The sequence below is a fragment of the Schistosoma haematobium genome, chromosome ZW (genome assembly GCF_000699445.3).
Source record: "Schistosoma haematobium chromosome ZW, whole genome shotgun sequence".
Classification (NCBI taxonomy): domain Eukaryota; kingdom Metazoa; phylum Platyhelminthes; class Trematoda; order Strigeidida; family Schistosomatidae; genus Schistosoma; species Schistosoma haematobium.
This window is the reverse complement of record NC_067195.1, coordinates 73,127,269-73,251,345: the sequence shown is the minus strand read 5'-3', so window position 1 is coordinate 73,251,345 and position 124,077 is coordinate 73,127,269. Positions and strand designations below refer to the sequence as shown.

General features: G+C 36.2%; 6 protein-coding genes across 8 annotated transcripts; 2 read left to right on the top strand and 4 right to left on the bottom strand.

Moving 5' to 3' along the window:
* Positions 1–6,289: 6,289 nt before the first annotated feature.
* On the bottom strand, positions 6,290–19,441 carry DPP7 (Dipeptidyl peptidase 2). Its single transcript, XM_035730677.2, has 12 exons — positions 19,371–19,441; positions 17,184–17,435; positions 17,006–17,142; positions 16,804–16,964; positions 16,632–16,767; positions 16,504–16,591; positions 15,208–15,459; positions 13,591–13,685; positions 11,792–11,951; positions 9,774–9,838; positions 8,008–8,078; positions 6,290–7,357 (listed from the first exon to the last, which is right to left on the bottom strand). The coding sequence occupies exons 2-12, from the start codon at positions 17,353–17,355 to the stop codon at positions 7,273–7,275; spliced, it is 1,422 nt and encodes a 473-aa protein (XP_035586855.1). The 5' UTR covers positions 17,356–17,435; positions 19,371–19,441; the 3' UTR covers positions 6,290–7,272.
* Positions 19,442–57,919: 38,478 nt separating this feature from the next.
* On the bottom strand, positions 57,920–74,540 carry SSR1 (SWI/SNF and RSC complex subunit Ssr1; the record flags this gene model as incomplete). 2 transcript variants are annotated; one of them, XM_051212254.1, is made up of 6 exons in its annotated part: positions 57,920–58,252; positions 67,811–70,384; positions 70,595–70,820; positions 70,856–70,987; positions 71,022–71,371; positions 74,405–74,540. In XM_051212254.1, the coding sequence occupies 5 exons, from the start codon at positions 74,538–74,540 to the stop codon at positions 70,341–70,343; spliced, it is 888 nt and encodes a 295-aa protein (XP_051072414.1). In that variant the 3' UTR covers positions 57,920–58,252; positions 67,811–70,340. The 2 variants fall into 2 exon arrangements, with proteins under 2 accessions (XP_051072414.1, XP_051072415.1); XM_051212255.1 differs by lacking the exons at positions 67,811–70,384; positions 70,595–70,820; positions 70,856–70,987; positions 71,022–71,371; positions 74,405–74,540 and adding an exon at positions 58,595–60,087 and having other exon boundaries at positions 57,920–58,557.
* MS3_00004348 (uncharacterized protein) lies at positions 64,255–69,868 on the top strand. Its single transcript, XM_051212256.1, has 4 exons — positions 64,255–64,670; positions 67,149–67,495; positions 67,533–67,803; positions 69,620–69,868. The coding sequence occupies exons 2-4, from the start codon at positions 67,206–67,208 to the stop codon at positions 69,749–69,751; spliced, it is 693 nt and encodes a 230-aa protein (XP_051072416.1). The 5' UTR covers positions 64,255–64,670; positions 67,149–67,205; the 3' UTR covers positions 69,752–69,868.
* Positions 74,541–74,649: 109 nt separating the features above from the next.
* On the top strand, positions 74,650–83,304 carry RAB2A_1 (Ras- protein Rab-2A). 2 transcript variants are annotated; one of them, XM_051218858.1, is made up of 6 exons: positions 74,650–74,701; positions 80,037–80,176; positions 80,214–80,296; positions 80,333–80,606; positions 82,114–82,285; positions 82,319–83,304. In XM_051218858.1, exons 1-5 carry the CDS (start codon positions 74,656–74,658, stop codon positions 82,210–82,212), a joined length of 642 nt encoding a protein of 213 aa, XP_051072412.1. In that variant the 5' UTR covers positions 74,650–74,655; the 3' UTR covers positions 82,213–82,285; positions 82,319–83,304. The 2 variants fall into 2 exon arrangements, with proteins under 2 accessions (XP_051072412.1, XP_051072413.1); XM_051218857.1 differs by having other exon boundaries at positions 80,336–80,606; positions 82,114–83,304.
* Positions 83,305–86,612: 3,308 nt separating this feature from the next.
* Positions 86,613–106,179, bottom strand: WC2_21 (blue light receptor; the record flags this gene model as incomplete). The annotated part of the gene is made up of 5 exons (XM_051218856.1): positions 86,613–86,639; positions 89,061–90,153; positions 100,856–100,902; positions 102,782–103,020; positions 106,167–106,179. 5 exons carry the CDS (start codon positions 106,177–106,179, stop codon positions 86,613–86,615), a joined length of 1,419 nt encoding a protein of 472 aa, XP_051072411.1.
* A 2,211-nt stretch (positions 106,180–108,390) lies between these two features.
* LIMCH1_1 (LIM and calponin domains-containing protein 1) lies at positions 108,391–110,829 on the bottom strand. Its single transcript, XM_051208731.1, has 2 exons — positions 110,333–110,829; positions 108,391–109,004 (listed from the first exon to the last, which is right to left on the bottom strand). Exons 1-2 carry the CDS (start codon positions 110,483–110,485, stop codon positions 108,630–108,632), a joined length of 528 nt encoding a protein of 175 aa, XP_051072410.1. The 5' UTR covers positions 110,486–110,829; the 3' UTR covers positions 108,391–108,629.
* Positions 110,830–124,077: the final 13,248 nt, after the last annotated feature.

Below are 124,077 nucleotides of genomic sequence, written 5' to 3'. Positions count from 1 at the left end.
ACATCCTTTCTGTTTAGGCTGTTCTTATTCGCCCATATATACAGCGCTTCTGCTGTCAATTTTTCTTTATGAGTGTTAAAACTTATCTGAAATATTTTTGATCCCTTCAAAATTAATCTTGTGTCCTGTTTCTAATGCATGTAACGCTACCGCAAACTCATTCTCAAGTTTTATTAGGTCAACTGGGGATTTGGGAACATTTTCCAGACACTGTTTGTGTTCCTTCAGCCTTACATTCAATTGTTTGGATGTTTCTTCCATATGAACTTCATTACAATCATGACAGTTGATCTCATAGCCAACATGTTGTTGTTTCTCCTTTGAGAACCTATCCTTAACTTTCACTAATGCCGATCTTATGGTGTCACTAGCGAGAAAATACACTCTTAAATCACGCTTGTTTAGAATCTGTTTGACTTCTTCCAACATGTCGCTACGGTATGGGATGACCACGGTGGACTTCCAATCTTTCAGTATACATTCTAGTTTAATCTTTCTTTTCTAACAACTCTTTTGGGTAGTTGCTATCCTTAAGTGTAGACTAAACTCTATTCAACTCAACTTGTTGGTCTTCCTTATCTGTAACGACTATAATACTTCTATTCATTAAATTTTTTACAACATTGACTTTCGTACACTGCGCATGAGCCGAACAATAATCTAAGTATCTCTCAAAATGTGTTGGTTTCCTGAATACATTTATTTTCAAATTATTATTATGTCTTCGTCCAATTAAACAATCGAGAAACGCTAATTTATGGTCAACGGATTCTATTTCCTTCGTTAACTTAATGCTCTCCGAAATGTTGTTTACATTTTCAAATAAATCTTCCAAACCATCCTGTTTAACGATAATAAAAATGTCGTCTACATACCGTAACCAGACCGTTGGTGGACATACACTTCTCGCGATAGCATTGGTTCCTAGAGAATGCATGAATAAATTCGCTACAATCGAAGAAACTGGCAAACCCATTGCTATACCTTCTTTTTGTCTGTAAAGATCTCGAAATATAAGGTGGATATTAAACATACTTCCAAGCAATTTGATAACCTTAGATGGATCTAATGGGCATCGTAAATTCAAATCTGAATCAGATTCTAAAAACTATTTTCAGCCTTCAACATACACTTTTGTTTTATTTATTTATTCCTTCATATAAAAACATATTAACACCTGATATCAATCATTGATAACTCAATCTTACACATCCATACACACACACACACACACAATTCGTTCAGTCATTTATTTTAACATTGTGAACTTTCCACATGATTCTCATTTAACTGACTCATATTATCCTATTTACTAAAGTCAACATCTAAATATGATTGGATTAGCAAATTATAGGTTTGATTGTTAAAACGCTATTTTATTTCGATTATTGTCCTGAAGAAGTCCGGACAAGTTAGCTGGACGAAACGTTGGAATTATTTTAAGTTTCAATCGTTGAGATTATTTCAAATATAATTTTCACTTATAATGACTTCTTTATACTCATTGTACAATTTTTGTCAAACTATTCGTTCTAATATTGACGAATGTTCGTATAGACTTATAATTGTTAATAGCTTGGAAACGAAATTAGCAAAAATACGTTCATTCACGTTGGGTTTTTTTAAAAATATGTTATAGGGCTTTATAAAAATTTGTATTGCGTTTTAATCAATCAAAGTTGACTTAGTGTCTATAGCCTGTATTCTTAAACATGTTTCTAATTTGAAAAGTTCTACAGATTCAGATCTTTTTTTCACCTTTTTCTTTTCTGATTTTCTTTCGTTTTTGTAGAAGAAACTTGTTTCAGTAGTTCGTACTGAGAATTCTATATTGTACCAAAGAATAATAATGAATAAACCATCAATAATAATAATAATAATAATAATAATAATAATAGTGATAATAACAGTCAAAAACACATTCAACGCATCGTTAGATTTTTCAATTAGACGATTACTATTTTTCCAAAGGTCGTTCATGTTGTATGAAAAAGATATGCATATCATAGAAGTAATTCTATAGTTATTCTCTTTTTAGAGAAAAAAGTGTTATATCCGAGCAAAGATTAAATTACGGGTAACTTCCAAGGACTATTCATGGACTAATATTCTATAAATATTCTTATTGTATAACTACTCAACAATTACACTATGGATATTTATATTCCTTTTATGATAAGCTTTATTTTGATCTATAATTTATTATTGTACGATTTACGGTTCTTAAACTATGTTCAGTTTATTAACTACTGCCTCCCACATACACAGTCACTTTTTGGCTTTATTGTGTACACATGTTATTTTCTATTTTACGGTGCGTTGTGGTCTGTCTGGTTGATATATAAACCGAGTATGTCTGAAATAAACGATTCGATTCGATTCATATTTCAGAAGCTGGTATTGTGTTCTGGACTCAAGTGGACGGGCTAGGAGGATATGGGACCAATAAGGACGCTAGACTGCTCATACCGCTTGAACGTCATTGGTTTGGCACAGTGCGAAGATTTGTATAAGTCGTATTTTGATTGGTGGATAAATCACGTGATAACAAGACAGACATAAAGTCATAACAAAAATAAAACGCTTTTCTACCTTCAATAGAAGTGATCGAATTCTATAAGTTAATTGATATCATTTATTCTCAACTAATCTGTGATTTTTGTGTCATGATCATTATAAAATACATGTAATATATTACAATTATGCATGTTCAACAAAATATTAAGCTTCGAACAATCTGGTCACACATATACTTGTCAAGGCATTTTTATATGAAAATTAATAAGGGTCAATATGTACCTCTGATATGGTGGAAAAAGATGAAAAGTTACTGACTGACACTTTAATAGCAAATGGTTATCCACTCAAGTTTATTAATAGGTGCAAAAGTCAGTTAATGCCAAGACCTCTAATTTATTCAGTGCCAAAGAAAAAGGTTTATATCAATCTACCATATAGAGGCGAATCAAACAGTATAGTTTTAAGGCAGAGATTGAAAGCAGCCATTGAGAATACGTATTATGCTGCTCAGTTGGTAGTGATTGAAAAGTCTAAGGCCATGATTCCTAATAGACCCAAACAATGCACTAATGATTACGTCACATCCCATTGTATTTACCAATTTACATGTTTGTATGGACACACATACATAGGGAGGAGTAATCGAACAATGCAATCAAGGGTCAATGAACATGTACCCAGATGGCTTCAAAATCAGTGTGTGTCAAATGATCCGATCAATGTAGGAGGTAGAAAACCAAGTTCATCAATAGCAAAACACATAATTGAGACAGGGCACAAAATTAACATTAATACAGCATTTAGAATGTTGTATAGAAATTGTCAAGGTCGAGTTCTTAAGTTTATTGAAGCCTTAGCTATTCGTAAATTTAAACCCCCCTTATGTGTACAAAAACAATTTGTCGTAACCTTGAATTTACCTTGGTAATCCTTAAGTCATTCTATGGCCTAGGATAACGCGACAATTTCTTATTCTTTCTCCCCCCTTAGTTATTTTAATTGTACTTTTATTTGTTTGTTTGACCTTTATTAATTTTCATATAAAAATGCCTTGACAAGTATATGTGTGACCAGATTGTTCGAAATGTATAGCGCAAATACATCACATTTTTCAGATCAACTCCATCTTCTCATTGTTCTATCGAAATTTATAAAAGGGATTAATTGCTTTAAAATATTAAGCACAAAGGTATTTAATTATATACTTTAATCTTGGTTTATAAATGTTTCTATGATAGTTTTTTTTTCTTCCTTATTCTCCATTATTTGTAACAAACTATTTCATATATAACACTTAATATGTATTATTAACACAAAAATTGAGATTTTTTCAATGTACAGACTATTTAAGATTATTTCTATTATAAATTAAATGAACCTTGTACTGTCTGTTCAAAATTATTGTTTATATTATAATGTGTTACATATAAATGAATATTTCAAGTTTATGACAGATTTAAATTCTTTTTACCTTTATTTTCATTAATCAATTAAATCATTTAGTTAAACTAGATATTCAAAGATAAATACTGGATGATCAACTTGGAAATATTTAAAGTCTAGTGGTATCTACTTGTCAAAGAAAGACATAGAGTCTATTTTAAATGCATAACCTACCATTACATATCTTTTTAATGATTAATTCATTATATCTTTATGATTCGCTCAGTTGATTAAATCTATAAGAAAATAAGTAATCGTACACAGTTTAAGAGATAGTTTTGACTTTTTTTTAGTAGAATAGGTGGTACCAGATTGAGAAGAAAGTAAAAGATTTCTTTCAGTGCAGTTTTCATTGACTAAGGTTGAAACAGAAAAGATTTGATATTGTGTATGTGGTTACGCTGATAAGACTAACTTTCTGAAAAAAGGTTGGTAGAATCATATCTATTATACACAAAAACTTGGCCCTGTTTATTTAATGTAAAGTATTATAGAGGGACAGAAAGTTTAACTATGGGTAGTCCGCTTGGCCTAATATTTACCGACATTTTTCAAGTACAAATTTTAAAAAAATCAAACCCAAGCGTGCGATAAAACAAACGTTTTATTTGATATGTGTTTTTGATATTTTCATCATACGTAATAGCTGATACCATGTTGGTCAGTTACTTAGACCTTCAAATTCACATACCATCTGGAGATACAAGACAAAATTCCTTACACTTGTTCTATTTTCTCATGAAATTTCCTGAACGGGCAATACTCTCAACGATGATAATTAGACAGAAGGCAAACTTATATATTACGTAGAAGTAACAGCTATTTGTCGTCTCAACTCTAATCTGTATATACAAAAGGAACCTTTAGTTCATTACTACTCTTTCACCCCTTATTTCGTCCAAGATGTTGTTCTAAGGAAATAATCTAAAATATCAAACAAACAAACTTAAGTTCACTTGGTATTGTTTTGCTTGTATCTTCCCATTGAGGTTTAAGACTGCAATTGATCAGTCTGTTATAGGCATATGTGCATACTGTGCGTATGTCTCGATATTGCCTTAATTCCCAGAGTGAATATCAACTCTGAGATACAGGTACATCCAGCTGACGAGTCCCAAATAGGACGAGACGCGCGTCCTGGATTTCAGTGCTAGCCACTATCCATCTTTGCTTATAGAAAACAAACTTAAGAGTTCGTAATCGATCATGTGTCCAATCATCTACTGATGTTATAATTATCAGTCAATAAAACAGAGAATGGGTTTGATGTATGATGGCTGAAGATAGTCTCTAGGTTTTCTGCTCTGTCGGTAGCCTACCTTGACTCACAGTGATATCTGCAATAGGCGTAAGAAGGAAGAACGTCAGGGGTGTCCCAACCAAGACGCGGCGTCAGTTCAGTAAGTCACTTATTCTGTCTGAACAGTTTCGGCGGGTGCGAACAATCTGTTTGACGTCTACGTGGCAGTAACGATCAGTGGTTGAAGATGTTGAGTGACATAACCCAGAACCAGTCAAAATAGTATGAGTAGCATATACTTTTTATCTTAATCCCCAATATTCCTTCCTATATATACTTCTATTCCGTCATCTAAAACTGATTTCTCAATGTTTGTTGTTCCTGACTATCATTTTTACTTCAATTATGTCAACTCCTCTATTATTCATTTCATTTCATTATGCCAATATGGTATAGCAACTTATACTAACGTACATTTCTGTCAGGATAAACGTTGATTATGATTGACTAACTGATAACTTTGATAAATAAAACTCTAATCAGTAAATGTATGCGATAAAGTCTGTTCATAAATAAATTTAATTTCTAATTTGAGAGACATCTTTATTATTTCTATCCCTAGGATAACATCTTCCTTAGCTGCCACCTTATTTATCACACGTATATTTACTCATATTTGGTACAACTTGTAAGTATCATCTGATATATTAATCAAACTGGTCTGTAACAAATTATCACGTGTATAGTTCAAGTAGTTTCTTAACACAAAGTAATTTTTCAACGGAGATTTCTCATTGATCATGATCTGTTAGTATTCTTATTCATAATTCGAATGAATGAAATTGACAGGAAAAATTGCCGAATTTCAAACAATCTCATTTAGGCTCCTCTATGAATCAAGACATTCAAAGTAATTTTTAATTTCGATCAGTGATTTTGAAGGGTTTTCAGTCGGATCCAATATATATATTTGCACACGTATAAATTTCCAACAATTTCAAGTAAGTACCATGTCTATTGATTGTATGAACCGATTACGTTGAGGTAACTGGGAGAAACATTTTGTGCATATTAGTTTGAATTTACAGTGGATCGATATTCGATTTATGCTCAAGAAAATTTGGTTGTTATTTATATATGGTTTATCCAAAAATAGTTAAACAGATATACTTTTTGATGATGGGATGATTAATTCAGACAGATTTTAAGTGCTTTTTTTAATAAATGAAATTGAACCAGCATAAGATAGATCTCGTATTACTGTGATTCATAGACAATTATAATATATTCGTATTTAATGATCTGCACGCTTAATTATAATTAATCGGTTAACTAATTAAGAATACAAATAACCCTGATTTTGACACGTTTCAATAGTTGAATGAGTAAAGTGTATTGATAAGAATGTAGTTTTTAAAAAATGATGGAGTGTTCTCAAGAAAAACTAATGACAACTACTAACATAAAACCTAACAATAAATAAATTTATTATATTTGTAATATCCCAATGAGTAGAAAAATAAAGTTTTCTGACGTTTCGTGACTCAGTGTAAGCCAATTTTGAAGAAGTGGAATACTACAAATATATTAATTTATTTATAACAATCTATCCCAATGCTTAATTTATTCGAAATTATCAAGTCAAACTTTGGTAATGATACCTACAAAACATTCATATCAATAGATGATTTGTAAGCGATTTGGTGTTCCTATTAAAAACATCTGTCATGGAATTGTATAGCTAATGCTCTTGGTTTACATATACTAAATCGAGATAACTATCTTATACAAGCATAAGTGCATGGCTTATGAGTTATATTTACCGTACAATAGAATGGAATGCTAAAACAATACTGGTCAAGAATATCACAATAATAAAATAATTTTTATTTAATATTCAATAATCTAGGGGCACTGGGTACAAATCAGAAAAATTTAGTAATTATAATCACAAGATAATAATGATATTTCCTTGGGAAGATAAAAATAGTAATGAACAGAATGAAGAATATGATTCACTTGGAAAGAAAGAAAAAGATTACAAAGTGTAGTAAGAATATTTAGAAGTTTCATAAATCAAGCCATGAACGAATTGTTTGTACCTCAATTTGACGAACTTGACGTGCTGATGGCGGGTCGTTTGGATCTGGTGATCTATGTGATTGAAGAAAAAGAAAAGATATGAGAAGAAAGAGAACAAAATAATATTCTTAACAATACTGTAACTACCTCTACTAATATAGGATTTGCCCAAACAATCTCATCTCGCCGTGTTAGTGGGGTGTTGACAACTTGAACTGATGTACATGCGTACTAGATTCTACATTACGTTTGACAGACCGATTGATTGATACCGAATAAATACCTGATCAAATCATGAGCGAATACAAATTTCAACAGATATTATGTAACTGGACTATTGATCAACGGGTCGAAGTTATTAATTCATCTCATTTAGTCAGGTAAATTTTTGTCGAACGATATTTTTATGTGCAACTTTGTAATTGATAACACAATCTTATACTTAGCTAGGTAGGTTAATTAAGACCTGGTATGGGTTACATGAATGACGGATTATGGTGTTTCTATGAGGTGGCGGAAACCAGTGGCTCGAGTAGCATGACTGGTGAATATGCATACTATTTTCGTTTCCACACAATATACTATTCCGTTACTTTTCAACTTCATCTTTGATGATTTACTTACACAGGTAGTTAGTGATGAACAGTTTTGCAAGCCTAATTCATTTATCAACTGAATACTTTTCATTAAACTGGACAAATCGGGAGAGAAAAAATAAATACCTTAAATCAAGATGATGAGCTCCACCATCTAGTACCAAGGAGATGACTTTCTCTGATTGATCAGTTAAAATCTAACAATTATAAAAATGGAAAAATTGATTAGTGCAAAGTTTGACTTCAAACATAGGTGAGTGTAATAAATTGAATGAATATTTGTAAATTACAAAAAATTATCGGGTTTCATAGTTTTAATAATTACATCGATATTCTAGCAAACCATTAAAAAAAACTGTACCCTGAATATAATTCGATAAATTAACTTGTTTAACTATATGACATATATCATTCTAATGAATAAATTTTATGAGAACACTTTGATAATAAATATGGTCGAATTGACCTAATGACCATAGTAATAACTATGTAGTCTATTAGAAAATGTCTACATGTTAAACTATTAGTAATTAGTAATTATGTTGTCCAACTATCGATCTAATGTCAGTTAATTAGCTTTAATCAAGTACCATTAACTTGAATGATACGATAGATGTGCTCTGAATTAGTGACAACAATATAACAGTCGATCTAAACTGACTGGAATGTTCATTTCTTAAAGTCCTACTATAATAAGAAAATGGTTTGAAGAGTGATTAAGCTAATAAACGAAACTATCATAATATTTTACCATAATCTATTGATATAAGAGTCTCCGAATATGGTCTGATTAGTGAGTACGGATATGACAGCAGCACGATTTTTTTCCTTAGTTGTGGAGATTAGAAATATATCAGTCAAAAAATTCTACATTTCACTATGCTTTTGGGTATTCAGTGGATAGCTGTTAGTTCTACAGAGAATCTAAAACTGTCATTTCTAAATACAAAGACTTAAGAACACAAAACAATTATTTCCATTACCATATTTGAATAATGATTACCACCTAACTGACAGATACAGTCTTTTATGGATAGTACTGTCAAAACTTGTGACTTCAGTAGTAAATTGCAAATTCGCTTGAGAAAACATAATATTATGTAAAGCATTTACGAAAACATAGGTTTATTTACTGGGTTTTTAATCACACCTTTTGATGTTTCATAGATAATGATACCATCCTAACTGTTTAAATCGAAGTAGGTGAAGCGAGGTATACAGATGAGACGTATTATTTGGAAATTCAGTCGTTTAACCACAAAAAGATATCACTTCAAATTTGTTTATAACAGTTAAATAATTAACATTTTATATTTACACTAAACATATTAGATGACTTAGTAAGCAGTAAATATACCCTTGAAACAGAAGACAAAATATACAGTTTTGTGTGGCGCATATATATTCGGTGCTCCCTTGTACCAATATTTATATGGTCAATTAAATAAATAAGAGGATTTATAGCTCAAAAATATGATTTACTGATCATGTTATCGATAAGGACAATGAAAGCTTCACGACTAGACCACTATCTAACTCAGAGAACGCAACTTCAAAAATAGTTGACTTTTACTTAACAGTCTCGGTGGTATATTTATAGATCCCCATTGCTGAGGAATCCCATACTTGGATGAGACAATTGTCTAAAGCTTACCGGTTTTTAGTGGTCATCTAACCTAGGTCCTTTCGTGATCCCAATTACAAAACATGAATTCCAACAAAAAGATACAACACTCTCACCAAAATTAAATGAACAATAATGCATAATTTTATATTAATTGTATAAATAAAACAACACGGGGTCGTATAAAACACGTCTGATTCATAAAAAACTCTATCCATAAATTAGAATTAGTTGGAACAAACAAAAATAGATCACACATCCTACTTACTCCACCACCCATCCATGGATCCAAATTCCCATTTGAAAATATGATATTGCTTGAAGTTTTCCAAACTGAAAATATAGTTGTATTTTTTAAAAGTGTTTTCAATATGTTTTAACGGTTAAGATGAAAAGAGTTAGAATAATGGGATAAGAAACGTAACAATTTAGGCTAAATGATTCACGGTATACACTAGCATTAAACAGAGAACCACCGCAAATGGCTGAACAGTGATCAGGCAGCCGGTTAGTCCTAATCTACGATTTCTTAGTGGTGTATGCGTACCACCATCCAACATGAAGATATTCAACCACAGAGTAGAAATTCAATGATTCATAATTTTTTGACTATTAATAAAACATAAAAATGCAGGTTCAGATTCATTGTGGCATTGTACATAGGTACTTCAGGAGAGTCCATCGCTGGGACTAAACAACTGTTTAGTGTCTTTTTTAGTAAATCAATACTAGCCGTTACCAGTCAGTCTGTTATGAAGAACATTGTCAAATTAAACAAATTTTCATAAACCACCTAACTTAAAGAGGCTATGTTATTCCATGCACAATATAAAAAACTCATTTATCACGACGATAAAAATAAGTGACAAAATAAGCTGTGACCTCCAGGCTAAAGTAATTAATTTGACTTAATACTAAACGTCAAAGTGAAATCGATTGATTTTCATAGTTTACATCACGAACCGACCTCAGTTAGACAAGTATCGAAAATCACGAAGCACTGGAAAGTGATCGTTAACGACCCATGATCTTCAAGTCTCAAGAGCGAACGCTTGACTTTAATAAAATCTTGATATTAAGCAACCACCTCCCCATATCACTGGTGGATAACTGACTTACATACAACATGGCTGAACTCCACCGATCACAGCTTTCCACTAGAATTGCGGGAGTTATCTGTCGAAATTAGTCACTGGTGAGGACATAGAGTGGCACTTCAGGGTCCTGCATTTGAAACCCAGTTAGGTCATGAATACTACCCAGTGCTCTATTTGTTTCCGGTGATTATCTAACTAAGGTCTCTTAGTTATGTAAACTATGAGAAATTTTAGTTAGAAAGAAAAACGTAAACAGGAGAAGGAAAGGATTGTTCATGATGAAAATACTAATGAATTTTCCATAATGTTAGTAATAAACATAATTTTAGACAATGCTGACAAGATACGTATAAGAAGGATTTACAAACAAACACCATATAAACAGCTATATCTTATTCATGGACAAATATAATTTGTTGGGAAACGAAAATCGAGATTCAATAATTTAATCCTTTTTACTTTGGATATGTAACTATGTATCGTTTAAACAAAGTTTATTCAATATTTTCCATTTATCATTCGATATTCTGAGATTAAGGGTGGAAAAAAATGGGGAATCAATTAGTTTGACCACTGTAACATTTTCATTTTATTTGCCATGGTTCTTTTGCTTATTCTTTGAAAATCCGAAGACTAGTGACCATTTATAGATTGACCATTACTGTATACATACTCAAGATTTAAACAATACAATGTCCCCTGTACCAAATAAAACTCTATTTGTGCTGTTCCATAATTGTGAAATCGGCTAGAATTTCAAATATTTACATTCTTTGCTGAATATTTCTTTACAGAATGTAACAGGTTTTATCATTCCCAATATTGCATCCACACTAACAACCATAGACATGATCCTTATTAAGATTACACAGAAAAAAGAAACACTTGATTATCCATGGATGTAAAAATATGTGTGCAGTGGAGATTATCGATTAGACGATAGACAGGCTTAACCAGTAAGAATATAAGATAAAGCCTCCATTGAATTCAAGATTATCAGATTAAATGATTGAATTAAACTGTAATATATTCATTTGATGTTTAAGACATTTGAAATTTGTAACTAATTATTTACTTAGTGAATAGAAAAAAAATATCTTGTTAATAAAAATCCTTATTTTGAAAATATTATGTAATAAAAAGAACAAATTAAGCCAATAACCATAACAAAAACAACAATATAACATACTATTATCACCATAAAATGTTGACAATTGATTAAATGCTGGTGTAACACCCCACCTTCGTTGGCAATAACTTGTTACTTGTTGTTTTGTTAGAGGTAAAGAGGTGAACATATCATTTGTAGTACTATCTGAGTCATCGTGTAAATTCATCTCTGTACAACTCTAGAATAAAAAACAATTACAAAAGAGTAATTTTTTGATGATGAACAAAACGAGACGGTTAGTATAGATAATTAAGTGCGAAAAAATAATTTGACAATCACATTAGTTGTACACTAAGACTTCGTTTGATAAGTCAGACAGTCCGAAGCAACTCGAAACATACTCGTATCTATTCGAATTGCAACACTGCATCAAAACAACGAAGTGAAATCGACAAGATGAGTACTAGAATAATATTAGTTGTAGTGTAGTGAATGAATCCTTGGTGGGGAAAATTATTTTATTGTTTAGTGCGAAATCATGCAGTGGTTTATTAAATTATGAAAATCATACATTAAATGCATCATATGCACATCTTCTTTGCGTTGTCCTTTACATACTCCATTATTCCTCTAATTCTGTTGTTACTTCGATTACTCTTATATTTCTTTCCTGTTCTCTTTATTACGATTTTCTGGTACCATACATTCCACTTTCGATTGGTGCTACATACTACTTATATCTGTCAACACAAGTAGCATACACTACACTGGTCCCTCGTTTGAACCGTCGCTCCTGCAGTTGTTCTGCTCACCGTGCCACACTCATCATCGAAGAATCGAGTCCACCGGCGCGCTGACCTCCGTAGTTCTATCGACCTGCCGGACCATCTAAATCCAATGTCAACCCACGTCCCACTTCTACTCTCTGTTGATAGCGACTGATAGACCTAACGCCACCCCGCCAGAACATTCCACTCGATGCCCCCTATCCACAGTAGTAGTGTAGACGGGAGTAAATAAGTTTAGGAACACAGATTTGAGACCAATGAGTTTGTACAATGAAAGGTATAACATAATTTTGAAACTCATTATCTAAAGGAAGACAAAGAGTAGCTGCATCAGTGCCACAGTGGCCGATTTTGAGCCATATCAAACGACGTTTCTAAACATTAGTTACCACAATTACACGGGCCCCAACTAGATAGTCTGTACCTAGGTAAACAATAATCTTGTACAAATTTATGTTCAAAGATTAAAGCTACAATGAATTTTCAAAGGCTAATGACATGTGACCACATTTTTGTAGAAAAGGCTACAACATCTCGCAAATCCGCCTCTTGACCTACAAATCTTCACCACATACCTTGGATTTACTGGTGATTATTATTTGCCAATATTAATAACCTGAAAGAAAAACTATTTGACGGATAGGATAATGGGATTATAATCGTGAAATTCAAACAGAGCTCTCTCTTTCAAAGTGAAAACAGAGATTCTGTTCTGTACATTGAAGATTTTTTAATGTCCCATTTCAAATAAAGTCTTTATATTACCGAAATGTGTTTATGAGAAGTAAAACAGTCATGTACTTAACAACAGGGAAAATTATGATACGTTTAGTAGCAATTAATCTTGATTAATACATAAATTTATTAGGATAGCTTTAAGTCTTAGTAAAAAGGTGATAAATTTCACATTACCAACTCACTGCAAGTGATTTAAAATATCTCAAACGCCTCGCTCTACATTGAGATCGAGTTCGTTACTTAGCCAAAAGATAAATTATTCAAAGATTTTCACAATAACAAATCACATCCTAAAGCTGATATATCCTTACTTCATGGATTAAATTTAATTAGAAGGAAATAATTACTGACCTGAAAATCCCAAGCAAGTGAATCACTGCCTAGACCACATCCTGTTATATCAGCGCACTCAATAAACTGTGTTTTATAGTCGAAACACGAGAGAGCTAAAATTTAATTTTTTTAACAAAACATACTTTTATTATTATCAGGGTAAATTAAATTCTATATTGGGAGCTAAACGATTAATAGCAGTTTTTCAACTTTCTCAATTCCTAAACCCTTATTTTCGCATACAAATTAACAGAAAGGTGCTCACTTAGAACTAAAGCATTTAACATAGTATAAACCGTATTTATATACTATTTTAACTGCATTCAAGCTTCTGAGATATATTTAGGACGATGATTCTGAATATTTCGAGGAAAATTTAAATCAGAAATTTTTCGCAGTCTCAGCTACAAGCTTTTTTGCTTAACAATCAATATTGTATTGTTTATCGTTTAAAAAATAGTTGATTGGATTGCTTAACTACTTACTTAAGCTGTATGTTTGTAATTTGTTGTACATTTTAGCAAGATAATTGGAATAAAAGTATCATTAACAAATTATTTGACTACTATTAGTTTTAGTGGTGGAAAAGAAAACCTGTGACTTTTCAACAGTATTTAGTTCGGTTAAATGAGATAGGATGTGCACATTAGTCGTATAAACCATAGATAAGTTATAAAACACAGCTTATATCCCCTTTCAAAAACCATAGGAGTAATGTGAGTATGATTTTAATAAGTGACATCTTTAAATTTATATTTTTTTGTACCAGTTTCATCGTTATAATCATATTTTCACCTTTTCCATAACTCTTGATACCGTTTAAGAAAATACTAAGGTGGTGTACTTAATGTCTTATTAAGAAACTGGAAACATTTCTCTTGACAATGTGAATGATTCTGTGTCTGTCTTACTAAATTCTATGGATTAATTACAATTCCATAAAACTAGACAAAACAAAAATCCTCCTGAAAACTGATGTTTTGGTGGTTAGGTTGATCATAACAATTAATATTTCATTACTTTTTCCCAATATCGTAGTTTCGCATTGTATTCTCAAAAGTCACTAAAGAACAATACTCCCCAATTCTTTAACACCAAGTTCATCGGCGTCAATTTTTGTTCTGTTCTCAAGTCTGAATCTTTTAACTCGAACCAGCGGTTTGCATGGCTTGAAAGCTACTTCTATGCAGAAGAAATTTCACAACAGATGTGTAGTATATTATTGAGACATGACTGAAATCTTTTATGATACCGTGAGGTAAGAATAGATTTAAGTCCCATCCACATCTAACCAACAAAAAATCAATCAGCTTTTAAGTAACCTCCACTATGTACACAAAACAACAGTGTAGTTGTAAGGGTTAATGAAAAGTTTGACTAGGCTGAAACTTAGGCAGCAGATATTTCTCTCAACTACAACTGCACAGATAACCAAAGATAGATATCAGGTATTGGTATTTGAAGGCAAAGGTATAAATACTGATACTGTCGGATGAATATACTAATGCCTTCGTCAGAAAGTCCATGGACCTTATGTACTGGAGGAGTTAAGTCCGATGACAAGCGAGTAAGAACGTATTCACGTGGAATATCCTAAAAAGTATAATAAAAAGCAACGGAATATGGTAAACATACATTGTGAACTGTTGTAGAAAACTCCAACAGCCTCACGAAGGGTCGGAATGAGATCAGCGACTGATAACGCAATTTTGCACGAGACATTTACAGGATTAGCAGGTAGACTTGCCATAAATGATGCCTTGTAGGGATAATCTAACATAGCCATCATAACAAATGCATTGCGAGCCCATTTCAGTACCCAGTAAAATTCGAAATCATTTTGGACAGGTTTACATAACCGTAGGTCATTAGAGAGTTGTTTGTAACCTGTAAAATGACATTTTTATAAATACTTTAAACAAGAGTTAAGCATGGATATGTATCTCAAAATATATGGTTGTTTATACAACAAATTGACAATAACACCAAAATCAATACTTTACTTTATCTGATCAACCAAAGACTAATATACCCGGCGAAAAATCCGAAAATAAAATCATATAGCGAAAGTCAAGAAAATTAGTACAATAATGCCACACCTTGAACAAAACTAACAGGAAAGATAGATGTACACTAAATAAACATTGCTTATAGGTTTCAGCATTAGTAGGTGAGTGTATAATACATACAGATATATTGAAATGAACTTGATTTACCAAAAAAACGTTTAGGTGTTTATCGCCATGAGTAAAATAATTAGAGCCAGTATCATCATTAAATAGCTGTGGACAACTGTAACAAGTAGTGAAAATTAACAAATGCTCACCAAACACTTTTTATGGGCACTTCATAAATATTGACATCAGTAAACAGTTTTGGAAGAATAAAACTGGCACATTTGAAAACTTCACTTCACCTTAACTTTTCAAGATGAGCAAGAACTCTTGAGTCACTTTCCGGTTCATTCAATTTAGTCTTAACTAAGTCTTCCTTCTTACCATACCATGCACACAGAATTACTTTGAATTTTAGACTGAAGTCGAAATTAGTGAATGACTTTGGAACTGTATTCATTTTTTTCTGAAAACTGAGAAGACTTTGTGGGGATAATCACGTTACTTATAAATTGTAAACTGTATTTACGTATTTAGATCTACGTTTATTTATCCAAAAGCTAACTCTAAGTATGTCTGCGTCTTTACAAATCAAAGGACATTATTGTAAAAAAAAATCGGACGCAGAAATCTAAATAAAATTGTAGAACAGAATTGTGTACCGATATTTTACTGAACAAACATTATAAGTTCAAGCAAATATTCATTATTAGTGGTGTCACATGGAAGAACAACTCAATCCGAACACAGTTGAATCACCAAAATGTTTATGAAAACTGATACTGATAAACTGATAGTTAAACCTTTTACAGCCTACCGATATCAGGTTTCTGAGATAGCTGAACAGCTAAATTAAAGGCGTTTTTAATCTTCTCTGAACATTTTGGATCAACATCATGGTAGTCCTAAATAATAAAACTACTCATCAAGGACAAGAGTACTTACCTTAGTGACACGTTCAAAAAAGTCGTGAAAATTCCCCTCACCTGCAACCCATCTAACTGGTGCACTTGCAGCTAAAGCACCTTTAATTATATGGGGATATTTAGCCCTCATATACGCTGCAAGCATGCCTCCATAGCTGTGATATAAAGTAAACATGAAATACAGAACTTACCTTCCACCAAATGCAACAACAAGGGATCTACTTATATTGAATTTACTTTTGATACCTTCAATTAAGTAAGCATAATCTGCTAACGCTTGGTCAACTGAAAGGTATTGAATATATGGCTGCTGGAAGCTTTTATCAAATGGGAGACTTTTCCCATAGTATCTCTGGTTCGAATAACTAGTTACTGAATGTATTTAATACATACATGTTCAGCAAACAGGACGAAAGCATTAAAACTAGGTGCTAATTCGAATATTAGCCCTGTATTGTTCCAAAACCCATCGATTCCTCCTTCGTTTCCACAATAAAAGAAGATGGGTCCATTTGGTTTGAACCATTTATCTATTTTTCAAAGAAGCGATCAAAATATGTAAATACCTTACCTTCATACAGATAACGCTGTTTGAAAGTCAAGTTTCTTGCTTGAAAATTATAGTGATCCAAAGTCTGATCAAAATAGTTTTCTTTTGGTGGCCACGGTATAGATGATGATGATGAGACATGTAAAGTCCACACAAACAGGAAGAATTGCAAAACAGGGTTTTGATGCACCATGAACCCAAGAGCTATAAATGATGGATGTATAGTATGATGAATTTCCAGTAACTAGCACGTCAAGTAGTCCATTTTAAAGACTAAGGTTAACAACACAAGGATTAATTTAATCTGATAAAATCGAATTTATAGACAAAAACCTACTACATTCCTATCATCGTTGGACTTGTAAGTGATAAAACGTTAACCATATATATAGAAAACAACAGAAATTTCGAAACCTCCAATGGTCGTCTGAATATCAGTGAACACCAGAATTGGCATACTATTGTGTGGAAAACTTATGGATTATTTACTGAGTCTTTCTATAAGACCCGGTACCCGTAACACATTTGTTTATCTATCGATTTCCTTTATTATGTTTAACTCGTTACTTGAATACCAGCAAAAGTTTATGTTGTGACTTATTGGTTAGGAGGTTCAGCTTTCGACCACTAAATCGAAGGTTTAACTACTTCACCATCTAATTTGGTAAGGGCAACCGAATAGTATTATTAGCCCTCACACTTGGTGTGGCTCATACCCAAGTATCTGATGAACGAGTTAGTTTTCTTTTGTCCCCAATCCATCTGATTTCCTAAAGCTCTATTTATTTACTTGTGATCTAGGAGGCAAAACTAAACAAAAGGGAAAGGCTAGGAAACCATGATGATCCACTTCCGATGACAGACTACTATAGGCACCCACTCCACCGACAGTATTCAAGTAAACTGCTTTCAGCAGGTCTAAAATAGACTTTGGTGTACTATTTAATTACATAGGATACTACGAAGCCTGTCGATCGACGGATTCAAGTGCAATTATAGGATCGAAAAAGACTACCACAGTGAGGAGCTAGTATGCTTTCATCCCAAGGGATGAAGATCTGATTTATTCATCGATGGCAAGGTTGAGAACCCACTTGGAATGTTTAGTCACATTGTTCCTGAATTCCAGTTCGGCACCAGACGATAAAGATTGGTCGCCATCTTTAACTACCTGTAGGCCTGTTTTCTGTGTTGCATTACGTCAAATACATCCTTTACCAACATCATAGCATGAAATTCCTTTTCGTGAGATTTGGAAAGAAAGTTGGAACGTTATTATTAGCTTTGTTGACCTATAAACTGTATCGCTAAGCTCAAGGGGTGATAGTTTGAAGTCGATTGCTCACGATCGATTTGTGAGTAGTTATTGTATTACTATTTGCCTTACTGTACCGAAAACCTGTAGGGCACAGGCGTGTATTCATTTCAGAATTGACATTTCCCAGACCCTCCTTTTGTTTGACGGAAGACCAATTTGAAAAGCCTGGCTGCTGCTACATTTGGGCAGTTTGGAGTACAGTTACTTAGAACACAGAGCTCGTAGCTTTTATTGTCATCACTTTGATCGATCTCATCCCAGCCAACCAATAAAGGGAAAACAAAGGCGAACAAAGGGGAAAATGCGTTGGAAAACAAGGGGGAAAGGCGCCAAAATATCTGCTTTTCCTCCCGTCTGAGGGGAATAATGGATCTAACTTTCCCATTAGATCCAATGCACATGGTGTACTTTTGTGTCACAAAGGAACTAACCAATCTACGGTTAAACTCTCACGCAAACGACCAAGAAACACGAGCACGTGCGTAGTTAGGAATATAGATAAGTTAATATCTAGTTGAGTGGCAAGTACTCCCTCCGACTTTCAGCGTAAATGCCGTACATTAGACTTTATATCAGTAAGGAATATATATATCGATACATACTTTAATCACGTTATTTCATACAAAAACAAACTATTTGTCTACCCTTATTGTATAGCTAGGTAGAAATAATTGCTAGTCTGTGATGCAATTATAGAAAAACTATTGTTACAGTGCCTGATTAAGGAGTTTTCAAGGATTTTGTGATACCATTTGCCGCAAAATGGAAAAACCCTTTTTCTATCTAGTTTAAAAGTCGGAAAATATGCTTTCAAATCTATTTATAATTAATTTGTACTTTTGGCTGTGCACAAAGCAGAAATAAGGGAGCAGCGCAAAAGTCCGCGATACCTCAGGTTTAGATTAAATCTGCCTCTACGACCTTGAATGACCTGGACCAAATGGTTCAAATGGCTGTGGGCGGAATAGGAGAAGCTTTCACTTAACGGGTTTCCGTGTCTAGTAGCAGTAGATCACCAATACCTCCAGACAGGAAACTAGGTATATTAACGATAATAGAGGAAAAAGAAACTGGTAAATCATAGGTAATTAACTATTTTGATCGTAAATTACGCATCAAAACTACCGTTTACACTTTAATTGTATCTACCCCAGTTGGAGTGATATTGTATTGAGTGTTTCGATTTTGCTTTCGTGTATTTATTGCATCGAAGCATACTTGGTCGACTTTTACCTGGTTTATTTAGTTAAGGTTTGAGAATCCTTTTACATATCCTGTTTTTGTCACCGTTCTAGTTGATTTTCAAGATGGTTAGATCTGCACATAAATGTGGACAACCATATTGCTCATTGTCCCGTGGAGGAAGGGATGCAATGTGATGAGTGTAACAAGTGGTTCCAGCAGATGTGCACCCGATTAAGCCCCACTGCATATAAAAGGTGCTCAAAGCCCAACTCCCATTGGCTTTGTAGTTTTTGCTGCTCGAGCAAAACATTACTCATCCAGAAAGCAGTTAGCCTCCTGATGTTGGCTAATAAGAAGGTTGATGAGGGCCGTACTGGTAAGTGCTGTCACGGCGCAAGCTAGACATCTAGCTGGACAACCCGCAGTTAAACGTTCTCCCCCGAAACGATCAGTGAGTGACACCACATTAGACGTTGGTGGCCATATCGCTACACCTGCGACTAGTGATCCAGATAAGACAATTACTGTCCCGAGTTGTTCTAATGTAGATGTTTAGACTGATGGAAAATGGATTACGCGAAAACGCAGAAGAGTAAGAAAGACAGCTAAAACTAACGACTGTTTACTTGATAAGTCCTTGGTGAACTCTCAGACCAATCCGCCAAAGCTCCAAAGCAAAGCTTCGTCTAACACTGTTGTGAGTCACTCACAGGGCTCTGTTACAATAAAAGCTAATCGTAAGATACCAGTAGTTAATATACAGGATCTTTCGTCACGGTCGAAAGCTGTTAACACAATTTCAAAGGAAGCTAAACCCCTTCCTAGTTTAATTATTTGGAATCTAGAGGAGTCGAAAGATAACGACCCTGCTAGAAGACATGCACATGAACTGCAGTTAGTGGAGTCTGTGGTAAGAAATGTGCTACCTGAAGAGGTTTCAGGGGTACATGTTACAAAAGTAATACGACTTGGCAAATGGGTTGGAGGCGAGACCCAACCAAGAAGAATTCTGAAGCTGGTTCCCGGGAGTTTCGAAGAAAGAGACATATTATTGAAAAACGCACTAAAAACTCGTGACTCAAATATCCGTATACGACCAGATTGGCCGCTTGAGGATCGAATCAAGTGGAAGAGTGCTCTTACGGAGTTGGAGACTAGCAAATTAAATGGCGAAAATAACCTTACCATTAAGGGTTTTTGGGTAGTCAGGTCTTGGAAGCCAACGCTTCCGAGGCCTGTACGGGTAGAACATTTGATTACCAAAACATCTTAAGTGTGTGCTACACGAACGCTCGTAGTCTTAGAAATAAAACGTCCGAGCTAAGTCTGATGGTGGAAGAATTATGTCCCGATATAATCGTTGTTACAGAAACTTGGTTCACAGTAGATGTGGACTGTTCTCCGTTCATTGCAGGCTATATCTGTATTAGAAGTGATAGAGTTTCAATTCGCAAAGGGGAGGTATAATATTATATGTTAGGGATCACTTTCGTATACAATCAATCATATCGGAGGCTCACATCAGTGGCACATGTGAGGTTGCGTGTTGTAAGATCAAGTCTAGAAGTGGGTTAGTGACTATAGGGGGAATTTACCGTAGTCCGTTTTGTCTTGCTGACGACTTTATCCTGAGACACATCTGTTCTTGGAGTATGGCAGAATGTTGTCTCATCATTGGGGATTTCAACGCACCGCATATCAACTGGATAGAGCTTACAGCTCCAGGTAGTGGTTTCGATAGCGACCTTTAATCTACCGTTATTCAGTGTGCACTTGTACAATGTATCACAAAACCGACACATATTGATTTCAATCATGATCCGTCACTTCTGGACCTCGCCCTCACCCACCACTGTGAGGATGTCCTTGATATTCAGCACCTTCCCCCATTAGTGAACAGTGATCACGTTGTAATTCACTTTAAGTTCAGGACACATGGTATCGTATCTAACTATCGGCCTGTTAGTCTAACTAGCATAGTCGTTAAGTTACTTAAAAAGTTAATTCGGGTTAGGTTGCTAAGCCACATAGATTTACGCAATCTGTTAGCTCCTGAGCAACACGGATTTTGTAACAAACGTTCATGCTTGACTAACTTGCTTATTGCGAGGGAGGATTGGACAGCAGCCCTAGATAACGGTCTGTCTGTCGATGTGATATTCACAGATTTTAGCAAAGCATTTAACAAGGTTTCACACGTAGGTCTTGTGCAGAAGCTCACGAGCTTCGGAATAATAGGTACTGTACAGAGAGTGAGGGTCAACGGAACGCTATCCGACTAGAAGCCGGTCGAAAGTGGTGTACCCAAAGGCGCCATTTTAGACCCTCTGCTCTTCCTTCTCTACGTTAATGAGTTGCCGCTGTTACTAAGATCGTCGACATTATTGTTTGCGGATGATGTAAAAATCTGGAGAACAATAAAAAGTGCGGCCGATCATCTGGATCTTTAAGCTGACTTAGACGATTTAGTTGGGTGGGCTCGAGAGTGTGTTGCCTATGGACTGAAAGGACGCAATTGTCACTCCCATACATAAAACAGGACAAAGACAAGTTTCATCGAACTACAGACCTGTAAGCATCACCAGTGTTGTAGTTAAAATATTGGAAAGGATAGTCAAACGGACTATAATGACGTTTACGGAAACCAATAACTTGCTAAACATAGAACAACATAGTTTTAGAAAGGGTCTATCTTGTACAACGGACCTACTTATAGCAAGGGAGTTTTGGATAAAGGCGCTAGACAACGGAAACTCAGTAGATGTTGTCTACATAGACTTCAGTAAGATTTTTGACAAGGTGCCAACTAATAGACTGCTATTGAAGTTGGAAAACCTTGGTATTGCTGGACCTATTTTAAAATGGATTAAGGATTTCCTAGTAGGTCGTAGACAGAAAGTAAGAATAAATTCCAAGTGCTCCATCTGGAGATCAGTACTTAGTGGGGTGCCTCAAGGTTCCGTCCTAGGTCCTTTACATCTTATAATGTACGTTAATGATCCTCCAAGTATAGTACAGTCTCCAGTGTCATTATACGCTGACTATGTAAAGATCTGGAGAGTAATAACTGGCGACACAGACACATGTGCTCTTCAGGAAGACTTAAATAATATGATAAACTGGTCTAAAGAGTGGCTAATGCCTATCAACGAGGAAAAGTATGTCTACATGCACTTTGGGAATTCAAAGATTAATAGGCACAACATAGGGGGAATGCCATTACTGTGGTTTGGTCTCATAAGGATCTAGGAGCGATAGTGGGTCATGATCTTAAGACGACGGCTCATTGCCGGGAGGTCGCAGTTAAGGGGTTTCGAACCCTCTGGGCTTTAAAAAGGACATTCACTAAGTTAGATACTACCATGTTCACCACAGTATATACATCCTTAGTGAGGACGAAGCTTGAGAACTGCGTTCAGGCTGCCAGCCTCTATTTAAAAGATGACTCGGATATCGTAGAAAAAGTACAGAGGGCGGCTACCTGTGCAATTCCAGAACTCCGGGGTTTACCATAAAACGGGCAGATTGAAAAGCCAAACTTCTTTACTCTGTCCTGTCGCAGACTAGGGGTAGACCACATTTTTATATGCAGAATACTGAGAAATGATTTTGGACCTAACATATTTTCTCCTTTTTTCCACTAGATCGGGGCATCTCAGGGGACATAACAGGCGAACAGAAAAGCCAAGAACAAACAAAATACCCGTGGCATACAGGTTTTCTTACCGAGTTATCAATACTTGGAACCTGCTGCCCGAAGCAGTGGTGTCCGCACCTTCAATTGACTCTTTCAAGAGAAGACTGGACACTCACAGAAGCATACTAGAAAAAAATAACATAGACCGTAGGCCTTCTGTCCTTACTACACAAATCTGAATCTGAATCCCTAGTCCTTAAGAATAGGTCAAGTTGCCTCTTAGAATACTTAATCAATCTAAACTCCGTCCTCCGAGTTGAATGATGAACTATGACACCTCATTGGGAAAGTCCAGATTACTCGTAAGTCGCGAGGCCAATGAGCCCTCCAACAACCAGAGCAACAATCAATTTAGGTACATGAAATATTTGGACAACGAAGGAGAAAGAGAAGACTGGTCAAATAGCTGCAGAAATGTGGAGAGGCAACATGAAGGTTTTTAACAGCTTAATTTGGTTGGTTAAGAGTTGACCTCAGATTGAGCTGAACTTGCTTTGAGGCATAGAACGTGGAACGTAAGCAGCATGGAAGGACCAAGGAAATACGCTTATTACATAACACAACAAGTAGAATCCAATTCACTATGATGGATCACTCGTACGTCTCAATACATACACTTCCTGTGAACTCTGAAAATGGAAACGCTTTTTCACGTGCTTTGAATATTTTTAACTAGTTAATTTTTAGGGTGTATTACACTGATATCATCATATTAACTTATATATCAGGTGCATTCTACTATTGAAAAGCAGTTTTGAAGGTTACTTTTCAGTTAACGCAACCCAATTGTCAATATACTTTTCTAAATATTCTATGTAAGTCCTTAAATGTCGACATTAAAATGAATTAGTTTCCTGATCATACCAGCTAAAATGTGAGTACTGAGTTGACAGTTACTATCTCACTCAATAACTAAACAACTCATCCCGAAAGATTTGCAAAGAAGCATGATACGTCCAGTACCAAAAGTGTGGTTAGACGTAGGCACCTCTCTTTAAAATTTTTACGGCGTCGTCGGTTTAGCAACATTCAATTTTTCACGAAACAATATACTGTTTCCCATTTTCAAGATGAGTAGGAAAGTTTGGTATAGTTTATGGAAAACGTGTACGTTTATGATTTGCAGATAAGCGAATTATGCTAATATATTCACCCAGGCAATACTAATGATTTATCTGATTGCATAAAGATTTATTTAATAGCATTTAATCGAGAACACCTAGAACTTTGGAGTTTCCTTCTATTTGACGTATACTCGACATTTACACATCCATTGAGCTCAAAGGTAAAAAAATGTAACCATGTAGTACCAACGAAAACAAGAAATACAACTAAAACCTACGAATGTAAAATACCTGAACAGTTTTTATTCAAGTCAGTACAGTCAATTGGTATTCGAATATCAGGGTAGATCACACAAATTAGCTTCAAAGGAGAGCAGCGAATCATCAACTCACACATAAGATGATCGATTAAAGCTTAGAATAGCAATACGTGTTTTTCATAAATACCAAACATAGCATGTCATTAAGGGTAGCCAGTCCAGTGAATCAAGCAACAACAATCAACAATACAGTCAATAGGTCTGACCGCCACTGAGTAAGACAAAGTAGGTGAGTCCCTGACAAACCATGTAATAGCAAAGGTGAGACCAAAAACTAAAATATTAAACAAAATGGATGATTCCAATTTCACTCGAGTCAAAATGGAAATTTCGCGAATAAAGAGGTTAGAAAATGCTTGTCTTACGTTTAACTGAAGACAATAAATTGGCAGCGCACAAAATGAGACATGAAGGGATTTTGGTGAACAGCGACACACAATCACCAAGCTTTCACACACATTTTAGCTTGCTCTCTTTTCAATCTGGCTAGAGTTGCTATCTATTGATGTTTGTTAGCTGTCATCAGACTATTAGGATATACTTGGCAGAGTGAACTACGTTTTTGCTATTATTGACCATAAAGCATTTCTAGAGATTCCCTACTGCTGATACTAATTTTTACGCAATTTTTGTAAAGTTTTGAGGTTTGAGCTTGAAGTACGTATCTGTCACAGCTAGATCACAATAAGATTGCAATCTTTTATCTTTTATAGGGTATATCTTCTGACGATTAGCTCTCAGTTACTTGTTTGTTTACATGATGTTGACTTTTCAACCATCATCATTCTTGTCATCAACAGCCGGCTTAATTATGAAAGATGGAACTATTGAAAGCGTTTTAATGAATCTCTACAAGTATTCCAAAGCTAGCAAAATCGAAATCATTTGTTCATGCGTATGGGATAGAAGGGCCTGGTCATCTGTCAAGTCCAAATCGCCTAGTTCCATTCAAGCCGTCCATTGTACTTCGTGTTTCTCCTGAGATGCAGATGTCTTAATGACCTAGCCGACAACCTGAAGAGAGTGGTAGGGGTAGGCATTATTGTCTGACGCCTGTTCTCACGTGGAGTGTGTCTGTCAGCCGTCCTCCATGCGCCACTTTGCAGTGTAGTCCGTTTTCCAGGTGAAGTTGACGACATCCCCGGCCACTATTTTTAGTGTCGAAGACGAGTCCACAATGTTCTCCTATCCAAGCTGTCAAATACCTTCTCATTGTCAAGGAAGTTGATGTATAGTGACGAGTAGCACTTAAATGACTGCTCGACGATGGTCCGTAATGTCGCGATTCGGTCTGTGCGCGACCGATCTTTACGGAATCATACCTGCGTATGCGTTCTGTGTCCTGAATTTCCCTGTTCATGTTCGACTGTTGTTAGTTGCTGTCTTCTTGTTCTCACTTTCTTTGATCTTGTCCAGAGTTTCACTAGAGATCCATTCCTCATCATGATGCTTGTTGCAACTCAGAACCTACTGATATATTGAGGTTAATGCTTCTTTGATCCTTTGCCAGCTGTTCTTTATAGTAGTTTTCTCATCTTTGAATGGATCCCGTAAGGCTTTGAATCGGCTGTTGAGAATTATCTTGAATCCATTGAGTTTGTTAGTATGTCGAAGAAGATTGTATTGAACCTTTTGAATGTTGTTTCTACAGTTGTTCAGTGCTCTCTTAACTTCAGTTTCATGTTGGCAATCACAAATTCGTGGTAATTTGAAATTATCTCAGTCCCTCTCATGGTTCTCACATCTTCCATTGATTTTTTTGAACTTTTTAGTGATTCTTTGTTGTGTGATCTGGTGAGACTGATGTAGCTCTGCGCATGCGTTTGTGGGGAATACAGTTCTGTCCTTATCCAATATGTTGAATGCACATAGGTTTGCGAATCTCTCACCATTTTCGTACGTTCCTCCCACTCAGTCCGTGTTGTCCCATGATATCTTCATACTCAGTGTTGTCCATTCCGACTTTGGGGTTTACGTTTTCAGTCGGGATGGTCAGGTCCTTTCCTGAGCACTTCGTTGTGATCAACTGTAGCCTCCCACAAAACTGATATTTAACATCTTCACTGCTATGATTGAAGGGTGCATAACATTGGATAACATTCATTGTTATCTCTTCCCTCTTTTTTTGAATGATGCCTTGATGATCCTGGGTACATGAGATCCCCATCCTATGGGTGAATTTCGTGCTTCTGTGTACAATCTCGAAGCAACTCCCTAAGTGTCTGGAGCATTTTTTCTTCATGATCAGATTACTAGAGCATTTATTTACGAATCTGGTTATTTCTGTTCAACTTCGATCCATTGAATTTCACTGATTTCGAGAACCTTTCGTGCCTTAAGGTAACCCTCATGCTATTGATAGAAGAAACCAGACAAGTAGTGAATAGGTCTTTATTTCGATCTTAGCGCAGTCACAGTGAAGCGTGAGATTATTTGTTCAGACAAACAAAGCCTCTCAACATTCAATATAAGATAATAGGAAATATAACGCCTATACAAAATAAGGAAGTGAATGAATACTTGAACAATACTGTTTTGGCATATGCTTGGTTGTTTGGGGTCAACTCCTAACCAACCAACCTAAGCTGTTACATTAGCTTCCCCCTAGAATTGACTTCCGTAGTGACGTCGGTTCGATTAACGTAACTATCAAAAACACCTTAGTTCTGTTTTCTCAGCCCAAGGGAAAATTATCAACTCGCTCGCTGTTTGACTTACAATCAATGACGACTGACTCCGTCATCAATCAACGATAGTCCATGGATGTCTCTTCATTTGCTAGCTTGTCATCTTATTTTGTAGCATGTGATTTCTTCTACAACTAATAATATAATATATATATTTCTGCATGCGCAGGTACACGCCATTTTTACAGGCATGATCTATAAATGACAACACTTGTTAGTTCACAAAATGCTTCGCAGCTTATTAGTTTTATAGTTGTTATAAAGTGAAATCTTAGGGCGCTTGCTGTAAACCGTGACCTTGAGGAGACCCGTACGTCAAGTTTGTTCCAGACGTCAGGAATTTCATAGCTGTGCCCTCAGAGCAAATTTCTGAAGAAGAAAAAAAAGAGAAACAGAAGAGCGGAAAGGCACTTGGATATGAACGCCAAACGTTGCTTAACATTGTGTAGTAGAAAGGACAGAGGTATAATAAATTAGAATAAATTCATATTATCTCTTGTTAGAGTGAAATGAAGTCAGGGGCTCTATATAAGCGAATGTAGTAATAAAGAACAATGAGCTGTGTCGTTTAACGAGTTGTAGTAAGCTCACATGAAGGAAAGGAAGTCAAGGCTGGTACAAGGAAAGAGGTCTATTAGAAGGGTGTGTATATAGAGGGTGAAGTGTTAAGAATACTAATGACTATATCTTTTGTTGTCTAACTTTTTTCCTTTTTTGTTTGTCCGATGCCAGCCACACAATCCTAGTGTAAAAGTCCGAGTTAGCATGTTATAGGTTGTCTTAGTAGAATAGCTAATCCAGCATAATTTTGGAAACGTGAGTCTGAGTGGTGAGCGTAGGAAAACAAGCTATATCACAGATTGATTGACTTATACTCAATTATGAAGAGCCTGATACATACAAAATGTTCTGCCCCCACAAACACGTGTGGATTGGAGTTATCGCCCTCACCATCAATGCTTGCTGGTCAGTAACTCCACCCTCCCTCCTTTTGTGATGTTAGGCTCATTTGAGCTTGTTTTTGTATATTTGTCATACCTCACGCAATCCTCTGTGTTTCACATCCTGTTGGAAAGCACCATTTTTATAAGTACCATTTTACAAGTTTATCAGGCAGTTACAAGCTATGGACTGTGGGTAAGGCATCGATGCAGTGCTTTTGTTGACTATAGTATATAGTTTGCCAATCAGAGTATAAGCATTAAGATTGGTATAATGTAGGATGGTTGTTTATTAAAGCAGGCGGAAAAGTATAGGAATATATGAGTTGTAGATAAGGTAACGAGTGGAGAAATAATATTAATTGCTAGTCAACATAGTGTGCAGAAGAGTGAAAAGTTAATACAAGGTAAACAGGTAGAAACTCACAGCAACTTGGTGCTGATGTTATTTTGTGTTGTCCTAACCAGTTGATTGGTAACAGGCTCCATAGATGCAAGACCACTGGTAGTAAGCAGTCGATTGTGCGGTCCTCTTGACTTTCTGAGGGTGGTAGTGAGTGTCCCTTAGCGACCGAGCTTAGTTGAACAGTATCGATAGGTTCAGTGAGTTACCTATCTACTTCAAGTGAAAAATTAGGGTGGAAAAAGTAACTAGTACAACTGCAAAGTAGGAGAACTAAGGCAAACTGAACTTAAAGTCCATTTTGGTCTAAACATGGAGAGAGCCTATGATGTCTGAGTGGGGCACAGATGTGTTCGTACATGCAAGATCAGTGCAAGTGAGGGCTTGATCGAGCAGTTTTACAAACGTATGTAATTCATCTGCCATGCGTATTTAGGAGGGAGGACTGTTCCATATTATGGCATACTTGGTGAGGAAGAAGTTTTCTCGAGTTTTTGATCCGTATTTCTCAACCTTGACGGTAGATACTTTGTTTCGAAGTTCGTGTTGATATGAATTTCGGGCAAGAACCATCTTACATGTTGAATAAGTAAAGTTTTTGTGTAGTTTAAAGTAGAGAATCAAATTAGACCTGAGCCTTCTGTTCCAAAGGGGTGCTATTCCTAAGATTTGGCATCGTGGACTGTAGTCAATGACTGAGTCAGTCTTAAGTATTTTGCGAATGAAGTCTCGTTGTATTCCTTCCATCTTTAGTATATCAGATAGGCGTAGGTTGGAAAATAAGAATGAGCAGTATTCAACGATAGGTCTTACACAAACTTTATAAAGAAAGATCTTAGATTCATTTTGATAGAAACTGCGGAGATTGAAGCCAAGCAGTTTCCTCATTTTAGATGCTTTGGCTGAGATGTGTTCAGAGAAATTAAGACTGTGTGAGTGATGTACATAGGTCAGTTACTGATGCCAGTCTTGGCGGTGTGTGATTGCTAAGTGTTAGTTTTATTTTAAGAGACGTGTCTCCTTTATATAACCAGCCGCATTTCTCTATGTTGAGCTCTAACCTCCAGCGTTTGCACCAGTCGTCTACCATGTTGAGTTCATGTTGGATTGTTTGCATAGTAGTACTTAAATCTCAAATGTCAGTTTTATAGATGACTTTTAGGTCATCGGCATAGAGGTAGGTCTTACCTGTGCTAAAGCACTTGCATGTATTGTTGATGGACAAAAACACTACCCTGAACAACACCACTGGTTATTGGTGACGATAGTTTTCCCTTGGGCTGAGAAAACAGAACTAAGGTGTTTTTGATAGTTACGTTAATCGAACCGACGTCACTACGGAAGTCAATTCTAGGGGGAAGCTAATGTAACAGCTTAGGTTGGTTGGTTAGGAGTTGACCCCAAACAACCAAGCATATGCCAAAACAGTATTGTTCAAGTATTCATTCACTTCCTTATTTTGTATAGGCGTTATATTTCCTATTATCTTATATTGAATGTTGAGAGGCTTTGTTTGTCTGAACAAATAATCTCACGCTTCACTGTGACTGCGCTAAGATCGAAATAAAGACCTATTCACTACTTGTCTGGTTTCTTCTATCAATAGCATGAGGGTTACCTTAAGGCACGAAAGGTTCTCGAAATCAGTGAAATTCAATGGATCGAAGTTGAACAGAAATAACCAGATTCGTAAATAAATGCTCTAGTAATCTGATCATGAAGAAAAAATGCTCCAGACACTTAGGGAGTTGCTTCGAGATTGTACACAGAAGCACGAAATTCACCCATAGGATGGGGATCTCATGTACCCAGGATCATCAAGGCATCATTCAAAAAAAAGAGGGAAGAGATAACAATGAATGTTATCCAATGTTATGCACCCTTCAATCATAGCAGTGAAGATGTTAAATATCAGTTTTGTGGGAGGCTACAGTTGATCACAACGAAGTGCTCAGGAAAGGACCTGACCATCCCGACTGAAAACGTAAACCCCAAAGTCGGAATGGACAACACTGAGTATGAAGATATCATGGGACAACACGGACTGAGTGGGAGGAACGTACGAAAATGGTGAGAGATTCGCAAACCTATGTGCATTCAACATATTGGATAAGGACAGAACTGTATTCCCCACAAACGCATGCGCAGAGCTACATCAGTCTCACCAGATCACACAACAAAGAATCACTAAAAAGTTCAAAAAAATCAATGGAAGATGTGAGAACCATGAGAGGGACTGAGATAATTTCAAATTACCACGAATTTGTGATTGCCAACATGAAACTGAAGTTAAGAGAGCACTGAACAACTGTAGAAACAACATTCAAAAGGTTCAATACAATCTTCTTCGACATACTAACAAACTCAATGGATTCAAGATAATTCTCAACAGCCGATTCAAAGCCTTACGGGATCCATTCAAAGATGAGAAAACTACTATAAAGAACAGCTGGCAAAGGATCAAAGAAGCATTAACCTCAATATATCAGTAGGTTCTGAGTTGCAACAAGCATCATGATGAGGAATGGATCTCTAGTGAAACTCTGGACAAGATCAAAGAAAGTGAGAACAAGAAGACAGCAACTAACAACAGTCGAACATGAACAGGGAAATTCAGGACACAGAACGCATACGCAGGTATGATTCCGTAAAGATCGGTCGCGCACAGACCGAATCGCGACATTACGGACCATCGTCGAGCAGTCATTTAAGTGCTACTCGTCACTATACATCAACTTCCTTGACAATGAGAAGGTATTTGACAGCTTGGATAGGAGAACATTGTGGACTCGTCTTCGACACTAAAAATAGTGGCCGGGGATGTCGTCAACTTCACCTGGAAAACGGACTACACTGCAAAGTGGCGCATGGAGGACGGCTGACAGACACACTCCACGTGAGAACAGGCGTCAGACAATAATGCCTACCCCTACCACTCTCTTCAGGTTGTCGGCTAGGTCATTAAGACATCTGCATCTCAGGAGAAACACGAAGTACAATGGACGGCTTGAATGGAACTAGGCGATTTGGACTTGACAGATGACCAGGCCCTTCTATCCCATACGCATGAACAAATGATTTCGATTTTGCTAGCTTTGGAATACTTGTAGAGATTCATTAAAACGCTTTCAATAGTTCCATCTTTCATAATTAAGCCGGCTGTTGATGACAAGAATGATGATGGTTGAAAAGTCAACATCATGTAAACAAACAAGTAACTGAGAGCTAATCGTCAGAAGATATACCCTATAAAAGATAAAAGATTGCAATCTTATTGTGATCTAGCTGTGACAGATACGTACTTCAAGCTCAAACCTCAAAACTTTACAAAAATTGCGTAAAAATTAGTATCAGCAGTAGGGAATCTCTAGAAATGCTTTATGGTCAATAATAGCAAAAACGTAGTTCACTCTGCCAAGTATATCCTAATAGTCTGATGACAGCTAACAAACATCAATAGATAGCAACTCTAGCCAGATTGAAAAGAGAGCAAGCTAAAATGTGTGTGAAAGCTTGGTGATTGTGTGTCGCTGTTCACCAAAATCCCTTCATGTCTCATTTTGTGCGCTGCCAATTTATTGTCTTCAGTTAAACGTAAGACAAGCATTTTCTAACCTCTTTATTCGCGAAATTTCCATTTTGACTCGAGTGAAATTGGAATCATCCATTTTGTTTAATATTTTAGTTTTTGGTCTCACCTTTGCTATTACATGGTTTGTCAGGGACTCACCTACTTTGTTTTACTCAGTGGCGGTCAGACCTATTGACTGTATTGTTGATTGTTGTTGCTTGATTCACTGGTCTGGGAGCGTTATATCCACTTTAGAAAAATCAGGCTTAATGCAACTATCATTTTGTTGATCTTAAACAAACACCGTAAATGACTTCAAATAATCACGGAGTCAACCTACCTAATGTTCTGGAAAGAAACCCTGAAACATGGAATGTCTGAGTGGATTCATATTTCCAGTAATAATTGGCACCAAGAGTATAAGGAAGGGTAATGCTCAAGTAGTTTGGGTGACAGCGAGTGTGTTACGGACGACAGTTTGTAACTACGAGATGGATACGTAGTTTTTATTCTTTTTATGCGCTTAAAATTTTCTGATATTGTGTGGGCAGATGTGTTACGTCCGAAACTTCAACTATGGTCATTTCAAAGGACTGTTGAACAACACTATCTTAATCTTCACCAAAATAACGAGAAAATGAAAACTTCATATTTCAAATAGCCAAGTTTGATTCATATATTGCGACTCATCAATACACTGCCTTGAACATTAACTTCTGATGACAAACCTTCTAGGTTTTTAAAGCTAAGAATGCAAAATATCAAGCCAACGCAAGATAGAAGCCTAAAGTTCAAGGTTAAAAGTACGAACAAAATAAGCTCAGGGCTTACATAAACCGTGAAGAATCCCTTTGTGTTTACTCGTAAGAATGTGTGAGAAATTTCTTGTATCCATGTCTTTTCCGGTGACTATCACATTTTTTCTTTCGATGTATAGTGTTTACTACCATTGTCTGTATTTGTGCATTTCTCTTCCTCTTTTGATTTCTTTGCAATTGTAATTACCGTTCTGCTAGCAATATCTGTAGTGTGGTCAAGATTCAGATTTTGTTGGGGCTCGAATACTGTTCCACTCATGCTTAAATTAAAAATATTTTTTCTCACAATGACCGTACCGGAAATCTTGCTCTTGATCTCACTTCACCTGTTACTTATTTCTATCTTCGATCGAGGGAAACCGTATTCTCTTAGTTGTAGGGAAAGTACTGCTTTGAATAGTGGCCGCTTGTTCTTTTGAAGAAGAACCTTGTTTCTGACTTTCAAGTAACCTAGTTTCTGTCTTGGGAATCGGGCTTGCGTCCTGAACGTGGGCTGTCACTAAATCAACCCCGATAATAGCATGAGATGACACGAGAATTTAAAAATTTAAATTTTTATCGCGCAGATGGGAGTCAGATATCACGAAAACTTGGTTTGGAGTTTCTTGTCAATTACTTCCAACCATCACCTTACACTACAACCGCGAAAAGATCATGGTGCCAGACATAACTGAGAGTAATTGTCAGTGGAATAAAATTTAACATCCAAAAACCCAGGTGTAAGTAGATACTGTACCAAAACGTTATGATACACGCAGATAAATATCAAAAATCTATAGAGTAGGCTGAACATTTGTGTTTCTTGTCTTATGAATTTGTTGAACTACGGTCTACTATGATATTAGTACTGCTCTAATAATAGACCTAATCCTAAAATTGTAGATTTGTCATGATATAACTGCCTAATCTATAAGATCTTACGTGGAAGTCACATCATCGACTACACCAACTCACTGTATCGTATCAATTACCAATACATGATGTAGAACAAGGTTAGGCTAGAGAAGGAACAATATATTTAATATGAATAGAAGATATAAGGTAATATTCGGATGGACCACGCCTGCATGGCCGAGCCATGCTATCCGATCAAATCCAGTCCATTCTATTCATTGTTCGCGCCTTCTCCATTGTTGGGTATTTCTCCGCGTTAAATGTTGAATATCTATTTTCTGAGTAGTCTCGTGTTCACAGCTTTGTGGATTGTGTGGCTATTGTCCAATGCCACTACACTACTTTCCCACCAGAATCAACGTGATGTTGGTTCGATACCAAATTGGATGGGATCGTCGCGCGCCGGAGGTTACCAAGGATAATAAGAATCCTCCGGGTATTGGTAAGCTGAAAGATAAATCAAAAGAAGGCGGCAGCACCTGGTCGGGAAATACATGTAATAATTTTAAAATATCTGCCTTCATGCTTAAAACGCTTGAAATGAAAATTTGGGTGAAGATTATTTGAGCTATAAAAAAAATGGGGTTACAATAATTATAATAAAACGATGCGTGTTAATAACTTAACTTATAGGTAGTAATTATTTTGTGTTTAGAAATATTAAAATAATCAATATTTTTAGAAATGTTAATATTAGTATTAGTTTTGGTTTAACTTATGAAATCAATTTACAATTATGCCGGTAACCTGTCCATATGTGGTTTCTAATTGCATCTGTATTAGTAGGCTAACTGAAAGAACAAAAGTATTAACGTGGAGAAGAATTCCAACTAGTGTTCCAGTTAGTTTGATACGGTTTATTTAGTTACGTGGAGATTTTCTCAGCCTCATTTTTACTTGACCGTGATAGAATTTAGTAATACTACTAATACACATGAATGGTTATCAAAACAAAATTTAAATACATGAGTGATAATTATATGAATTTTGGACAGATAGCTGGGAACAAATCGTTAAACATGAGTGTATTCGTAAGAGACATGCTCTAGACTCAATGTTCTGATCTGGGGCAGACTATTTATTTATATTTATACTTGCCGGCTGATTGGGCATACAAGTCAGTTGCAAGTATGCAGTTTATCATAAGGCGGAATACGATTTAATTGAGATATAGTGGTTATAAGTTATTAAAATCAGTTAGGCCTGTGTCATATGACGAAGTGATGTGGTGCTGCAAGATGTATTTAGCTAAGTTTTTACAAGATGATTAATAGTGAGTGATGCTCATGTGATTATCAGGGAGAACATAAGTTGTAACCAGGGGGAGTACACTCCCAACTCATGTCCATGATAATGGCTTGAACCTTAGTCAGTGTTGGGGTAAATTCGACATTGATGTTTTCAGTTTGCAGGAGATTTGCTCGACTGCTTATACTGATTATTTGCATGCATGATTGTGTCGCTAAACCATTAATTAAACTGACAAGGTTTTGAGATATTTACTGAATGAGCAACTGAGAGAGAAACATACTGTAATCATCTGTGATGGATGAAGATACCAAGAAAACAACACCATTTAACGGTAATTATAAGTCAATTTGTTGACCGATTTCGTTAATAGTTTCATTAATTTTATCAGTCATATTACGTGATTGTCAAGTCATGACAATGCTTTATGACGATATCCTGAAACTATTAAATTTAACTAGTTATAGTGTTGATTGAGGATTAGTCAGTGGAAAAATAGGTATTGTTGCTTTAGGTGATTCGAAATTATCAGAAATTTGTAACGTTAAAGAATCCGAGACGCCTAATTATATTATAATTTTCAATTCAGAAATATTCGTTTAGTGTTAATTCTAGTAGGCTACGCAGTTTTGGTTTTAAACGTTTGTTTAGTCAACAGCTATCTGGGGATTTAGTTATTTGACTAGTGCCGTTGATAGTACCTAAATTTGTAATCTAATTATCTAAACTATGTCCGCATTTTAGGCTGCTACTATGATGGGTTTACTGATAAATGTTAAAGGCGATCCAGATGATTTCTAAATTTACAAGACATGGAGATATAGTGTAACGTATGTATGGGCCAGGTTAACATGCAGGTTGTTGACGTATATGACAATTTAAAAATAATGAACATGACCAGGGAAAGTAACTTTAAAGTCAAGACTGCTTATGAAACTTCAGGCAGGAATATGATGCGTTATAGACATTCCATAAGAAGTTACTGCATTTAGCCTAGGGACACTTACAAATATATAGCAAAAGGAACCGGAAAACATATACATGTTAAGTAAAAAAAATCATCAAGTAAAATAGTTGAACTCGCCTGGGTTGTTTTTGAAAATTAGATTATTCAGTGGACGACATATATAACGCCATTCGTGAGGAGTAGTAATGATCCAAAAGTATCCAGAATAAAACATGCAGTATGGCAATCACTTCCAGGGTGCTTGATGTTGTTGAGGTTTTTGGGACTCGCTCTGATCAGAACAACTGAATGAATCCAGATAATTGTGTGTGCCACTGAATGAGCCATCTAAAATGAACTTATGATTGCAGAAAACTTATAGCTGGAACTCACCGTATTTTTTTTGGAGAAGTGTCATCCTTGTTGTTTGGCAATGGAACTCGAGAATATGAAATTAGGCAGGCAGTGGTCGGAAGAAAAGATATTACAGGATAGTGCATAGTTTAAAACAGGATGAGGTGTTAGGCGAAGGGACACTAAGAATTAGATCCAGATAACTATTTATTCCTTAATTGCATTGTTAGTCAATGCATATTTACGCTATTTACAGGTCATATTTGCTAGAGCTTGATGTTTAAACAAGTCTATGTCGCTGAAGCAGGTAAATGCTATTAAAGCTTGTTAACGAACCATCAAAGCTAATTAGTTGATATAGATGATCAACTTTTATTACCGATTGAGCTAGTAAGTTATGTGAACTAATAGATATAACATTACGATAATATATGTGACCATTATTCAAAGGATTATTAGAATACTGGATGTACAAAAATAAAAACCGATTGAGAAAGTTAATGTAAAATAAGGATTAACAATAATAGGTCGCGTTTCTTTAGTTGGGCTCACCAATGTTGAACTATGGTCTACTATGATATTAGTACTGCTCTAATAATAGACCTAATCCTAAAATTGTAGATTTGTCATGATATAACTGCCTAATCTATAAGATCTTACGTGGAAGTCACATCATCGACTACACCAACTCACTGTATCGTATCAATTACCAATACATGATGTAGAACAAGGTTAGGCTAGAGAAGGAACAATATATTTAATATGAATAGAAGATATAAGGTAATATTCGGATGGACCACGCCTGCATGGCCGAGCCATGCTATCCGATCAAATCCAGTCCATTCTATTCATTGTTCGCGCCTTCTCCATTGTTGGGTATTTCTCCGCGTTAAATGTTGAATATCTATTTTCTGAGTAGTCTCGTGTTCACAGCTTTGTGGATTGTGTGGCTATTGTCCAATGCCACTACACTACTTTCCCACCAGAATCAACGTGATGTTGGTTCGATACCAAATTGGATGGGATCGTCGCGCGCCGGAGGTTACCAAGGATAATAAGAATCCTCCGGGTATTGGTAAGCTGAAAGATAAATCAAAAAGGCGGCAGCACCTGGTCGGGAAATACATGTAATAATTTTAAAATATCTGCCTTCATGCTTAAAACGCTTGAAATGAAAATTTGGGTGAAGATTATTTGAGCTATAAAAAAAATGGGGTTACAATAATTATAATAAAACGATGCGTGTTAATAACTTAACTTATAGGTAGTAATTATTTTGTGTTTAGAAATATTAAAATAATCAATATTTTTAGAAATGTTAATATTAGTATTAGTTTTGGTTTAACTTATGAAATCAATTTACAATTATGCCGGTAACCTGTCCATATGTGGTTTCTAATTGCATCTGTATTAGTAGGCTAACTGAAAGAACAAAAGTATTAACGTGGAGAAGAATTCCAACTAGTGTTCCAGTTAGTTTGATACGGTTTATTTAGTTACGTGGAGATTTTCTCAGCCTCATTTTTACTTGACCGTGATAGAATTTAGTAATACTACTAATACACATGAATGGTTATCAAAACAAAATTTAAATACATGAGTGATAATTATATGAATTTTGGACAGATAGCTGGGAACAAATCGTTAAACATGAGTGTATTCGTAAGAGACATGCTCTAGACTCAATGTTCTGATCTGGGGCAGACTATTTATTTATATTTATACTTGCCGGCTGATTGGGCATACAAGTCAGTTGCAAGTATGCAGTTTATCATAAGGCGGAATACGATTTAATTGAGATATAGTGGTTATAAGTTATTAAAATCAGTTAGGCCTGTGTCATATGACGAAGTGATGTGGTGCTGCAAGATGTATTTAGCTAAGTTTTTACAAGATGATTAATAGTGAGTGATGCTCATGTGATTATCAGGGAGAACATAAGTTGTAACCAGGGGGAGTACACTCCCAACTCATGTCTATGATAATGGCTTGAACCTTAGTCAGTGTTGGGGTAAATTCGACATTGATGTTTTCAGTTTGCAGGAGATTTGCTCGACTGCTTATACTGATTATTTGCATGCATGATTGTGTCGCTAAACCATTAATTAAACTGACAAGGTTTTGAGATATTTACTGAATGAGCAACTGAGAGAGAAACATACTGTAATCATCTGTGATGGATGAAGATACCAAGAAAACAACACCATTTAACGGTAATTATAAGTCAATTTGTTGACCGATTTCGTTAATAGTTTCATTAATTTTATCAGTCATATTACGTGATTGTCAAGTCATGACAATGCTTTATGACGATATCCTGAAACTATTAAATTTAACTAGTTATAGTGTTGATTGAGGATTAGTCAGTGGAAAAATAGGTATTGTTGCTTTAGGTGATTCGAAATTATCAGAAATTTGTAACGTTAAAGAATCCGAGACGCCTAATTATATTATAATTTTCAATTCAGAAATATTCGTTTAGTGTTAATTCTAGTAGGCTACGCAGTTTTGGTTTTAAACGTTTGTTTAGTCAACAGCTATCTGGGGATTTAGTTATTTGACTAGTGCCGTTGATAGTACCTAAATTTGTAATCTAATTATCTAAACTATGTCCGCATTTTAGGCTGCTACTATGATGGGTTTATTGATAAATGTTAAAGGCGATCCAGATGATTTCTAAATTTACAAGACATGGAGATATAGTGTAACGTATGTATGGGCCAGGTTAACATGCAGGTTGTTGACGTATATGACAATTTAAAAATAATGAACATGACCAGGGAAAGTAACTTTAAAGTCAAGACTGCTTATGAAACTTCAGGCAGGAATATGATGCGTTATAGACATTCCATAAGAAGTTACTGCATTTAGCCTAGGGACACTTACAAATATATAGCAAAAGGAACCGGAAAACATATACATGTTAAGTAAAAAAATCATCAAGTAAAATAGTTGAACTCGCCTGGGTTGTTTTTGAAAATTAGATTATTCAGTGGACGACATATATAACGCCATTCGTGAGGAGTAGTAATGATCCAAAAGTATCCAGAATAAAACATGCAGTATGGCAATCACTTCCAGGGTGCTTGATGTTGTTGAGGTTTTTGGGACTCGCTCTGATCAGAACAACTGAATGAATCCAGATAATTGTGTGTGCCACTGAATGAGCCATCTAAAATGAACTTATGATTGCAGAAAACTTATAGCTGGAACTCACCGTATTTTTTTGGAGAAGTGTCATCCTTGTTGTTTGGCAATGGAACTCGAGAATATGAAATTAGGCAGGCAGTGGTCGGAAGAAAAGATATTACAGGATAGTGCATAGTTTAAAACAGGATGAGGTGTTAGGCGAAGGGACACTAAGAATTAGATCCAGATAACTATTTATTCCTTAATTGCATTGTTAGTCAATGCATATTTACGCTATTTACAGGTCATATTTGCTAGAGCTTGATGTTTAAACAAGTCTATGTCGCTGAAGCAGGTAAATGCTATTAAAGCTTGTTAACGAACCATCAAAGCTAATTAGTTGATATAGATGATCAACTTTTATTACCGATTGAGCTAGTAAGTTATGTGAACTAATAGATATAACATTACGATAATATATGTGACCATTATTCAAAGGATTATTAGAATACTGGATGTACAAAAATAAAAACCGATTGAGAAAGTTAATGTAAAATAAGGATTAACAATAATAGGTCGCGTTTCTTTAGTTGGGCTCACCAATGTTGAACTATGGTCTACTATGATATTAGTACTGCTCTAATAATAGACCTAATCCTAAAATTGTAGATTTGTCATGATATAACTGCCTAATCTATAAGATCTTACGTGGAAGTCACATCATCGACTACACCAACTCACTGTATCGTATCAATTACCAATACATGATGTAGAACAAGGTTAGGCTAGAGAAGGAACAATATATTTAATATGAATAGAAGATATAAGGTAATATTCGGATGGACCACGCCTGCATGGCCGAGCCATGCTATCCGATCAAATCCAGTCCATTCTATTCATTGTTCGCGCCTTCTCCATTGTTGGGTATTTCTCCGCGTTAAATGTTGAATATCTATTTTCTGAGTAGTCTCGTGTTCACAGCTTTGTGGATTGTGTGGCTATTGTCCAATGCCACTACACTACTTTCCCACCAGAATCAACGTGATGTTGGTTCGATACCAAATTGGATGGGATCGTCGCGCGCCGGAGGTTACCAAGGATAATAAGAATCCTCCGGGTATTGGTAAGCTGAAAGATAAATCAAAAAGAAGGCGGCAGCACCTGGTCGGGAAATACATGTAATAATTTTAAAATATCTGCCTTCATGCTTAAAACGCTTGAAATGAAAATTTGGGTGAAGATTATTTGAGCTATAAAAAATGGGGTTACAATAATTATAATAAAACGATGCGTGTTAATAACTTAACTTATAGGTAGTAATTATTTTGTGTTTAGAAATATTAAAATAATCAATATTTTAGAAATGTTAATATTAGTATTAGTTTTGGTTTAACTTATGAAATCAATTTACAATTATGCCGGTAACCTGTCCATATGTGGTTTCTAATTGCATCTGTATTAGTAGGCTAACTGAAAGAACAAAAGTATTAACGTGGAGAAGAATTCCAACTAGTGTTCCAGTTAGTTTGATACGGTTTATTTAGTTACGTGGAGATTTTCTCAGCCTCATTTTTACTTGACCGTGATAGAATTTAGTAATACTACTAATACACATGAATGGTTATCAAAACAAAATTTAAATACATGAGTGATAATTATATGAATTTTGGACAGATAGCTGGGAACAAATCGTTAAACATGAGTGTATTCGTAAGAGACATGCTCTAGACTCAATGTTCTGATCTGGGGCAGACTATTTATTTATATTTATACTTGCCGGCTGATTGGGCATACAAGTCAGTTGCAAGTATGCAGTTTATCATAAGGCGGAATACGATTTAATTGAGATATAGTGGTTATAAGTTATTAAAATCAGTTAGGCCTGTGTCATATGACGAAGTGATGTGGTGCTGCAAGATGTATTTAGCTAAGTTTTTACAAGATGATTAATAGTGAGTGATGCTCATGTGATTATCAGGGAGAACATAAGTTGTAACCAGGGGGAGTACACTCCCAACTCATGTCCATGATAATGGCTTGAACCTTAGTCAGTGTTGGGGTAAATTCGACATTGATGTTTTCAGTTTGCAGGAGATTTGCTCGACTGCTTATACTGATTATTTGCATGCATGATTGTGTCGCTAAACCATTAATTAAACTGACAAGGTTTTGAGATATTTACTGAATGAGCAACTGAGAGAGAAACATACTGTAATCATCTGTGATGGATGAAGATACCAAGAAAACAACACCATTTAACGGTAATTATAAGTCAATTTGTTGACCGATTTCGTTAATAGTTTCATTAATTTTATCAGTCATATTACGTGATTGTCAAGTCATGACAATGCTTTATGACGATATCCTGAAACTATTAAATTTAACTAGTTATAGTGTTGATTGAGGATTAGTCAGTGGAAAAATAGGTATTGTTGCTTTAGGTGATTCGAAATTATCAGAAATTTGTAACGTTAAAGAATCCGAGACGCCTAATTATATTATAATTTTCAATTCAGAAATATTCGTTTAGTGTTAATTCTAGTAGGCTACGCAGTTTTGGTTTTAAACGTTTGTTTAGTCAACAGCTATCTGGGGATTTAGTTATTTGACTAGTGCCGTTGATAGTACCTAAATTTGTAATCTAATTATCTAAACTATGTCCGCATTTTAGGCTGCTACTATGATGGGTTTATTGATAAATGTTAAAGGCGATCCAGATGATTTCTAAATTTACAAGACATGGAGATATAGTGTAACGTATGTATGGGCCAGGTTAACATGCAGGTTGTTGACGTATATGACAATTTAAAAATAATGAACATGACCAGGGAAAGTAACTTTAAAGTCAAGACTGCTTATGAAACTTCAGGCAGGAATATGATGCGTTATAGACATTCCATAAGAAGTTACTGCATTTAGCCTAGGGACACTTACAAATATATAGCAAAAGGAACCGGAAAACATATACATGTTAAGTAAAAAAAATCATCAAGTAAAATAGTTGAACTCGCCTGGGTTGTTTTTGAAAATTAGATTATTCAGTGGACGACATATATAACGCCATTCGTGAGGAGTAGTAATGATCCAAAAGTATCCAGAATAAAACATGCAGTATGGCAATCACTTCCAGGGTGCTTGATGTTGTTGAGGTTTTTGGGACTCGCTCTGATCAGAACAACTGAATGAATCCAGATAATTGTGTGTGCCACTGAATGAGCCATCTAAAATGAACTTATGATTGCAGAAAACTTATAGCTGGAACTCACCGTATTTTTTTGGAGAAGTGTCATCCTTGTTGTTTGGCAATGGAACTCGAGAATATGAAATTAGGCAGGCAGTGGTCGGAAGAAAAGATATTACAGGATAGTGCATAGTTTAAAACAGGATGAGGTGTTAGGCGAAGGGACACTAAGAATTAGATCCAGATAACTATTTATTCCTTAATTGCATTGTTAGTCAATGCATATTTACGCTATTTACAGGTCATATTTGCTAGAGCTTGATGTTTAAACAAGTCTATGTCGCTGAAGCAGGTAAATGCTATTAAAGCTTGTTAACGAACCATCAAAGCTAATTAGTTGATATAGATGATCAACTTTTATTACCGATTGAGCTAGTAAGTTATGTGAACTAATAGATATAACATTACGATAATATATGTGACCATTATTCAAAGGATTATTAGAATACTGGATGTACAAAAATAAAAACCGATTGAGAAAGTTAATGTAAAATAAGGATTAACAATAATAGGTCGCGTTTCTTTAGTTGGGCTCACCAATGTTGAACTATGGTCTACTATGATATTAGTACTGCTCTAATAATAGACCTAATCCTAAAATTGTAGATTTGTCATGATATAACTGCCTAATCTATAAGATCTTACGTGGAAGTCACATCATCGACTACACCAACTCACTGTATCGTATCAATTACCAATACATGATGTAGAACAAGGTTAGGCTAGAGAAGGAACAATATATTTAATATGAATAGAAGATATAAGGTAATATTCGGATGGACCACGCCTGCATGGCCGAGCCATGCTATCCGATCAAATCCAGTCCATTCTATTCATTGTTCGCGCCTTCTCCATTGTTGGGTATTTCTCCGCGTTAAATGTTGAATATCTATTTTCTGAGTAGTCTCGTGTTCACAGCTTTGTGGATTGTGTGGCTATTGTCCAATGCCACTACACTACTTTCCCACCAGAATCAACGTGATGTTGGTTCGATACCAAATTGGATGGGATCGTCGCGCGCCGGAGGTTACCAAGGATAATAAGAATCCTCCGGGTATTGGTAAGCTGAAAGATAAATCAAAAAGAAGGCGGCAGCACCTGGTCGGGAAATACATGTAATAATTTTAAAATATCTGCCTTCATGCTTAAAACGCTTGAAATGAAAATTTGGGTGAAGATTATTTGAGCTATAAAAAAATGGGGTTACAATAATTATAATAAAACGATGCGTGTTAATAACTTAACTTATAGGTAGTAATTATTTTGTGTTTAGAAATATTAAAATAATCAATATTTTTAGAAATGTTAATATTAGTATTAGTTTTGGTTTAACTTATGAAATCAATTTACAATTATGCCGGTAACCTGTCCATATGTGGTTTCTAATTGCATCTGTATTAGTAGGCTAACTGAAAGAACAAAAGTATTAACGTGGAGAAGAATTCCAACTAGTGTTCCAGTTAGTTTGATACGGTTTATTTAGTTACGTGGAGATTTTCTCAGCCTCATTTTTACTTGACCGTGATAGAATTTAGTAATACTACTAATACACATGAATGGTTATCAAAACAAAATTTAAATACATGAGTGATAATTATATGAATTTTGGACAGATAGCTGGGAACAAATCGTTAAACATGAGTGTATTCGTAAGAGACATGCTCTAGACTCAATGTTCTGATCTGGGGCAGACTATTTATTTATATTTATACTTGCCGGCTGATTGGGCATACAAGTCAGTTGCAAGTATGCAGTTTATCATAAGGCGGAATACGATTTAATTGAGATATAGTGGTTATAAGTTATTAAAATCAGTTAGGCCTGTGTCATATGACGAAGTGATGTGGTGCTGCAAGATGTATTTAGCTAAGTTTTTACAAGATGATTAATAGTGAGTGATGCTCATGTGATTATCAGGGAGAACATAAGTTGTAACCAGGGGGAGTACACTCCCAACTCATGTCCATGATAATGGCTTGAACCTTAGTCAGTGTTGGGGTAAATTCGACATTGATGTTTTCAGTTTGCAGGAGATTTGCTCGACTGCTTATACTGATTATTTGCATGCATGATTGTGTCGCTAAACCATTAATTAAACTGACAAGGTTTTGAGATATTTACTGAATGAGCAACTGAGAGAGAAACATACTGTAATCATCTGTGATGGATGAAGATACCAAGAAAACAACACCATTTAACGGTAATTATAAGTCAATTTGTTGACCGATTTCGTTAATAGTTTCATTAATTTTATCAGTCATATTACGTGATTGTCAAGTCATGACAATGCTTTATGACGATATCCTGAAACTATTAAATTTAACTAGTTATAGTGTTGATTGAGGATTAGTCAGTGGAAAAATAGGTATTGTTGCTTTAGGTGATTCGAAATTATCAGAAATTTGTAACGTTAAAGAATCCGAGACGCCTAATTATATTATAATTTTCAATTCAGAAATATTCGTTTAGTGTTAATTCTAGTAGGCTACGCAGTTTTGGTTTTAAACGTTTGTTTAGTCAACAGCTATCTGGGGATTTAGTTATTTGACTAGTGCCGTTGATAGTACCTAAATTTGTAATCTAATTATCTAAACTATGTCCGCATTTTAGGCTGCTACTATGATGGGTTTATTGATAAATGTTAAAGGCGATCCAGATGATTTCTAAATTTACAAGACATGGAGATATAGTGTAACGTATGTATGGGCCAGGTTAACATGCAGGTTGTTGACGTATATGACAATTTAAAAATAATGAACATGACCAGGGAAAGTAACTTTAAAGTCAAGACTGCTTATGAAACTTCAGGCAGGAATATGATGCGTTATAGACATTCCATAAGAAGTTACTGCATTTAGCCTAGGGACACTTACAAATATATAGCAAAAGGAACCGGAAAACATATACATGTTAAGTAAAAAAATCATCAAGTAAAATAGTTGAACTCGCCTGGGTTGTTTTTGAAAATTAGATTATTCAGTGGACGACATATATAACGCCATTCGTGAGGAGTAGTAATGATCCAAAAGTATCCAGAATAAAACATGCAGTATGGCAATCACTTCCAGGGTGCTTGATGTTGTTGAGGTTTTGGGACTCGCTCTGATCAGAACAACTGAATGAATCCAGATAATTGTGTGTGCCACTGAATGAGCCATCTAAAATGAACTTATGATTGCAGAAAACTTATAGCTGGAACTCACCGTATTTTTTTTGGAGAAGTGTCATCCTTGTTGTTTGGCAATGGAACTCGAGAATATGAAATTAGGCAGGCAGTGGTCGGAAGAAAAGATATTACAGGATAGTGCATAGTTTAAAACAGGATGAGGTGTTAGGCGAAGGGACACTAAGAATTAGATCCAGATAACTATTTATTCCTTAATTGCATTGTTAGTCAATGCATATTTACGCTATTTACAGGTCATATTTGCTAGAGCTTGATGTTTAAACAAGTCTATGTCGCTGAAGCAGGTAAATGCTATTAAAGCTTGTTAACGAACCATCAAAGCTAATTAGTTGATATAGATGATCAACTTTTATTACCGATTGAGCTAGTAAGTTATGTGAACTAATAGATATAACATTACGATAATATATGTGACCATTATTCAAAGGATTATTAGAATACTGGATGTACAAAAATAAAAACCGATTGAGAAAGTTAATGTAAAATAAGGATTAACAATAATAGGTCGCGTTTCTTTAGTTGGGCTCACCAATGTTGAACTATGGTCTACTATGATATTAGTACTGCTCTAATAATAGACCTAATCCTAAAATTGTAGATTTGTCATGATATAACTGCCTAATCTATAAGATCTTACGTGGAAGTCACATCATCGACTACACCAACTCACTGTATCGTATCAATTACCAATACATGATGTAGAACAAGGTTAGGCTAGAGAAGGAACAATATATTTAATATGAATAGAAGATATAAGGTAATATTCGGATGGACCACGCCTGCATGGCCGAGCCATGCTATCCGATCAAATCCAGTCCATTCTATTCATTGTTCGCGCCTTCTCCATTGTTGGGTATTTCTCCGCGTTAAATGTTGAATATCTATTTTCTGAGTAGTCTCGTGTTCACAGCTTTGTGGATTGTGTGGCTATTGTCCAATGCCACTAAAAATTCACACTACAGAACGAGACTTAGAAAAACTACCACAAAATTACGGTAGCCTAACCAAAATGACAGAGTAATGTCACACTTTCATGGGCACCAAGAATACTAGAATGAAATATACAAGGTTATAGAATGATGCAAGTAGACAGAAAAAATCTGATAACATATCAAATCGTTTAGAACCCAACTGAAAAGAGTTTATAACTTTCGCGTCTTTAATCGGTCACATCTTGAGTTCAAATTATTGTAGTTTGGATTCCATACAACCTTCAGCCAAATGTTATAAACTCATCTTATAACACATCGGTTGGGTTAAGTGAGGCTTTATTAATGAGCATTATAAATATGAGTATTACAAATGGCCGTCAGAATATTACCATCAGAGACGGAGCCAAAAGAGCTATCCAGAAAAAATCCAAAAAACCAAAATCTAGAACATATGAGGCCGTTGGATTGCAAGAATACCACGGAGTAGTTACTTGCTGAAGGATATATAAATCGGATATGGATATGGATAATTTGATTACGCAGAAGTCAACAGCCCAAAACTCCACATAGGGTTTTAATGCAAAAAACACAGTAATTAAACCTCCAAGATATGTAAATTACTAGCTTGTCGGATAGGGAGTACACAGATAATCTAAGGAGATTATCTTACAATTGTACGGCAATTTTGTTTAATCAGCTAAAGAGGCAATAATTCAAAATCAGAGAAGTCCATAACAATACTCATTAAAAAGAACAAAACGGTAAGTGAACAAAAAGATCACAATTTCATCTGGAGCCAAAATGGAGGTTGGTAAGTCGCATTGTATGAAATTTCGATTCGATTTCCCAGCCGCTTAAAATAACCTCATGCTGAATCTAAATGGCAAACTGAACACAAGTTGAAAGACGCAAATGTTTTGGGAAAACGCCACTTTTTATATGATTTGTTTACAGTTAGATTAACATTCAGCTTTGTGTAGAATGAAATCAAGTTTATTTACCAGTAGTAGTTCAGTAACTTGTCGTGTGAACACAGATTAACAGTATTTTACATTAGAGCACCTATAATCCTTTCCAAGGCGTGGGTATGTGATGCTTAATAATATGTCAAGCTCATACGGGTTATTTTGCTGTGGTATTGATTTGTAACTACACGAGCATATAATCAATGAAAAGATCTACATTCGACAAGTAACAATTAGATAAAGTCAAAAATGGTGAACACTGGAGAAATTGATCAGTATGGGATGACCCAGCCTTGCAAGCGTGGTCATTTTGTGTAATTCATACCTTTCCACATTAGATATATTACTATCTTCTCAGTTCACATGTGTTTATCAGAAGTACTGGACATCATATTGCTGATGTCAGAATAGGATGAGTTAGTACAGACGATTATGTGACTTCCATGTAAGATTTTGTAGACTAGGTAGTCATATAATGACAAACCTACAATTGTTGGCGCCCAAATATTGTGAAACTATTCGTTCAAATATATAGACGAAAGTTCTTATTTAATTTTTGGATTAGTTCTATTATAATGGTAACAAACATAAGTACCAATCCCGAACTGAACCATCATTCTGCAATTCTAGCTTCCGGACCGACCAAATAATTTATTCTCCTTGTGCCACATTCGACCTTGCTAAGTGTTTGCTTATAAACCTTGACTGTTTTTATTTGAGCGTGTGTGTATGGCTTACTATATGGCATGTCTTTAGCTTATTTTGTTTGGCTGCAAATATTGAGTAGCGCTTTATCACAGAGACTTGACACAGTTTATTTGCTTGACTCATTGGAAATTACTAGGTCAAACCTTGGTAATGACAACTAAATTCATCCAAATAAGTTCATATTTGGTATCTTATTGCCATCGTCACAAAAGGGGTCAACCTAGGTGTAGAATACGAAGTTATATGGGAGATTCATATCCGTCGTATATTCATTCGCTTTTTAGGATCGCAGTCAGATCAATAGGCCACTAAAAACACATGTTGTACACTATTGAAAAAGCTCAGTTGCACATAGTATTCTTATTCTAATTATTTAGGTTGCCATTCACAGTACCGAAGATGATATTTGCAATAAAGCGTTTCAAAAATAGCAACTAGAGTTTTAAGGGTGAGACAAGGCGTCACTTTTCGACGTAAAAATTAACAAAAATACTGCCTTAACAATATATGCACCAACGATTTAGTACGCGTACGAGCATACATACGCACCAACAGGTTCTCTCAAGAACCTCATGTAAAAATTATCCTTCAAACATTTAAAATTATTATCAGCTCTTGCTCAAGATATTTTCTTAATCATGTTCGCCTATGTGATAAAGGAATTTTGTCCTCATAACGCCAGTTAGGTGGAGAAAATCCATAAGAGCTCTCGTGTTGGAGTACATCCTCTTCTTCTAAACTACGGAGGTAAAAGGGATGTGTTTATTATACATAATGCCAGAAGTATTCCTCTTTCTCTAAACAGATCATGAATGCGTGTTGTTTCAAATGTGGATTGAATATTCTAGGGGAAGCATAGAGGTCAGAAAACTATGAGATTCCTGAAATCTTAGCTGACAGTACACAGTGTGTTTTCAGTAATACCACACATCTGCACTGTGGTGGTGGCAATTAAGCGGCGACCTGACTTTGATGTATAGAATACTAAGAAATAAGAGTACACAACGAACGAGTTCGGAGGTTAAAAACGGACAAAATAATATCGATGTACAAGTTTTTTCAACGAGTAATAAACCTACCACCAGGAAAGTCGTATTCACGTTTTTGATTGGCTTATTCGAGAGGTTTAAATCCCTTGGAAACTTGCTAGAAAAAACTGACGCAGGCCCTTGGGCCTTTGTTCTTCTGATTTGAGTTCGCTATGTAGAACAAGTGTACTATTTGTCTCTCAGAATGTGTCTGAATAGTAAGGGAGCTATATTGGCTACAGAGAAGTATGTTCTTTCGAAATGGAAAGGTAGAGTGACTTGACAACGACATCGTAGTAGCATTGGGCCCTAATTACACAATCCTCAAAGCCGAACACGAGACAACTGGGAAAATAAATATTCAACATTTAACGCGGAAAGAAACCTAACGATAGAGAAGGCGGAAGGAAGGAATCCAATAAATTGATTAATCGGGTGGCATGGCTTGGCCTTGTAGGTGTGGTCACTCTTGAGTATTGTCTTATTCCTTTTATTCATATTGAATATATTGTTCTATATCTAGCCCAAGTTTTTTTCTCTATCATATCGTGATGGTTACGATGCGATGAGTTGGTGTAGACAATGATGTTTCTTGCACGTATGATCTTATAGATTAGGCATTTACATCATAACAAATCTGCAATTTTAGGGTTGCCTACTACTACAGTATTACTAATATCGAAGTGGACCATAAATGTACAACAGTACATTATCGCCTTTAGTACCTACAGAGCCAAAGTAATCACCGAGCCATCTTTTAAAAGATTCAGTTGAAGATGGCACTACTGTGGCTTTCGGTCAAATATACTAAAACTTTTTGATTCGAACTGCGAGAGAGTTTCCACTGACTTTCTTACTTGCTTTCTAGTGCTCTAACTTGAGTGAGCGTCCTTCCAAGTTTGATTTATTATTGAGACGTGTCAAGCGTAGAGAACTATGGGAGATATGATACATCATGACCGTATCCCCCTTACCTTTCTAAACTACACAGTTTGTAGGCTAAGAGCTCCAATTCAGAGACCGTGTAGCTTACTCCATTGTTTAAATGTCTTTACGGTGGCTCTTTTAAAAACAAATCCTAAGAGAGCATCATCCTCTCTAAATTACGAGGACATAACGCAAGAATATTTTTTCAAACGAGGTCCTAGGTTGTGGTGATAGTTAAACAAGACCTTGTAACAGCTTAGCTTGTTTGGTTAAGAGTTGACCCCAAACAACCAAGCATATGCCAAAACAGTATTGTTCAGGTATTCATTCACTTCCTTATTTTGTATAGGCGTTATATTCCCTATTATCTTATATTGAATGTTGAGAGCCCTTGTTTGTCTGAACAGATAATCCCACGCTCCACTGTGACTGCGCGAAGATAGAAATAAAGACCTATTCACTACTTGTCTGGTTTCTTCTATCAATAGCACGAGGGTTACCTATAGACACGAAATTGGTGAGCCCTTTTGAACACAAATTTAACCTCATTTTTGTTATCAATATTATATTTTTTGTACTCAATCGTAAAAGTAGACCTGATTATCCGTAAACTAAGTTGGATATATAAATAGTTTTTTTCTTTTTTTTAATTACCTTAAGTTATTCGTGTTACAGAAACCATTTTTTCGTGCTAACTTTATTGCTATATTTGTCACATACCTCATGTCAGACTCAATAGAAACCCATAATCTGGATGATTTGTCACCAGTGGAGATAGACACTGTTATGACTACGAAATCCCGACTTCCAGAATTTGATCGTAGTGATCCTGAGTTGTGGTTTGCTCAACTAGAGCATTATTTCACGAGACACAATATCAAATCTGAAGGGATTCGCTATAGAGATTTGTGTTCTATCCTTCCTCCTTCAGTCGCCAAAGAAGTCCGTGACTTGATTTTAAGTCCACCATCACCACAACCATACACCATCTTAAGACGAGAGATAATGAACCGTTTATCATTATCAGATAGTCAAAGAATTCAAAGACTTTTTCAAGGTGAAACACTAGGTGATCGGTCGCCGTCACAGTTTTTACGTCACCTCCAAGTCTTAGTGGGTGATAACATAGTGGGTGAAGCAGTCCTAAAACAAGGATGGATACAAGCTCTCCCATGCTACGTCCAACACTGTTTGGATGCACAAGATCCTGAAACCTCATTATCTCATTTAGCGCGTATAGCCGACAGAATAATGGAAAGAGGTCCTCCAACTGCATCAGGCACAATAAATCACACGCAAAAAGTAGAATCAGCAAAAGACCCCGTAATAGAAGGACTCATTGCGAGTGTTAAGAGTCTCACTGAGGCTGTCACCAGAGTGCAAATGGGTCATAGAAACAGGAGCAGGTCACCACAACGACCACGAGCCAGGTCACAAAACAGGTCACAAATGTCCAGACAATCTGGGCAGTTTTGTTGGTACCACTGGAAGTTTGGTGTCAACTCAACCAAGTGCATGCAACCATGCGCCTGGCCTAAGCATAATCCTAAGGCAGCGGGAAACGAGTAACCCCTCCCCAGGTCGCGACGACTGAGGAGGGGCGCCTAAACAGTCGCTTGTTTTATGTTAGAGACAGAAATTCTGGCTTGAATTTCTTGGTGGATACTGGCGCTGCTCTTAGCATCATCCCTCAAAATAAAACTGAGATTAGTCGAGAAACATCATCAATTACACTTCAAGCTGCAAATAAAACTAAAATCGCGACATTTGGGCAGAAAACTTTAACCCTAGATTTGGGGTTCAGGAGGCAATTCCCTTGGGTTTTCACGGTAGCCGACTTAGATCTGGCAATACTGGGGATGGACTTTCTAGAGAGGTACGAATTTCTAGTTGACACCAAGAAACGGCGATTAACACTAAAAGAAACTTCGTATTACACAAAAGGCAAAGAAAGTCACATCAGCTCTCTTAACTTGATTCAAACTCCCCCAGTAACAACAGCGAAATTCCAAGATATACTCGCGGAATTTCCAAACTTAACTAAACCAAACCCACAGCCTTCTAAAGACAAACTAAAAGTAAGTCACACTATCAAAACCGAAGGTGCACCAGTTTTTGCAAAACTCAGGAGACTAGCACCAGATAAGCTCAAAATCGCTAGGGCCGAGTTTGATTATATGCTACAATTGGGTATTATCCGTCCCTCTGATAGTCAATGGGCATCCCCTTTGCATATGGTCCCAAAGAAGAATGAAGGTGACTGGCGACCGTGCGGGGATTACAGAGCCCTAAACCGTCAAACCGTACCAGATAGGTACCCAATACCTCATATCCAAGATTTCACCAACGGTTTACAGGGTATGAACATATTCACTAAAATTGATTTAGTCAGGGCATATCACAATATCCCGGTGGCTGATGAAGATATTCCCAAGACAGCTATTACTACACCCTTTGGCTTATTCGAGTTTGTACGCATGCCATTCGGCCTGAGAAATGCGGCACAGACATTTCAAAGATTCATAGATAACCTACTTCGAGATATGCCATTTGCGCAGGGGTATATAGACGGCTTGTTAATTGCCAGCCCCGATTTGCAATCACACGAACAGCATGTACAAGCAGTGTTGAAAAGACTGGATGAACATGGAATAAACATACATCAAAGTAAGTGTGTTTTCGGTGTTCAAACTTTAGAATTTCTCGGTCACACAATAAGCCCAGAAGGGATTAAACCTATCAAAAAAGAAGTGGATACCATCAAACAATACCCCGTACCTAGTTCTCTAACACAACTGAGAAGTTTTCTAGGCCTAATTAACTTTTATCGCAGATTCATACCAGGTTGTGCACAATTAATGCAACCTTTGACAGATTCACTTAAAGGGAAACCAAAAGAATTCAAACTGTCTTCTGACGCCATCGAAGCTATTAAACAGCTTAAAGATAAACTGGCTCAAGCAACTACGTTGATATATCCGAATTCTCTTTCCCCACTTGCTTTGATGGTGGATGCTTCAGATAAAGCAGTAGGCGGTACCCTTAACCAACTGGTTAGAAACGCCTGGAAACCAATTGCTTTCTTCTCGAAAAGACTCGCTCCAGCCGAAACAAGGTATTCTATATTCGGGCGAGAACTTCTTGCAATCTACCTGACCATTAAACACTTCCGACACATGTTAGAAGGTAGGGAATTTATAGTCTTTACGGATCACAAACCACTGACGAATGCATTAAAAGCGAGAGCCGATAAATACTCACCTCGAGAAGTCCGACACCTTGACTATATATCACAGTTCACAAGCGATATCCGACATGTCAAAGGTCAGGACAATCAGGCGGCAGATGCTTTATCCAGGCTAGAAATGAACGTGCTACAACAGTCCACAGTAAACTTCGAGACGTTGAAACACGAACAAGAGCAGGACCTAGAATTACAAAACCTACTTAAAACAAACAATTCAAGTCTTAATTTAAAACAATTCCCATCACCTATCGATGGTATTCTAATTTATTGTGACACGACCAAGGCAATGCCGCGACCTTTCGTTCCCAAAAATATGCGAAAGTTGATATATAATAACTTTCATTCTTTGTCTCATCCTGGCGCAAAAGCTTCGACTAAACTAATCAATGCCAGATATATATGGCCGAATTTACAGAAGGATGTACACAAATGGGTTAGAGAGTGTTCAGCATGTCAACAATCAAAGATTAATCGTCACACAAATCCACCCATAGGTGTTTTCTCGCAACCAGATGCACGTTTTGCCCATGTGCATATCGACTTGGTAGGTCCTTTACCACGTTCAAACGGTTTCAATTATCTTTTTACACGCATAGATCGATTTACCAGATTCCCTATAGCCATCCCGATAGCGGACATCACAGCGGAAACAGTAGCCAAAGTTTTCATGCAGAACTGGGTAACCATTTTTGGTACACCCATAACAATAACGACGGATAGAGGAGCGCAATTCGAATCCGAACTATTTAATAACTTGGCTAAACTTCTAGGCTCCAATAGGATACGCTGCACTGCATATCATCCTCAGGCTAATGGGATGGTAGAACGTTTTCACCGTCAGCTAAAAACCGCCCTTATATCTCACTCAAACCCCAATCAGTGGACAGAATTCCTACCGTTAGTTATGTTGGGAATACGAACATCTGTCAAAACTGACGCACAGTGTTCAGCTGCGGAACTGGTTTTCGGAACAACTCTGAGACTACCAGGTGAATTTATTAACCCTAATACTAACAGTCAAAAACTTAATTTAGAAAATTATGTAGATCAACTACGGAACCACATGTCTAAAATTAAGCCGATTAATACTCGTGAACAATCACGCGCTGTATATATACCTAAAGACCTAAGCAATTGCACGCACGTCTGGATAAGATGTGACAAAATAAAAGCACCACTCAGTCCTCCATTTGAAGGTCCTTTCAAAGTCGTCTCAAGAAAATCTAAATATTTCGTGTTAGAAAAACATGGAAACATCAACACAGTAAGTATTGATAGGCTAAAGCCGGCTTATCTAGATCATGAACCACCATATGTGTTGTTAGATCGTTTAACTGACAAATCCATTACGGAATCGAAATGTAAAGATAATAAATCTTTACAAATGACTAAAACGGTTCGCTAGGCACATCCAATTAGTCAGTCAGGGATGTTGACAGTTTCGGCTGCAGGATAAAATCTAACCACGCAGCTAATCACACCCTGCATCTACTTAAAAATATTTTTTTTTCCTCATTCCGCCTCACCGACAACTCCCCAGACCTTTTACCTTTGATATATACGTGTTATGTTAAATATTTTTTTAAAATACTGGACACATAAGCTAGGTATTCCGAAACGATGGCTGAGGATTTTAATCAAACTCATACAACTAACACTGGCAAATACAACGAATTCAAAAAGCAACCCAGAATATCAATCCGTTCTGGAGACCAAGCACTTACATGGAACCGAACAATTATCAATTACATTTATGTATTTCCATTTTGTATCTTATTATTTTATGCAGGCAGTGGAGCAGTTCTTCAGGTTTGCTTGATTTTCACCATTACCTTTGAAGTAGATTCTTCTTTACTTTTTACTTGAGGGCGACTCAAGAGGCAGGTGAGTAAATACCTGATAGCCGGTCTGAGCATGGAAAAATCGTACCTCACCAACATGGTGTTGGGTAGCCCGCTCGCGGCACTTCCTCAGATATTCTTATTCCACATTCTCACACTTTCTCTTGAAAGCACGCAGCAAACCGTCGGCGATAGTTGTAGAAGAAATCACATGCTACGATAACAAGCTAGTAAAGAAGAGACATCCACGGACTATCGTTGACAGCGTCAGTCGTCACTGATTGTAAGTCAAACAGTGAGCGAGTTGATAATTTTCCCTTGGGATGAGAAATAGAACTAAAGTGTTTTCGATAGTTAGGTTAATCGAACCAACGTTCCTACGGACGTCGATTCTAGGGGAAGCTAATGTAACAGCTTAGCTTGTTTGGTTAAGAGTTGACCCCAAACAACCAAGCATATGCCAAAACAGTATTGTTCAAGTATTCATTCACTTCCTTATTTTGTATAGGCGTTATATTCCCTATTATCTTATATTGAATGTTGAGAGCCCTTGTTTGTCTGAACAGATAATCCCACGCTCCACTGTGACTGCGCGAAGATAGAAATAAAGACCTATTCACTACTTGTCTGGTTTCTTCTATCAATAGCACGAGGGTTACCTATAGACACGAAAGCCTGTCTTGTGATTAGATTTGTCACAATTTCGATTCTCCACAAACTCTTACAGTTTGCGCCATCACCGTTATTATCTGAAAAATCGTCGTTTGAAGAGCATGATCTCTGATCGTTTGTTCCAGTTTGTGAACGCACATTACATAACCTATTGATTACCTCTCATAAATACACTGCTGCATACATAAGCTGCTCAACTTTATGGATTGAGTAGTTTATTCACTCCCTTTAAGCCTTATTTTGACCCTGTCACTTATTGGCTTACTATCGTCGACTATTTCCATATGATCGTGTGTGTGTTGAGTGCCCTTCCTATTCAATACCTGTCTGTAATTTTTTTGGTCTGACTAAAAATATTGAGTAACGCTTGATTAAGTTGAGTTGGCTAATTTGCTGTATCTGACCCGTTTCTCCTAACATAATGTATTTCTGCAAGGGCAGGTACACGACATGTTCACGGGCAAGATCTATAAATTACAACATTCATTGTTTCACCGTATGGATGTTAAATAAATATAGTCTATAAAAATAAATATCAGTTCATTCCCTCAGATATGCTGAGTAGTCTTCGAAATATCCTCCAAAGTGGCATCTCGTCCACGTTACACACCAGATTCAATCTCAGCATAATTTTGCTAGGATTTTGGTCGTGCGAAGTATTAATGTAATGCAACTTTAAGTTTATAGTTGTTATAAAGTAGACTTGTAGAGAGCTTGGTGTGAACTCTGACCTTGAGAGGACACGTACGTCCAGTTTGTTCCAGATGTCAGAAATTCCATAGCTGCCCACTCAGAGCAAGATTTTGGAGAAAGGAGAAACCGGGGAGCAGCAAAGCACTTCTCCATCCTTTTCGCTTCCTTAGCCGCATTTTCCCGATTCTCTGTTCCGATAAACAATTGTATGAAATATACATATTCAGATCTATCATCGTGGATGACTCATTTAATTCCGTTATTCACTAACGCTATTCAAGTCGACAAAATATATATGTGTTTCAATATTAATCAAAATACGGTTCAAATTGAGCCAGACATCGGGCCAACAAAACTTACAAATGGTTGTGAACCAAAAGGAAGAAGCTTTCGCTGAACGGACCACCGTTTCAAGTAGAGGTTGATCACCGATACCTCTAGACAAGAACCTAGATACATTAAGGAAAACAGAGGAAAAATAAAAAGTTAACATATCGTGCTAAGATAAAAACCACATTTCCTAAGAATATGTCGAGTTTCTTTTAAACGAATCCGAAAACATCTACTGTAATAGAACGAGCGAAGCGTAGTTCAATCATTTAATAACGCTGAAGTATTAGAAGTCTAGTCTACAATATGTTCCGCTGTACTGTGTCCCTAGATTTCGGGTGTTAAATTCGCCGTTACGTTGCAGCAAAACTCAAGTAGCTGTTCAATGGAATTAATCGAAACTTCACTAATCGGTAATAATTCACTATCTTTATTCAAAAATCATGCTCACCATATAAGTAGAACACAAGACTCAAATGTGCGTCTACATAGATTGATTTTTATCACATAAGTATTTACGATATGGTTTTACTTTGAGATACAAGGCAATTCAGTTATCATGTATGGTGAGTAGATTTCGTTACGACCAATGCATGTTGTGATACTTTAGTTGAGTCTTGTGAACGTACTTATCAGGATGATCTGGTTTTTTGTTAACAATTAAGTGAGCTTATGGTGTGTCTGACTGGTTAGTAAATAACCACTTAACTAATCATCAAGTGCAAACAGAAGCTTTTAGGCATGCTTTCTAAAAGTTAAGGATTGAGAAAAGTCTTACCTTTAGTATTCCTTTAGGATGCAGATTTGGTGCGATAAAGCAAACGAGTATTAAGAGATAAACCAGACACAAATCACTAATATGTAGTCCAACAAATCCAACTATGCACAAAAGAGATGAACTAGTTAGGAAATGTAGAGTCGCGTTTCTATATCGAACTTTATGCACAAAAACAAAGAAGTTGATCAGTACATGACGCATGTGGACAAGACGTCTACAAAAATTCCAATAACACCAGTGATCCTCGTAACTTGGAGGTTTATTGAACACTCTGCGGTTTAGTTAATTATTTGATAAGTGGATCTTACCTAGACAAAACTAAGGGTCCGAAGTAGTCTATTAAGCTTAAAAGCAATCCTGAACAACCAATAACCAACAGGACCGGTGGTTCGTATACGTGAACCAACAGAAACAAAATAGTGATTGCAAATATCACAAGCAATGTTGATCGAGGGTTTTTCCAACTCAGTATATTCTCAGATTTTACTATTAGACTGAACCAGTCTTCAAGATCCAACATTAAATTTTTGACTTTTGGTTCTACAACTATGTTTCTCTCGATTTCGAAGACGTCCTGTATTCTTCTAAGAGTCTTCATTGCAGTAGAGTAGATCGGAAGATTATTATGAAGCTTGTATTATTTACAACATTTTACCTAGGAAGATATTCCAAGCACTAAAATTAGTAAATGAGACAATTACATTTTCATTTATTAGTTGAACATGAAAACGCTGCTAGTTTGACGATTTTTGGTTCCTTCTAGATATAAAGTCCCTCAATAGTCGCGGTAAATTGCTAACTGGCTTTTCCAGTCTATCCATAGTCTCCGTACAGAACTGGGAGTGTACAAAGTGCGGTGGCACCCTAGTGCTATAATCACTGTAAAGTGTGAGGAATGAGTAACGGCCTATTAACGTATACCGTCGCATATCAGGGACTCTATATGCTTGAGGGCACTAAGAGATGAGCTACCGGTTGGTAGCTTAAAGGTTTTCTTCGTTAATCCCATTTAAAATTGGTATAACGTGAACCAGCTTCCAATTTACTGACACTATGCTCCAGCCAAGCGAATGTGAGAACATCACGATAAGCAGTGTTGCCAAGATTGAAGTCGCTCCCCTAAGTATAGCAGAATGAACTATATTCAGGCCAGGAAAAGTGTCCTTGTTTAGATGGTACAGTTTATGATGCACCAAGTTAGCGCTCAGGTTCACTTTCGAGAGTCTTGTCAAGTTATAGGTGAAGCTATCATCGATGTTGTTAGTATGTGACGGTTGAAACGTTTGACGATACTGTTCTGTCAGAAGGTCGGCAGTGTCGCCGTCGTTGTTTGTTGGGACATTAAGACCTAACAATAAAAAAACATCGGTCTTGGCTTGTTGAAGGGAGGCCGCAAGACGGAAGGAGTTTTTCAGATTGCAGATAAATTTACCTAGTAGCTTTATCTGATACTGAAGCTTGTCTTCTCTTATCACAATTGTGCATTGCTTCCTTGCTTGTTTGAACTGCCTATATGTACAGTTGTCACTAGTTCGGCTATATTCCACCCAGCATTGTCTTTCGCATCTTAGCAATCGCAAAGTGCGATTCTTGATGAATGTAGATTGCTCGTAGCTTTTGGGGACAGTTGGCGGAACAGACTGCTTTGTATCACATAAGATCAGGTACATTAAGAAAGCCCAATGAGTGTTTACACCAAGTTGAGAGAGGGCTTCCCAGTCTACTTGCTGTAGATTGACCTGTTAAGTCGACACATTCAACGGTTTGTAGCACTAGTGCCTGTTGTTAGCTCAAATTCGCTGATAAAGTTGAAGGCTACGACGGCGTGATCGCTTCTCCCCAGGGGAGCCAGGATTGAGATGTTGCTCATTAGTAATTCTTTGTTTGTGTATATACAGTCTAAGCCCGACTTCGCCCAATATTTTCTCGAACGTGTTGACAACTTGAAATTTTAGAATAACCCCAAATCTTCATCGAGGTTGAAAAACTGTGCTTCAGTCGGTTTTTCAACACCACTGTACGTATGTTCCGCGAAGTTCACTTTATGAAGATTGAGGTTTCGTAGAATTATGATCTGAGTGAATCCACGAAGATAATAATTCTAGCATACGATTGTTGTACTCGATATCAGCAAAGCGCTTGGTTGTGCAGTTAATGTACTTCCAAGTGAGATCGAATGTATAAGGCTACTCCTCCCCCCATTTCTTGACGTGAAAAACTAAAAAACCAAATAGTGAGCTGAGGCAAAACCACAGTCATATACAAACGTGAATAAAACTCAAAAATAAAAGTAATCTACTGAATTTTAAGCTCATGATAGATTCTTTGAGTAAAATATGGCATTTTCGTTGCGTGAGGACACAGCAAAAGTTTGAGGAATGCAAATTACGTCAGAAATGAACTTCCCATCCGTAAAGAGCGCGCGTGTACTTTTCTAACAAGCTTTAAATAATTTGAGTCTTCAGTCTTCAGTAATAAGGATAGTAGGTTGATGAACCTGTGTTAATCCTGACACACTACTTTCCAGTGAAGGTCGAGCTTCTCCTTGAAAGTATTCACTGATGGGGCTGATACCACTTATTCGGGTAAGGCGTTCCAATGATTGACTACTCGATGAGAAAAACGGGACCCCACTCTAAGTTTATTAGATCGTGGTTTATGAACATTCTTGCTATGACCTCGGAGATTATTAGTGCTGGAGGGAGCAAAAAGATAAGACATATTAACACCCAAATCATAATTAAAGATACGAAATGTCAGTACGAGGTCACCTCGTGTCATACGATACGACAAGGAGAAAAGATTTAAGCGTTTTAAACGCTCATCGTAAGGGAGTCTAGAAAGACCCTTCACCAATTTCGTTCCCACACGCTGGACACGCTCAAGGGAGTTAGCATCCTCTACCAGACACGGGCTGGCTGCTTGGATACAGTACTCTAAATGTGGTCTAACATATATGGGATATAAAATTCGAAACGTTTCCTCGTCAAAAGATTTGAACGCTCGGCGAAGTGACCATAACGCTCGAAAACATTTGACAGCTGCTGCTTTGCAATGCGTAGTTGTTTTTAAATCATAACTTATTACTACTCCTAAGTCTTTATGCTCTTGAACGCATGGAAGAAGTTTACCCTCAATAGTGTAACGGTAACTATTACCGTGACCGATGTGCATTAGTATACTCTTCCTAGCATTGATTTCTAAGCCTCACTCTCGAGCCCATCCAACTAAATCGTCTAAGTCAGCTTGAAGATCCAGATGATCAGTCGCACATTTTATTGTTCTCCAGATTTTTACATCATCCGCAAACAATAATGTCGACGATCTTAGTAACAGCGGCAACTCATTAACGTAGAGAAGGAAGAGCAGAGGGTCTAAAATGGCGCCTTTGGGTACACCACTTTCGACCGGCTTCTAGTCGGATAGCGTTCCGTTGACCCTCACTCTCTGTACAGTACCTATTATTCCGAAGCTCGTGAGCTTCTGCACAAGACCTACGTGTGAAACCTTGTTAAATGCTTTGCTAAAATCTGTGAATATCACATCGACAGACAGACCGTTATCTAGGGCTGCTGTCCAATCCTCCCTCGCAATAAGCAAGTTAGTCAAGCATGAACGTTTGTTACAAAATCCGTGTTGCTCAGGAGCTAACAGATTGCGTAAATCTATGTGGCTTAGCAACCTAACCCGAATTAACTTTTTAAGTAACTTAACGACTATGCTAGTTAGACTAACAGGCCGATAGTTAGATACGATACCATGTGTCCTGAACTTAAAGTGAATTACAACGTGATCACTGTTCACTAATGGGGAAGGTGCTGAATATCAAGGACATCCTCACAGTGGTGGGTGAGGGCGAGGTCCAGAAGTGACGGATCATGATTGAAATCAATATGTGTCGGTTTTGTGATACATTGTACAAGTGCACACTGAATAACGGTAGATTAAAGGTCGCTATCGAAACCACTACCTGGAGCTGTAAGCTCTATCCAGTTGATATGCGGTGCGTTGAAATCCCCAATGATGAGACAACATTCTGCCATACCCCAAGAACAGATGTGTCTCAGGATAAAGTCGTCAGCAAGACAAAACGGACTACGGTAAATTCCCCCTATAGTCACTAACCCACTTCTAGACTTGATCTTACAACACGCAACCTCACATGTGCCACTGATGTGAGCCTCCGATATGATTGATTGTATACGAAAGTGATCCCTAACATATAATATTATACCTCCCCCTTTGCGAATTGAAACTCTATCACTTCTAATACAGATATAGCCTGCAATGAACGGAGAACAGTCCACATCTACTGTGAACCAAGTTTCTGTAACAACGATTATATCGGGACATAATTCTTCCACCATCAGACTTAGCTCGGACGTTTTATTTCTAAGACTACGAGCGTTCGTGTAGCACACACTTAAGATGTTTTGGTAATCAAATGTTCTACCCGTACAGGCCTCGGAAGCGTTGGCTTCCAAGACCTGACTACCCAAAAACCCTTAATGGTAAGGTTATTTTCGCCATTTAATTTGCTAGTCTCCAACTCCGTAAGAGCACTCTTCCACTTGATTCGATCCTCAAGCGGCCAATCTGGTCGTATACGGATATTTGAGTCACGAGTTTTTAGTGCGTTTTTCAATAATATGTCTCTTTCTTCGAAACTCCCGGGAACCAGCTTCAGAATTCTTCTTGGTTGGGTCTCGCCTCCAACCCATTTGCCAAGTCGTATTACTTTTGTAACATGTACCCCTGAAACCTCTTCAGGTAGCACATTTCTTACCACAGACTCCACTAACTGCAGTTCATGTGCATGTCTTCTAGCAGGGTCGTTATCTTTCGACTCCTCTAGATTCCAAATAATTAAACTAGGAAGGGGTTTAGCTTCCTTTGAAATTGTGTTAACAGCTTTCGACCGTGACGAAAGATCCTGTATATTAACTACTGGTATCTTACGATTAGCTTTTATTGTAACAGAGCCCTGTGAGTGACTCACAACAGTGTTAGACGAAGCTTTGCTTTGGAGCTTTGGCGGATTGGTCTGAGAGTTCACCAAGGACTTATCAAGTAAACAGTCGTTAGTTTTAGCTGTTTTTTGATTTTTCTTCTAAGTCACGCCAGGAAGGGTTTCACTCTTACCATCAGATTTTGGTAGTGCAGTATGTAACTCAGAATGAGTGTCCATCAGTGAGTTACTAACTACCTGTGTACTGCCTACAGCTTTTTTCTTTTCGTCTCGTTTCCTACGTACCGTAGTCCATTTTTCATTGCTCAGGGCATTGGGACTATTTGGAACGGTGATGTTTTTGTCCAGTTCGTCGGTTCCCACTAAAGGTGCATTGTTATCACTGTTAGTACCAGGTGGTATTACTCCCCTTGTTAATGTTAACGGCGATCTCACTTTTGCGTCGGTCAGATCGGTTGTTTGAGGCGTCGCGTAACAGCAGGTACTACACTGACACAATCGTCACTGTCAGTGCCCATGTTGTCAGCGCATATGTCATCGTTTTTCTTGCAGGCCAAAGCCAATAGGCCCATAGCCTCCTGAATTAGTACCTTTTTATCCTTACAGCAGATCATACAAAGCCAATGAGAGTTAGGCTTCGAGCATCTTTTGTACGCCATCGGACTTAGGCGTGTACACATTTTGTGGTACCACTTTTTACAGTCATCACACTGCATTCCCTACTCAACGGGGAACAAACAGTTTGGTTGCCCACATTTGTGAGTCTTACCAGACATTGTAATTAGATTGAAAAGGTTTAAAAACACAAAATGATCACAATGTGAACACAAGTGTTAGTCTAGGAGTAAAAAAAGGTACCTAAGACAAAATTTAGCAAAAAATCTCAAACTTTAGCCAAAGTACTTTTAGTTAAAGTAGACCAAGAATGCTGTTTGGTGCAATAAGTACCAAAAGCAAGTATAATCACAACAAGTACAAAAATCACTGTACTTTTTGAAACGAGCGCGTTACAGAGCCAGGCAGCCAGTTGCTCTGAAAAAACCTCAATAATAACAATCACTTAATATCCGTGAAATCTTATATACAAGAAATATCAAGAGTACCACAAATAGTGATACCCACATCCTTTTCAATAATTAAAAATGCATTACTGCAGTATTCCATTACACCTCCAAGGATGTACGTGGTGGTAGAATATGGTTGCTGTTTGCAATACGAAATTCTCCGCTACTAACAAACTTCACTTGTAATCCGTACCTAGGTCAAAAAAATGACTAGTCAATTATTTTCGGCAAACTTTGAAGGTTGTATAAAGCAGTACAACATTTTAAAAGTCTCATTACCTCAAGGTCTTTAATAAAACTGCAACAGTCGTAAGTGATAGTAATTCCGTTCGTAGATGTGTTTCTCAGCCTGTGAGTTGTTTTTGAATATTTACAATTTAGTTCTTCTAAATACATTTCATATAATGCAGTTGGGTGGGTGTATCTACTCTCTCTGTATATTCTGTAGTATTTTAGATATTAAAAAAATCAAAGCAAATAAAATAACATGACCTTATTCACTTGCGAAATCATATTTGGGGTTACTGCTTTTAGCATCTGAAGTATTCTGCTTCATTCTATGGGTTCAAATGGTTGCAACCATTCCGTACACATGTGTACGGGAAAGAAGAAGCTTAAGCGAAATTTCGCTTAACTGACTTCTGTGTTTATTAACAGTGGATCACGAATACCTCTAAGCAGGAACCTAAGTATATTAACGGTAAAAGGAAAAAGAAATTGGTTAGTCCTGGTAAGGTACTATCCTCAGTCCTTAAGAATATGTCAAGTTTTCTCTTAAAGGACTCCTGAGAAGTCGCTTGGACTAGCTCAGCCGGCAGCAGCTAATCGTCCACACTCAAAAATTTGCTTCCCATACTGGGTCGTGAACTTCCAGAAGCACACATCAATACTTTAAAGTCTAAAATCGTTAAGTCGACTTAACGATCGCCTTGTAGTGTCGGTCACTATGTTAAGCTCACATAACTTATTCTAGCTTCTGGACAGGCCAATTTGTCCATTCTACTTTAGTTACGTCTTGACTTTGTCATTTATTTACCTATCAACCTTGATTGCTTTTATTTGAGCGTGTGCGCACTTGTCTGTGAATTATTCTTGTTGGACTACAAATGTCGATTCATGCTCGGTTAAATTAAATTGACTCACGCTCCTTTCATGTGTGTCATTTTGATCCGCTCTCTTCTTTTCATCCATATGACTGTTCAAATCAATGAGCGTACAGAATAGGCGTATCCAAAAATCAGTTCTCATTTGTCCGCAGTCGTTCACAAACCGAGAACAAATTACTTGTCAGCTGGCTATCGACTTTCCCATCGAATCATCAACGAGTGGAATTCACTACCTCAGCACGTGGTTGAGGCTCTATCCGTCGACTCTTTCAAAAGAAAGTTGGATCAACTGAGAGGCCACCATTGCCTCCTGTCCTTCCCAAACTGAAACTGACATATGACTTACTTAATTCCGTCATTCACTAACGCGATTTAAGTCGATAATTATATTCGAGAATAGTCAGGATGTCTAATTCGGTAACAATTATCCATTACAATCCAAATGGAGTCATTGGGCCACAAAAACCTATAAAAACCCATAAGGTAAGACCTAATATAAATAATCCCCAATTGACAACCTCTCAATCCTGGCTCCCCTGGGGAGAAGCGATCACGCCGTCGTAGCCTTCAACTTTATCAGCGAATTTGAGCTAACAACAGGCACTGGTGCTACAAACCGTTGAATGTGTCGACTTAACAGGTCAATCTACAGCAAGTAGACTGGGAAGCCCTCTCTCAACTTGGTGTAAACACTCATTGGGCTTTCTTAATGTACCTGATCTTATGTGATACAAAGCAGTCTGTTCCGCCAACTGTCTCCAAAAGCTACGAGCAATCTACATTCATCAAGAATCGCACTTTGCGATTGCTAAGATGCGAAAGACAATGCTGGGTGGAATATAGCCGAACTAGTGACAACTGTACATATAGGCAGTTCAAACAAGCAAGGAAGCAATGCACAATTGTGATAAGAGAAGACAAGCTTCAGTATCAGATAAAGCTACTAGGTAAATTTATCTGCAATCTGAAAAACTCCTTCCGTCTTGCGGCCTCCCTTCAACAAGCCAAGACCGATGTTTTTTATTGTTAGGTCTTAATGTCCCAACAAACAACGACGGCGACACTGCCGACCTTCTGACAGAACAGTATCGTCAAACGTTTCAACCGTCACATACTAACAACATCGATGATAGCTTCACCTATAACTTGACAAGACTCTCGAAAGTGAACCTGAGCGCTAACTTGGTGCATCATAAACTGTACCATCTAAACAAGGACACTTTTCCTGGCCTGAATATAGTTCATTCTGCTATACTTAGGGGAGCGACTTCAATCTTGGCAACACTGCTTATCGTGATGTTCTCACATTCGCTTGGCTGGAGCATAGTGTCAGTAAATTGGAAGCTGGTTCACGTTATACCAATTTTAAATGGGATTAACGAAGAAAACCTTTAAGCTACCAACCGGTAGCTCATCTCTTAGTGCCCTCAAGCATATAGAGTCCCTGATATGCGACGGTATACGTTAATAGGCCGTTACTCATTCCTCACACTTTACAGTGATTATAGCACTAGGGTGCCACCGCACTTTGTACACTCCCAGTTCTGTACGGAGACTATGGATAGACTGGAAAAGCCAGTTAGCAATTTACCGCGACTATTGAGGGACTTTATATCTAGAAGGAACCAAAAATCGTCAAACTAGCAGCGTTTTCATGTTTAACTAATAAATGAAAATGTAATTGTCTCATTTACTAATTTTAGTGCTTGGAATATCTTCCTAGGTAAAATGTTGTAAATAATACAAGCTTCATAATAATCTTCCGATCTACTCTACTGCAATGAAGACTCTTAGAAGAATACAGGACGTCTTCGAAATCGAGAGAAACATAGTTGTAGAACCAAAAGTCAAAAATTTAATGTTGGATCTTGAAGACTGGTTCAGTCTAATAGTAAAATCTGAGAATATACTGAGTTGGAAAAACCCTCGATCAACATTGCTTGTGATATTTGCAATCACTATTTTGTTTCTGTTGGTTCACGTATACGAACCACCGGTCCTGTTGGTTATTGGTTGTTCAGGATTGCTTTTAAGCTTAATAGACTACTTCGGACCCTTAGTTTTGTCTAGGTAAGATCCACTTATCAAATAATTAACTAAACCGCAGAGTGTTCAATAAACCTCCAAGTTACGAGGATCACTGGTGTTATTGGAATTTTTGTAGACGTCTTGTCCACATGCGTCATGTACTGATCAACTTCTTTGTTTTTGTGCATAAAGTTCGATATAGAAACGCGACTCTACATTTCCTAACTAGTTCATCTCTTTTGTGCATAGTTGGATTTGTTGGACTACATATTAGTGATTTGTGTCTGGTTTATCTCTTAATACTCGTTTGCTTTATCGCACCAAATCTGCATCCTAAAGGAATACTAAAGGTAAGACTTTTCTCAATCCTTAACTTTTAGAAAGCATGCCTAAAAGCTTCTGTTTGCACTTGATGATTAGTTAAGTGGTTATTTACTAACCAGTCAGACACACCATAAGCTCACTTAATTGTTAACAAAAACCAGATCATCCTGATAAGTACGTTCACAAGACTCAACTAAAGTATCACAACATGCATTGGTCGTAACGAAATCTACTCACCATACATGATAACTGAATTGCCTTGTATCTCAAAGTAAAACCATATCGTAAATACTTATGTGATAAAAATCAATCTATGTAGACGCACATTTGAGTCTTGTGTTCTACTTATATGGTGAGCATGATTTTTGAATAAAGATAGTGAATTATTACCGATTAGTGAATATGCGATTAATACATACACGGCGTGAGTACACAACCATTATGAGCAGTGAGCGTTTTTTCCGCCAATAAAGAAATTATACAGTACCTGGTGTCAGTATTGCTGAATTAGCCCGCAAATGCCCTGTTACGGCTGAGGGTTGGGATAGTCTGCTATCCCTGTCTAAATGATCACATATGGTCAAGCGTATACAGCCACTACCAGTAAAGTCGTACTCACTACATTCTCGCGGCACCGAAAAGCGAATGGCCAGTGCTTAACCTGGGTTGGTGGACACGGAAAGTTCACCTAGCGAAGTTGGAAAACCTTGATCGCGAACCGGTGGTGTACACGGGCTCCAGTATCCTTAGGGGACAAATGCTGTATGAACCAATTGTTGACCACCGGCTAGGACTCCATCTATTGGCGTTGCTCCATTGCCTTGTGGATCAGATTTCTAGAACGAGGTCTCCGGGTGTGGTCTCGTAAGAAAACCACCTGCTTCGGTCTGGGCACCCGTGCAGTATCGTGGTACACACACAAATCAAGTGACTTGTGTAGTACATATGTATTCGGTGCGCCTTTGTACCAATATTTGTGTTGAAAAAATAAATAATGTCACAATTGCAGCTTTAAGTATGTGACTTTGAAAGGCGCTTGTATGAGGTCTAGCAATACTACCCAACCAACGAAACATGCAAAATCTGTTAGTTAAAGGTGCTTTCAATACTAAACCATTGCATTTATATAACACCTATGCTAATTAATAATACACGCCCACTGATGACTTGTTGAACAGTAATGTTTAGTTGTGCACACTTGTTCACCGCACATAATTATGATCTTCATCGAGTCGCAACTTTAAAAGTGACAAATCCTTTGTAAGATCCAATAATGATCTCTGGGTATTAGTTTGGACATTCCTATTCATGGCACATTCTCAGTGGTCGGTTGTGAAGAGATTCCAGCAGCACACTTTTCTTAAAGTACTTCTTAACGATGCTGTCTTAAAATACACTAGAAACTCCGACGAAATTACCCAGCTTGAAACACAACTGCAAAGTCCTCCTGAGCTACATATATTCACCATCACAAAGTTCCCCTAACCCTTTTAAAATAAGCTTATGATTTGTGGGAGTTCAAAATGGAGGCTTATCATAGTTTGTTGTTGAGAGAATATAAGCAACTAAGTAGTATGTAGTACACTCTTTTGAGGCCATATTGATTCTGATTAAAACTACAGTAACTAATCGACGTTTTCGGAGACTGACATCATTGTTCTTTTACTGTTCAAGGATGCCACTGAGACTAAAATCTTAAGATGCAACAGTCGCAAGCGACGTAACTTGCCTTACCATTTCTATATTAAGAAGATTCAGCTAAATTTATCTTATAAATGCTTTTTGCCGAGTTTAAAAACCTTCGGATAATTGTGAAAGGTGGAACAACTTTTCTTTTTACAGGTCATTGTTTGGATCCTCTGGTATCCTTTAACTATTCTTCGATCTTTCGCATCAAAATTTCGGCCAGGAATACCGAAGTTTTTTACTCGGACCCTGCGTGTATCAAACAAAAACACTGAGAAAGACCAGTAACACTATTTTCTTATTTAGTATTGAACACATAATGCTGCTTTTTCTTTAACTATTGTCCAACATATCAGTAAATCATTCAATCCAAGTTACTGGTTACATAAACTAATTTGTGCATTGTCTTAAAGTGCTTAATATGTATGTAGAGGATGTCGCGGATCGAAACCGATTACTTTGCAAGACATCCAGGACCTGAAGTGTCACTAGGTCGAGAAACATTCGTATAAGTAACTGAAAAATATGTGACGTTAACATTGGGTTGAACTTACACAGACTAACCAAAAATATGTAACTACCACTAAATCATACCACTTGAGTGCAATTGGTTAATATGAGTTTATTACTCGAAAAACATAACAAGTTGAACTTATTCCCAAGATCGCTTACGAATTGCTAGAACAGTACATGCTTGACCAGATAGGGTTTTATTAGCAGGAACAACTTAAGACTGATCAAACAGTACAGAAAGATAAAAAGTGGTTATTTTAAACGCAGTTTAAAAATACTGTATGCAGATTTTTACAGATGACATGTGTACACGAGTGAGAAAGTCGAAAGTAGTTGAGCTGAAGTGTGTACTATCTTCGGTTACTTAGCGTCTACCCTGGTGCCGACGAATTATTTGGTCAGAGCGATCTATATAAAAAAGTAATAGTAGAATAACATAAGAAGCTTGTGGAGATTGTCGAATCTTCGCAGATTACGTCACGCATTGATCTTAGACAAGCATGGGGTTTCTGAATGCGATAATATTTAAGGCAACCAACTCTAAATTAATGCAACATGCTCTTGTTTGAATTAGTTGTAGCATAAAAGATGATTCAACTTTTCCAAACAATAAACTACCTTTTTTAATTTGAGGCTTGTTTTTTATCAGTGCCAGGTATTCGTTCTCGACTGCATTTTCACCATCATTTTCGACCACTTTTGAAGACTTTTTGGCTGGCTGTCGTTTTTGAGCGATTGAGGTGAACCAGTGCCAGATACCAATTAGAATTGCTATACTCAAGGCAATTACTAAGATAACCAAGAAAATCAATTCAGTGTCTACACCTTCTTCGATTTCAAACAACTGTAGGGAACGATTACAAAGTATAAATAACTTACGTTAACAGTTTGATTAAATAACTTATGAGCATAATAAATGTCATTATTGTCATGATAGTAGACAACAATAGACAGGTCAAAAGATCGACCAGCTAATTCAGGAGCGGGTTTGAATCTGTAATAAAGGGAAGTCTAAAAATTATTTGGTAAACGGAGTCAAACAAACCTCTTGACCGGGCTCTAATGTCTCATGGAGGCGTTGCTTGGTAAAGTTCTGAATGTGATAGTCATAGTACATAGGATAGTGAAGTGCTCCTTCTATAAAATCTAGTTTAAATTGTTCACCGTTTGTCGGGTTGGTATTAGCCAAGGAAGCCACAAGGGATGAGATTTTTCCGACGGGCAAGTTTATTTCACGACGTCCAGAGTAAAGACCATATGGAGGTTTACTGAGGGCTACCAAGACACCAACAGCTGGGGATCCCTTGAATCTATCATCTTCATTTGTTACAGAAGGTAAGAGCGTGGAGTCTTCTTCAGACAAAATCGTTGCGTCCTCGGCAAAAGAATTAAGTACTTGAAAGTAGAAAGTTAATAAATTAAGTCAGAGATCCAAACAACACGTATAAATTATAAATATTGATTTGATTATGACCGGATAGATATATCATGTGGTAAGTATTCTGCACTAGTCTCGAAAGTAATAACTTTTTAAATGTTCCAAGGATGTTCATACCACAGGTTAACTGAATATAGTCGATGTACAGACTAGTTGCAAAATATTACGTTAAAGTGGCTGAAGATGACTTGAATTAGCAACCAACCTTTAAAGATGAGGTGGATCAGTTATCACTTGTTTTTGTTATTTGGAAGTGTACACGAATTCGCTGTCTGAACTCCATTCTGGAAATTAGGTTTGAAATATGATGGTAGAGCTATAATACTTAGCAATCGCTTCTGATAGAAATGTCCACTAAGAAAGCTGTTTACCCTAATATTGCTTTCATCAGCTTGATCTTTCTTTGAATACATTAATATGGCATACGATAGTAACACAAACAATCTTCCCTAGTAATTAAACATTTATACTGATGAGGTCAATTTGACGTTCTTCAGGTTGGTTCGATGTTGCGATACATTCAATCTATCTGGAGACGCATCGAGCATGGTAACACTTGATAACGCCAGCGAACAAACTAGGTTTTCTGTCAGTACTAAGAAGTTCCTAAAAGCCAGGCTAGGGATATTTTTGAATTGCTGCTTTTTTCTAGAAGCTAATTGGCAAGAACGATAACGAACATCTGTGTCACATTCGGGTCGGACAATTCTATAGTTTCCCAAGTATTACACAATTTTGCGTAGACATGTATATTCGACTTTTTTTGCGTTGTAGAAGGTGGACTATTTAAAAAGGATAGTGGTATTTTAATCAATGAATAAACTTGTTGGTCTTCAACGAATTCTGAACAAACACCATAACATATCAAAGATAAGGTCTCTGTAATCAGTTCTGAAAAGTTGACAAGTTTTTTACTCACATTTGACTAATCTCACTGCAAAAGACTAGACTGCATTGAAAAAAATCATAGTGAGGGTAGTCTTTATAAATCTTAGTAAAGCCTCGGACAAGTTCTGTTTTACGAGTATTAGAGTGAAGCTGGAAAGCCCCAGTATCGGTTGTACAGTTAGATATGAGATTAGTTACTGTCTCAAAGATAAGTAAATTGCGAGTGAAAGGTGATATCAGTCAGTAACAATGTAGAACTTCGTACGTACGTACATCAGTTCGAGTTGCCACACCACATTATCACAAAGATGCAGTTGTCGATTCAAATCCCATAGTGGTAGAGGTGGTAAGAGTATAAGCAGTAATCGGAAAGACCAGGGTTTGAAGATGTTATTCAAGGAGTATAGTCCAGTAAAACAAATTTGGAAAGAGGGAAAAAAGGGACACGAAGAATTCAGAAGATAAGAATTCGGGAGAACACAGAGTGGATGCACCTGCGCCATTGCAAACAATATAAAGCCATGTCATTCAGGGTCTCTAACCATCGCTTGCTGTTATCTCGCGGTTCCCAACCAGGTAGTCTACACCTACCAATATGGTTCAGTTCAATTGTCAGTCATTTCATGGACTTGTGCCATGTTTTAGTTTGGCCGCCCCTAGCTTTCTTCCAACCTACTCCTACCCCACAGAACATCGCCCGTCGAGGCAGTCGGTGGTTGGGCATACGTAACGCGTGTCCCAGCCATCTCAACTGATGAATTTTCACTGCTTCATCAATTGATTTGCCATCCTTACCTAGTACCCGTTTCCTAACAACTGAGTTACTTACTCGATGGTCCCAGGATGTACGAGCAGTTTTAAAGACATCTATGATCAAATAATTGTAACCTACGAATATCCTCTACTCTTACCGGCCATGTTTCACTGCCATAAAGTAGTAATAGTGGTAGTAGTAAGAATGGTAATATGCCGTCATGGAAGTTTGTGAAGCACTGCAAAAGACAATTCTAGAAACCTTTTCTTCTTTACTATACGTAAATGACCTAGCCAAAATAGGGGAGCCATCGGTTTTATTTCTTACACACAGCATAAACATTTCAAAACGCATAAAAATTGAGGATAAGTTGGGATCAAGGGGAGGTCAGAATGAACCAGTTAGGTCAGTGGAAGCGGACTTGGACGGAAGTGTAGCAACGAATGTCGACCAACGCGACGTTTCATGTCACTACCTAATAGATGGAATACCTTTAAATAAGGCTGCGAATTATAGTAACTAAATTACCGTAGGCAATGACACCATAACTATGAGTAATTGTAAAGCGGCTGCAGATAAAAGGTCCCGAATTTTGTGAGCTATACATGAAGCGTTTTGAAATTACGAAGGAATGTTTGGAACATTAATTCGGACACAATAGAGGTTGCAATATAGAAAATAGGACTTAAGGGATAAGCACCTTTCGAATAAAAAGCCAACATGTTAGAACGGGTTTAATGGGGAGAGACCACGATAGTTCCCGAGCTCCCAATTTTGGGGAAATGGCACAAAGACCACAAAATTTACCCTTAACCTTGGTCAAGGTCATTTGACTTCGGGAGCTTCCCCAAAATTGGAAGCTCGGGTTGTCTTTTAGACCTACCGTATGAGCACAGACTGAGACGTTTCAACCCACATTGATATCTTATCGTGTTAAGAAGTAGCTTATCGTTTAAGTAAGCAAATAGTTTTCTGGTTGACGACCTATGCACTTATATCGAACCTCTAACTGTTATTATGTTATGACTTATCATTTAGGAAGACAATTTCGGAAATTCTAAAAACTAAGGTCAGATGATTAACATCTGGAGTTTTTTTCCTCAGACTGAACCGTAAATTACTGGGGTCCTATGAGTATGCAATATCAGAGACATTTTTGATGCGTTCATAACGAGAATTAACATCGATTACTTGGCCACCTATCCTTATCCTAGAAAAGTGGGACGTCAAGTTCTAAAAACAGTTAAAGTGGTTATCAAGAGCAATAACTGAGCCTGGTTTTAACAGCAAATGTGGAAGTTAGTAAATAGATTAAAAACGTCTTAGTAGTGATATACAGATAACTTACTATAATTGCTACATAGAAGTAAGATCCATGAATAATATGCAAAGTTACAAGACAACATGATTAAACTAATGCATCGAAGGACGTCATCAATACGTGTCGCAAATTTAATAATTGGTCGATTAAAACAAAATAACATTTTCTTGTAAACGCGTTTTTATTTATTCAAATTCATAATAAAATGCTTTTACTCAAGGGTTGAAATAAATTTGCAAACACCATATAGCGCTAATATTAATTTCTTGTTAGTGAGGATGTCGTACGCCTATCTATTTAAGTATATAATTATAGGGGATACAGGTAAGCACAAATTACTCATTCCAATTATTTGAAATTAATCTTATGTGGTGGGCTTTAATCACACTAATTCCTGCATTAAAACCAGTGGTACAGTTGTGCGTACTGAGTTGATTGAATTATGTAGTTGACATATTCATGGACCTAATTTGTTCTTACTGCATAACATTAAACCTAGAAGATCTGCAAGTTTTCCTTACATGCTGATTTGTTTTTTTCTACCGCGATTAGTATTTGCAAACACATGTTTATTTAGAAAAGGTGACGAATGTGACAAAAAGTAACTGAGTAATAGCCAAAATATGGTTTTGGATTCCTTAACCGCATACTCAACTTCTTCCCAAACATCTATTGGTCAGGTCTGAGTGTCAGATATCTGCTTAGATTCTACACTGTAAAAAACTGTAAAATCTCATTACCAATGTAGAATAATAAATAGTTACTTTCAATTGAAATTTATCGGTGTATCACTAACATCTTGATAAGGCTTAAAGGATCCTATGAGTCAGTGACTTGTGGTTTTCTTAGGTCCAGATGAAAATCCGGTTTTCCAAATGAAGAATAGGTATTTGTTAAATGCGTTTTTCTCATGCAGTGCAATGTTACGTCTGGAGTCATTCTTGCGTTACTACCGGTCTTAAGCTCAGATGAAAGAAGAGAGTCGAGCATGGAGTTATCAACCCCGTTTCTTAGAGAAAAAATGTTAACTGGGTAAATGATTTGAACAATGCTCTCATGTATTGAAACAGTCAAGAAAACGTTATTAACTTCGCTTACAGTACTTTAGACAGGAAATGTCGTTAAAAAAACTGGACTTTATATTATTGTACGCGTTCATAGATAGTGGATTTGGTTCCATACGGAACTAAGAGTACAAAATCGTCGTAAGTTTCGAACTCCAACCACTTAGTCATAAGAAAGCTTAGGGCCTGGTAGAAATGTTTGAGATGCTACTCCTTTTCCACAACAGGAGGGCAAATTCTGAAATTAGACCACCGAAACATTTTTAATGCTGGCGATAAGGTGTGAAAGATGTGCGGATACGTCAAAAACTAATCACAAAAGGTCACATAATCATCCTCGTGTAACTCCCCTGGCCTTTACAACCATGCCTTTATTTTGGCAAGACTTACACTGTTAATTCAGTTTTTGTTCCAAGTGTGGACAATCAACTACAATTCTTAACTTCATTTGTGCGTTGCTTCAAGTCATCTGGCATCACAACAACACAATAAGAGGAAATTTACAAAATAAATACCAAAGAAGTTGACACAATCATAGTGTTAATGAAGGTAAACATTGAGGAATGTACTCTCAGAATAATGAATGAAATAAAAGATTATGAAATAAAAAACGATGTCAATACTCAAGACTTCGTTTAAGATTAAGGATGAATGAATTTGCGCCTCCGCAATCGATTTTGATCCATGTTACCTAAAATCTTCAACCGTTAGTTCAGTCAGTCAGCTACAACGTAGGACCAGGCACCTATATGCATCAGTCCAAGTTGCCATACCTCATTAACACAACAAGATGGACACCGGATTCATAAAGTAGTTAATTCAGAGGTGGTAATATGTAAAAGAAAGATTGTAATAAGGATATAATACAGGAAGAAAGAATTAGTTCGTAGAATGAAAGATATGAAGTTAGGGGCTGCCAAACCAAAACGTGGCATCAGTGCTTGAAGTTACTAACTTCTAGTCTGAGTCATGTCGGTAGATGCAGACTACTTCTACGCCACAACCAAGTAGTCTGCATCTACCAACATGGCTCAGACTAAAAGTTCGTGACTTCAAGCACTGATGCCACGTTTTGGTTTGGCCGCCCTTAACTTCCAACCATCCCCAACACCGGTTAGCATTGCACGTCGTGGTAATCGGTGTTCAGTCATACGCAACACGTGGCTCAACCATCTCAGTAGATGAAGATTCACAACTTCATCAACCGACTTACCATCATTCCCTAATACCCTGTATCTAACCTCACTATTACTTACCCGGTCTTGGTTGATTATGAATACAGTGGTCTTGAGTGCTGTTAGAGGTATGAGGGCGGTTATCACTTCCCGGTTGCCCACACCGTGGAAGGGTTCTTCTGGAGGTACCTGAAAAGGAAATTGGTTTAGAGGTGGTCTTAGTGACCTGGGAGCGTGACCGCAGTGCCCAAGGGACAACTGCTTGAGGTCGGTCACACACGACCTTTTTATGGGTAATTTTTGTGTTAGCTCCGTACTTGTTGAGACCTTACCACCGGAGACGGATATCCGTGGGATAAGGCGAGGTGTGCATTTTTCGGGTCGACCTTTTCTAACCCCACCCGGTGATCCCAGCAGATGTCAGCAATATTTCTAAGGCATCTGTGGTCAAATACTAGTAGCTTACGAGTGTCTTCTACTCTTAATGGCCATGTTTCGCTGCCGTAAATTGAAACAGAACGAACTGCCGCGCAGTATACTCATCCTTTTATTGATAGACGGATATCTCGCCTTCGCCATAGGTGACGTAAGTTGGCAAAAGCCAGGCGAGCTTTCCGAATCCGAGCTGAAATTTCGTCAGACACCAACCCATTAGGGCTGATCAGACTTCCAAGATAAGTGAAGTTGTCGACGCGTTCGACTACTTCACTCCCTATCCTTAGATCAGGTGTTGACGCAGACCAGTTCTGAAGCATAAACTTGCATTTGGAGGGAGAGAAGCGCATTCCAAACATTCTGGCATTGTTGCTTAGTGCTACCAAAAGACTGCATTTTATCAGCGTCTTCACCAAACAGGACTATATCATCTGCCTATTCTAAGTCGATAAGCGGACCTCCTGGTAGGAGATCAATACCCGAGAATTCAGTCGATGAGAACGTTATTTCCATCAGTAGATCTATGATGAAATTGAACAAAAATGGAGATAGTGGACAGCTTTGCCGGACACCACTCGAGATCGAAAAATCAGATGACAGTTCGCCATAAGCTCTGACTCAACTAGTAGTGTTCGAGTAAAGAGCCTTCACAAGGTTTATGTACTTCTGATGTACGCCTTTCAATGACAGACACTGCCACAGAATCTCGCGGTCTATAGAGTCAAATGCTGCTTTCAAGTCAACAAAATCTATCATTGTCGGACGCCGATAAGCATTCCTGTGTTCTAGAACCTGACGAATGGTGAATATGTGGTCGATGCAGCCACGACCAGGTCTGAAGCCGGCTTGGTTCTCTCGTGTTTGCAGTTCACGAGTCTTAGTTAGGCGTCTTATAATTATCGAGGCTAGTATTTTAGATACTATATTAGTTAAACTAATCCCTCTATGGTTGTCACAGGTTGATTTTAACATGTCTTCAGATAAATGGTTTTTTGCGCTCATTGTACCGAGTTTCCACTTTGAACACAGCTGATGACAGAATTATTCCCTCACTATTATCATATACACTACTTAGGACATTATACACGGAACATAGTTTTTCAAGAAGAAATAATAATAATGGGAGAAAGGATAAATAAAAGTAGTGATCTTGGGTGAAAAATATTCTTCTGTTGAAAGCATGTAGAATGTTGGCTACAGTACAACCAAAGAATTTTTGGTTGAAATGTAGGAGTTGGACGTAATCCCATCTGACTGGTCACAATCAATGATTGTCCCAACACATAAGAAGGGGTCAAAATCATCCCATAATAACCATAGAGGGATTAGTTTGGCTGATATAGCGTCTAAAATACTAGCCTAAATAATTATCGGACATCTAAGACTCGTGAACTGAAAACACGAGGAAATCAGACATGGCCTTGGCTGCATCGACCACATATTCGTCATTCGTCAGATTTTAGAAGAGGTATGTTTATCAGTCATTGAAGTCACTAACTTCTAGTCTGAGCCATGTTGGGAGATGCAGACCACTTGGTCGGGGTCCGCGTGACTATCGTAACCAATGGTTAGAGACTGTAGGTGGCATGGCTCAGAATCGACCACAATGGCGTAGGTTTATACACTCTTTGTCTCCCCTTAAACTATGAGATTAAAATTGCTTCATACTTTTTTTTACGAAATAACTCTTCTTGTACTATAGCCTTATACACAATCTTTTATATATTACTGCCGTTGAAGTAACTGCACCTATGAATTTGGTATTCATCTTGTTCTAATGAGATGTGGAAACTTGGACCGATGCATATATGTACCTGGTCCTACGTTGTAGCTGACTGACTGGGGCTATTTAAAAATTTTTATTTAAGTTTACCGAAAGTATTTACTTTATTTTAAGATATAAACACTGCTTCAAATAAACACCGAAATGTGCCACACAATAAGAAAATGTGACTGATAAGATAGAAGAATAAATGAATAAAAGAAAGTGATGGGAGGAACTATACAGTTAAGAAAAATGCAACCAGAAAAAATCCCTTCAGTTAAATAAGTTCATCTCACTTTTACGATTAATGTGAAAGAAAATTACAACATTACTCTCATAAGTCCCTGCTGTGAGCCGTTTCTTATAGCTCTTCAAGCCACTGAGTTGCGTCATCTCTCGGACCCCAAACAGGGATTCGCAATGGGCCGATAGATACCAGTTCTACACAACTACTTTTCATTCCACGGGATAATGTCTTTAACTGACCATCACCGGTTTTTTCAACCAGTCCAGCATCGGCAAATAATACACGATATGGAAATTTCTGTACTGATCAACCCACCCAAGCCAGTGTTTCAAGATGATGACACCCATTAAGTTGTTATCATTGCACCCAGGCTCATTGCCGAACAGTGGTATAACTAATACATTGTTGCTACCGAATGCCCTCAGCTCGGAACAGAGATCAGGTCCCACCAGTAGAGAACAGCACTACCTCCGTGTTGTAAATTCAACCTTTTAAAATCAGACTGACATTACGACAACATCGAAGTTGACCTAGATTTACGTAAACAACTCTACCTTTCGCGACATGTAAATTAATCTCATTTTACGCATCACCTCCAACTCGTATACATCTACCATGATAGACGGACTTTTCGACTATTTTTAGCGGTTCACCACATGAGAGCTAGTGCAGATACATGGTCCTTCAAGTCTTCGAGAAGTAGTTTGCACTTCAATTATACAAAGCACACATCGATCAGCAAATAATTGGGGGTCCTTTGGATAGTTTGCGTATCATCTGACGGTAAGATAATGTCATCCATCTACTCAAAGCCAAAAAGTTTACCTCCATTGTTACTACCTTGAATTTACCTCTGAAGTTTTGTTTGTATGTCTTTTTGTTGTTTGTGTAGCAAATATTCAGATTTTTTTTAGATTGGGGTAATTTTGTAGTAAATTACACCTATGACTGTTCTTGTTAAACATTTCTTTAGGCGTTGGGAAGTCATGTTTACTATTGCAGTTTACTGACAAGCGATTTCAACCAGTTCATGATTTAACTATCGGTGTTGAATTCGGGGCTCGAATGATCAATATAGATGACAAACAAATCAAGTTACAAATATGGGACACTGTTAGTGATATCTTTCTAAGTTTAGTTCTCTTTTCAGGCTGGACAAGAATCGTTTCGATCAATTACTCGATCTTATTACCGTGGTGCAGCAGGTGCATTACTAGTATATGATATCACCAGGTAATTTGTTTAATTTTCATAATTTGTTTTCTACAGAAGAGAAACATTTACTCACTTAACTACCTGGTTGGAGGATGCTAGACAACATTCAAGCTCTAACATGGTTATTATGCTGATAGGAAATAAAAGTGACTTGGAAAGTCGACGCGATGTTCAAAAAGAGGAAGGTGAAGCATTTGCCAGAGAACATGGCTTAATTTTTATGGAAACATCAGCTAAAACTGCCGCTAATGTTGAAGACGCCTTTATTGATACAGCGAAGTGTATTCATGGAAAAATCCAGGAGGGCGTTCTTGATGTCAATAACGAGGTAAGTTTATTCTTTCAATCAAATTATTAATACTTCTATGTTTACCACTGTTGACAATTTAAATAGAGTTTTTATAACAGATTTCAGAAAATCTAGTGTTGTTAATATTATTTTAAAGTTTAACTGAATATCTGGAAGTAATGTCAATGCCAATTTTTCCTGTCTTTAAATAATTAAATACAGTTCCTTCGGTTATTAAAGAATGATATTAATACGGGTCGAATCTAAGCAGGACATATTACTTTGTCAATTACAATGTAAATTCTGTGTATCAAAGAATACTACTAAATATAAATCAATGCTTCTATACTTAGGACTGATTTGGGATTTTAAATAATTTTCAGTTGTATTTTTGTGGTCCATTAAAACTTAATAAATGTACACTAATTACTAGAAAGTAGGTAAATAATTCGTGCGTTTCGTCCTGTACTGAAAAAGTTCTGAATTTTGTCATATCGGTGAAATATTCTTACTTACTTACTTACTCCTGTTACTCCTCGTGAAGTAGCATAGGTTACTCACCAGCATTCTCCATCCAACCCTGTCCTGGGCAATCCTTTCTAGCTCCGTCCAGTTGTAATTCATCCTTTTCATATCTGCTTCTATTATCCGACGTAATGTGTTCTTTGGCCTTCCTCTTTTCCGCTTCCCTTCACCATTCCAAATTAGGGCTTGCCTCGTGATGCAGTTTGACGATTTGCGTAATGTATGTCCTATCCATTTCCATCGTCTTTTCCTAATTTCTTCTTCAACTGTTATCTCGTGAAATTTAACCAGGAGATTCATACATTCCTATCGGGTCCATCACTCTTAATCTTTTCCTGTTATCATAAGTTTGTTAACCATTTTATATTGTCACTTTAACCGCGTTAAAAGAGTATTATCTAATATTTGAAACTAAAGTACCCAAACCGCAGCTTAACATAGAATTGGTTATCATAAAATCCTTCAAGATACCAACCTAAACGACTGAATACTACGAAATGAAAGGTGATGTACTCTGTTTTGAACCATAAATTGCATAACGGTACTAATAATACTTGGCTCCCTTAGCCTAAGTAGATGACGCGAGATTCTATCCTGGAATCTGTTGGTTGAAATCAGAGTTCTTCAACCACCAGGTCACTACGCAGTTATAGAACATGACTTGATATGCGATGATAATTACCTTAGTTACTAATTACATGTATCTTATTTGATCTACATTAGAGATTAGCTATGTGGGATAGTGAGTAGTGAAAAATATTCGGCAACTTAATTCAAGTTGGCAATTCACTAACTCCTAGTTGGTTATTCCATATCGGTTGTTGAAACATCTAACGAATAATTTAAGTGTTACAATGTTAAACCCTATCTCAATTCACGTTCTGTTTAGGTCTTCACTCATTTTGCATGAATATCCACAACCTAGTGGTATATATGGGTAAAGCTTGATCTTTGACAACATTTTCAATTCCCAACAGTGTTCTTCCTTCTACTTGTTTTGTTTTTTACATTATTTTACAAGGCAAATGGGATTAAACTTGGACCTCATCATAACCCGGTAGGTGGAGCATATAATAATAATAACATGACAAATCGTACTTCTGGTGCCGGTTGCTGCTAATTATCGATAAATACCATGTGTTGATGGATCCTTTATGGGTTTTTTGTTTTGATTGTTAAGAGGAGAAACCTCGGTAAGACAATTTGAAAATTAATAATAATAACAGAAATAAATATCGTGTTCGTTTGTTTGCACTTATTGTTTCCACCCCCCGTTACATTTTGAGTAATTCCTATAATCCATGTGATAATTATGTGCAGCTTGACGATTGATTCATTCTGCTTACGTACATTCTATTTCTTTTTTCTGTCATCATGTTATCTTGTCCCCCAGTATCTCTGTACTCCACTCCCTTTTCTTTCGTCTTCAATGTCTATTTTCTTAGTCTTTCTTTCATATCTATCATGTTCGGCAATAACTACACAAATATCATTGTAACTCATCAACTTCAATCATTGCTCATTATGCAAAATTAGTGACCAATACATTTTCGTTTGTTTTGTTCACATTCAATAAAAATTATCTGTCTATTGGACAATATTTCTCATAATATAAATTAATAGAGAATTTGTTTGTTATACTCGATTATTAATCGGCATATACCGTTTATTCTTGTTTTGTTCTCAATCTTTTTCATGATACATTTGATATGTACACTATCTCTCTCCCTCCTTTAAATATACAAATATCTTATTAGGAAATTCAGTAGGTGGAAATTAATTGCTGTTTTGGTGATCAACTTTTTAATCTATGACACACTAATCACTACATTCATAAACTTGGTTTTAAAGGAGAACAAGTAAATAAGTGTGATACCTGTGTGTTCATGTGTTCTGTATTGGTTACATTCTTAATTGAAAGAAAAAGCTAATTAGTAATTTAATTACAAATATCTTTGTCCACTTGATGTTTTGTGTATGTTTACCCTGGAATATTTCACTTTTTCACTGTCCAAATACAGTTTCAGAAGAACAACTACACATACACACTTATGAACATGTGAAACAAAGTATTCTATATATTTCTAACATGTGTTAATTGTGGTGAACTATTGCTTTTTTGTCTCTCTTCTAATAATTACTTTTGTTGTTGTTGTGTATGCATTTGACAGCGTATATTTCATCTCATTTTGAAATTTATGTTATTTGGTTATTTGTTCATTTGTTATTGTTTTAACCGTTGGGGTATATAAATATTGTAAAATTGGTCTACTGTGTACACCGATGGTGTTTAACTGTTGAAGAACTACTCATCTTTCAACTAGTAGGTCATAGATTAGAATTCAACTGTATTCATTCCAATTTATGTAGCCGGGTTGTAATTTTATACCTCAGATAAATTATTAAACTTGAAAGTTGGCTAATTACATAACCATGAACTTAGTTAACACTTACTTACTTACTTACTTACACCTGTTACTCCTCGTGAAGGAGCATAGGTCGCTCACCAGCATTCTCCATCCAACCCTGTCCTGGGCAATCCTTTCCAACTCCTTCCAGTTGTAATTCATCCTTTTCATATCTGCTTCTATTATCCGACGTAATGTGTTCTTTGGCCTTCCTCTTTTTCGCTTCCCTTCAGGATTCCAAGTTAGCGCTTGCCTCGTGATGCAGCTTGACGATTTGCGTAATGTATGTCCTATCCATTTCCATCGTCTTTTCCTAATTTCTTCTTCAGCTGGTAGTTGGTTTGTTCTCTCCCACAGAAGGCTATTGCTGATGGTATCCGGCCAATGGATGTTGAGTATCTTGCGTAGACAGCTATTTATAAATACTTGTACTTTCTTGATTGTGGTTGTTGTAGTTCTCCAAGTTTCAGCTCCATACAGTAGAACTGCCTAACTTAGTTAACAGGTTGCATCAAATTAAATTATTAAATTATTATTGAGTGACCTTACCATCGAAGTATATCTTAATCGTGCTGTTGTTAAAATAACATATGATGAGAATGATGCAGTACTTTTATATATGTCAAATTAATGCGCCGAACTTTAAACTGCTGTGTAGTATAATTTGCTCACAAATTATAGGTATGATTTACAGTCAGAAATATGGAGTTGAACGTGTTTACTTAGTTGTCCACTTGCATTTTATCAATCCTACTGTCTTAGTGATAATTTTTTCTAGTTCCCAGTATTTAATTGAAGAAGTTGTCTCAATAGAGCATAATATGTTTTATAAATAAATGACTAGGGTGTTTAGATGTGAATCCACCTTATTTGTGTCCAACTATAGACATATCAATGGATTATAATTAGAAGTCTCGCTATCCGTTGTATGTAGCTTCAACAGAAATTGTCGTTACAACACTCATTTACTAGATTAGCGGTTTGGGCACCCGGTTAGTATTATTAACTAAAAAAAGAGACTAAGTAAAAAAGTCAACATTTTTAGGTGTTAATTGATGAGGTAGAAATTCGTTTATTTCAGATTTTGATTTTTCCTGCTATATAGTCTAGATAAATTATCCCAATTTCGAACCAATTAGCACAGATTCCATCATACTTCCACTGGAGTTTTAGGTTGGATAAAATTGTGTATCGAAAATAGTATTTTTGACAAAGACGAATTATTGGCAATTGAAGACCAGATTTCGTCTTCCGGTAACCCTGCGCCTCATCGGGACATCATGTACTACGTACCGCAATCGCATTTACGGTTGATTCGTATTTTAACAGTGCAAATCTGTTCTTACTGCTGTACTAACCCATTCATTCACCATATGTAAAGTGTGGCATAGTTTTTCCTATGATCGAAAATTATCCTATTAACTACATAGAAAATCGCAAACTCTAGCCATATTTCATCGCGTCTCCGTATTATGATGACTAGTGTAATGTTAACCTACAGATAACAGCATGTATTCTTTTCTTAAGTTATTTTTATAACTACGATTGCCTACAAGTAAACTAATATTTAACAATTTTCACCTACGCATGCAGGCGATATTTTGGTTAATTGGATTCACGTTTGGAAAAACACAATTTTCTCACTTCAAATCACAAACCAAATGCTTATCCACCCCTGAAAACCTGGAAGCTATAGACAGCTGTTTCGTTCTATCATGGGAATCCCAACAATATGCATCCACAACCCTGCATGCGGGAATCGAAACCAAGACCTTCGGTCTAGCGCGCAAACTCCTAACCTCTTGACTACTAATCTGGCATCCAATAGTGTTAATGTAGACCGGAACACTACTCGATTTATTCCTGATTCAGATCAACACAAAAAGGTACATGAATAAATAGATGACTAATACAACCACAACGCATACACAGTTTGAAAAATATAATTATTTCCCAATTAAATATTAGGGTATAAAATGTTATGTATAAATTGCAATGATTTTATAGTAGGAATTAATACGCCAGCTAATTATGCATCAAACGAAAGCTTATGGTGTATGGAATAAACCGGGACCAAACTGAATGTTAGTACTTTAAATTAAGTGAAATAATGTCCAGAAAAATAGCTTCCGTTGTTTATCATGGCTTTTTCATTTTTCTTTTCACATCATCTTCCTCCTTGACGAAAAGGAAGTTTTAACTGTCATTTGTATAAGTGAATACATGAGGGAAAACCGACTAGTGTTGTGATCCTTACAAAACGTAACCAACCTGGTTATTTCGAATATATAGAAAAAAGAAACAGCGACTAGTCACTAGTTAGAAATAATGGCTAACATATCATCATTGATAAATCTTCTGGGAACGTTGTATGCTCTCCTTTTTGAGTCAATCTGGAGAAAACCTTATTTTATTTATTTATTTATTTATTTATTTGAACATATAGATGTTGGTAAAATGGGGCACCAGATACATATACTCCACACAAATCTCATTTGAATTGTGTGATACTGTCGGGGTGCCCAAAACGAGGAAGGTGGTTTTCTTAGGGGGCCACATCCAGATCCTTCGGCCTAAAGGTCTGATCCACAAGGTAGTTGAGCATCGTAAGGAGACGCAGTCCCATGGTAGCCGGTGACCAACGATTGGTTCATACACCATCTGTTCCCTCAGGATACTAGAAGTTAGTGACTTCAGCACTGATGCCACGTTTTGATTTGGCCGCCCCCTTAACTTTCTGCCAATCATCCTCAACACTAGTCAGCATTGCGCGTTGTGGTAATCGATGTCCAGGCATACGCAGAACGTGGCTCAACCATCTCAGTCGATGAAGATTCACAACCTCATCAACTGATTTACCATCATTCCCTGATACCCTGCATCTAAACTCACTATTACTTACCCGGTGATCCCAGCAGACTCTAGCAATATTTCCAATGCATCAGTGACCAAATACTAGTAGCTTACGAGTGTCTTCCACTCTTAATGGCTACGTTTCGCAGCCGTCAAGAAAAACAGAACGAACTTCTGCGCAGTATACTCGTCCCTTAATTGATAGACGGATATCTCGCCTTCGCCATAGGTCACGTATGTTGCATAAGATTCAACAGTATTATGAGAACATAATACGTCGGAAGGACTTGATTAAAAACAAAAAGAAGTTTGAAGAGATTCAAGGTATCAATCGTTTCAATCTAGCCTCTGCCAGGGAAGTCCTACTCACTGTCTTCTCGTGGCGGGATGTTGTTTACGAAATTGAGAAAACGAAAAGCGAATGTCCGGCGCCTTAACCGGGTTGGTGGACAAGGAGAGTCCACATAGGAGAGTTGGGAAACCCTGGTTCCAAACCAATGGTGCACATGGGCTCTAGTATCCTGAGGGAACAGATGGCGTATGAACCAATCGTTGGTCACCGGCTACCATGGGACTGCGTCTCCTTACGATGCTCAACTACCTTGTGGATCAGACCTTTAGGCCGAAGGATCTGGATGTGGCCCCCTAAGAAAACCACCTGCTTCGATTTGGGCACCCGGCAATATCACAGCCCACACACAAATCTGATGAGATGACAATTATTTCACGGAATACGATGGTTGCTCCAATTAGAATTCAGGCATTTCACATTCACTTGATAACAATTATTATTATTATTATTATTATTACTATTTTTTATATACTACGTCACTTATCTACCTCTATCATCACTTTACGTATCCCCACTTTTCAACTTATACAGCAGCTCGCTCATGGTGGAATCTGTGTTCTATTTAAACGTTCTCGAGTCACTGCCTGTTCGAAAGTTGAGTGCTTCCACGGAATACGAATACTGAAACAGTCTTTCTGAAGCCACGTACACCATTCAAACTAGCTTCCTTTAACTTTCGCATACTAATGCAGATCAGATAACAGATAGGGCTGGCTATGTTTCTAGAAAGTCTTGATATCGATGTCTGTTGTCTATTCGAGACCCGTATCCAAGACTCTGGTGAAGTACTACAAATTCGCTCTCCATCCGTCGCTTCGAAAAGCTTGTTTTACGAGCGCTTATCCGGGGACCGTGTGGCATCTTCGTCCGGTTTTACTGGCACTGGTGTCGCACTAAGCGCTAGAGCCGAGACAGCACTAATCGATTGGATCCCCATTAACAGTCGGTTATGTGCTGTTAGATTAGAAAGTTCCATCAAAGTGAGAAGAAATCGGCGTGAGAAACGATGTATTTTCGTCATCTCCGCCTATGCCCCGACAGATTGCAGCCCGGATGCAATCAAGGATGAGTTTTAACACCAACTGTTGTGAACGGGGAAATAAGAAGCCCAGACAACTACGAAAGCTATTTTCTTGGGACGTTATTTCATTTCATTCAAACCTTGTAAAACACTTATATTTATTTCTGTCCCTATTTTATTCTACATAACATGAGCTTTCGTTCTATGTAACATTCACTGCCATACTTTTTTTTGTTCCGAAAACATTGTAATTTAAACATAATATTTTGCATCTTATTTTCTACCCTAATTCCTAGTTTCGGGCATAATTGTATTTTTTCCAAATTATCGTACGTTGTGGTCAGGATATTCACTTATTTATTCATGTACATTCTTGCACTAATCAGAATTCAGAGTGTTCCAACTGTCTTGTCTTCTCTCCCTTGCGGGCTTGTCAACCAATCAGGTTCTAGAATAGTTCTCTCTCTACCCCATCTCGAACTCACGCGTACTAGACTCAAGGTTAAGCCGCTCAGCCTATCACGCCAAGGTCATAATCTAGACTAGACAGATCAGGGTCAAGTCATCACCAAGTATCGACGGGGTAAAAGCGATTCAAGGTCATGACACCAACTAACAGTTCTTCTACCGAAATTGCATTCCACAGATGTTGTAGCACTAGCCGGAGACCTGAAGGCTCATTTCGGGCGTCTAGGCACAGAACATAGTCGTTTAGGTGGCCAATGGGGACTTAATCAGTTGGCAATTAATGTCCGCAGGTAGGGTATGTGCTTCGCATATTCGAAGTGCAAAGTACTTTTACAAGACTGACAGGATCCTGATTCTGCACTTACCCTGGGTAGTCAGCAGATAGAATTAGTTGAGAAGTTCGTGTATCTAGGTAGCTGCATAAGTGCTGCTGGTGGTGTGGGTGATGAAATCAATTCACGTATAGTGAAAGCCAGAGCGGCTTATGACAATCTGGGTCATCTTCGATGCCTTCGTGATATTAGTCTGGAGACTTCGGTGGCTTGGACATATTCTACGAATGTCGTCCCAGAGAATTCCACGTCGTGCATTATTTGCCGACACTGGGACTGGTTGGAAAAAGTGGGGAGGTGGTCAGTGTATGACATGGTGTCGTGGCATGAAAGAAAGCTGCAAAGGACTGGCTTCTGTTGGTCCTTCACGACTCCCTGGTTGGGGTCCTAGAGATGATGCAACATAGTGTCTAGAGACGTTATCAGATATGGCTCAGAATAGAAGCCAGTGGTGATCCTGCTGTAATCTTCTTTACTTTCTTCATAAAAAGTGACCGTAACTTCTTTAACTGAAAGAATTCTTTCTGGTCGTACATTTCTGTTTAGCCTATTATTATTATTATTATTATTATTATTATTATTATTATTATTATTATTATTATTATTATTATTATTATTATTATTATTATTATTATTATTATTATTATTATTATTATTATTATTATTATTATTATTATTATTATTATTATTATTATTATTATTATTATTATTATTATTATTATTATTATTATTATTATTATTATTATTATTATTATTATTATTATTATTATTATTATTATTATTATTATTATTATTATTATTATTATTATTATTATTATTATTATTATTATTATTATTATTATTATTATTATTATTATTATTATTATTATTATTATTATTATTATTATTATTATTATTATTATTATTATTATTATTATTATTATTATTATTATTATTATTATTATTATTATTATTATTATTATTATTATTATTATTATTATTATTATTATTATTATTATTATTATTATTATTATTATTATTATTATTATTATTATTATTATTATTATTATTATTATTATTATTATTATTATTATTATTATTATTATTATTATTATTATTATTATTATTATTATTATTATTATTATTATTATTATTATTATTATTATTATTATTATTATTATTATTATTATTATTATTATTATTATTATTATTATTATTATTATTATTATTATTATTATTATTATTATTATTATTATTATTATTATTATTATTATTATTATTATTATTATTATTATTATTATTATTATTATTATTATTATTATTATTATTATTATTATTATTATTATTATTATTATTATTATTATTATTATTATTATTATTATTATTATTATTATTATTATTATTATTATTATTATTATTATTATTATTATTATTATTATTATTATTATTATTATTATTATTATTATTATTATTATTATTATTATTATTATTATTATTATTATTATTATTATTATTATTATTATTATTATTATTATTATTATTATTATTATTATTATTATTATTATTATTATTATTATTATTATTATTATTATTATTATTATTATTATTATTATTATTATTATTATTATTATTATTATTATTATTATTACTGTTTCACTACCATACACTGATTTGTGGTCGTTATTGTTCTTTTTTCTTTTTAAACGTACCTTACATTATTATTGCGTGACGCATATGTATCTGGTGCCCCCTTGTTCCAATATTTGTGTTCAAATAAATAATAAATTCAAATCATGCCGCTTCGTCAGGTGACAAACACACCAATGTATGTCCTATCCATTTCCAACGTCTTTTCTCTTCAACTCGAAGCTAGTTTGTTCCCTCCCACATTAGGTTGTTGCTGATGGTCTCCGGTCAACGGACATTGAGTATCTTGTGTAGTAAATTGTTTAGAAATACATTTTTGATGATGATCGTAGTAGTTTTCCAAGTTTCAGCTCCATACAGTAGAACTGTCTTAACATTTGTATTGAAGATTGCGACTTTTATGTTGGCTTGCAGACAGCTGCTTTGAGTTATATATGTTGTTCAACTGTAGGAATGCCATTCTTGATTTGCCAATCCTCGCCTTCTCATCTGCATCAGATCCTCCTTTTTCCTCGATGATGCTGGTCAGGTAGGTTGAAGTTTCCACCTGTTCCAGAGTTTCTCCATCAAGTGTGATTGGGTTGGTGGTCTCCGTGTTACATTTGACGATGTTGTTTTCCCCTTGTGTATGTTGATGCAGATGCTTCTGCTTCACTGATTGTCTTGACCTATATTTGTTCGTGTATATAGGATAGAATAGTCGGGTCATCTGCGAAGTCCAAATCGTCCAGTTGCATCAAAGTTCTCCATTTTATTCCGTGATTCCCCTCAGATATGAAGGTCTTAATGATCCAGTCAACCACTAGAAGAAAGATGAGGGGCATGAGTAAGCTATCTTATTTGACTCCGGTCCTCACTCACAATGCGTCTGTCAGCTGTCCTCCATGCACCACTTTGCAATGTAGTTCGCCGTCCGTATGGTGTTAGCGATCTTCTCAGCTATTCACCTCATAGTGTTGAGGAAGGTTCCATAATGTTATCCTATCCACACTGTCGAACGACTTCTCATAGCCAAGGAGGTTGATGTATAGTGACGAGTTGCATTCAATTGATTGTTCAACAGCGATCCCTAGTGTCGCGAATCGATCTGTGCACGGCCGATGCTTATGTAATCCGTTTTGTTGATCTCGAAGTTGGGAGTCTACTGAGTCTTTCATCCGGTTCACCAACACTCTGTTGAACACCTTTACGGCTACTGAAAGTAGTGTGATGCCTCTGTAGTTCTCACACTTGATCAGATCTGCTTTCTTTAGTATCTTGAAGAGATATCCCTCTTCCCAGTCTGTCTGTGTCAATCGTTCCTCCTCCCAAATCTCCTTGAATAGAACATCGAGCTTGTTCGCTGTTGCTCCCATGTCTGTCTTCAGTGCTTCAGGTGGTTTGTTGTTCGACCAGGCTGCTTTCCCACTGCTGATTTGTCTGATGGTCGACCATGCTGACTTCTTCGATCGTTGGTGGAGTGCCATTGATACGAAGGACTGTATATACTGCTTCGATGTCCGTTGAATTCAATGGAGCCGATCTATTTGAGAGTCCCTCGAAACGTTACATCCATCTGTTCCTCTATTCTTGAATTGTCTGTGATTGCCTTGCCTTCTTTGTCGTCCACCCTTCTCTCTGGCTTACTATATTTCTCTACCAGTTTCTTCGTTGTGTCATATAGTTGTTCCAGATTTCCTTCTGTTTCAGCTTTATTCAAAAATTTAAAGCAATTAGTCCCTTTTATAAATTTCGATAGAACAATGAGATGACGGAGTTGATTTGAAAAATGTGATTGTTCGAAAAGTATAGCGCAAATACATCACATTTTTCAGATCAACTCCGTCTTCTCAGCTTTATTCGTTGACGTAACTAGATCTTCCACGTATATCTGCTTGTAAACTCTAATGCTCCTCTTCACTTACTTGTTTACTTCCGTGTATTCAGTTTGTGCCTTTACTCTCTCTGTTCTTGCTCGACTGTTGTTAATCGTTGTCTTCTCGTTTTTCCTTTTTTCAATACTGTCCAGGATTTCGATACAGATCCATTCCTCATGATGATGCTTGTTGCGACCCCGAACGTCCTGATACGTTGAAGATAGTGTTTCTTTGATCCCTTCCTTCTGTTGTCCACCAAAGTAGTTTCGTCTTGTTTGATTAGATGGTGTAAGTCTTTGAACCTGTTGTTGAGATCTATGTTGAATCTGTTGAGTTTGTCAGTATGTCGAAGGAGGTCTGTATAGAATCTTTGTAATGCTGTTTGTCCAATTATCCATAGCTTCTTTAGCTTCAGTTTGATCTTGTCAATCACGATTTTGTGGTGATCTGAAGTTATTTCAGCTACTCTTTCGGTCCCCACGTCTTCAATTGACTACGCGAATTTTTGTGATGATCTGAAGCTATGTGAGCTGCTCTCTTGGTTCTCAAATCTTTCTTTGACCTAAATTTTTTAATGACATAGATATGACTGATCTGGTTGTCTGTACTGTCATCCATTTTGCATTGGTCTAGGCATCAGTTTATCGTTTTATGTGTGATAATCCTACCATCTTCACAAACCCTCTATACTTATAAATACTGTTTGCTTAAGTTACTGCTGTGTTATCTTTCCCTCTGCATTCTTCTTTATACACTGTCACTATATCGAGTCTTCCAGGATTGGAACACAATGCACACTTCTAATAAACCTTTCTAACAAATATGAACTTGCATAAGGAAAAATATCCGATCTTATGTTGAATTTATTCCTAAATGTTCTAGCGTTTCCTGGATTGGTTGATGATAAATAGATTGATCAATCTGGTTTGATTTCAGCTTGTTAGAAGATGAAATACTTAATACTCGATCCTGTCAGTTACTTACTGCAAAATTAATTGGCATAATCAACATTCACGTCATGCTTTCTAATTCATTCTCAAAAGTTTTTTTCTCAAGTAACTTTTACTTAGGTGAAAAATTCACAAAAACTAGATAGATATATGATCCACTGTTAGAAGGGTGAGAATGAAACACCTTTAAGCTATAGATATACTTGAAGTTCCCAAATTAAATCAGTTTAAAATGATGGATAACCGTTTAGGTTAGTTTAGAAATGCGCTATCGCTCAGTTGAAACCAAAACAAAGTAATTGGGTAAATGACAGTTCTAAGTTTCTATGATGATTAGGAGTATTTGAATTATAGTATGAACTAAGAATCCCAGAAATAAAGTGATCGGATCAAGAAGTACTAGATAACCACAAACGAATGTACTGTATTTAGAATTGGAAATCAAGCATTCAACAAGTACAAAGGAATCATTAGTTCCTTCAAACACCACACTTTCATCATCAATTTAAATGCACATTATTACCTAAACAAATATTACCACGCAATTGTTTAACCAATAATAGTTTAATCAGTAGTTAAGTCTAAATTACATTAAAGGGATAATTTGATAGAGGATATAAAAGAACTACCCAATGCAACAAACAAATGTTCATATCAACACAAGAATGCTGTTCTATCCGTTCTGGATAGATCACGTACAGACTGTTTGAAAGATAATATCTGATTTCGTTATAACACGAAATGTTTACAGTTCTGGAAAAGTGCTTGAATTCACAACCAAAAATGCACAATTCCAGTCAATTTAAGTAACACAATCAAATAGAGGAGCGAATCAATATGGCAGCCTCCATAACTAAATATCGACTAAAGCAACATAAATGTAGTTCACGAAAAACATGGAAATTCAGTGAAGACGTAAGGAAAACAAAACTACAATAAAATACAAATAGTATCATCTCAAATGGAATCAAAAGATCAACAAAATGTATATATGGAGGAATCAATGATAAATCACAACATTGTGCATGTGGAGGGATTTTCATACACAATACTTTCAAAAAGGATCTTACCATACTATAGTGGTGAATTTTGTCAAATATAAAACCTAATTCAAATACTTCACTGTTTATTCATCGATCAACCAATCATTATTAATTCGATTAAATGTCTATAGATTTTGGTCGGTTAGTTCAATGTATCTATCCGTTGTTCTATAAATAATGCAAATTCCTCGTTGAAGTTTTTAACAATAAACAATTTATTACTTTCTTTTTTCGAATTATTGTGATCTAATGCGTGTTTTCACGTAACAATAATTTCAGAGACAATAAAATAAACTTGAACTACAAATGTAAGTGTTGTATATTTGGATATGATACTTATACAACATAATATAGTGTGTTTCGGTATTATATGACAGTAATCTCTTCATAACTCTCGTGTATTCTTTGAAAAAGAATATATCGACCATTTATTTATATCGCTTATTCATTCAACGATAATATCCACATCAATCAAACTCGTTGTTTTAGACCATTATAATATAAAAATTGCTCAGTTTAGTTTTCTATATAACATAATCAAATTATGCTTTTTTTTATCGCTACAGAATGCTTGTGAGAAATCTGAAGTGTTAATTCTAAGGATTTATTTTTTAACTAACTATTCTTAATAGCAATTACCATCATAAAATTACTCGATAAAAAGTCACTATGATGATAAGTTTTAAACAGTTAATCAGTCTAGTTCATTTACGTAGCATAATTTTTAAAAAAACGATGTTTATCATACATCTACCATTTTGAAGTAAGTTGAATAACCTTATGTTGAGATGTTCATCGTAGTTGGAAAGAAAAGATCCACGACTCACAATAAACCCAAAGAGAATATAAACGATCTAGTCTATCATCATTTTATATAAGTGTTGTTATGTTAGTCTTCCAATGGTTGATATGACAAGCAAAACTGAGAAAACTTATTATAACTTCGACCTGTGATAAAATAGTATGAAATATATGGGTGTTTATAAGGAAAATATTGTTTCTTGGGTAACTTCTGGTCAATTATTTTTCTGGAAGTAAAAAAGTTTTTTATCAACTAGCATGTACAGTAGTGACAGTAATTATGATATGTAATTCATGACTGAATGATAATTTTACTTAAATAACTTTAGAAGATATGAATTCAACAGCTTGATTGTTAGTACATATCCATATCTATCAAATACCACTTATCGAAAACCGACTATCCTGCTAGCCTAACAAATAACTTCTTAGTATTGTAGAAAGATGGTTATGGAGCAATATGTAGATTGGCTGAATCGCTGTATAAATTTAAACCTTAGATATTCAGAAATAGATTATATGTATATCTATATCACTTTTTATTGATTTCAATTTCAATAACAAAGTATAATGTGAATACTATTGCTCTGTTTTCTTTAAAAACCTTGTTGTTCCTTCCATTTCTTTTTGATTACTTTTGAAATTTACTTAATCTTCCAAATTAAATATCCTAACCAAGTAATATACGATCAGCTCTTTCAAAATTTTATCGTCCTAATGTAAACTTCGTTTTTTTATTTTGCTGTTTCTTGAATTACCAACTTCTACAAGAGTGAACATAAAAATTTTATTTTAACTTTTCTCAGCTATCTGGTTCAACCATTTTTCTAAACAAGCTTTAGACCTTAAGTTCTGTTTGGCTGAAATTTCAATAAAATTGATACTGAGGTTGTAAAAGCAGTTAATATATTAATTTTTGATGTAAAGTAACTCATTAACTGATTTAAAGATGAATTGCTTGAAATTTTAGAGAGAATTCATGACTAGTATATCGCTAATTGACTGAACTTGGAAATGTAAACTAGTCAGTCTACGTCCGATCCTTTTTTTACTTCTACTACTTTAGCATTTATCTAAATAATTTCGTTCTGCTGTGCTGACTTGATGTCGTAACCTAAACCAGTGTAAATATATTCAATATTCTACGTTATTTAGGACTGACTGACTGCTTTATTTACTTACTTACGCCTGTTACTCCTCGTGAACGACTATAGGCCGCTCACCAGCATTCTACACTCCATCTAACCCTGTCCTGGGCAATCCTTTCCAGCTCCTTCCAGTCATTATCCATCCTTTTCATATCTGCTTCAGGATTCCATGTTAGGGCTTGCCTCGTGATGTAGTTTGATGATTTCCGTAATGTATGTCATATCCATTTCCATCGTCTTTTCCTAATTTATTCTTCAGCTGGAATTGGTTTGTTCTCTCCCAGAGAAGGCTGTTACTGATGGTATCCGGTCAATGAATGTTGAGCATCTTGCGTAGATAACCATTTATAAATACTTGTACCTTCTTGATGGTGGTTGTTGTAGTTCTCCAAGTTTCAGCTCCGTACAGAAGAACTGCCTTGACGTTGGTATTGAAGATTCTCACTTTGATATTGACTGACTGAGTTGGTCCCAACTAACTAGTCCGAAGTTAATTTGTTCACTGTGTGAGTTTGGTGTCTAACAAGGTTACGGATGTGAAGTGCTAATTAGTCCCATACTTTGACAAAACAACTCTCCATTACTCCTTGGTTTTCAATTATTTTAATTATTTTTATTTAAACATATAAGCATTGGTATAAAGAGGCACCAAATAGATATGCGCCACATAAATCATTCGATATGTGTGAGGGATGGGATACTGCTCGGGCGCACAAACCGAGGCAGGTGGTTCCTTAGGGGCCACACTCGGAGCCTTTGACGTAATGGTCTAATCCACGTGGCAGTGGAGCATCGTAAGGAGATGCAGTCTCATGGTAACCGATGACCAACGATTGATACATACGCCATTTGTTCCCTCTGGATACCGGAGCCCATATGCACCATTGGTTTGGAATCAGGGTTTCACAACTCCTCAATTTCGTAAATAATACCCCCGGCACGAGAAGATAGTGAGTAAGACTTCCGTAACAGTGGATATATACGCGTGGCCATGTGAGAGCATTTTGAGAGGGAGAGAGCTGACTGACTCTCTCTCCACTCTTTGCCGTACCAGGGCACTTGTAAAGTTCAATTTAACGTGCATTACTAATTTATTAAAATTTCGATAATATAATTAAACATAATTGAAATATACTATATTTTTCTTTAAAAAATACATTTGTAATACATGTATGTATACCGACTAAATACTGTACATGTCATCTTGCACTTTTGACAAAAAACAAAACAAAAATTAAAAAAAAAAGAATTATTATTCTATTGTAGTTCATTTAAAAAGTGTCTGTATTATCCAATAAACATTAATCTTTATCAGTGGTAAATGAGTAATAAATAAAAATACAAAACAAAAAAATTATAATCGATTTTATTTTTTACTGTATAGATGATCAGTTGTTGTTTCCATTAGAAAAACAAACATATTTCTGTTTTTTATTGGCATCGGTCTATAAATTATTATTTCCATGTGTATTATTTCTTATTTTTATAATTTTCTACTGGATACTTGAAAAAAACGTTTTCGAGCGCTCATGTGTGTATGTATGTGTCAGTGTGTGTGTGTCTGTCTGTCTGTCTGTCTGTCTGTTTATCCATCACTATTTCTATTGGTTCTTCGACTATGTTTATAAATATAAATTTTTTTATGATCATTTACACATAGTTTTCTATTCAAAAAGAGATATGAATAGGTAAACGCAGGAAAATTGAGCACAATCTGATGTAAAAAAGAAAAAAACAATGTGTAACTAGAGTATATGACACGAATAAACGTGAAACAATCACATAAATAATGATACTTCATGTATGTTCACCAATTGACTAGACACTTCACATATATATACTTAGACGGAATTATTCAGTACTACGTGAATAACAATGAGGTATGGCAACTTGGACCGATGCATATATGTGCCTGGTCCTACGTTGTAGCTGACTGACTGACGTGAATAATATAGACTGAATAAACTTGTATAACTATATAATCAATTGTTAATCACTTTGGATTTCAGGTTTAAAGTTACTTTTAGGTATCATGATTTGAACAGTAGACTTAGAACTTGATTAGTAATTCAGTTTAAAAGCAACACTCAATCTGGCACAAGTGTATGTTAACCCGAGTAGTTAACATTAGCGAGGTCGATGCTAAGCGAATCGATATAATGTAGTATCAACCATAATGAGAATGATCAAGCATTCAGTGTATGGTTTCAGAAGAAGAAATGAAAAGGTATGTCTGAAGGAGTACGATAACTTAATATCTAGAGGGAGATAAAGAATGAATGTATCTACGTCACTATGACTAATTTTGAGCCATGCTATTCAACGTCTCCAACCACTAATCGCAACCAACATCCGGACCTCGATCAGATGGTGTGCACCTACCTACCTGGATTAGTCCGGTAGATAGTGACTTCGTTGACTTATCTCGCTCTTAGGTTCGGCAGATCCTAGTTTTCTTCTGAGTGATTCCTACTCCAACTAACATTACTCTTCATAAAACTAATTTTTACTACATCAGTTAATACGTAATCCATTGAGCTGAATTAATTAATGACGTCAGTAGTTTATTATTCATAATTGATATCAATGTGTAACTAAATTTTTTAAAAGTTGAATATGCTTCTTTTATCTATGAAAAACAACACAGTTATTATCCCTCATGATCCTTGATGGCAAAATCGAATGTAATAACTCATTGGTTAGCTTGTTTATGAAGGTTAGTTCAAGTTGGATATAATTTCACTCATAAACGATAACATCAGTAGTTAAAACCATCATGTTAGTGTTGATCTTTTTTATTACCCTTGTATACGGTGCCAATTTGTTATGAGTGATCAGCTATATGGTCAATTAAAATTCCACAGAAAATAGCTTTAAATGGATTTTTCTATAACAGATAAACTAATTATCGATGTTTCATGGTTATTATTTAGACACTAATTATTATCAAGGTTAATATAATTAACTGTAGCCAGTCGTGTGCAACGTAAAACCTGACACATATAGTGTCTGTTCAAGTTGCCACTCCACACTAGCACAGCGAGATAAAATTATAACGATGAATCCCGGAGAAGAAGGAGTGGTAACATTCGATTTCGTAATCAATGCTTAGAGAATTTGGATGATATGGCTCAGAATCGTTCACGTTGGCGTAGAAAATAAGGCTATATGATTTCAGGATTAAGGAACTAGGGGAAGATTAAGATTGAATGCACCTGAACCATTTCGATAAATTTAGAGCCATGTCTCCCAATGTCTCTAATCATTGGTTAGTCACTGCACCCCAACCAGTTACCTACACTTACCTACATGGCTCAGTTCAACAGTCAATGACTTTATGGATTGGAAGACAGCAAAAACAAAGATTTGAATAAAACAGCATGAATCCATTTTATTTTCTTTTTGGTTCCCGTTAGCTGCTTAGAACCTGTGATATTTGAAAATCATAATTACAAAATGGGTTTAAATTACCTACATGAAAGAGTTGAATTGGAAGTTACTTTGAAGACATATTAGTGTAGTATGGCAAGGGCGTAAATTAATTTAATAGACTGAATAAAATATTGTAGATATATACCATATATAAAAGAACATTCTACAACATAGATAGTGACAAAGGTCCAAATGGCTAGAAAAAAGTGTTTGCTTAACAAGTAAACGCCAATAATAAGTAAGAATAAAATGAGTAAAGCTCAGTTAATTAAAATAAGATTATTAATTTAGAAGACAGTCGGAATGAAAAGACATAACGATGTAATTAATTGTAGGATAGTTGAACAAAATTTTTATGATGTATTGAAGGGATATTTGTCATCAAGGCTAAGAAAGATTTATAACTATCTCCTTTTGAACACATCAATCAGGTTTCTGACACCTGATAACAACAGCTTCAGAAGACTGAAGCTTGGTTGTTTATGAATCACTTCGAAGTATTGCAAGGTATCGGCCTGAAGTCCTTTATCCAAGAGAAGTTTAGTAATTGCGGTAATTACAGGACCATAATACTTATTTGAACAAAAACATATTTGATAAATAACAAAATATAATTATGAATCTTTTATTTAACATGAAATATACCTATGTCTTTATCCAAGTAAAATTATGTAAAAATGTACATCAAAATCGTCATATAGCCTTATCCAGTTGACAAGTCCTGAATATAATAAAATGCACGTCAGTAATTCCACTGTTAGCCACGATCCATCTTTATGTAAACATAATAACGACTTAATAAGAGTTTTGAAATAGTTCGCTCAGATGCATATGTACTACTGAATACAAATGATGATGATGATGATGATGATGATGATGATGATGATGATGATGATGATGATGATGATGATGATGATGATGATGATGATGATGATGATGATGATGATGATGATGATGATGATGATGATGATGATGATGATGATGAAATGTAATGCTGAAGTACGCTTTTGATGGATTATCACAAAACTGAGCTGAAATAGCAACAGAGTAAGAGATAAAATAATGAATTTTTCTGAATCTGTAAATTAGCGTAATTCAAAATTTTTTACCTGCACATATGTACGGTGACCTTATTATCGTGTGAGCAAGAGCAATACCACCTGACTGTAAGACCTAAATAAATAGAGTACCTTTGAACTCGTGATAGAACGAATGATAATCAAATGATTCCACCAATCATTCACAAACCTATAGTGACAAGATTTAATAGTATCATTTTTTCAGGGAGGGAGCATGTTAGAAAAGAGAGCAAAAATTATTCAGCTTACCTAAAATATGAGCTACTTAGATTCTAGTTTATATCTAAGCAGTAATAAACTAAAATTGACAGTAAGCATACGTAAAATACATGTTGAATCTTTATATATAATAAATATTATAATTTTTCATTTTGAATGTAACGTACTCTTTTACTTCGAGTTAGATGACACAGATGAATTGTTAACTTCGTCATCAGAAATCTTTAAAGAATTGATAAAATGACAAGAAAAAGATAAAAATGAAGTGATTAAAAACAGTATTTTCACGGAAAGTATCAGTGATAGTAAACCTGACAGAATGTTTTAATATAGGGTATCAACTTGCTCATAAAATTGCTATGTCAGAACGAAGATTGAAGGAATGGTAGCTCCCAGAATTAATTTCTGGATTATTATCATTATATATATATTCTTACTATATGATTATTAAGAAACTAGACTACTATATCTATGTACTCCGTTTATCATTACCTTTCGGTTAACCCATAAACTAATGTCATACGACTGACTATTCCTATTTTGTTGCCAGTCTATTATTTACAGTCTTCTCTACTCACAGCCACTTTTAGCCTGTTCATGTATAATTGTTATTTTTATATTATGGTGTGGTTCCGTTATGTATGTCTGTATATAAACCACGTTTGTTTGAAATACAGATATGGTAGAGGCTGGGTGTTGACTTATGGACTCAAGACTGGAGTATAGGGAGGACCTTGTGCATGACGGACCAATACAAACTTAACTGCCGGTTGAATGTTAATGGTGCTGATGGGGCGTGTAATTGGTTAAGTCAGAGACACCAAACCATAGAGTAAATAAAAGGCCAAATTAGAATTATGATTATGATTAGTGATTGGACGCGTGATATAATTCAGCGGGTAAACCACGCATAACATAAATAGATCATAGTAACAGTTGCTGGTGCTAAACTCATGTCAAGAAAATAGAAAAGAAGTACAATACATTGAGAACGATACGCAAGGTAAACCATAATTTTTTAAAGATAGAATGATTTAATAATTTATTAGAGTAAATAGTCAGTCACTTATTGAAATAGAGCATAGTAAGGGTTAGCATTGTTCGAATTTGCGAGATCGTATTAGGTTGACGAAACTGAAAAGATGAATTTCAAGAAATAATGTAATAGCAATTGGAATGAGAATGATTGGACACTTGAAAGTTAATACGAAAAGACAGACTAACAGTGTTTAGTGGCCATTTATCTTTTTTAACGGTTGATTGAAAAGCTTTCTTTCAGATTTTTCATAGCACTGCCACCTTATTTTTATGGTGCATTTTTTGATCCTTTAGTATTTAAGCTTTTTTTCAGTATGATTATAAATAAGTAGGAAACAGACCTGTTAGTGAAAAAGGTTCATTGTTATGAAACATTATTGGTAGTATATATCGACCATTTGCAGGAAGATAACAAGTGTATTATTTGGGTAGCATCATTGATGAACATGGTGGATCTGATGCGGATGTGAAAGCGCGGATCGGTAAAGCAAGAGCAGCATATTTACAACTGAAGAACATCTGGAACTCAAAGCAACTGTCAACCAACACCAAGGTCAGGATTTTCAATACAAATGTCAAGACAGTTCTACTGTGTGGGGCGGAAACCTGGAGAACTACGAAAGCCATCATCCAGAAGATACAAGTGTTTATTAACAGTTGTCTACGCAAAATACTTCGGATCCGTTGGCCAGACACTATTAGCAACAACCAACTGTGGGAAAGAACAAGCCAGATCCCAGCGGAGGAAGAAATCAGGAAGAAGCGCTGGAAGTGGATAGGACACACATTGAGGAAAGCACTTAACTGTGTCACAAGACAAGCCCTCACATGGAATCCTAAAGGCCAAAGGAAAAGAGGAAGACCAAAGAACACATTACACCGGGAAATGGAGATAGACATGCGAAAAATGAACAAGAATTGGATGGAATTAGAAAAGAAGACCCAGGACAGAGTGGGTTGAGAAATGCTGGTCGGCTGCCTATGCTCCATTAGGAGTAACAGGCGTAAGTAAGTAAGTAAGTAAGTAAGTAACGAGTGTATTAATCAACCAAGGATAACTTACTTGAATTGAGCTTCGGGAAGGTGACCTATGACGTGAATGTGTAATTGTGATAGGTCTTTGTAAAACTGGGCTATCAACAGGAGATGTTTTGTGAGAAACCTTGACAACAGGAGAAACAAGTAACTCATGGCATTCACTATCGGAATCACTAATGTTACTTGGTGTGTGTTTGGATTTCACGGCTGCTGATTCGACAGAAAAATCTCCACCTGTATCCGATTCGCCATCGTTCAGTTCATCTGAAATGTGTAGTTCATTTGAAACATTTTATGAGAAAAATAGTTCGCTTTTATTATTATTCAAAAAGCTTTTCTGCAACAAAATAAATATTTCAGCAAAGAAAATTTTCTTTTCAACAATTTCATTTTCAAAACCTGCATAATTGTATTTATAAAAGATAATCTATGTGATGAATAAGCACTTTACATTAATATGCCTGGGTATAAGGGGTGAGAATCATGATGTTTAGTTCGTATTAATGGGTGAAACCGATTAATTATTGATAAATGAATAATCATACTGACTAGTAACTACAGGACATAAAAGACACAACTACAAAATTAGAGATATGGTATGATTTTTCAAGTAGATTGATGGAGGTCAAAATAAATGAGGACAGGAATTGATTAAAGGTGAGTGATCATATGATAATAGATAGAATGAATAAATTATTGGTGCAATATATTCGGATGTAAAAAGTAGATTATATAACATGTGACTTAAAAAAACGAGGGTAATAAACAGCAACCAAAAATTTTATTAAGTAGTGTGTAAAGAAATATAGAGCAAACTCAGGCTACAGCATAGAAAGAGATCTCGGAAATAGTTTTCTATACATAAATATAGCTTCTTCTTAAGCATTTCCAATGCTTCTGTAATATGAAGATGTGTGTAGGCGTTTCGGTAGAACCGATTAGATTTTATAAATGATTTTGGACGCTGAGTCTTATACTGCATGATCATCATCAACTACATGCTAGAGAACAGACGATTTCACATACTTTCATATTGTCCTTTACAGAGTCATATTATCAGGTGCCCAGCAATGCGTTGGGAGGTTCTCCTTGATAAAAGACATGTGCACCTAGGTCCGCCGGTGAAGATGAATGAAGGAATTCATGTCTAATCGATCAAACGATAGAGCTAGTCCTTTACATATATGTGCACTAATGAGCTGATAGTGTAGACAACTCACATAGGAACTAGATAAAATGTTTTCCATGATGGATTAATCAAACAATTAATCAAGATCTTGTCCGCAATATTATCCTTAAAATCCAGATCAATATGGATATTATCGTTCTGCATGCTTATGACCCTAGTATTTTTCATGCTTATTTCAATAAACTTTGGAAGATAACCATTATCAATAAAATTAGCTTCAAGTGATCCTCACTCATCAGAAACATGAATACTAACACACAAAACTTGTTCATCACATTAATTATCTGGTATAAATACGGCTGTATAGCTTTTTAAAAATGAATCCACAGAAAAAAATTTCTTTGCTAAATTTTTTATCTATTCCTTAGTGGATTTATAAATTTCCTATAATAGCTTTTCTTCCTGAAGCCTAAAAGTGTTAAGACTATGTCGATAGCACTTCAATAACAATTCTTATAGAGACGAATTTCTACTTTAGTTTTAGTTACAATCCTTATAAAAAACATTGTAAGCAGTACGATGACAAGTTTACCAAAGTAAACTAGTGTAGGTTAAAACTAAATTTATCATGAACCGATAAAATACATAACAGAATCTCAATTGATGATTATAGTACAAATATAGGTAATTACACTCTAATACAAAAACAAATCTAAGTAAAGAACGTTGATAGGGTATTCCAAAATCTATAACAACTTAGAGAGATCAATTGAGATAGGAATTCATGGACTTAAAAAAACATCGACTGATTGAATTCTTCAATATAAAATACCTAGTTCTGTTTTGAAATATAAATAGAGAGATGTATTACTTTTGTCTTTCAAACATAAATTTAACAAAGTATGTATTTTAATTAACAAAGATAAAATTTAATGAAAAAACTTTTGACGCAATATAGTTGGATTTCAGTCAATACGTTTGTGGATACTTTCAGATTTTGTTTTGAAGTTTAAATAGTTGATGTTAATGTAAAAAACATCAAGTGGTTATATTAGTGCTCTCAATTACAAAATCGAAAACGACTATTAGTCATATCAAATATTGTCAATTAGATTTTTGTTGAAGTCAATAGGTTATTCTACTGATAATACAGACAAAAGACTTGTGTGATGTCTTTTATAGCATTTTATTAGAATTTTGCCTTATTCTATTAATTTTTGTAAGTAACTATTAGTGGAACATTCTATATTATCTCATGTTGATTGCGACGCATTATCAGTTATAACAAAAACTTTTCTTCCATCCTAAAAATACAGATTATTCTGTAGACAATGTCTGAATAAATTAAATCACTACTTTACACGTATAAATAACGGAAAGGTTACATAAAAATCAGTGTATTTTATGTTAATTTATACAAGTGTCTTTCTTATCAATAATGTTTAAAATTAATTAACATGATAGATACACATTTAGTGATGAAATACCAAGTGATATTCACAGACACCATATATTACTTTTGAATTGAAATGAAGGGAGTTGGATTGCTTCTAACATAAAAAACAACATTTTTCTACTAAGTGTATGGGAGATGGTGATCCAGAATTTACACCTTTCAAGTGTGAGGTAATGTAATAACAATTAAGTTATTTTCTGAATAATGTTAAACATAAAAAAAACAGTACCAAAGTGACAATATTAAAAAAGGAAACAACTGTATAGGCAGAGCATAATAAGATTTTAATATAAAGGCAAATAATTAATGATCAGAAGAAAGCTTCACATAATGGATAAATTTCTAAAACTCCGAATCCAAGTGTCTAGTGAATTTCTAGGACGTAGAGGGTTATAATAACTGGCAGTACATCTTCATGTTTAGTTCAGCTGTTGTAACAACGAGAGATTTCTTTCATATTGTTTTAAAATATCCATATCATGATTTCTCTGGTAAAACAAATCAATTATCACAAATATTTCTTATACTTCCTGTCTAACAAAACAAGCGAATCGAGTTGTTGAGGATGCACAAAACGGTTAACTATACTGTATAACACCCAAACAAAAATGAAAGGATTGAAGTAAGTAAAAATAAAACAGTATATGATGTTTGACAGAACAAGATTCAGGTTTTAACCAGTGGCTCGCAGGTTCAAACCTCACTCCACATTATTTGGTTTGACCTACCAGGCAGTAACACTAGCAGACACATAAAGTACGTGGCTTAAATTAGTAAATCAGTCACAATGTTATGCATCTTAAGAAAAATACCACAAGCTCCTACCAAATTCATCCATTTTTCTGAAGACCTGAACAGTAATCGGTTTGTTGGCCAAAACTAAACGAGCCATCAAGTTTTCTATATCCTCTAAGTTTGTAACTTGACTGGTGTTTTTGTCAGTGTTCTTCCGACTAGTACCCAGGTTTATGCCATCAATAGAAGCCAATATGTCACCTTTTGAAATTCACAGATATCTGCCGAACTACCTAGATGTTGCATGTTAATGAAACAAATGTAAACGAATAGAGAATGTTTAAGAAATGATAAATAGAATGGATTGATTTATCAACGAGCTACAATAAGCTCACTTACCTGAGTATTATGCAAAAAATGTATGGTTTTAGTTATTTGGTTTCTCAGATTTCATTTCTAATGGAAATTCTCGAAGAACTCATCCTCAAAACTAAGATATAGATCAAATAACAAACAAACCGTAACTAGACCACGTATAAAAACCTGGAAGCATTGAAAAGCCGTCCTGCTCGCCGACCCTTAACCTCTAGACTACTGGACCGGTATCAGATGTCAATAGTGCCTAAAATGACACGGCCGTCCAGTGCTTCAAGGTCTTCAGTGCCATTTAGATAAGATCGGTTTATAATTTGATCTAGGAAAATTCTGCAATTACCATTACCCCCTAACACTAATAAAATACGGATATTTCTCTTTATCGTATGATAACATAACGTAGTCTCTTGATACACACAGTAAAATAGTAAAACTCAGGAACATAATGAAGTATTATAGTTGTACACAAAGTTTGGAATATTGTGTGTTGATGACCACAAAGATGAGGGGAATACGTCATGAAACGCTGAAGGAACCCTACAGTAAATTAGTTTTTCAGAAGATTCTTGTACAATAAGTCCAGAATTTGGTGAAATTTTATTCCAAAATGTTAACTTGGAAATATTTAGAAGTTAGTGCTAATCCTGACACATTTTAGATGAAAAAATGACCACCCAGTTAAGTAAGGGTGGTAAATTTCAATATTTAAATGCGTGTATTGAAATCAATCTTACGAGACAATTAGATTTTTACTGAAAAGAAAGAACTTAGTAAATGGTAAAAATGTAACATCCATATCATGAAAAGTTTAACGCTTTCTGAAGTAAAAACAACGGACAATAGACTTTTAATGATACGACAAGTTATTTTGCAGTTAACTCCCTACCGAGATTGTCACAGAGATCCATGTGATATGTCACAATTAGTTTGCTTCGGTTAAATCCACCTTTAAAACTCGACTGTGCAATTTAAGTTTGCGAAACTCCTTTCGACAGCTTTATACACTTGAAAATATTATAATGATGACTAAAAGACAGGTTGAAAAAGTAAAGTCGTGTGGTCATTGCAAGCAAAATATGTCACCAGGTAGACTGGGGAACAGAAAATTGATCGGAAACTACGGAGAAAGCTATCTGGTGTAATTTGGATATCATGATACAAGACGTCAGCAAAAAGACAAAAGTAATGTCTGAACTAGCAAACAAACACATCAAAGTTACCAAACTTTTTCAACAGCACTAAAGCAGAAAATTAATACACAGGGATATATTGCGAAAAATCTGTACTCAAGATCTAAGTGTAGATAAAGAAAGCCCATTAATTCAGTCTCGTAGATAAGTAAATTAATCAACGCACTCACTCAATTCATTTTATATTTGTAGACTATAGTTTGGTTAAGCTATGGATCATATTACGAATGATGTGAAAGTCAACCTATGTGTGTTTGAATTTCTGTTACTAGAACCACTACTCTGTAATTTACCTTGACAATTTCAGATTGCTACGTCAGTGAGGAATGACAACCTGAACCGATGTATACATGTGCCAGGTTCCACGTTGCGTATTACTGACTAACTCAGTCAAAGGATATAGAAGGAACTATATTTTTCTAGTTCTTGCTCAACATTTGCGCGTCGCAGTTAACTACTGTGACATAATCCAAGAGATGAAGTTACAAATATAGTTGGACGAGAATTCTGTGTTCCACTGTTAATCTATATCACTTATTTACTAAAAGTAAGTTGCAAATATTGAGGGTTTAGGCCATTTTTATGTATGAGAACTACGATTAATAGAAAACTAGTTAAACGAAAGTAGATATGGGGCATTCCAAATCAGAAACTGTTACTAAAAATCAATCCCACTAATAACCAATTTATTGTATCCACTCAATTACTAGTCGCCACCAAATAATAAGAATTAAAATTTTTGAGTAAAATAAAAAGATTGAAAATTATTACGATCGACTGTTCGTGCAGTCCAGAGGAACAATTTTAGAGTAAAGATAGGCAAATAAATTACCTTGGGTGAAGGAATCATCGATAGGTATCGCTTATGACGAATGTAAGTGGGAAACAGTGTGATAAACTTTGTATACAGACAATAGGAGAATAAGATAAGTGAAATTAGTTGCTGTATAAATTATTCGCTGAATTTCTTCCTCAATCCTATACTATTTCAAACGTAAAAATGAATGGGAAGAGAAAATGTCTGTAATACACTAAAACATGTGATATATAGAAACCTACCAATTTTAACGCGTTCAACAACAAAAGGGGAAGTATTTGAGGGACCTCGTGCTTTTATTGTTAGTCCCCAATGAACCTCTGATACTCCAGGTCTTGATGACAAACGTAATTTGCATTCTGAATAGTCATTATTTTCAAGACTCGCATCAAAAGGCAGTTTGGTTTCCGGGGTGACTTCAACGTTGCAATTATTTGGTTTAGACATGAGATCACGAATTACTTCAATTCGATTATATTTGGCATATTTTTCGACAGAATTTTTGTTTGGAGAAGAAATATCCATTATTTTGTCCGTAATATTACTCTACAAACATAAAAATATGAAAGTTATTGATTATCTTAAGCGTTATTTTACTTCTCATTGGTAAATTATCATCCGTAAGAAATTTCAATATGTTTACATTGTTTTAAATATTTCGATAAACTATCGAACTTGCCAGTTTTTCCATTAAAAGGAGACGGAAATTTTCGAGGCAGATTAAAGATGAGAAAAAGCTGACTATATTTTCAAAACTGGAACTCTAAACGTCTGCGTGCATATATGATAGCTTTTAACGTACGGAGCTGAAATCTGTTTTCGCATAGACTTTATGAATGATTTTTGAGATATATTCAACTACAGAAGAGAAAATCGTCTACCAATATGATTTATAAAAGTTTGGACATTTCACTAGTTTTGAAATTATTCAGGTATTCGTCACGGTATTAGTGAACTAATATATCAATTATTTCATCCAATATACTTACAAACACAAACACGTTTGACTGGAAAACATGAGACGGTAATGTAATCCTTTATATGTTGTATCGAAGAACAGATTTCGTAATGTTATCCAAGTCAGTGTTTTTAGTATAATACGTTCCGCTAAAGGCCGATTTAAAGCTATTTCCAAAATTAGGTTATTCGATTTAACTTAAATAGACTCTTTCTTTTCTGAAATTCAAATAATCATAAGTGATAAACAACCATCATTATCCACAATCATAGAAATAATCAGCAAAGAGTTCAGAAATCATTGAGTAGGAACAGTCGGTGAAGCATGCTTCAACTTGTTGAGAAACCAACGAGATGGATGTCTAACCCCTTTACCTGTTTAAAAACTTTGGTCCTGTAATTTCATTTAAATATTGTTGATCTTTCTCATTACCTGTTCTTTCTCTTATTTTTTAGTATTAAAATTAATTGATATAATTCTATTTCATTTTCAGACAAAAAACATCGATGAGTAAATACAAGATCAAATTATTCGAAAGGTACTGAGTACGTATATCGCATGGTTTTAGTTAAACTTCATCTTCCATTAGACTTTCAAAATGTAGTGATGTAATCGATTGACTTCAACTATTTTTACTTCCAAATTAAGCTAAGGTGCTTGCAATTTTTTAAACATTCATAACACTTCTCAACTGAGATAAGAATGGAACAAAGTAAAATTGTTGTGACTTCAAACGGCCTAACGGGAAAATATGTCACTAATTTTCTATCTTATGTATATCAGATTGGAATGTCAACGGACTATCCCAGTTGGACTATGAGACCGATCTTTATGAATGCTCACAACAACCACATATTAAAACGCCTAGAGAGGAAAAAACATAAAGGGAATAAAAACTGACTCTTAAAAAACTTACCTGAACTTCAGTTTTCAGTTCAGACACAGGTGAAGAACAATCGGAGTAGGCCTTCAAATTAGTCTCGGAGTCATTTGACTTATAAAGATCTGAACTATCTGTGTACTGAAATTTATTTGAAGAAACCGATTGTGATGGTGAGACTGTATCCATTTGATTTTTTCAAAATGACCGAAAGTGAGCGGATCAAAATCGCTACCCGTTAGTAATGCGACGCCAAGACTATTTATTTTTGGTGGTGGAGCTAAATCTAAGGAAGAAACATGTCCACTGGAAATTAGATTACGTTGGCTTCTAGGATTGCAAGAAAAATAATGAAAATAGTCAGTTGCAAGGCGTCAACTACTAAATGCATATCATATTCAACATTTGGTAACTACAGTAGTGTGAAGAATTGAAGTGAAACGGTCTGGATTATTGACCACATGATTAAAAAGACAGGAAAAAATCTGAAGAGGTATGACACTATCGATAATGAATATTCTATTAAAGCATACTCTTGGTCTAAAATCATTCGTACGATGAGGCGAAACCTAACAAACACAGTCTCCTTCACATACACATGTGACAAAAATCCAAGAACACAAAAGGAATAGAGGTACCTAACCTTGGCAGATGACAATTACACTGACTGGACAAAAGAAAGTGGCTTAATATGTTTTTCAACTACGATTATAATTCCAAATCTTATAAATCAATAACTGTATTCTACTAACTTATAGCTTTGAATGAACACATAGTTTTACATTATTTTCAAATATCTTCTTAACTATAACAAGTTGCTAATTTATTCTTTCTTTTTTAACTCCGCCTGTAGCTCTTATAGGGTTGCTGCCGGTCCCAAGCCCGGGTAAAGGAGGAGGGTTGGGCATGGGGTTAGCGTCCCCATCCCGTAGAAAACTAACTCGCTAAAAACGCTTACCAGAAAAAATAATCCAAACCATTTTAACTCTGCCCTGAAAGTTAAAGGTTTTCATCCAGAAGAATTATGACGCTTCATGGTGAAAGCCGAGTTCCTTCGGAAGCCACGAGGCCGATGCCCCTTCTAACAACCAGAGCAAAAATTTTTATAGGTACATGGAACGTTCGAACAATGTGGGAAACCGGGAAGACCAGTCAAATATCAATGGAAATGAGGAGATACAACTTAGCAGTACTGGGAATCAGCGAAACCCACTGCACCCAAGCTGGACAGAAAAGGCTAGCTACGGGAGAGATGCTGCTATACTCCGGTCACGAAGAGGAAAATGCTCCACACACTCAGAAAGTTGCTCTAATGCTGTTCAAAGTAGCACGGAATGCACTTGTAGGATGGGAATCTCACGGATCCAAAATCATCAAAGCATCATTCAAAATAAAGAAGGAGGGGACCAAAATGAATATTATCCAATGTTATGCACCCACCAATGATACCAACGACGATATTAAAGATCAATTCTACGAGCGGCTGCAGTCAATCATAGAGAAGTGTCCAAGAAAGGACCTCACCATTCTGATGGGAGATCTAAATGCCCAAGTCGGAATAGACAACACTGGATATGAAGATATCATGGGACGACATGGACTGGGAGAAAGAAACGAAAATGGAGAAAGATTTGCAAATCTATGTGCATTCAACAAATTGGTCATAGGATGCATAATATTTCCACACAAACGTATACACAAAGCTACATGGATCTCACCGGACCACACTACAGAGAACCAGATAGATCATATCTGAATCAATAAAACTCTCCGAAGGACAATGGAAGATGTGAGAACCAGGAGAGGAGCTGACATAGCTTCAGTTCACCACCTAGTTGTAGCCAACTTGAAACTGAAGCTAAAAGAACTGGACAAGTGGACAAACAGCAATACAAAGGTTCAATACAGCCTTCCTTCGAGATACTGACAAACTCAATGAATTCAAGATAGCTCCCAACAACAGGTTCCAAGCCTTACAAGATCTACTGAAAGAAGAAGAAACTACTATGGAGGACAACTGGAAAGGCATCAAGGAAGCATTAAATTCAACGTGTCAAGAGGTTCTCGGTCTAAAGAAATACCATCATAAGGAATGGATCTCTACAGAAACACTGGACAAGATCAAAGAAAGGAAGAACAAGAAGGCAGCAATTAACAACAGCCGAACACGAGCAGAGAAAGTCCAAGCACAAGCTGAATACATAGAAGCAAACAAACAAGTGAAGAGGAGCATTAGAGCCGACAAGAAGAAATACGTGGAAGAACTAGCAACGACGGCAGAAAAAGCTGCTAGAGAAGGAAATATGAAACAGCTTTAAGATACAACGAAGAAACTATCAGGGAAATATAGTAAACCAGAGAGACCGGTCAAGGACAAAGAAGGCAGGCCAATCATTGAGGTTCAACAACAGCGGAACAGATGGGTAGAGTACTTCGAGGAACTCCTGAATAGGCCGGCTCCAATGAATCCACCGGACATCGAAGCAGCACACATAGATCTTCCTATAGATGTCAATCCACCAACTACGGAAGAAATTAGAATGGCCGTCAGACAAATCAAGAACGGGAAAGCAGCAGGACCCGACAACATACCAGCTGAAGCACTGAAATCAGACATCGAAGCAACCACAAGCATGCTTTATCTTCTATTCAAAAAGATTTGGGAGGAGGAACAAGTGCCGATGGACTGGAAAGAAGGACACCTCGTCAAGATTCCAAAGAAAGGAGATCTGAGCAAATGTGAAAACTACAGAGGCATTACACTACTGTCAATACCAGGAAAAGTCTTCAACAGATTGTCGCCGAACTGGATGAAGGATGCAGTAGACGCCCAACTTCGAGATCAACAAGCTGGATTCCGTAAGGATCGGTCGTGCACAGACCAAATTGCAACACTACGGATCATCGTCGAACAATCAGTTGAGTGGAACTCATCACTATACATCAACTTCATTGATTATGAAAAGGCATTCGACAGTGTAGATAGGAGGACATTATGGAAACTTCTTCGACACTACGGAGTTCCTGAGAAGATTGTCAATATTATCCGGAACTCATACGACGGAATACAGTGCAAAGTAGTGCATGGAGGACAGCTGACAGATGCATTCCAAGTAAGGACCGGAGTCAGACAAGGCTGTTTACTCTCTCCCTTCCTCTTTCTTCTGGTGGTCGACTGGATTATGAAGACCTCGATATCTGAGAGAAAACACGGAATACAATGGCCAGCTCAGAATCAATTAGACGATTTGGACTTCGCAGATGACCTAGCTCTCCTATCACGTACACACGAACAGATGCAGATGAAGACAGCCAGTGTAGCAGCAGTCTCTGCATCAGTAGGCCTCAGCATACACAAAGGGAAAACTAAGGTCCTCAAATTCAAAGCGGAGAACAGCAATCCAATCACACTTGATGGCGAAACTCTGGAAGATGTAGAGTCCTTCACATACCTGGGAAGCATCATCGATGAACAAGGAGGATCCGATGCAGACGTAAAGGTGAGGATTGGCAAAGCAAGGGTCGCATTCCTACAGTTGAAGAACGTATGTAACTCAAAACAACTTTCAACCAATATCAAAGTGAGAATCTTCAATACGAACGTCAAGGCAGTTCTACTGTATGGAGCTGAAACTTGGAGAACTACAACAACCACAATCAAGAAAGTACAAGTATTTATAAGTAGCTGTCTACGCAAGATACTCAACATCCATTGGCCGGATACCATCAGCAACAGCCTTCTGTGGGAGAGAACAAACCAACTTCCAGCTGATGATGATGATGATGATGATGATGATGATGATGATGATGATGATGATGATGATGATGATGATGATGATGATGATGATGATGATGATGATGATGATGATGATGATGATGATGATGATGATGATGATGATGATGATGATGATGATGATGATGATGATGATGATGATGATGATGATGATGATGATGATGATGATGATGATGATGATGATGATGATGATGATGATGATGATGATGATGATGATGATGATGATGATGATGATGATGATGATGATGATGATGATGATGATGATGATGATGATGATGATGATGATGATGATGATGATGATGATGATGATGATGATGATGATGATGATGATGATGATGATGATGATGATGATGATGATGATGATGATGATGATGATGATGATGATGATGATGATGATGATGATGATGATGATGATGATGATGATGATGATGATGATGATGATGATGATGATGATGATGATGATGATGATGATGATGATGATGATGATGATGATGATGATGATGATGATGATGATGATGATGATGATGATGATGATGATGATGATGATGATGATGATGATGATGATGATGATGATGATGATGATGATGATGATGATGATGATGATGATGATGATGATGATGATGATGATGATGATGATGATGATGATGATGATGATGATGATGATGATGATGATGATGATGATGATGATGATGATGATGATGATGATGATGATGATGATGATGATGATGATGATGATGATGATGATGATGATGATGATGATGATGATGATGATGATGATGATGATGATGATGATGATGATGATGATGATGATGATGATGATGATGATGATGATGATGATGATGATGATGATGATGATGATGATGATGATGATGATGATGATGATGATGATGATGATGATGATGATGATGATGATGATGATGATGATGATGATGATGATGATGATGATGATGATGATGATGATGATGATGATGATGATGATGATGATGATGATGATGATGATGATGATGATGATGATGATTATGATGATGATGATGATGATGATGATGATGATGATTTTGATGATACTATTCATATGAAAAGAACACATATAGATTATTCGCTTTTGTTCTTTTCTTATTTCATTATATTTACTCTCCTAATGTATAAGGACGTAAATCTGTTTGCTTATTGATTAGTGAAATATTCATTTTGTAGTGAATAATAATAGAGATACGGACAACTAATTATATTTGAATACAAAATTGTAAATTCTCAGAACCATATAGTAAATATTTCATTTGTCTCAAACTTTGTTATTCGTTCGTTTTCAAATAAATTATTCTTTGTTTTAGTTCTTTTCTCATTGATTTTATTAAATTTCTACCGCTAGAGATTTCACTTTCAATCGGTGATACATACTACTTATATCTGTTGATATCAGTAGTAAATTCTAAAAATCGATAACAGATACACGAAAAATTAATTCCTTTAACTCATATGAAATTATTCCAATGAGTAGATAACTAATATATATATTTTTTAAAAGTATATTCAATGCTAATTCGACGTAAATAATAACTGAAGGTTATCAATGTGAAGTAAACCTACAATTTAAAATGATGCATATTACACCTTAACAATAGATCAAACATTTTCCATTCCATATTGAACAGTGTTACAATTATTTTAGGTGGTTTATGGAGGTTTTTAAATTTTCAAAGTTTAAATTACGAAGTTCTGACCAATGAAATTTGTAGTGTCGATCGCTATGTCAAGGCCACAGTGCTTATTATAGCTTCGGGATAGACCAGTTTATTTATTCTTCTTGAGTCACATTTTGACCTTGTCAGTTATTCGCTTATCAACCTTGACTTTTTATGTAAGCGTTTCTTATCTCAATCATTATATGTCTGTAACTTGTTTTTGCCTGATTATAAATATTGAGTCATGCTTGATAAAAACGAGTTGGCTCATGTGTCTTCTTTTCGCTTCCTTCACTCCGTCTCTCTGATTATCTGTTTTGATTAACGATTGTACAAAATATACGGATTCGAAATTTATTTTCGAATTTGACTTATTTAACTCCGTTATTCACTAAAGTGATTTAAGCCGATGATTGTATACAAGGATTGGCGACATGTATATTTCGATAACAGGCAGCAAGCGACCTACCTGGAGTCAGATCTCAGGCCACTAAAAGTTTGATCATATCGGGTTTTAAACAGTTATCCACTACAGGCACTAAAAGATGGTTGAACAATATCATGAATTGATTGAGGTTAGCCATATACACCATTAGATACAGGCTCACTGGTTTGGAGTTTCAGTGTTTGTGTGCTAGACCAAAGGTCTTGGCCTCTACCCTATGTGGGGTTGCCCCAAATGCCCTGGTACGGCCGAGAGTGGTGAGAGTCCACTATCCCTTTCGAAATGCTCTTACATGGCCACGCGTATATAGCCTCTGCCAGAGAAGTCCTACTCACTGCCTTCTCGTGGCGGGGGTGTTGTTTACGAAAATGAGAGGACGAAAAGCGAATGTCCGGCGCCTTAACCGGATCCCAAACAAAATCAATGGTGCATATGGGCTCCAGTATCCTGAGGGAACAAATGGCGTATGAACCAATTGTTAGTCACCGGCCACCATGGGACTGCATCTCCTTACGATGCTCCACTGCCTTCTGGATCAGATCTTTAGGTTGGAGGCTCTGGGTGTGGCCGCCTAAGAAAACCACCTGTTTCGGTTTGGGCACCCGGGCAGTATCACAGCCCTCACACATATCGAATGGTTTATGTGGCGCATATGTATTTGGTGCCTCCTTCTACCAATATCTATATGTTCAAATAAATAAATAAAATAAACTATGTCGGGTTGTCGATGAGCACTACCAGGCAGTCTCAAACTAGGACCAGACAGCTCCTAATGCTTCTTAATCCCAATGGCGTTCTGGACAAGACTGAATCGTGACTTAAAAGATGAAAATCTTATAACTGATAAATTAAGTTTTTCTTTTGTACCATGTAACTGAATGTTTAACCAAATTAAAATACAGTTTACATCGCTCTACTTAACTACATTACACAATTCTCCAACTAACTGTGCTCATTTTTGAAGTTTGAAATTTAAAAATGTAATATACCATTCATTAACAGAGATGGTTTTGTGTACACATTTTAAAGAGAATATTCATCATGAACTAAGAACGAAGTTTGTGCCAATCGGCTGCGATTGGGAACACCCTTCAATGAATTCCAAATCGGGGCTTTAAAACCACCAACAATGTTTACCGTGCGACATGAAAGACATGGGTTCAATCCAGTGCGTGGTCGACGATGTTCGATGTGGAATGGTTCTTATGAATTTTTTCTATGCCCCACTAAAAATGAGTTTACTGACCTGTTTACTGTTTATGCTTAATTGATCAATAGCCTATGAGATATTCTAATCCGTTCCCCTAATTCCCTAGTAGAATACTGGATTAACCGGACAAGTAACTAGTATTTTCCTATATTATTCATTATCAGAAGGTAAAATGGCAGGTAGATGATTGCTCTCTTCAACTTTGAATTTCTACTCAGTGTAGAAGAAGTCTTGAGAGTTCGGTCACTTATGTGAACTAAAATGACAGGATTAATTTTGTGAGTATTTATTTAGCCGACTATCTTACATAACTAATCAATCGAGTGGGATATAATTCTTCGCTTTTCCCAGGTTCTAGTCTATCACTTTCGTAAAATACTTCAGCCTGAAGAACGTTTAATCTTTTAACACTAAATAGTTTGCAAACGATAGTAAATGATAGCAAGCACAGAAAACATTGTAAACACTATAGTTGTAGTCACAGATATTGAGAAATGATTCATGTCAGTTGTTGGCTACTTTGAAGGTAAAAACGCCCAAAATTTAATTAGAACAAAGTCTCTGAAGAGTTTTGGTGTGGATTTAAATCGTAACGAAACAGTTGTTTATTTATCTCTGATGTTATGTGGATCTTATCTAGTTAAAGTCAGTAAAAGCTGCCCTAAACTTTATAATAAAAACATCCAATGGAAAAGTTTGTCTGGAAAATGAGCAACTGGTTCAATGAAAATCAGACCAACATATCCATGAAGCCATGATACACTCACATAACTAGTGTTCGAGAAAACTCAAGGGGCTAAGTTTTTCTTTGGTCATTTTATTCAGTCAAATAGCATCACACAAAAATTGTATCATTAGCAGAAATCGTAGTATGTGATTTATGCAAAGCACTCTGAGAAAAAAATGTGTGGTAAATCATTTGTGGAGATATGTATGACAAGCTTATTTTGTAAATAGTTTCCGATGTTATTTGTATTTATTCTGTAAGTTTTTCATAGCCTGTACATTTACTATTAAATGGTTGTACGAGTTGTTTAAGTGCATGACCTTGAACACACTTTCTTCCGTCGTGTTACACTCATAGCATGACACACGCTGTTACCTACTAACAAATACACTGCTATACACATACCTCTTGTTCTTTATTGCTCGTGATTGTGTTAGCTGAACTCTAAATCAACTATAGTCTACATTTACAGACTACAACCAAATTACACCATATTCTACGTTTGGTTATCTCACTGGAAAGGCATCAATCTTACTGGAATCTTCAGTCATCTACAATCGTGGATTTTAGTACCAAACTCAACCGGAACACGCACAAACCTGATGAATTAATTAACGTCTCTAAGTTTTGTTGTGTTTATAACGTTTAACTGATATATACTAACATTACAGTTTGTACTTAATAACTCTGTTTGTGAAAATCCCTTCATGTATACACTTGTAATTTATTACTATTTATTCCTTCATTTTTACATCCTGTTAATCTCTTTGATTATATTTGTGATGGTGATATTTGTATTTTGTTTTGCTTACGCCTTCACTGAGTTTCCATGTTTTATCTTGAATTACATTTATGTTGTTTTAGTTGAGAATTATGCATGGCAGCAACCATATTGATTTCTTCCTCCTTTATGGTTATGTTGCTTGAATTGACTGGAATTAGGAATTCTTGATTGTGTATTGAAGCACGCTCCCAGAATTGGAAACGCTCTTTGTTATAACTCAACCAAATATTATCTTTCGATCGAATCTGAACGTGCTCTATTGTAGCATTAAATAAATCCCCAAAATAAATAGCTCTGTAAGTTTTTAACATTGTATGCTGATCACATTAGTTTTAGTGGACTCACCTAACTGAAGGCGCTCGGTCATGCATCCGCACGAGATCACGAGTGGGAACGCCATGCTCAACAACCCCTGCAATCGCTAGCCAGATTAGATCAGACGATCCTCGATATATCGATAGCCTATCAAATATATCTTCGAACCTCCTCGCTTCTGTCTTTTGATTTCTCTTGGTAGGTACGATTCATATTAGAAAGTGTTATTGGTTAAAGCGTTGTCAAACTCCGAATACTTGTTGTATCTTCACCATTCGGTAGGAATATAATATCATTTATTTATTGCACTTGGTTATTCTCTTACACCTTTAATCAATTTATTTATTTATTTATAATAATTACGATTTGACTAATGATTGAACCATAAATGGTTGGAGAACTGGGTGATAATATTTGTTTAGGTAATGCTGCACGTCTATATTAATGATGTAATCTAGAACCGTCATTCACCCTATTACCCTGTTTTGACTTCAACTGGGCAATGAATCGTATCAAAACTACCTAGACAGTTATTTTTCATTTCAAACCCTAGTTTGGAATCTGCACTCTGGTCACGAAGAAGAAAATGCTCTACTCACTTAGGAAGTTGCTCTGATATTCTCCAAACAAGAACGAAATTCGCTTATTGGATGAGAGACTTATGGATCTAGAATAATCAAAGCACCATTCGAAACGAAGAAAAAGAAATGACAGAGAATGTTGTTTAGTGTTATGCACCCACCAATGATAGTAATGACGACGATAAAGATCAGTTCTACTCGAAGCTGCAATCGATCATAGTGAAGTGCCCAGGAATACAACTGATCATTCTAACAGGAGAGCAAAACGCCAAAGTCGTATTATACAAGATCGAGTATGAAGATATTATGGGATGACATGAACTGACTGGTAGAGGGTAAAAAGAATAACGAGTGATGTGCATTCCACGAATGGTTATAGTCGACAAAATATGCCCACACGAAAACGTACAAAAAGCTAAACGTGTCCCACCGGACCACACCACGGAGAACAAGATAGATCATATTAATATCAGTGAAAAATTCGCGTAGTCAATTGAAGACGTGGGGACCGAAAGAGTAGCTGAAATAACTTCAGATCACCACAAAATCGTGATTGACAAGATCAAACTGAAGCTAAAGAAGCAATGAACAATTGGACAAACAGCATTACAAAGATTCTATACAGACCTCCTTCGACATACTGACAAACTCAACAGATTCAACATAGTTCTCAACAACAGGTTCAAAGACTTACACCATCTAATCAAACAAGACGAAACTACTTTGGTGGACAACAAAAGGAAGGGATCAAAGAAACACTATCTTCAACGTATCAGGACGTTCGGGGTCGCAACAAGCATCATCATGAGGAATGGATCTGTATCGAAATCCTGGACAGTATTGAAAAAGGAAAAACGAGAAGACAACGATTAACAACAGTCGAGCAAGAACAGAGAGAGTAAAGGCACAAACTGAATACACGGAAGTAAACAAGTAAGTGAAGAGGAGCATTAGAGTTTACAAGCAGATATACGTGGAAGATCTAGTTACGTCAACGAATAAAGCTGAGAAGACGGAGTTGATCTGAAAAATGTGATGTATTTGCGCTATACATTTCGAACAATCACATTTTTCAAATCAACTCCGTCATCTCATTGTTCTATCGAAATTTATAAAAGGGACTAATTGCTTTAAATTTTTGAATAAAGCTGAAACAGAAGGAAATCTGGAACGACTATATGACACAACGAAGAAACTGGTAGAGAAATATAGTAAGCCAGAGAGAAGGGTGGACGACAAAGAAGGCAAGGCAATCACAGACAATTCAAGAATAGAGGAACAGATGGATGTAACGTTTCGAGGGACTCTCAAATAGATCGGCTCCATTGAATTCAACGGACATCGAAGCAGCATATACAGTCCTTCATCTGACCACATCTGACTACCATTACTGCGCGCGTTTTGAAGGTTGCAACTTATTTTCATTTTCCATTACTTTTTCCCTTTAATTTAACACTGATTAGCGATAAACAATACGTCATTGATAGGGTTCTATCAACTTGACACCTCATTTTGGAACTCAACATTATACATCGATTTTGCTAGTTTTCCAAACCACCTGAAGCACTGAAGACAGACATGGGAGCAACAGCGAACAAGCTCGACGTTCTATTCAGGGAGATTTGGGAGGAGGAACGATTGGCACAGACAAACTGGGAAGAGGGATATCTCTTCAAGATACTAAAGACAGGAAATCTGATCAAGTGTGAGAACTACAGAGGCATCACACTACTTTCAGTAGCCGTAAAGGTGTTCAACAGAGTGTTGGTGAACCGGATGAAAGACTCAGTAGACTCCCAACTTCGAGATCAACAGAACGGATTACATAAGTCGGATAGTCAGTCGCAACCTTCCACATTTGCCACAAATTATATTAAGTTATGTTAACTAATTTCTTCTTACCTGTAGTTACTTTTCGGAAAGTTATTTGTGTCGTTCGTTTTCTCTCCTTAATAAACTGTAACAATTTCTGTTTTTTTGCGCACTTACGGCATTAATTAGGGTTTTAAAAACGGGTAACGCCTATCAAGCCAAACAGATGACTTGTTCTGAATTCAACCATGCTAAGAGTGTGTTCATGGGCTTAGGGATTAGCTTAGAATTGGATCTGTAGGTAATTACTTCCGACATCAACTCAAGTATCAAAATTTTACTCGTAAATTGCGAACTGTCAACCCAAATAAACCTTCGAAGTGATAATCATGACAAACGTTTTGGAACAAGCCCGAGGTTTCCAGGTCTGCAGAGCGAAATAGAAAGTAACAAACCAAACAAATAGGTGTAGACCACCGACGTAGATTATCTGTGTCAGATGATTGTGGGCCTACTGGAGTGGTGTGACCAACTAACTAACTTCGCAGTCACACCTTGTGGTTAGTACCTAACGTGGATTATCTTTTTTTTCGTATCCACATAACACAAACGATGTCATAACAGAAATATATTAACAAGATCAGGTACAATAAAAAGAGAGTGCCACCACTGCTGCATGACCCAGGCCATGGATTGCAATTAACTGATTCGCGTTGGATTTCCTTGACCTTAACGAGGATTGGTGAACTGTTCGACATTCGACCCGGCTGCTGGACGAGTTGGACTGGGCCCAGTGCCATTTCACTGGCTCTACAGGTGGGATCCGGTGATCAAGATCAGAATTATAAAAACAACTCAATTCAATGTTGAATAAAACACATGTATTAAAAAACCGGTAAAAGTAGTGATATATTCACAGTAGCGGTTTTTGTTCACTTAAATACGTTGAATTTGATACGATGACACCTAAATCCTTTCCGACTAATGACGCTTATTGAGGGAGATTACCTGAGATGTTTGCAGCATGTCTCAGGTTGACTACCATGTTATGTATGATAATTAGAAGTATTTGAACTATAGTATGAACTAAGAATCCCAGAAATAACGTAATCGGATCAAGAGGTACTAGATAACCACAAACGAATGTACCGTATTTAGAATTGGAAATCAAGCATTCAACAAGTACAAAGGAATCATTGTTTCATTCAAACACCACATCCGCCACAGCTTAACTTGGAGTTTAAGTGTCTGTAATCGATTGTGCGTCTTCTTCTTAAGTTCATCCTGTGTCTGTCCGACAGTGTATTGGATAAAGACTCTGTATTATCTAGAATGTGTTTATTAGCATTAGAATTAACTACCGAAACCGGAACAGACCCACCTGCCTCCTGGGATTGTGTAATCAGCATGTCAGTTGTGTACTGAAACCGCTGCTACCTAGAATTTGAACCATAGACTTTTAGACTATCCTCCCTCACGAAGTAATGTTGGATCTTTATATCCCCAGTTTATGAATGACATGGCTTCATTTAAAACATATTTCTCACATTGATTAGAGTAAACATTAGAAGTGTTTTTGTGATAAGGATAAACAGCAGTTGGTAGCGAATGCTACCAAGACCTGTGTGGATGGGCTGTTTTACTTAGGAGTTTTATACCCCAACGCTCGTAGTCTACGAAATAAGTTCTATGAACTAGGAGCACTTGTGGACAGGTTAAAGCCACTCAATGTAGCAGTGACAGAAACTTGGTTAGTCCATGACTTAGACATTACTCCAGAATTATCCGGATACCATTACCTCAGGAGTCCTGTTATATATAGCCAATAGCATAAATATCCGCTCCTCTGCTAGCGAATCCCATGATAGCGGTACTTGTGAAGTCATTAGCTGTAATTTGGCTATCGGAAGTAGCACATTTATGCCCGGTGTCATCTATCGCAGCCAAATTTGTTTAGCTGATGACTTTATTTTAGAGCACATTCATCTTTGGATTGCAAATACCAGATGATTGATAATAGGAGACTTTAATTCACCTGATAATAGTTGAACTGAGATGACCACGGAAGGATCTATAAACTCCTTTGATAGTAGGATCCTGGTAACAATAATGAAGCATGCACTAGTGCAGCATGTATCCAAACCCACACGTTTTGGTCTTAACCAAGGTTCTTCTCTGTTGGAGTTGGTAATCACTCATGAGACTGAGGATATTGTCGACCTAAATATTCTCCCACCGTTAGTGAATAGCGATCACGTTGTTTTGTCATTCGCGTTTAGAACTAGGGACATGTTATACGATCAGGTTACACCTCGCCCAAATGTTTGGAGAGCTAACATATCAGCCATTCAGGAATGCGCTGCCAAGACAGATTGGTTTGTAGATACTAGCTTATCAGTTGAAGAATCATGGTCTGTATTTAAAGGTAAGTT

Bases quoted from the DNA above. Each gene is read 5' to 3' on its own strand.
- MS3_00004348 (XM_051212256.1), top strand. From the start codon at position 67,206: ATGAAGACTCTTAGAAGAATACAGGACGTCTTCGAAATCGAGAGAAAC. The intron at 67,496-67,532 runs GTAAGATCCACT...ACTAAACCGCAG, and splicing joins GGACCCTTAGTTTTGTCTAG to AGTGTTCAATAAACCTCCAA. The intron at 67,804-69,619 runs GTAAGACTTTTC...TTCTTTTTACAG, and splicing joins ATCCTAAAGGAATACTAAAG to GTCATTGTTTGGATCCTCTG.
- LIMCH1_1 (XM_051208731.1), bottom strand. From the start codon at position 110,485: ATGGATACAGTCTCACCATCACAATCGGTTTCTTCAAATAAATTTCAG. The intron at 109,005-110,332 runs GTAAGTTTTTTA...TTATGTTTGTAG, and splicing joins AACTGAAAACTGAAGTTCAG to AGTAATATTACGGACAAAAT.
- DPP7 (XM_035730677.2), bottom strand. From the start codon at position 17,355: ATGGTGCATCAAAACCCTGTTTTGCAATTCTTCCTGTTTGTGTGGACT. The intron at 15,460-16,503 runs GTAGGCTGTAAA...GTCATTTTACAG, and splicing joins ATCTCAGAAACCTGATATCG to GTTACAAACAACTCTCTAAT. The intron at 11,952-13,590 runs GTCAGTAATTAT...TTTTTATTCTAG, and splicing joins CACTTGCTTGGGATTTTCAG to AGTTGTACAGAGATGAATTT.
- RAB2A_1 (XM_051218858.1), top strand. From the start codon at position 74,656: ATGTCGTACGCCTATCTATTTAAGTATATAATTATAGGGGATACAG. The intron at 74,702-80,036 runs GTAAGCACAAAT...ACATTTCTTTAG, and splicing joins TATAATTATAGGGGATACAG to GCGTTGGGAAGTCATGTTTA. The intron at 80,607-82,113 runs GTAAGTTTATTC...TTATTTTACAAG, and splicing joins TTCTTGATGTCAATAACGAG to GCAAATGGGATTAAACTTGG.